This window comes from Miniopterus schreibersii (genome assembly GCF_964146895.1).
Source record: "Miniopterus schreibersii genome assembly, chromosome: 3".
NCBI lineage: Eukaryota > Metazoa > Chordata > Mammalia > Chiroptera > Miniopteridae > Miniopterus > Miniopterus schreibersii.
Window position 1 is genome coordinate 58,551,656 of NC_138103.1, and position 144,179 is coordinate 58,695,834.

At 36.8% G+C, this 144,179-nt stretch overlaps 1 protein-coding gene, 1 long non-coding RNA gene and 1 pseudogene across 5 annotated transcripts; 1 reads left to right on the forward strand and 2 right to left on the reverse strand.

The window, feature by feature from the left end:
• Window positions 1-15,629: 15,629 nt before the first annotated feature.
• On the reverse strand, window positions 15,630-30,050 carry LOC308554209. Of its 2 annotated transcripts, none has more exons than XR_013998365.1 (3): window positions 29,926-30,050; window positions 21,385-21,548; window positions 15,630-19,931 (listed from the first exon to the last, which is right to left on the reverse strand). It is a non-coding gene; the product is annotated as an uncharacterized lncRNA (long non-coding RNA). The 2 variants fall into 2 exon arrangements; XR_013998366.1 differs by having other exon boundaries at window positions 15,651-19,931; window positions 21,385-21,545; window positions 29,926-30,041.
• Window positions 30,051-30,092: 42 nt separating this feature from the next.
• TMEM161B (transmembrane protein 161B) lies at window positions 30,093-93,494 on the forward strand. Of its 2 annotated transcripts, XM_081131159.1 has the most exons (12): window positions 30,093-30,235; window positions 45,805-45,908; window positions 56,265-56,348; window positions 58,659-58,756; window positions 62,453-62,609; window positions 81,056-81,207; window positions 81,744-81,804; window positions 82,305-82,445; window positions 85,049-85,162; window positions 89,655-89,829; window positions 90,892-90,988; window positions 92,399-93,494. In XM_081131159.1, the coding sequence occupies exons 1-12, from the start codon at window positions 30,233-30,235 to the stop codon at window positions 92,674-92,676; spliced, it is 1,464 nt and encodes a 487-aa protein (XP_080987285.1). In that variant the 5' UTR covers window positions 30,093-30,232; the 3' UTR covers window positions 92,677-93,494. The 2 variants fall into 2 exon arrangements, with proteins under 2 accessions (XP_080987285.1, XP_080987286.1); XM_081131160.1 differs by lacking the exons at window positions 30,093-30,235; window positions 45,805-45,908; window positions 56,265-56,348; window positions 58,659-58,756 and having other exon boundaries at window positions 62,520-62,609; window positions 81,094-81,207.
• LOC308554438 (large ribosomal subunit protein eL8 pseudogene) lies at window positions 55,122-55,707 on the reverse strand (annotated as a pseudogene). Its single transcript has one exon. The product of its transcript is annotated as a large ribosomal subunit protein eL8 pseudogene (transcript).
• Window positions 93,495-144,179: the final 50,685 nt, after the last annotated feature.

A 144,179-nucleotide genomic window follows, 5' to 3' on the forward strand; every position in this document is an offset into this window, starting at 1 on the left:
TGTTATTTAAGTTAATTGTCTGATAAACTTCTTTTAAATAAACTTTCTTTTTAGAGCAGTTTTAAGTTCATAGCAAAATTGAGTGGAAGATACAAATAATTCCCATATGTCCCTGTCCCCACACACTCATAGGTTCCCACGTTACCAACATCCCCTACCGGAGTGGTACATTTGTTACAGTTGATGAAATTACATTGATACAGCATTATCATTAGGGTTTACTCTTAGTGTTGTACATTCTAAGGATTTGTACCAATGTATAATGACAGGTATGCATCATTATAGTATCATACAGAGTATTTTCACTGCCCTAAAAATCTTCTGGATGTACCAACCACAGTGTATTTATCCATTCACCTATTAAAGGTCATCTTGATTGCTTCTAGGTTTTAGCAATTATGAATAAAGCTACTATGAACATCTGTGGGCATGTTTTTGTGTGAAGATAGTTTACGATTTCTTTGGGTAGATTCCAAGGAGCACAATAGCTGGATCGTATGGTAAGAGTTTAGTTTTCTAAGAAACTGAAAAACTGTTTTCCAAAGTGGTTGTACCATTTTGTATTTCTAACAGCAATGAATAAGCGTGCTAATGTAAATGACATTGTGTTTTTAATTTTAAATTCTGCTTGTTCATTGCTAGCATATAGAAAATTGACTGACTTTTGTATCTCTTAACCCTGTATTCTGCAACCTTGCTATAATCACTTATTACTTTCAGATTTTTTTTTTTTTTGGTCAATTCTTTTGGATTTTCTACATAGATAATCATATTATACCTTATCAAAAATTAGATAAAAATGGATCACAAAACCAAATGTAAAATGTGAAACTATAATGCTTTTACCAAAAACATAGGAGAAAATCTCTGGGATCTAAGAACTAGGCAAAGAATTCTCATACTGAAACTAAGGCCATGGTCCATAAAAGAAAAAATTGATAAACTGATTTGATCAAAATTAAAAAGTTTTGGCCAGCAAAGACTTTGTTAAGAGGATAACAAGAGAAGCTACAAAGTGGGAGAAAATATTTTAAATCATGTATCTGACAAAAGGTATGTGTATGTTTGACAAAAACATATTCTGTATCCATATTATAGAAAGACCTCTTAAAATTCAACAGTAAAAATGTAAACAATCCAATTAGGACATGGAAATGGCAAAAGACATGAAAAGATATTTCACCAAAGAAGATATACAGATGGCAGATAAACACATAAAAAATGTTCAGAAACTTCATTAACCATTAGATGAATGCAAAAAAACCCACACAATGAGATGTCACTAAACACATACCAGAATGCCTTTTAAAAAAATAGCGAGAACACCAAATGTTGTGAGAATGAGGAGAATCTGGGTGGTGCATACATTGCTGGTGGGAATATAAAATGCAGGTTAGTAGTACAGCCACTCTGGAAAATACAGGGTGTCCCAAAAAAATCTATACACACTTTGAGTAATTATAAAGGCAGTGTTTATTAAAATACATTTCATTTTCAAAATGTAATAGAATCAGCTGTTAAAGCACATATACATTTTTTGGAACACCCTGTAGTTTAAGGATTTCTTTTAAAAAAAAATAAACACAAATATTTTCCAGCCCATCAGTTGCACTTTGGGTATTTATCTCAGAGAAATGAAGACATAAATTCACACAAAATCCTGCACATGAATATCTATAGTAGCTTTATTTGTAACAGTCCTAACCAGAAAACAACTCAGATGTCTCTCAGCAGGTCTGTGGTAAAAAAAATTGGTACACCCATACCATGGAACACTACTTAGCAATAAAAAGGAGCATGTTATTAATACACTCAATAGTCTGGAGTAATATCACCAGAGAATTATGCTGAGTCAAAAAAAGCCAATGACAAGAAGGTTATATACTACATTTTATTTATATAACATTCTTGAAATGACAAAATCATAAAAATAGAAAACAGATTAGTGGTTGCTAGGGTTCAAGGAGAGGGTGGGGTGGGTGGGAAGTTGGTGTGGCTGTAAAAGGGCAAAAAGAGGGTTCTTTGCAATGATGGAAATGTTCTGTGTCTTGACTGTATCACTGTCAATATGATATTGTAATATACTGTAATATACTGATTATGATATTGTAATATACTGTACTGCATTTAGTAGTACCACATTACTACCGGGGGAAACTGAGTGGTAAAGGGTGTACTAGATCTCTGTATTATTACTTGTGAATCTACAACTAAGTCAAAGCAAAGGTTTTATTTTAAAGTAGAATTTTTTTTTTTAAAAAAAGAGGATATTTGAACACTTACTAAGAAACCACCAAAGTGACAAAATAAAAAGATTATGTGACAGTGGTGGAGAGGGAGCAATGGAAGATGGAGAGAGAAGTGAACTTCCCCCAAATAAAGAAATGCTAGTGGGCAATACTCGTACTTACCCCAATGTATGTCTAATGTACACTCAAGTGCTTGCTCAGGTGAAACGATCTGACTCAGACCTCCAGGGTGACCTACTAAAAGTTTTTGTTCTGAGAGGAGGGATAGAACATGAATCTGAAATTGATAAGCACTCTTTCTCCAAGGCATGGTTGACTTGCCTTAATATGAAACCTTTAGCTTAAAACCCTATCTCAACCTTCTAGGATTTAACTGCAATGCCATCCAATCTGCTCAGAGGTCGTTTATTTTGCAGTTCTAAACATATAAACTGGAAATTGCTGTAAGTTTGGAATCCTGCTTCTCTCACCTCTTATTTGGCAGGAATCAAACACCTATAATGAAGCAGAACTTTCTGCAATTATTCATTTAACTTAATGGACAAATCTATGGCTTTCTCTCCTCTGACCTCTGCTGTTGTCTCTCTACATTTCACATTAGTTCATGTCCATCTGCTATTAAACTGCTATAGTCCTAATATAATAATTCTAATATGGTAATAACAGCTATCCTTATCTAATATTTACTGCATGCCAGACACATGCTAGGCACTATTTAAACACTTTACATTCATCAAACTCATTTAATCTAACAATCCTATGGGTTAGATCTTGTTATTATCACCATTGTACAGACAAGATACAGAGAGGTGAATGAATTCATCCTCGGTGACACCTGTGCTGCAAAGAGTGACGCCAGCGAACAAAGCCAAGTGATTTTAACCCTAGAGCTCACACTTTTAACCACCGTGCTTACTGCCTTCCATGAAACTGTACTATACAGTGAAGTATAAGAAAGTTCTCTAAAAACTGTGTGATACCAAAATGTGATGCAAAAGCTGTGTGCAGCTGGGTGACTTAAGGTTCAGCTAATCACATGTGGGCAGAAGTGATACACATCACTTCCAGGCATGACCCCTGAGACCTCCCCACCACAATCTTCCACTTGCTTTCCCCATCCTTCGAATGAAGGAGAAAGACTTCAAGGACCTTGAGGAGGGCAAAGCCACACGATGGAAGGCGCCTAGATCCCTGCCTCGCTGCTGAGAGAAGAGCTCTCTTAGCAGAAGCATCCTTGTTGGACTCGTGATTGAGTGAGAAATAAACTTTTGTTGTTTTATGCCATTTAAATTTGGCGTTGTTTATTGTTAGCCAATCTTGAATATATACAAGATGTCATTAGTAGTTTTATTATCCGAGTTCTTTCTTTATCTCTTTTTCTTTTCTCATATCAAACCTAAGCCCTTAATTCCCCAAGATTTTGTTCTCAGGCCTCCCGTCTTTATTCTCTTTAGACACCCACCTGCTCAGCAATTTTGTGCTTCAGTGCTTAGGTCCATATGAGTAAGTCCCAAGCTTCTCCCTTCTCCCATTCCTCTCTCTTGTAGAGGGTGGCTTTTGGTCACCTCTGTCTGGATGCTCTCCTCCCAGCCCTTCAGACTGGTCATGGCCAAAGCCTACCTTGACGGATTCTGATACTGCCATCACTGCTCTGTACACCCAGACTGGGAACAAAACCTGGGATCTATCTTTGACTTTTTCTGTCCTCTGTCTCTTTCCTCCCAATTCAATCAATTGTCCTACTTTGCAATGTCCTCCTAACTGGAATTTGGATCCAGATCTGCTTTACTCTGGTCTCTTTTCCTCATAATCAAAGCTTTAATCAAATCATGCTAAAGTCACCAATGGCTGTTAACTGCTGTAATGATTTTAAAGGTCACAATTTAATATTCAAAGTCATCCAAACAATAATAATTAAAACAATTTTTAGTTTTACCTCATTCTCCTATATCCCAATATATGCCTTATGCTCTGGCTAAGCAGTACAACTCTGAGTCTCAACAGGCCAGGGCTTTTTTTAACTACATGTCAGTATCTTGCTGTTTCCATCTGCACTTCTTGGTTTACCAAATATTTCCCTTTTGTCAAAGTTTATCTCAAATGCCACTTCATCCATAAAGCCTTTTTAAGAAGCACTTTTTATTATAAAAAACTAAATGGACAAAATAATGTAATGAATCCCTACATACTCATATACAGCTTCATTTGTACCCCTACCCACTACCCAACCCTTTATCAGGTTCCAAGCTGAATGTAATCACCCCCTCCTCTGTTTCTCTTGCAGCACTAAGGCTGCTGTGAGCATTTTATAACCATTGGCATGCATTTTATACTCTCCCTAGATTTGAAGTCCCTTGGAGGTAAGGTCTGTGTGTTGCTGCCCTTGAGCACCTGTCCAGCATAACACAGTGTCCTCAGTCTAATAGGAAAAACAACAACAAAAATTTTTAAAATAGATTTTTATTGATTTCAGAGAGAAGAAGGGAGAGGGAGAGAGAGATAGAAACATCAACGATGAGAGTCATTGATCAGCTGCCCCCTGCATGCCCCTTATCGGGGATCGAGCCCACAACTCGGGCACGTGCCCTGACAGGGAATTGAACACTGATCTCCTGGATCATAAGTCAGTGTTCAAGCACTGAGCCATGCCAGCCGGGCACAACAAACATTTTTAATTTGAATTGAAATATCTAATGCTATTTTAAAAGGAGTTATTTTCCTTAAAGTTAATAATCGTATCTTTTGGCAAAATTATACAAAGCCAAGATGAGCACCAATCTTATTTTTAAATTTTCTGAGAAGGAGATCCATGTGCTTTTGTAGTAATCCAATGCCCTGTTTGGATTATCTCAATAATCACTCAATTCTATGCTGAGCCTTCGCTCAGGGTGACATTGGATAAATCATGTGGAATTTGCATAGTGAATATATTCTCTTTGCCTATTTCCTTATTAGCAAATTGCATTTTCCCATTCTAGCTCACAAGAGAATTATGAGATTAAATATGGCAGTCGCCTATTGATTGTAAAGTGATAAACCATTCAGAATGTCTTTTTTGCCCTGTCTAGAGCTGTTGTCCAATTGTGTCTGTTTTTATCATTCACTAGCTCTCCCCTCAAAGGATGATGCAAAAGAGAAAGAGGGCCTTAAGCTTAAATTATTTTGCAGTGGGATCAGTAAAAAATTTGGCAGGGTGGAAAAAATTAAACCCATTAACCAAAGTGAAGATCATTGCCCCTCATTAACATGAGTGATAAAGAATCACCTGTGAGGCATTTTGAACTCCTTAGAGGTCCTTATGTTTGTTAACTTTGGTATATTTAAGTGTGGGTTTTTATCAGTGGATATCCTTAATTTCTTCCATTTTAATATTTCATTGATTCATAAATTTCATCAGACCTTAACAGGACATATAGAATTGAAACATGAACTTCACAAAATCATTCACTACATTTCCATCATAATTTCTAATGTTGAGAATGAAATTGTGGGTTGTACTTAGTTTCTATTAAGCTTACTTTGGAGTGAAATACTAAGCCCAACGTTAAACCAAAAATGGGATTATAGAAAGGACTATGCAAAAGGCTGTATCGAAACAGTTACATTATTATGCAAGGTTGATGATGTGAGGAAACAAGTCACATAGGTAACAAGTGAGCCTAGGGAATTACCCAGCACTGTCATTTCAGAATGGTTTCATAGTTTTCTACTTATTGTATATGCAGTCACTCCGATAAAATTATGCTATTTTTGGGGGTGAAAATAACTATATACTTTGGTGGTATTGACTGATTTGCAAAAATCTAAGGACACATCTTTACAAAGTCAGGCTAGTTTATCATTGATGAAGGGTTATAGAGGACTGGAGAAGTCATTAGTCCAGCCCTTTTTACTTAAGTTGGGCAATGGCCTAAAACCGTGCAGAGAAGCTTCAGGCCTATACTGAGACATATTAGGAGCCCCACCCCCCCTTCCCAAGTCAACCAGAGCAGCTTTGCTTTCACTCTTCTTAATGAAATGTTGTATATGATTGCTTATTATTAATTTTAATTTTTAAAATTTTTACTTGTTGATTTTAGAGAGAAAGGAATAGAAAGAGAGAGAGAGAGATGTTGTTCTACTTATTTATGCATCCATTGGTTGCTTCTTGTATGTGCCCTGACTGGGAAATCTTCTGTGGAGGCAAGTGGCGGGGGGAGGGTGAATCTAATCAGTGATTTTCAAATGATTTTTTTTTTTTAATATACCTTTATTGATTTCAGAGAGAGGAAGAGAGAGGGAGAGAGAGAGAGATAGAAACATCAATGATGAGAGAGTCATTGATCAGCTGCCTCCTGCAAGCCCCCTGCTGGGGATCGAGCCCGCAACCCCGGGCATGTACCCTGACCCAGAATCAGAATCTCAATCTCCTGGATCATAGGTTGATACTCAACCACTGAGCCACTCCTGGCCCGGCCATTCTTTATGTTTAAAGCCAAAAAATTTTGAATCAAAAATTTAAAAACCATGTGGTACATTTTATTTTAATCCTCACCTAAGGATATGTTTATTTATTTTAGAGAGAGGAGGGGAGAGAGAAAGACATCAAAGTGAGAGAAAAATCTATGTGAGAGAAACATGGATCGGCTGCCTCCCATGAACTCCCCAACAGGGTACCTAACCCAAACCGGCAACCTAGGTACGTGCCCTGATCGGCAATTGAACTCACAGCCTTTTGGTGTGTCAGGCAACACTCCAACCAACTGAGCCACCTGGCAGGGCAATGAGGTACATTTTAATTAATATTTTTAAGAACTCTGCAAACAATTAGATGTACCTGTTTTCTGTTTACTTCTATTCTTGAAAGATTTTTAGTATAGTCTTAGTGACCAATTTTCTACACAAAGATAGTTGCAAGTTATCAGCTTGCTTCCATTCAGTAATCACTAGGGCATTTGCACATATTAAATAGAAATATATGACAGGTTTTTATAAGGTATACAAGTTACCTTATATACTTTCTGGTGATTGCCTAGTGGCTATATTTATGCATTTTATATCTATATGTGTTTTATGTAAATACTTATATATCATTTTTAGAAACATGTTATAGATTGGGTGAATGATATGTGTCTTCAATTATAGTATATGTTTTTCTTTGTCCTTGAATGGCTTTTTCCAGTGTATTATATCAGCTATTTTCACCCGGAGTGCCACAAGAAATTTTAAAATGCGCAATACCTGACTATTTAGTCAGGGCCACTGACCTCTTTTCCCTCGGATTGTCAAATAAAAGAATGACAACAGGCAGTTCAACAATAGCCATCTGGTGTGAATGCCCTGTCTTAAACCATAAATATACAGGTCATATAATAGGGTTGCATCTTGTGGGCCACGTCTCATAAGAAGGTTGTGTCTGATTGGCTAATTCTTCGTACCAGAAATCCTTATATACAAGTATAGGCACCTGATTTTTAAAAGTCATTTTGGAGCAAAAAGGGTAAGTATTTACTATTATTACTAAATTTTTTTGTAAATCAATCAAAATTATACCTACAGTGGTCCCTGGCTTTCCGAGTGTGGCCCCTCCGGAAGCCCGGCCGAGCTCTGAACCGAGGGAACCAAGGGAACCGAGGGGTCCCAGCCGCGGGGGGCAGGGTCCTGCCTCAGCGGAAGCCGGCCGCTCCACTTCCGAGGCGGTTCCGCGAAGCCTTTCCTTCCGGTATCGCACCGCGTTCCTCGCCGGGAATCTTCCTCCTCGGAGACGTTCGAAAGCCGAGGTACCACTGTATTTTTTTTTGTCAGATGGGTAAAAAGTGTATCCTTTGGTGTACCACAGAATCTTAGCAATTAGTTTATGTATGCCATGAGATGAAGAGGGCTGAAAATTGCTGTCTTACATGAATCAGCTGTACTCATCCCAGGCAAACTTAAAAGCTGGCGCGGCCTTTACGTTACTCGTCCCTATTGGGAGGAGCAGCAGAAGCGGGGAGGGCGGAGGTTCTGGAAGCACAGGAAATGGTGAGGAAGCTCCGTGGCTGGGCCCAGTAGATTCTTTAAAAACCATAATCCCATCCAGTTCTCCTCGGCTTTGTATTTGCAATTATTTGAGGTTATGTAAATTCTTCGCTTGTTTAACACAGTAACTTATCTTTCCTATGCTCACTTCCTCATATAAATATATTGTTGTAAGAAGAGATATATAAAAATAAATAAATAGCTTGCTGCTGCTGCTTTCTCTGTATATACCTGGAATTGCCCATGTGGGAAGTGGCCGAATGCAGACCAGCTGCCACCTGGAGTCCTGTCCCTCAGAAACCTTTGCTTGTCCACTCCTTCCATTGCATCTTGTTGCCTGTGGCATGCTTCTCCCACTGAGTAGTCATAGGGACACTTTCTTGTGCCTTGGCTCTTAGCTTGAGGGTTTTTCACAGTTTTGAATCTTTAGTTTCAGTCAGACCATCCCAAACATAACCTCAAATTTGGTGAAAGTGGGCCCTGAACTTGTGACATGATGCGATAACAGACAAATGGAATACAATATGCTTTCCGCAATAGAGCTAAAGGCTTATGTGACAGAAGACAGGATGTTCTATTTTCAACATTAGCAAACTTAAATACTGTGCTATTTGTCACAAAGTGGAAATGTTTTATTTATGTTACATCATTTTATTCACTCTGCATTATTTATTCCTCAGTACAATGCTATGAGAAAGGTATTCTAATTATTCCTCTTGTACATGAAGAAACTGAAGCTAGGAGATGTTAATCATTTGCTCAAGGCTACGTACATAAGAGAATAGGGATCACACCTGCTTTATAAACCCTCAGAGTTTAGGCCTTTAAGCAATACATGATATTTATCCATCCCTGGAGGTACTAGAAATCTAACTAAGAAAGAAAAAAAACACCAGAAAATGAGAGAACTTGGAATATTTGGTAAACAATTACATTTCATTGCATAAAACTGTTACATGGTAATAACTATCTAGTTCATAATCTAGACTATTATTTTTTTATTATATATATTGGAGAAGTAGAGCACATCAAACTACACTTTTTAAAAATATGTATGTTTTTATTGATTTCAGAGAGAGGAAGGGAGAAGGAGAGGGAGAGAGAAACATCAATGATAAGAGGGAGTCAGTGATAGGCCGCTTCCTGCACGCCCCTTACAAGGGATTAAGCCCACAACCCGGGCTCGTGCCCTGACTGGGAACCGAACCCTGACCTCCTGGTTCATGGGTAGATACTCAACCATTGAGCAACACCGGCAGGGCCAAATTACACTTTTAAGAGAAGTAATTTTAACCTCAAAATGTGAGTTTGCTCTATAACTGAATATCAGAAAGTCACCTAGAGATTAATAATTTTAACTACTCACGCCGCATGAGTTTACACCCCTGTTGCCATCATCTTTCCTCCTCTAGCCTTACCCCTCCAGGTACGCCCACCACTCAGACCTTAGCTTGATCTCTCTCTGTTCTCCAGTGAGCTCGCCCATTCAGCTCTCCCTGCCATGCTGATGACCCTGTGTGAGACTCAATGAGGCCGTCTTCAGGAGAACCAGAGCTCTTCCTTAAACCTGACCTGGAAGCTACTACTTCATCCAGTATTTCTTAGCTTTTCCTTTCTCTTTTGCGTTTTAAGGCAATCCTTGGTCAACGCTATCCCATTGAACTTGGCTATTCTCTACTCAGAGAAGGCTTATCTGCAGAGAAGCTGGGCCCAATGTGAGAGTCTGTGTCTTTCTGTCTTCAGATAACATCTGGCAATTGCGTAATCCACTTTCATTGATTCCCTTCAGCTGGTTCCTGAATTTGATTTGGAATGTCTTTCTCTGACCATTCTTCAGGTTGTCCCTCAGACTGCTAAAAGGCCATTATGTTCTGTCACATATTTTTCCCCTGGTCTATCGGCTCTATTTTTCTGTGAACTCCTGTATTGTTTGTCTAGTTACATTTTATGTCAATTCAAAAAGAATCATGATCCATTTTACTTCTGTTCAGAACCTTGCACTAGGCTGCAGAAAGTTGTATCTGGATTCTAGCTAATGAGACTCTCCAGGGGGAATTACAGTGTGCAGAGAAATGTGCTTCTTTTCAACTTTGGTGTCAATATTACACCTTTGTATAGGTTTAACCACTGGAGGGGAAAGGATAGAGATATTTTGAACCAATGATCCCAATTTTACTAGAGAATTTATTTTATAATTTCCTGGGTAGGCACAGCTACTTAAATAAAGAATTAAAGGCTAGACACCAAGTTTTTTGTTTTTGTTTTTTAACTTCTCTTTTACTTTCAGGAAAAATTCCAATCACAGGATTCATTCTGACATCACACCTGTGGTATAAGCATGTATTGTGTACACAGAACCTGAAGTACTGCATATGATTAAAACAAGCTTTTATACCTCACACTGTAAAATTTGTAGCAAAAATAAGGGGAAAGAAAACATTTATAGAGATTAGTATCAAGCTTTGCTATTTTAAATATACATTTACTTAAAGTTACTATTCTAAGGAAGACCAATTAAAGTAAGATACAGTCAAAAGTGAAAAGGTAATAGCACCTCCCTTTGAAGGGAAAAAAAGCCTCTGGTCCAACTAGGGAGTGCTAACTTTGTAAAAATTGGTAGTTTGACACTGTGGAAGAAATAAAATTGTCATGAACAAAGGTAGAAGGGGATTATATTTGTCAAGAGGAGACTCCTGGATAAACTGTCTGAGGGCTGTGGCATGTCACATCTTGCCTTGGAGAGTTAATGACTGGTAATGTTGAAGGAATAGGTCTTTTATCAGATCATTATAGCAGCCCTAGATACACCTGCCTCTAGATGTAATGACTGTTCAAATAAGGGGCCAAAATACTTCAGGTAAAGTAGGACTGAATCCAATCACCTCTCCCTGATTAGGAGAGGGAGGCCGAGGTAGTCTCACCTAGAAAGCACTGAGGGTAAGCCCTGGGGCAAGAACGTAGAAGCTGTTTTTGGTCCTCAGGAAACGAGGGCTGAAGAGTTACTTTGCTCAGCCTTGCTCTACTATCAAATATACAGCAGATCCTCGAATGAGGTCTTTTAGTTAAATGTCATTTCATTATAACGTTGATGAGGTGCCACAGGAACTTAATTCTGGTTTATATCAATTAGCCTATGATACAATTGGTTTCCTTCTATGTCGATTCACTTACAGTTGCCGAACCTATCCAGGATGTTAAGTTAGGGCTTACTGTCCTCATCGTACTCAAGCACTTTGAAAGAGTGAGAAGAAAAAATTAGACTGGTAAATTGAACGGGGCTAGATGAAAGGTGCTACCGCTCCTGAATTAGATGAAACTTTTTATTGCTCCTCAGAAGAGAGGAAAATCTATACAAGAGCATCAGGAAGACAATACAGAAATTGTCCCTTTCCAAGGGAGCCACAGGTCAGATTTAATGCCTGGGGATACTGAGGGAGCACTGGTTTTGCTTTACTATTACTGCATCCTGGAAATGGATGTGTGTCGACAACTCATCTACTGATGTTAACCTAAGGAGGACATGGAAAGGCTCCTATTGGATAACACAGCAAGGGACATATTGGGATGGAAAAGAAATATTCTTTTACACTGTACCTCAAAAGACATTTTCCCCTTGTGATTAAAAAAATCATAAAAGTTGACAACGGGATTGTGCCAATTTCACACCCCAGCTCATGATGGGTGCTCAGCAGATGTCAGTGTCCTTTCATTCCCTTTATTCAAAAAGAATTAAAATCCTTCATTTAAAATCCAATTACAAACCATGCCAATCATAGAAATCTGGAAATTTCTAAAAAGCATGAAGAAAAAAAATCACTTTATAATTACACTATCCAAAAGTAAACACTTAAGATATTGCTTATTCGTTTTTTTTACCAACATCCTAAACACTTCACACACACACAAATCATCCACCAATAGTAGATTTAAAGCTAGCAGTAATCCATTAAAGAAATACAGATCTACTAGTGAATTATTTCAGAAAGCCATAGCTGCAAACTGGTGGATGTTAAACAGCTAGATTCAATAGACACTGTATGAGTGAGAAGCACTGTAACAGAGTAGTTACGATCTTTAAAAATTAGGTTCCAACTCTAGCAAAGAGAAAGTAACTTCTATAGAACAAACTGTTCCACAGATAACAAAAATAAAATATGGACAAAATATCAAAAACAACTATCTGAAGGCATGGGAATATGACTAAAAGCAATAAAAAACTGGAGGGAAGCAGAAAATTGATCAAGTTAATGGCACTGTGTGAGTTTCCTGTTTCTGTGGGTTTTTGGCTGGCTGGTGACTTGCTGGATGAGTAAAAACTGGATGAAAATCTGTAGTCTTATTGGCTGAAAGAACTAATACTCAATTAGCTTAAAACCTATGGAAAAGTAGACACAGAAACAAAAAGCTGATAGAATAAGCAAAAAACAAGTAGTAAAGTGGTAAAATGAAATAGAACCGAAATAACGGTTATATTAAATATAAATTGGTTGAAAACCAGCTAAAAGACATAAATTTTCAGAGTGGATAAATAAGCAAGACCCGACTATATGCCATCTGAAAGAGATTTACTTTAAAGAAAGGTTGAAAGTAAAAAGTTGGAACATTGTATAAACTATACAAACAATAGTCAAAGAGGGAGGAAGTGGCTATGTTAGTATGAGATGAACTAGACCATGAGACAGAGGAAGTGAACAGAGATAGAGAGGGATAATTCATCATAATTAGAGAATTAATTTGTTATGAAGACAATAATAAAAGACCTGAAAAACACATGAAATAAAAATTCACTATTAAATGAAGAAGAAATTAACAACACTGCAATCATAGTGGATTTAACACCCTTCCCCTAGCATTGACAGAGAACTTAGAAAAAAATTGGCGGAGATATAGATCCGAACCAGACCGGATGCCTTGACCTAATTGACATTTATAGAACACTATACATGACAACTGCAGGAATATCCATTGTTTTCATGTACACATGTTCTACTTGCCAAAAGATCATATGCTGAGCCATAAAACAAATCTTAATAAATTTTAAAAGACTGAAGTCTTGCAAAGTATGTTCTCTTATCACAAATTAAATGAAAAATCATTAAGAAGATATTTTTCCAAAGACCCAAATATTTGAGATTAACCCAATTAATGTGTTTAATTAACCTAGTAGGTAAAACAAGAAATTATAATGGAAATTAGAAAATATTTCAAGCTGAAAGATAATGAAAATACAACATATCAAAAGTGATGAGATGCAGCTAAAACAGTGCTTGGAGGAAAAGTAACAGTTCTAAATGTATATGTTAGAAAAGAAGTTATAAAAATTAATACCTTAACTTTCTAAATTAAGAAGCTAGACAAAAAAAGCAAAGTAACTCAAAATAAGTGGGAGAAAGGAAACAAGAAAAATAACAGCCAAAAGCAATGAAATGGAAAACATATAGCAGAATGAATTTAGTGTGATTATGGTTAGAAAAAACCCTAATGACCAGGGTATTTAAGAAAGTGAAGTTGCTCTCACATTCTAAGCATGACAAGGGAATTACCCTCCTATTTTGTCTATCACTTTCATTCTATCTCATCATATAGCAATGTATTTTCTTTCTTCTATTGTAGATGCCCAGAGCAGCAAATCAAAAAAAAAAAAAAATCCACTTTTTTGTCTTTCTCCTCATAGTCATCACACATTGAAATCACTGTTTTCTGTGACCAGAGAGATTTCCCTCTAGCCTCTCTTCAACTTTGGTTTGTGCTCTTCCAACCTTTCTCTCCACTGCACTCCTACAGTCAAATCAGAGTTTTCAGGAGTTAGTGCTACCTCTTGGTCTCAATGCTTTCAAAATTCACTTTTAGGAAAAGAGACTGATAGAGCATTTACACCCCCCCCCCCCCCCCCCCCCAGGTAACTGCTTTAAGAAATAATCTTTTAAAATGCAAACAAATTGATTTTTAATGGTGGAGTTTTAAGGTCTGACAAACAGGTAGAGAAATTGAGATTGGATTTTTAGGCTAGTAACCTTCCCTCTAACCTTTTCTCTGCTCCTTACAACCAGAACACATGATCTCTTTCCCAGTAAAGCTAGTTCTGTTTTCAACAGACTACAAAGTGTAGCTATCTGAGCTGCCCTCAGTCCCATGTAACTTTGATCTATTTTCTTTCAGAGGTTTCTCCTTCTCAAAAAGCCAGAAGGAACTGGCAAAGAGTTGAAAAGAGTTTTGTGTTTTTTTCCCTCCCAGACTGAAACGACCTAAGTTGCAAGGACTGGGTGATCTGTTTCTCTGGAAAGTACAAAGTGTTGTTTTTCGTGGTTGGAAGTAAACAAAGAGAACAGACTGCATCATTGGCAACACTTATCGATGGCAACCCTTTCAGTTTCTGACCTATTGCCCAAATTAATGTCATCTATGGACCTGTCTGTGAGAGGACCCGAAATATAATAAAATGTTAGCATCCACAATTTCTCTAAAAAGCATTCGCAGCTAAACAAGGTCCAGCCATTGCTGCCTTTGCACTGAGCATGAAGAATGCTTCTACTGTCTAGTAAAAAGATCATTTCAAAGGTTTGTAACATGTGGTGTCCAAAAGTCACAAACCTGAAGCTTTAACTGCAAAGTCAGTTTAAAGTCAGCACCTCAGAGTATGGAAGGTCCATAATCCAAAGAGATCAATAATATTACAGTATATATCATGTTACTGTGTTGCCATTATTTGGAATACAAGTAAGTAACCAATGCAAAAACCTCAGAGAGAGGTGGTGGGCTCAATTCTTTTGGGCTCAATTCTCATAAACTGTGTCCTCCCAAAGTTAGGTATAGAATTCTTTGATAGTCTCATTCAATTCAAACCCAGCTTTCTTGGTGTTTATGTATCAATAGTAAATTACCAAATAAAAACCAGTGATATGGGGGTTAACATAAGCATTGTACACCTTAGTCAAAACTAGATAGCCCCAAAGACTTTTAAACTCAGCCCTCAATTTCTGTCTTCTGGGGGCAGGTGTGGTGGTGAAATTAAAGGAATAGATATGTTTTATTTATTTTTTCATTTTTATTTTTTTAATCCTCACATGAGGATATTTTTTTCATTGCTTTTCAGAGAGAGTGGAAAGGAGAAAGAGAGGGAAAGAGAGAGAGAGAGAGAGATATCAGTGTGAGAGAGACACATTGATTGGTTTCCTCCTGCAAGTACCTGACCAGAGCTGGGGATCGAGCCTGCAACGTGCCCTTGGCCAAAATTGAACCCGAGACTCTTCAGTCCTTGGGCCCACAAGGACTGTCTTTAAAGTATTGACTCATAAGAATTCCCTAATAAATTTACCTGCATGCAAATCTCTATCTCAGGGTCTGCTTCCCAGAGAACATGGCTAGAAACATCAACGGTTATTTAGTGAATTAAAAGACTGCATAAAAATGCATCCTTTTTATTGGTTGGTAATGATTAACATAAAGTATAAAGTTTATTGGTTGGTAATGATTAACATGAAGTATAACAAAAGTATAAATACCTTTGAGATAAAGGTATACATAATATACCTTTTGAAATAATAATTCGAAGTATTATTGTGCATTTATATTAAAATTTTCAGATCTTAAGTTGTTGGTGGAGACTAATAAAGTAAGTTAATTGAAATGTTTATCATATTAAATATTTTCTTATTGGAAAAACTGACAACTTATATATAACTATTCATCTGATGTACAGAAAGCATAAGAGGGCACAAAAACTTTAATATTGGCAAAATTAGTATACAGATGATTTTATTTGTCAGGATAAGCTAGATGATGTTGCAGTAATAAACTACACCAAAACATCAGAAGTTTATCACACAAAAGTTTCTTATTCAGGCAAGTCAACAAAGAGTCCAGAAGTTTCTCCAGGATATCGCTTCATGTAGAAGATCAACACTCCAAATTGCTTCCTTCTTCTGGTATCTCCATCTCAGTGTGATGCCTGAGCATTTTTTGTGCTAGGAAAGGCAGCATGGGAAATCATGTACTGACTCTTAAATCCTTTGGCCTGGAAGTAGCACAGCCTGGTCACTGTCCATAGGTAGAACTAGTTGTATTCCTATCTAGCTGCAGAAGTGAGAAATGTAACCTTTTACAGTAGTCCCCACATATCTGTGGGGGACATGTTCCAAGACTCCCAGAGAGTGCTTGAAACCACAGACAGTATCAAACCCTATATATACTGTGTGTTTTTTTCCTATACTGTACATACATACCCATGATAAAGTTTAATGTATAAGTTAGGCATAGTAAGAGATTAACAACGAGAATAATAAAATACAGTAATTATAACATTATACTATAATAAAAGTTATGTTAATGTGGTCTTTCTCTCTCTCAAAAATACATAATTGTTCTGTCCTCACCTTTTAATTTAAAGGAAGCACTTTACGGATTCTCTTTGACATAAGTGAAATGCCGGCATCACCACTCTTATGCTTTGGGGCAATTATTAAGTAAAATAAGGGTTACTTGAACACAAGCACTGCAAAACCTCAGCAGTCAAGCTGATAACCGAGATGGCTACTAAGTGACTGGTGGGCAGGTAGTGTATACAGTGTGGCTATGCTGGACAAAGGCATGATTCACGTCCAGGGTGCAAAGGAGCTACTTAGAACAGCGCACAATTTAAAACTTAAGAATTGTTTATTTCTGGGATTTTTCATTCACTGTTTTTGGATCTCAGTTGGCCATAAGTAACTGAAACCGTGGATAGAGAAACTATAGGAAATTAAAGATGGAGGTGGACTGAATGGAAGCTACACTGACACTCTCCCACAACCAAACTGGAATTACAACTAAAATATAAAAAACCATCCTGAATAACCAACTGCAACTGAAGACTAGCTGGAGAGCACCTTCATAACCAAGGACCTAGAGTGGAGACCACAGAGAGACTGGTAGGAAGTGTGGAGGCACCAGAGGGCTGGCTGGGCTCCCACAGGCAGCAGCTGAAGGTCCGGGGGGATATCTCAGCTGTGGGGGTTCCCACTGAGGACTCTGGGGCCTAAACCCCAGGCTGGGCTTCCCAGCCCAGAGCATCAGAACTGAGAAAGGTGCTCACATAACAACTGGTTGTGAAAAGCAGCCAGGTTTCTGTCTGCCAGGAAGAGATGGCTGGAAATGCAGGCACCCTCTTCAAGAGCCAACGCACAAAGTTCTGTATGCAGCCACTCACCTTGGGCTCCAGCAAAGGGAGGGCAGAGTGGACTGGAGATGTGTGAGGAGAATCTAGACTTGTGGGCTCTGGAGATAGAGCTCAGAGGGCACCCCTCTGGATTGAGACATTCCCCCAAACTGCAGAGGACATCTTTCACGGGCAGAGGTTTACCTTCCAGCAGCTTTTGCCTGAGGGGGAAGCAACTGCCCCACCCTGCTGGAAAACCTCTCCCCCTACTCAGAGGAGTTTCTACAGCCTGAGGCTCCTTCAGAGACTGATAACAACCAGCCACCCTACCCTGTGGAGTTTCTACAGCCTGAGGCTCATTAACAGAATCAGATTAATGAACCTACAGGCAAAGGCAGAACTCAGAGTGCTTTGGGTCTTTGCCTGATCTGCTTCTGGACCCCGGGCCTTGGAAAAGCAGATTTTGGTGTGCATCTTGGTCCTGTCCAAACGTACCCAGCCCCAACAGAGGGGACCTCAAGCCATGGGGTGTTGATAGCTCTAAACAGGGCACTCAGGGCCAGTCACAAAGAGCGTCTGACATTGGCCTGCACCAGGGACCCTCCAAAAAGACCGAGTCCTAGCAGGCCTACCTAATACATAGAAACAAATTCAAATAGGCAGCCAAAATGGGGAAACCAAAAAACAAGCCCCAAATGAAAGAACAAGAGAAGTCTCCAGAAAGAGAAACTGCAGATAAAAGGGGTCTATTATACATATTGAGAAAAGGAAAGAGATTGAAAATATTAATGAACATTAGTAATGTCAGTCACAAGAACAGCCTTATACTGAGAGAGGCTAATATTTTAGTATCCAGAAGGATCGTCTTCTAAGAGAATTTCACTTTTGGGACAAACTCTCTGTATATATCTTATCCTAGGACAGAAATTAATTTTAAGCTCCTATGTTGATTTGGCAATTTAAATGGAAGTATATTTAGTTAAGTATAAACAGAATCAGCAGCTACAGTAGAACCTGGAAAGGCTGACAGTCTCTTCAAACATAGTAAAGAATAGAACACATTTGAGTTGAGCTGTGAAAATTTATGTAAAAATCTTTTCCAGAGGCTTCCTTGAAAATGTGATTGTAAAATTTTAGAACAAGAATAAAATACAAATAAAAGTGAGCTTTGCCCAAATTTACTTTAACATTTGACCATTTACTCCTTTACTCCATAGGAAAGGAGTAAATTACCATCAAATAAGTATACGTCCCACCCTTATTTCTATGGTATTCTTCAAGAAGGAAAATGTTTCATATGAAAAACATTCCACATTATTGATTGCAAGACAGTTCATACCTAAACATAAAAAAGTCAGTGAAGCCCTGGCCAGTGTACTCAGTGGTTGGAGCATCGGCCCATGCACCAAAGGGTCAAAGGCCTGTGCCTGGTTTGCAGGTTCAGTCCTGGGCCCCAACTGGGGCCTGGGTGGCAGGCAACCGATTGATGTGTCTTTCTCACATCAATGTTTCTCTCTCCCTCTCCCTCCCTCCCTTCTAGTCTCTCTAAAAACCAATGGAAAAAGTGTCCTCGATAAGGATTAACAACAACAAAATAAGTCAGTGAAATCAAAAAGTGAGTAAAGATATAAATTTTCTTGCTTTCCAGAACCTTGAAGATAAATATAATTTTTTGGTGTTTTGTTCTATAAAGTTTTATCATATGTAATAGATTCATGTAGTGATCACAATTAGGACATAGAATTACTCCATCACTCCAAAGTAACTCCTTCATGCTACCCTATAGTTACACCCTCCCTCAACTCTAACACCTGGTAACCACTATAATTTTGCCATTTTAAGAATATTATATATGTGAAATCATACCATATGTACCCTTTTGAGATTGACTTTTCAATCAGCATAATGGTTTTGAGATCCATGCAAGTTGCTGCATGTATCAAGTTTGTACCCTTTTATCACTGAGTAGTATTCCATGATATGAATGTACCATTGTTCATCTTGTCAGCGCTTGGTATCATCAGTATATATATATGTATTTTTGGCCATTCTAATATGTGTATAGCGGTAGCTCATTGTGGTGTTAATTTGCATTTTCCTAATGGCCCATGATGTTGAACTATAATGATATCTTACAGTTACATAGTGTTCTAAATTTTTACAAATACTTTTTTAAACATCTCAGTTAATTCTCACAAGTATAGTGAGATGTATTTCAAGTGATAAAAGGCCAATATTATGTAAATCTGACAAAGACAGCAAAATGTAATTACACTACCATAAAATCAAAACAATTTAAAACTCAAAAGGAATATGGCGGCAGTTTAGTCAGATTTTGCCATTTTACAGAGAACTGAGTTACAGAGAGGTAAAATAACTTCTCACACAGCTGGAATCATACCAAAAAATACATTTCTGATACTTGGACCTCTTCTACATTGTCCAGTTAAGTAGGTGACAATTTATGCTTGAATCCTTCAAGTGACTAGGAATTCACTCACTTTTTGCCCAGTTCTATTAGGAAGTGTTTCTTGACATGGAACTGAAATGGCCTAAAAACAAACACACAAGTCTGTAAGTGTTTTGACATTGAACTGAAATGCTTACAATAGGTCCTACCAATGGGTCTAGTTTCATCCTTTGAGACTCTCCTGAGAAGTGTGGTCCTTTTTTCACATGACAGTACTTTAGATACTTGAAGACAGCCATCATGCTCCCAAAAATATACACCAGGATGAACATTCACATTTTCCCCCAATCCTTCCTTAGTGGAGCTTCTAAAGCCCAACAGAGACATTTACACAGAGTAGATGTTCCATTAATTTGTGACACCTGAGTGAATAAACTTAAAACTCTGTATTAGTTTGTTGGACTCTTCTTACATGGTTAGAATCCCCAAATTTTATGATTCTAAATATGACTATCTAGACTTTAGCCCAGAGTCAACATCAAGCTGTTTTAAGGTTTGTAAAAGACCCTGTCCTTTCCAACTTTGAATTAGATAAAATTTTTATAAATATGAGTTCTACATATTCTCTTAATACTAACTGTTGACTTAGTGAGGGACTGTCATTCTGCACTAAAAACCTCTGCAGAGGCTGACTGCCGTCCAGGAGTCAGTCAATCATCTAGCCCCTTTTCTTCCCCACCTTACTCATAAGTATATGACGAAAAATGTCAATGCCTATTGGGTACAGATAAATATTGTCTACAACATTTCAGTTGCTTTTTAAAAAAATTCCCCCTTCCCTGGGCAAATGAATACTGTAACAAAGGGAGAAAATAACAAGGAGTCAAAAAGCAAATAATTCCAGGTTTTAGAATTCCACTTTTCACCCTGATTCACCCTGAAGTCCAACCCTTGCCCACGTTTGGTGTTTTAACACCTAAACTGTTTTCCATCATTCCTCAAAGATGAGGACAACTGTTCTCAGGTCTCATTTGTACTCCCCACCTCCCACCCCCAAAGTTTTCAATTTAAGGTACCTCAGATGATATAAACTAAATGGGAACTGTTAGGTTTCTTAGAATTTCTTCTCCTATTTGGAAAGAGTATTGCTTCTTGTCAATAGTTATACTACTCTCTTGAGTAACAGTAATAAGTTGCTATTTATTGAATCACTTCTGTGAGCCTGGCTCAGTGTTTTGGATGTGTTACTTCCATTACAACAATCCTACGAGAAGGATACAGTTATTTCCATGTGGCAGATGAGAAAGAGACCCAGCATAATATAACTACTAAGTGTTGAAAAACAGAATTAAACCCAGGTCTGCCTGACCTCACAAATACACATAGTTCTTTCTACTACGTCAATCCATTTAAGTTTCCTTTGTAGAGAATGAAGCACTATAATATTTAGGGAGCTCTGCTTTCTCTGTCAGCTCTAACCTTACACTAGAAACTGCAAGTGGGCTTTTCTCTTCCTTGATCATCTTCTGACTCTGAACAGAATTTTAAAAAGCCCATTCTTTGTCCTGTCTTAGCATTTTTTTTGCAAGTCTCACCTCATTTGGGGGCTTCAGATTTCTTGACACTATCCTTTAGGGCCCATGTTACCTTCTTATAATTATCCTTGGTATGTGGTTGTTTTCTCCCAAGGTTTCTGTCACTTCCAATTAGCCAAGCAATTCCTCCTTGTTGGTCAGAATTAGGTTCCCCAGTTGCTCTGCTGGGACATCAAATCATGAGAAAGGCAAATCAAAAACTTGTCAGATATTTTTCTTTCAGCCCAATGAAACTTTTAAAAGGTGTCCAGCTATTTGAATTTTCTTTTTTGATTGTTGCATTGCTATAGATATTGACAAATAGTATACTGCAATGCACTGTGGTATCAACAATGAATTCTTTTTATGAATAATTGCATGTGCAATGTATGTTTGGAACCAAATAAAACACTCTAATGCAGCTTCCCATTATCTATATGCACCTCTTCATTCTAACGCATTCTTGTTTCTCATCCCCCACTCAAGCACACCACATGGAGAAATATTTATTTCTAATAAATGAATTTATTTGTGTATCTCATTTTGAGTGTAATTCCAAAACCAGAAAGTGGAAGGGAGGGCGGAGAATATAACCTCTCTGAAGTAAAATATATGTCAGAAAGTCCATTAATTAAGGTCATAAAACAAAGGGTTGTGAATTTCAGTTTTTGCTAACCTCGAAGTGAAATTTAGTATTTCTTTCATTGTGAACATAGGTAATAAACCACAGTGTTATGAGAAGTACTGCTGACTTTTTTACCAATAAAAATCACACATATTTTCCCACCACATTACTATAGTTGTAGAAATCACAAGATACAATTGGTGTTTACTACTTAAAAGCTATAGATATTATTAGATCCTCTGCTATATTTTACTTGATGCATAAAAAATAAAGAAGCACATGTTTAATAACAACTTAAAGAAGCACATGTATAGCAACTTAAAGAAGCACATGTATAGCACACTTTTGTAGAATATCTTGATTACTGTATTTTAGTATAATGGTTTCATTTATAATCTTATTCATATTTCATTTATTTAAAACATTCTAAAAAAGGGCTTTCTAGGCTTCAGACTGCCAAAGGGATGCATGGCACAAAAAATATTAGGAATGCCTATTATGGACTTTGGAATTATACTTAAGAGCATGTAGTCTGGTGTCACATTGCTTGAGTTCAAATTTTGTTCTGTCACTTACAGTACGACTTTGGATAAATTACGTATACTTTTTTATGCTTCAGATTCTTCACGCCTAAAATGAAGATAATATCTATCTAAAAATCTTGCTGTGAAGATGAAATAATATCTGTAAAGGGCTTAACACCATGACAGATACATAGTATGTTATGTTTCCACATCTACCCAGATGAAGATTTCATTCAAATTCTATTTACATTTATCCTACATATAGATTTATTTTTTTACTGTGTTGTTGCTAAAATTTTAAATATCATTAAATATTGACCACTTTTAAGTTAATATTTATAAAATACCTGCGTGATATAAGGAAGAATTGTACAATGAAGACCCCTATGCCCTCTATCCAGATTAAGAGGAAAAAAAGTTACCTTAAAAAGAATAAACATAAAATTTATTATCCAAACCAGAACACTTTTGAGGGTAAAAGAGTGCTATTACTATACCAGGAAAACAGGCAAATCAGGATTGTTCCAGCTAAACCAACACGTATAATCACACCACTTTTATGTTCCTGTGTGCTCCTTATTCTGTTCCCTTCCTTCTGTAGCCAGAGAAAATCACTATCTTGATTCTATGATTATCATTCTTTTGCTTGAATTTATAGACTTACTTCTGTTTGCACCGTTAAACAAGATATTTTTTACTTTTATTGGTCCTTTATAGAAGTGGAGTCCTATCGTAATATCCTTTTGTGAATTGCTTTGTTGCTTATCATTGTTAGATTCATCCATGTCTAAGGATTTGCAATTCATTTTTCCCACTCTTGTATTTGTTATAAAGCAATAGGAAGTTAATAAAGTTTTTGGTACTTAAAAGTGACATGGTGACATAACAAAAACCTAAAGTGTACATGTGGCTTTGGAGGTGGCAGAGGGCAGAAGGTGGAAGGACTTGAAGGACAGTGGTAGAGAGTTTGAGAGCCTTAAGGAAATTGTAGATGCCTGATAACACTGAAGAGGCTGCAGATGAGGTTTCAGCAGATTAGAACAGTCTTACTGGAAATTGGAGGAAAGAGGCAGAAACCTTAGCAAGTTTGTCACCTGCAGTTATGTGCAAAGTAGAAAATATGCCTAACGAAGTAAATGATCTAGCTAAGGAGACTTCCAGCCAGAATGTTAAAGATGTCACCTGGTTTTTTCTTGTTTATAGTAAAACGTAAGGAGAGAGGTAAGTTAAAGGACTATTCAAAAGGAGCCAGAACTTGTGAGATTTGAAGGTTTCCAGCCTCTCCCAGTGACAGATAAAAAATTAGAAAATAGCTGAGAACAAAGAACAAATCCAGGGCACTAATGGGAAAATATGAAGTTGAGAGTGTAGTTGTAAAGCCCTTTAAGACCTAAAAAGATCTAATGTGGTAACTCAGAATATTTTCATGTAGACATAAAGCGTGTGCCTCACAACCTCTTAATCAAACTGTGGGACTTCTAAGAAGTTTAAGGGTGTGGTACATGGCAGGCCCAAGGTAGAAAAGGGTTTATATGGAAGAAATTCATGAGTGTTGCTTTGTTTAATAGTATGAACTAAAATAAAATTCACAGGAGACCCACAAAATTTATAAGAGAATTATATTAGCAGAATATAATTTTTAAGAGATTTTTTAAAAAGGAATTATATTAGCATGCTATTTGCCAGCCTGGACTGGAAAGGACAGAGAACCAAATGAAAACAGGCTTTGGACATCCAAACTGCTACAGGTAGAAATTACACAGCTATAAACATGGAAAAGGAAGGATGATTCAGTGGGTGGACCCAAGAGACCAGAAGGCAGAGTTAAGAGCCATGGAGAATTACACGTAGGCCTTGAATTTTCTTCAAGGTACTACTGATCAGGTTGCCCAGGTGGATTTCAAAGTTTCTGTAAACTTGTGTGCCTCACCACCCTCACCCCTTTTTAAATGCACATGGTTATTGTATCCATTTCATATTAGGTATGTAGCAGCAAATACTGCATGTCTTTAGTTCACAGGTCCTCTTATTAAGAGGAACTGTATTTAAGGAGCTGTGCTTAAGAAAGTACACCTGAAAAGCTTCATCCATATCTGGACTTGATTTTGATTTCTAGATCTTTAGCTAATGCTATAATGGGATGACTGTTTTGGAGAACTTTGGGAGAGTATGAATGTATCTGCATATGGGAAGAATGTGAATCTTTGAAGGACAAATTATGGTAGCCAGACACCTGGTATTTGTGCTTTTGTGGTTCCCTGCCAAACCGTACCAGGGATCATCTGTGGGACTAATAGAATACAGAAGTAATGATATATCTGTTTGAGTGATTTTGACTTCTCTCTCTCGGGTCACTTGCTCTGGGGAAAGCCAGATGCCATGTTGTAAAGACACTCAGGAAGCCCTGTGAGTGAGCCATCTTGGAACTGAGTCTTCCATCACCTTTATTAGACTGCAACCCTGTCTTTCAACAACATTTTGTGACTTTTTCCCCCCTTAAAGATCTATATTTTTAAATTTACTCACATGTAATTCATATTTTTAAAACAATATGGTAAAGTGTGTCATTAAAAATTATTTTCTCACAGTTCCTTTTGGCTAGAGAAATGCAGTTTGCTTTTTTATATTACTATATCCAGAATCCTTGCAAAGCTATTTTAATAATCTGTAAAATTATGTTTCTTCATTTCCAATCTTTATAGACTTTGTTCTTATTGCCTTCAATGCCGGCTGGTATCTCCAATGTGGTACTTGTTCCTGATTCTAAGGTACTGCCTCAAAATTTACATTTTTATTTATTTTTTTCTTAGTTTTTCTTTTTATTGTCAGTGGGGTGACACTGGTTAATAAAATTATACAGGTTTCAGGTGCACAATTCCACAACGCATCATCTGTACACTGTACTGCATTCACCACCTGAAGTCAAGTCTCCTTCCATCACCATTTATCACCATTTTGCCCTCCACCCCTCCTTGCACCCCACCGCCTAGCAATCCCCACACTGTTGTCCATGTCTGTGAGTTTTTTCCTCTCTTTTTAATAAAATTTCATTTTTAAAAGTTTATTGTAGGTTTTATTAAGGAAGTTCTGCACAACTCTATTTTGGCAAAAGGTTTTATCCATGTCTATGTTAATTTTTTCTAAAGCTTATGATTTTTTCTCTTTTAATCTTTTAACATGTTAAAGTACATTCCTGGGCTAAATTCACCTTGAGGTTTTATTATCTTTTTTACACATTTTCTGGATTCTGTTTGCTACTATGTTATTTAAGGTTTTTGCCTCTATCTTTATGAATATGATTGGACTCTCTCTTATTGTCCTTGTCAAGTTTTAGTGTCAAGATTACAGAAGCCAAATAAAATGAATACAAACATGTTTCCTCTTTCCTATACTCTGGAATAGTTTGTGTAAGATTGAAATTTGTTCATTGAATATTTGGCAAAACTCTCTGGGCAACATGTTTTTGTTTTTCAAATATTCCTACTCATTCAATCTCTTACATAGTAATCAGACCATTCTTTTTAAATAACTTGAAAAGTTACACTTTCTGGAAACTATTTCACTCTTACTTTCCTATTTTTTATAACAAAATTGTTAATGATGCCTCCTCAATCTCTACGGAATTTGTAGTAATATCCCCATTTTCATTTCTAATATTCTTTGTCTCTCTTTTCTTTCGGGGGTAGCCTTATCCAAGGTTTGTTAGCTATTATTAAAAGATACAACTGTTTTTTCCAACTACAGTTGACATACAATATTATATTAGTTTCAGACGTATAACTTACGAGTGGTCACTCCAATAAGTCTAGTACACATTTGACACCATACATAGTTATTACAATTTTTTTTTTCTTCCCAGTGTTGGGTTCATTAAGAGCATGGGGTCTACAGTGGAGCCCCAGGTGCTTGGAGTATGAGGTGCCAGGCTGGGCATCAGCCTGAAGGGGCAGTAGTCCAGCAGGCAGCCAAGGATGGGGTCTCCACAACCTGGGTCTACTAGAAAGTGTGACTCTCAGATCCACCTTGCCCAAAGCCTTTCAGCCCAAACATGGTGGTGTAGAAGTGGTTGCCAGTAGAGCTTGCCATGTAAGATGGGTCTAATTCAAATAAATATTCACAAAGAGCAAATAATATGATAGATTTAAATCCAAGTATATTAGTAGTTGTATTATATATAAGCAAGCTAAATATTCTAATTAAAATATATCAGAGTAGATTTAAAAATATATTATTTCATACCAGTCCTCAGGTTAGTATGCTTTTTCCATCACACTTAGAATAAAATCCAAACCCTTTCCTGGCTTTCAATGCCAACATAATTTAGCTCTTTCCTATGGCCAAACTTAACCTTCTTTGTCACTATGCTTCAACCAGGCAGGCCTTCTTTTGGTCCCTGAAATAATCAAGCTAGTTCATGCCTGAAGGTTTTATATTACTGTCCCCTCTAAGAGCAATGAGTTACCCAATTTTTGCAAAACTGAATTCTCTTGTCAAAAGAAGCTTAAATGGCACTTTCTTTAGATTTTAGTCATAAAATCTAAAATGGTCATCTATTTTAATTTCCTATTTAGCACTATTACTATCTTATAATTTTATTATTTATTTATGGCCGATTACCACTGAGATGTTAACTCACTGATAGTAGGGATGGTGTCTGCTCTAATTACACTGTTTCCCCAAGTCTAGAACAGTGACTAGGAAAGTAGATACTCAATAAATATTTAATGAATGAATAAAGTTAATTTACCTCTTAAACAGGTACTTTCTTATGGTTTTGTATGTTTACTGTCTTGGTGGTGGTAGTTCAAAGACTTTCCTGATTCTAAAAGGTACCAAATTATATCCAGATCCCCTTTATGTATGTTAGTGATCCTTGAAAATGTGCATTGAATAATCTATGTTAAAATCACAGTTATTCCATTAATTAATCAGGTATGTGGTGTAGTCCTACATATAACTATGGTAACATGTAAAAAAAGAAAGGTTCAGAGGAAGGCTATGCTCCTGAATTACTAAAGGGGTGCAATATGCTTCTGAAGAACATGTTTGCTTGTTGCAAATTAAGATGAGAGTAACATAGGTGTATGTTACAAAGCATAAAATAAAAAAAATAAAAAACTCCTTTCACCTGTTCTTAAGCAAAAGAAAATAAAAATTTAAAAAATTACCCCCTTAAAGAAAGGTTGTTTTAGAGTGGTAATTCCAAGGATTTATGTCTAATTAGGAAAATACACATGGTGGGGGGTGATTACAAAGGCACTGTATATGAAACCATGCAATAATCATATTTATTAAAGATTAAAAAAAGTAGTTGAAATTCTTAGGAGGAGCTCATTAAAGAAACATTTTGCAAAGATTATGGAGCTGGACTTGGAACAGTGATAGGTCTTAATGGTTGAAAATGTTCAGGTGAGTGTGGGTGTTGGAGGAGGTAACTTTTTCTTGGTGTTCTTAAGTAGTATTTGAGAGTAGTTCTCACTTAGGAAGCCCCCATCACAAAGCAGTAAGCAACCAAGACTTTTATCAAAGATTGGACTCTTATCTCCTCTGCCAAAAACTACCAAATTTCTTTTTAATCTCCATCATCCACATCTTTTATCCCTTGCATTATTCTCCCTTTTCTTTACATCTTTGTCAAAGATTCTCATCTATTTTAAGTAATGGAAACAGGTAAATCTCTCTACTTCAAGGCATGTAACCAATACAAAACATTATAATTATTCTGTGGAATATTTAAGAAAAAACTGGGAAATGCTGTCTTAAAACATATATTGCATGCATTTTAATCTTTAAAAAATAATATAAATAAGAACATTAAAGAATATTGACCAAGGGTTATCCACTTCCATACACCAAATAAGAAACCCCTGACCTATTAAAAGTAATAAGCAAATAACAAATAATGACTGTGATTTCCTTTCATGGCTGTACTCTAGCAGGAATGGATTCCACCCTGATATTAAGTCCAGTGCTGCTGTCACATAGGACATGCTTTGTGAACCTCAATGAAGCTGCCAGGTTTAGGGAAGATTTAAGAACCAGTGTCAGAAATGAAAGAGTAAGACTTCACTAGATGTGTTGTCACTGAGACTGATAGCCATTTTCCTTCTACACCTTTTCTTCCTCAAGGGTTAGCAGCTGCTTCCCACAGATAGACCAGAAATCCCTCCACCACACTGACCATCTGCAGATGCCCTGGGGCTATTCACAACTTTGTCCCTCTACACTCTACAGCAAAGTAGAACCCTCAGGGAAGTTCTGGATTCATCCACAGCACAAGCCGTTTCACAAACCCTTTGGCAGCCCCACCCCACCTCTAGCTGTTTCCAGTGTTGGGACCTATGATTCCTTTATCTTCTGAATGTTATGCTACTCATCTACCCACAAAACATAACCCTAACCCAGTGCATACACGCAGTCTCTAGCCCTCTTTCTAATATAAAGCAACTGCCCTGTATATGCTTCTTTAGGATGGCTCAGAACTCTCATTCCCAGGGTCTTTCCCATTTACTCACAGCGTGGATATCATGCTTTCCAGGTAGTTTGAAATATAAAATCTACAGCCACTTCTGCCTGCCCAACCTTCTTAACCTTTTCGGAAGCTTCCTAGTTAGTTTCCCTTCTCAGTGCCAGCTTTGTGACAAAACTAGACACTATGACAAAATGAGATTCCTACAGATGAAACTGCAGATAGTCCCTACTTAAGCAAGCTGTGAGATTAATTTCTGGGATAAAGGTGCTCTGTATATCCATTTCAATCCTGCGTCCAATACTATCTCATTATCGCCAAATAAAAAGGCAGAGAAAGTTGATGGGTACAGATTAGGGGAAGAAAAAAACACAAAATTAAGAGGTATATGGGAGTTTTACTTTCTTTGGGCTGATGATATATATATATTTATACACACACACACATATATTTAAACTAAAAGGAAACCGTTCATATTGTAATGTATTAAATAGGCAGAATTCTCTTCTTGGTTTCTCTGCTGTTGGTAGATGTTCTTCTGGCTCCAGCTGGCATCTCTGAATAGTGAAACAACTTCTCACGATCAAATTCCACTGCCCTGAAGAAGGGTCGAGCTGGAGGACCCGCTAATGCAGGGAGCGAAGACGACAGAGACACAGGTCTCTCACGACCCCTAAAGTCTCCAAAGAGGGCGAGCCCCAAACCCAGGAGGTAAAAAGAGAAAGGGCGTGGCGGAGCTGAGGCCTCGCAATGCTGTCTCAGCCCGAGCACAGCCTAACCGAGGTTTTATCCCTCCCTAAATCCGCTGGGTCTCGGGCCGGCTCCGACCCCATTCCCCAGCCTGCTCCTCCATCACCTCCCAGGGAGGACGCGCTCCTGCCCACATCACCCGACCACCTCGGGAGCCCGCAGGCGCCACAATGGGGAGCCTCACGCCCACCTACCTGGCCTGCGCCTGCGCCTGCGCCTCCCCTGCGCTCTCAAGGTCGGCACCGCCCCCGCCTCTAACCCAGCACCTACGGAAGAGGCACTAGAGGACGTCTTGCGTATCCTCACCTCTGCGTGGCGTGGGGTTGACGCTATTCAGGAGAGGGGCGGGACTTCCTGTCCCGCGCGGGCTGAACTTCCGGAAGAGCCGGAAGACCCTCTCCCTCACAGTGTCGACAGGTTCCTGGCTGCGGGTGAAGAGGGGAGATCCGGGACAGTCACGGTCACTCCAGGGCGTCTGGTCCACTACCTGTGCTTGGCGCCATGGTGAGTCCTTCTGTGAGGGCTGGAGTAACTACTGTGGGTGGGAAGGGCTCGGAGGTCAGTCCTGGGAAGGGAGCCGGTCCAGTGCCCCGCTGAGGATGGAGCGGGCAGAAGCAATGGAATGAGCCGCAGGGCAGGACCCAACACCTGCCTTGGAGCGCCGGGGCGCCTGGGCCCCTGAGGGAGCAATATCTTGTCCTGCCCAACCGCGACTTCTGTCCAGGAGTACGGTAGCCAAAATGTTCGTGGCCCATTCACAGTGTGCGGCGCGTGGTCCCAGAGTTGACCTTGCTCGGTTGGTCGTCTCAGGTGGTCCCAGAATTGACCTTGCCTGGCTGACCATCTCCTCCTCTCCATAGTTGCAGGGCAGTGGCCAAAGCTTCAGATCTTAGAAATGCCTTTAGCCTTTTCAGGCGGGCACAACGTATCCCCATGTACAGGTGAACACCTGTCACTTACTTAAAGAAACAGCAAGGTCAGCATGTCTTTCAAACTCAGCCCTTTTGGAATTGGAAAGGGTGCCAAATAAAAAGTCGGGACTTTAGTAAGGAAATACTTTATTCGAAAGGAATATTGTAAGGAGGTGGGGGAAGGGACTGTTACAATAGGGAGAATGCCTTGACCGTAAGATCTGCAAGAGTCTCAAAGGTTAGGCAAAAGGGGTTTTTCTTTTATAGAGAGGAGTAAACAAGGCTAAAAGAACCAGGTGTGGGGAAGTGAGATGAAAGGGTAGTATGGTCTGATAGTAGATCATGGATTGTTTTACCCTCAGATGAGTCTATTCTGTAAAGGAGCTGTTGAGGGGTTGTATGCTGTTTCAGACTGAGGGTGGGCTGAAGTTCAGGGACCTGGGGGAAGGGGATCTTAACCAGAATTTGAGTAACAAACATTTTATTCCAGTTGATCTACAGGGACAAGTAGTTCAGCTAGTCATTTATGAAGCAAAGAATATGAATTTGGAGGTTTGTGTCTGGCCTTGTATGTAAACAAGAGGGTCACCTGTGAGCTTTACCCAGGTCCAATGGGGTCCAGTGGTTCTTTGCAGTTATCCTTTTCTAGAACACAAAAGGTGAGGGTGGGGGAATTTCTTATCCTTTGCTGTTTTCCAAGATCACAGGGGTCCAGTAAAATTCAACATTGTCAGTTTCTTGACTATATAAAAGGTTTCAAATCCTCATCTGGAGGGGATTCTTTCTTGGAATTTATCTTCAGTTTGCCATACTTTTCAGCACCTAATATTGACATTGTTCAGCTATTGTGTATGATGATTGACTTTTGAATGACTTTTAGAAACTTAACTGAATGTGAAACAAGAAATTCCAAATAACATTGTTCCTAGTGCACTCTGTGCCATGACTACTAACCTCTGACTTTTAGACACTGTGTGTGTGTGTTAGCACCTCAGTGAATAATACAGTATTATTTTTTTCCTTTAGTATCAATGAAAGTAGAGATAGGGAACAGCAAAATGGGAAGGAGCCAAACATGATAATTAGCCTACCCTCTCCCCAGTTTTACAGAAGGAAGAATCTGAGATTTAGAAATAGGCAATGATTTACCTAAAGTAACAGTAGTCGACATAGTCTGGATTAAAACTCAGATCTCCACTTCTTAAATTTAAGCTGTTTTTGACTCCTTGGTCTTAAAAGGTTAAGATAGAACGTAGTTAAAATCCTCAAATTCATAATAAGCACAGAGAAACTGAACGTGAACTTATTCCCAGTATTCTCTAATGCTAGAAGTAGAAACCTCTCAGAAAAGGTAGTTTTGTTTTAAGCTGAGGTAAACAAACTCATGATGTTTCTTAAAGTTTCACTTAAGAGAATGTCACCTGCAGAATGTCACCAGGGGCCAGGTAGTTGACTTTCTTCATTCTAGTATTGCTTATATTTCTAAATTAATTTACCTAACTCCACTTTAGCTTTCCCAGATATGAAATTGATAATGTCTGTATGTGTAAGTGTCAGTGCTTAGAATCCTTCAAAAGAAAGGATTTAGCCATTAAATGAAGTTAACAAGGGTTGAATTTCTTTAGGATTTAGTTTGGTTGAATTGAAAACTTTTGCACTGATTGGCCTAATGATGCAATGAAAACAGTGCAGTACTTGAATTCAGAAGACCCAGATTCTGCCCATTATTAGTTACATGAATTTGGCAAAATTACTCAACTTAGGTAAGACAAGAGTTCCATTTTCCTCTTATATAAGAGAAGTGGGACTTGATGGGAATTAAAACACCTAGCTCATATTTATGATTCATGACTTCCCTTAGGAGTTTTTCAAAATAAGTACAATGTACATGTTTTTTATTAAGATTTAGTCTGATTGCCACTTTTTTTTCCATGTTGATTTTCCAAGTTTGATTTTTTAAATCATTCTTTTTGGTTTTTTTTATGCATCATGTAGGTAATATTGGAATTTTTGTCCATGTTTGGCCAAGTATTTCATAGCTGTCTTAAATACTAGTCCAAATGGAAGACAAGGCCTTGGGACACCTTGATTTTATTTTTGTTTTAATAGATATAAACTCATTCTGCTCTCTTATTCTCTGATACATTATGTAGACCAAAATTCAGTAAACACCTGTACATGTAATACGGTTCTCCTTTTGTGTGCAGATGACAATAGGATTATGATCCAGACTAAAAATACCGTGTATTCACTCTTAATTTGTTTCATGTTGAGAAAGTGGATAGTCTATAGGCAATTTACTAAAGAATAAAACTATATGTTTTCTAATTTTTCTTTTTTAAACTTACAGACCAACTTTATTTATTTATTTATTTATTTATTTATTTATTTATTTATTTATTTTTTTCAGACCAACTTTAATCAAATAGATCTTTTCACCATTTTAGGCCGGTTTGTAGGAGAAAAGTAGATTAGAGCTAGCTCCTGGAATTGAAGGCATCCTATGTATAGCATCCTGTGGTAACTTTTACTGCTGGGATTGAGTTATGGTCTGTTGAGGTTTGGAAAAGTTTGTAAGCCTCTACCTTAAAGTTTATGAAAAAGTTTTCCTTTTGGGAGGTGGTGAGGAGTGTTGGGAAGAGAATGTGGTAAATGTTATAAGGGAAATACATGTAATTTGCTGAAAGAGTGCAGAGGAAAGCAATTATAACTGTGCAGAGGGGGTCATGGTAGTAGGTGACTTCAGCTGTGTTTTGAAAAGTGGGAGAGAGGGAGAAAAAGGAGAGAGAAAGAAACATTGATGTGAGAGACACACATTACATTGATTAGTTGCCTCCTGCATGGATCCCTTCTGAGATTGGGAATCAGACTTGCAATCCAGGTATATGCCCTTAATTGGGAATAGAACCCAGAACTCTCCAGTGTGTGGGCCACGCCCTAACCACTGAGCAACACTAGCCACAGCTCAGAATCTTATTTTTAATGAGTATTACAGTTAAGTCTGAAACTGGTGGTCCTTAAACCACATTTTGAGAGAACTGTAATGTAGACATTGGAGACTTTGATGAAGACATTGGAGGTTTTTGTGCTTAGTGATAATCAGACATTTTAGTTTGTTGATGTAGTGGATTAATTGATTTTTGAATGTTTAACTAGCCTTGTATATCTGAAATAAATCCCACTTAGTCATGGTGTATAATTATTTTTATATTTGTTGGATTTGATTTCCTAATATTTTGTTTAGGATTTTTTGCGTTTATAGTTATGAGAGATGTTGGGCTATAGTTTTGGGTTTTTTTCCTTTTTATGTCTTTTGGTATTAGTGTAATGCTGGCCTCATAGAATTGGTTAGGAAGTATTACCTCTGCTTCTGTCCTCCAAAAGAGATTGTAGAGAATTGGTATAATTTCTTCCGTAAATGTTTGGTAGAATTCACCAGTGAACCCATCTGGGCCTCGTGTGTTCTGCTTGGAAGTTTATTAATTATTGATTCAATTTCTTTAATAGGTACAGACCTATTCAGATTGTCTAATTCTTGTGTCAATATTGGCAAATTGTTCCTTTCAAGGAATTGGTCCCTTTTACCTAGGTTATAAAATTTGTGGGCATAGAGTTGTTTATAGTGTTCCTTTATGAGCCTTCTCATGTCTGTGGGATCTGTGATGTTCCCTCTTTCATTTCTGATATTAGTAATTTGTGTCTTTCCTTTTTATCTTAGTTATTCTGGCTAGATATTTATTGAATTTATTGATCTTTTCAAAGAAACAGCTTTTGGTTTCATTAATTTTTCTCTATTGATTTCTCTATTGTTTTCAATTTCATTGAATTTTACTCTAATTCTTATTGCTTCTGCTTACTTTGGGTTTAATTTGCTCTTTTTCTAGCTCCCTAAGGTGGAACCTTAGGTGATCGATTCTAAATATTTTATAATATATGTGTTCAATGTTATAAATTTTCCTCTAAGTGCTGCTTTTGCTGCATCCCATACATTTTGATAAATTGTCTTTTTGTTTAGTTCAAAATATTTTTAATTTCTCTTGAGATTTCCCCTTTGAACCATGTGTTATTTAGAAATGTTTAATCTCCACATATTTTGGGATTTTCCAGTTATCTTTCTGTTATTGATTTATATTTTAGTTCCATTGTGCTCTTAGAGCAGACATTATATGATTTCTTTGAAATTTGCTAAAGTGAGTTTTATGACCCAGAATGTGGTCTATCTTGGTGAATGGACATGTGTAGCTTGAAGGATGGATTTTGGTCAGGTTTCATCAGTTAATCACATAGTGGCTGGGATTTGTGTTTTTCTCAGTTCTCTATTTCTCTGACTTCTCTCATTTACTACTTCTTTCCAAAAGAAGTTTAGTTCAAGAAATCGTAGAGATTATTCTCTTGGTTAGTTTTTGGTTGATTCAGGTTAATTCATAATACCAGCTTATGCTTTGGGTTTGGGTCCACTTTTTAAATAATTTGGTTCTTTTATTTGCTCTGAGATAAAAGCTTAAAGCAAAATTAATTGATTTTAGGAAATCAGAAGATAAAGTGTTCATTTCTAAGAGAGAATTTATTATTTTTTTACTGTTGTGCCATGGTTTTGTCCATGTTACAAAATCAAGAATGAACACAACTTGCTCCGAAGAAACTTTGAAGAAATAAACTTGTCTGTAAATCGCCAGTCCTGGAAATGAACATTCTCTTGCTTTTGATTGAAATGGTTGTACCTTTTGTTTCACCAAACATTTAAAAATTGTTATCTCAAAAGTATTTGTTCAGTTATTCATTATTTGTTAAGTGCCATCTATATGTCAGGTATTGTTTTGACAACAGGAATATAACTGTTTATAAAACAGAAGCAGTCCTTTTATGGGGCTTATGTTTTATTGGGACAATCTGATGATAATCTCATGAGACATAATATGTGTTAGTCATGGTAAATGCAACAAAGAGATAAAGCACAGTAGGGGATAGAAAATGATTGGGGTAGTCATTTAAATAGGCCATTCAGAGAAAGCCTCCAGAAGGAGGTAACATTGGAACAAATATGAATAAATATATATATATGTGTGTGTATATATATATATATATATATATATATATATATATATTCAGCCTATATGCCTAGTACTTATGACTACATATTTATGAACTGCTTAAAATTTATTGTAGTAAATCTTCTGCTAAAGTTATACATTATCATTTTTCTAAACAGTGAACAGAAAAATAATAGAAATATGTTTGTTTTTTTAAAAAATGAACCCTATAGCATTATTTCATAAATTGCATTTTTGTGCCACATATTTTTAGTTTTTAAATTATTACATTTCTTGAGAGAATACAGCTCATTTACTCAAAATATCCTGATGTTACAGTCATCTTTTACTTACATAAAACAGACTTAGTAATTCTATTGTTAAAATAGATTAAATATCTTCTATGTTTTAGCCATAAACAAAAGATGTAGAAAAACCTGAAACAGTTTTAGCTTTTGATACTTTGATATTGAGACTTGGGATCTTAATGTTTGATTATAGTGTTCTATTTTAAAAAAATATTTAGACATTGTGAAAACCAATCTGCTCATACAAGCGTATCTTTAAAGTGACTTTGGGAAAAGTACAGTAAATATATGGCTTGAACTGGATAGTACAGTAAATATGTGGCTTGAATAAATAGTCTGCTTGAACTAGAACTAGATGACCTCTGTATTTTGACTCAAGGTTCTGTGATTTTGAATATGTAAATTTGTGAATATTATCAATGTACGTTTAGGGGATAAAGGAGGGAATATTTAATTTGTATTAAGTTCAAGAAGAGTTTCATAAAAGATTGATTGGACTAGGCCTTAAGGGTTAGTAGAAGTTGGAAGTATTCCGAGGGATAAGAAGTTGAATTTTTTCCTCAATAACAACAATAGCTATATTTACTTAGTGATTAATATTTATTTGCTCTACTTATATTAACTCATTTAAATTTTTATGAAGTAGTTAAATCTTGGGGATTTTTTTAAACCTTTTTCTTCTGATTTTTAAAAAATTTAATTTTTATTTTTCAGTTACAATTGGCATACGATATTAATTAGTTTCAGGTGTACAACATAGTGATTAGTCATATAAATAACTTAAAAAAGTGATCACTTCGATGAGTCTAGTACCCATTTGATACCATACATAGTTATTACAATATTATTGACTCTATTCCTTAGGCTGTACTTTACATCCCTGTGACTATTTTTGTAACTGGTAATTTGTACATCTTAATTCCTTTCCCTTTTTCACCCATTTCCCTAACTGCCCCCCCCCCCCCTTCTGGCAGCCATCAAAATGTTCTCCGTATCTGTGAGTTGTTTCTGTTTTGTTTGTTCATTTATTTTCTTTTTTTAGATTCCACATATAAGTGAAACTGTATGGTATTTGTCTCTCTTTGTCTGACTTATTTCACTTAGCATAATACCCCCTAAGTCCATCCATGTTTTCACAAATGGCAAGATTTCATTCTTTTTTATGGCTAATATTTCAGTGTATATATGTTACTACATCTTCTTTGTTCAATCATCTGTTGATGGACACTTAGGTTGCTTTCATATCTTGGCTATTGTAAGTAAAGCTACAGTGAACTTAGGGGTACATACATATGTCTTTTCAAAACAATGTTTTGGATTTCTTTGGATAAATACCTAGAAGTTATATTTTTACAGATGTAGAAATGGAGGCACAGCAGGATTAGAGTAACGCATCCAAATTCATACAGCTAGTAGGATTTGACTTTAACTCGGGCTGTTTGGACACCATACTGTTGTGCCAGTTTTATTGTTTATCTTTGGTAAGTTTCAACTTATGAAAAGATTGAATTTAAAAAATATTTTTCTGTAGAAATAATATTATAGTTTCTGGTTATTACATATCTAGAAAATCTTTCCCAATCCAGTTAATACCTAATATTACATCTCAGATAGTGTTAAGGAAATTAATTATTACTGTCAAACATAGCACTATTTTTTGGTCTTTCTAACTCAGATGCCAAACACTCTGACACTGCTGCTGTAAGTCACTATAAGGATTCCTTCAAATTTCCTTTCACCTTATTTTATTTATCATAAAGCTCCTTTAAGGAAAAAAAATAGATGCTGTAGATGATAATGAGGGGTATTTGCAATAGGTTCTTGAAGTGGAGAGGTTTAGATTGTGAAGAAGAAATATAAGATGGAGATACTAAGGGGCATTGAAGAGAGAAAGGGACACTTTTCTCCACCAGTAGGTAGAGATGACTTAATGAAAAGGGAACTTTAGAAAGCTGTTCTGTTCCATATTGTCAGTATATAATTATATAGACTGCCATCAGTTAATGTCACAAAAGCTCTGGCTGTTTTTCCTTTTAAAATAGTTTAATATTTTTATCTTTGTGATAAGTAGCAGAAGCCTTTTGAAATATTAATCTGAAGTGCTTATTTTTTATATTGTTATCTATGTCTACCCTTTACACAGTGCTTAGCTAATTTTAGTTGTCTTTAACCTGTTGATTGCCAGTGTTTGCCCAAATACAATGATCCATGTAGAAAATGCAGTGCTATAGTTTCATGCTTCCTTTTCCTGAAGTCATACTAGAGGATTCTGCTCAGCCAAAAATTCATTTACTTGAATGTTTATTGAGTATTTTTATCGTTTGAGAAGACTTTGGCCATTTTTATGATGAGTATAAATGATTGATTAGAAAATGGCTCCAATTTTTTATGTTTATGAGCATATGTATTCAAGAATAAGTGTTTCATGATTAGAATCATTTGTTTCTGGATACAGTCTTGCTCAAAAGAGAAGCCATGTTGTTTTTTGCTCAAAAGTTTTGCTTTTGTTATTGGCTAAATTCATTGTATAATTTTACTTCTGTTTAAATTTATGCTTACTACATTCCCCTCCTTTGCCCTATGAGATTAATTAACATTAGGACAATGAAGCCTCACTGTATTATTTATCACTAGACAGCTTAGTTCTTTGGCTAGATCAGATGTTTCACATTGAAAATACCAATTTTCTCCTAATCTAATCTTTAAAACAAAAAATAAAGTAGAAAAGTATATGGATAACTGGAATTAGAATTAATTGTCAACAAAATATGTTTTCTAATCAGGAGGGACAGATAAGAAAGCTTTGGTAACATTCATTGTAATGTAAGTCTTAACTTTAACTGAGGAGTTCTTTATGACTAAAACTTTTCTGATTTCAACTAACATTCTTATTCTTGATTTTATAGAAAGCTTCTCCATCATTCATATCAGGTATTTATGTTCATCATAATTCTTTCTCTTGATAGTCACTAAAAATTGTTCAGATTATAAAGAAAATGAACCATTTAATAAGAGAGAATTGGTTGAGTATCTGAGATAAGTTAAAAAAAACAAAACTGTAAAACTATTGCCACTCACAACTGTCCTGAGAGAAATTCCCACAAACCACTAATTGAGTTGAGAATGCTGAGCAATGGGCTAAGGTGTACTTTACATTAACTTGGAGCTCTGATTTCTTTTCAAGTCTCCTATAAATGTTAGCTCATTTAATCCTTGTGATTGCTAATCCTATTAGTAATAACTCTATACTACAGGCTTTGATGGTGGTTTGGAAATGGTAAATATGTGAAGGCCAACAGTCTATTATGTATTTAATTAAAATATTGCAATCATCAATAAGATCTTTTAAGATGTGGCAATCATTTGCTAACTCTTGCCATTTTCTAGATAAGGAGTGAGTCCCAGAGATTGCTTGACTAATTGCTGTATAGCTAGTTAGTAACGGAACCAATGTGACCCTAGTGTGTTTAATTATTACACACATTAAAGTCATAATGACTGCATCTTTAATAGTTAACTTTAGGGGTGCACATTAAATTTCTTGGTGTTTGTATAAGGCTTAAAATTTAGAGTTAAGCTAAATTTTTTATTTTAAATTTGTTTAATGAAGCTTTATTATTGCACTTAACAAAGTTGTAGTTTTTAGTTTGTTTAAAAGAAAGTAGTTTAGCCCTGGCTGGTGTGGCTCAGTTGATTGGGCATTGACCGTGCACTGAAAGGTTACCGGTTCAATTCCTGGTCAGGGCACATGCCTGGGTTGCAGGCTCAATCCCCGGTAGGGGTTGTGCAGGAGGCAGCTGATTGATGTCTTGCTCTCACATCGATGTTTCTCTCTCTCTCTCTCTCTCTCTCTCTCTCTCTCTCTCTCTCAAAACATTAAAAAATCTTTAACAGCAATCTTTAAAATAAACCTTTTTTTAAAGAAGAAAGTATTTTAACACAAAATACCTATTGCATTAAATTAAGAGGAATATCCTGTAAAAATATACTTCTTCCTTTGAGATACGTAAAAAACACGAATTGTCTTTTGATCTTGAAATGAATAATTTTCTTTTTTATGCCAAAATTTATTGCTTGGCACATAGTAGGGACCTGACTGTAGTGAAGAACAGTGGGAAAACTTATGCTTTATCCTTTAATTTCATCTAAAAGGTAAAAATTCAACTAGTATTGAAAACCTGACATGCTAGGCTCTTTCCTGGTAGTGGGAAGGGGGCTAAAGAAATTGGGTAAGTGCAGTTTTAGTGGGATGAGACCCTTAAGTTAGTGGTCACAGCTGAGTATGATAAAGGCTGCTTTGAAGTTATGAATGTGTTTTTTAGCAAGAAAGGTTTTATAGAGGAAGTGAAGGTTGAGGAATGAGTAGGAATTAGTCTGAACAAGATAATTTGTAAATGTCAAGGATAAACTTATTGGTTTTGACTAATAGCTTCTTTGAATATAGATCTGTAGGGAGATTTTTCTATAATATCAGAAAATGCAGTTAAGGAAAAATGGCAGAATTTAGGGGTGCCTTTTTCCATTGAACCTTTTGTTTGTTACTATCAGTACTATAATGAAACATTTATTCATGTCTTGGCTAGAGATGAAGTTGCTTTTTAACATCTTTACAAATATTTTATTCATCAACATTTTAATGACTATGATACTGCTTTACATGACATATTTCATAATTCATTCAACCTTCTGTGTCTGGAAAATTATATTTTAAAATAAAAATTTTTTATCCACTGATCTACTTACTACTTACTGATGGGCACTTGGGCTGTTTCCAGATCTTAGCTATTGTAAATTGCCCTGCTATGAACATAAGGGTGCATAAGTTGTTTCTGATTGGTGTTTCAGGTTTCTTGGGATATATTCCTAGAAGTGGGATCACTGGTTCAAACGGCAGTTCCATTTTTAATTTTTTGAAGAAATTCCATTCTGTTTTCCATAGTGGCTGCCCCAGTCTGCATTCCCACCAGCAGTGTACTAGGGTTCCCTTTTCTCCACATCCTTGCCAGCACTTATCATTTGATAATTTTTTGATGGTAGCCATTCTGACAGGTGTGAGGTGGTTCCTCATTGTTTTAATTTGCATCTCTCTGATGATTAGTGACTTTGAGCATTTTTTGCATGTCTCTTGGCCATCTGTATGTCCTCTTTGGAGAAGCTTCTATTTAGGTCCTTTGCCTAAATGAGGTACATTTACACCATGGAATATTATGCAACTGTAAAAAAGGATCTTTTACCCTTTGAGACAACATTGAGGGACCTGGAGAGTATTAAATTAAGCTAAGCAAAATAAGCCAGTCAGAGAAAGACAGGTATCACATGATCTCACTCATACGTGGAATCTAATGAACAAAATAAACTAATGAACAAAATAGATCCTGAGACAGAAGCATGGAGCAAACTGACAAATCTCAGAGGGAAGATGGGGCAGGATGGGTGGATGGGAAGAGATTAACCAAAGAATTTATATGCATATATGCATAACCTGTGGACAAAGACAATAGTGTGATGAAGGCCTGTGGGGTAGAGAGGGTCAGTGGGGCAAAAAGGGGGACATCTGTAATACTTTCAACAATAAAGATAAATTTATAATGAAACAATTTTAACACTAATATGTTAAAGTGGTTTATGAAATATATTTAATTAGAATGCTTTTTTTCTTGTGAAAAAGTATCCTTGCCCTCTATTTGTTGTTGGTCTTCCACTTTGCCTTATCAATTTATATTGAGGAAAGTGTCTTAAGTTTATTTCCAGATTTAATCAAACGCTAAAAAATGGTTTTATATCATCATCTTCAGCAGAAAGCCTAGAGTTGCTCTTTTTCAATATAGTTATGTCAAATTCATGTGTTATACTGTGTTGTAGGTCTAATTAAGATATTTAGGATGTACCTAGGCATTTTATTCAGGGTTCATCTTTTTTTTTCCTTTTTTTTAGGGATTATAATTTTTGAGCTTAAAGTACATTGTTTTTCTTACTCTTAAGCTGGAAAGTAGCAGAATGTCTGCTGTAATTTTCACTTTAAAGAAATAAAAAATGTATTTTGTGCTATGAAGCACTGATGCTGGCAAACCAACCTAATTCTGTAAACAATTAAATTTGAAAACCTGTGTACTTGAGTTCAAAATCATAGCTGTTGATAATTGTGTTTTACAGTTCCTTCCCTTTCTCTCGTTTTACCTTATATGTATAATATGAATTTGAACTATATGAAGTTGCCATTTTGTAGGTCAAAATAGTTAAATATCTGATTTAATCATATGAAGTCATATGATTGTACCAGCAAAGCATGTTTTCTGCATGTTCTGAAAAGTTGATGCAGCCAAGGTCCTGCCCTTGGGAGGCCTGTCTTAGACTTGCTGGCTCATTTCTTTGAATTTCCTTCAGTCTGTTCTGTTCGTGGCTCTAGGATTCTACCAATCACCTAAATTAAAACATCCTGAAATAAACTTTGAGGTATTCCTCAGTTTTATTCTGAAGTTATTTTCCTTCATGTTCAGTCACACTTAAAGTTTGATTGGTTTTCTTTGGACGGACTTTTATCTTTGTTCTTGCCTTCTTTCTTTAAAATGAATCTACCTTAGTCTTCAGCTTTCTCTTCAGTTGATCAATATGTTGCTCTAAGTTTCCTTATACATTACCTGCATTTTCATCCTCCTACCCTTACCTGCTTAAAAGTCTTCAAGGCGGTCTTTTTAAACACATTAGCTAAATGAGTCCCCTTGGTTTTAAAGACTCAGTAATCTAAAATTCTTTCATCTTATTTCTCTTAATTCTTTGCCGTTATACTAAAGCCTACTTTGGTTGAAGTAGGCTTTTTGCTGTCCCATGGTTACTATAATGTTCACATTTGTCATTGAGCTTGGAATTCCCTTTCTTTTATTCTTCCATCTATGTGATTTCAGTTTCCACCTTACATCTCATCTACTCTATGAAACTTTCATATCCAAATTTTTGAATTTCTATAACCCTTTGTTTATATGAAACTGGGTTGCAATATTGTTTTAATGTATGTGTTTGTTGTTACCTGATATGGTAATCTCAGATTATCGTATTCTCTTAAGACAGATTCTTTTGTAGTAATGCCATTGATTGATTGATTGATTCATTCATTCATTCATTCTTCAGCAAATATAAAGTGCTCTACTATGTGCCTTGACCTATTCTAAGTTTTATTGTGCTAAGTAGGAGACTTGACTTGGGGTGGTGAATACACAATACAATATACAGTTGATATATTATAGAATTGTACACATGCACCCTAAATAATTTTATTAACCAGTGTCACCCCAATAAATTTGATAAATAAATAGCACATTATACTATTTAAAAAAATAAATGTTATTTCCTCAGCACAAAAAAAAAAAGGGATAGTAAATTGGAGTGATAGAAGATGTGAAAGAAAAAAGTGTGAAAATGTACCCTTTGATGTTAGGTGAATATAAAAGTGGTCTGAGCCTTAACAATTGGTAGAATTTAAGGCATTAAAATATCCACAGTAAAACCACAATTGAGAGAGGTTTCAAAGACATTTTAAAAACATCCCTATTTAAGAGCCATTTTTACTTTTTTTTTTGACAACTGTTCGTACATATTTGTTCTTTTTTATTTGGGCATTTGTTTTTTTTGCTAACTAGTTTATGAGAACTCTATATAATATCTAACAAGTAAAATATCCATTTGTGATGTGAGTTACAAATACTTTTTCTCAGTTAGTCTTTGACATTGTTTATATTGATTCTCTATGTAGAACTTTAATTTTTTTAAATTAATAAACTTCATTTTTAAGAGCAGTTTTAGGTTCATAGCAAAATGAATAGGAAAATACAAGGGGTTCTTACATACCTGTTCTTATATGTGCAAAACCTTCCCTACTGTGGACATCCTACACCACATGATGAATAACCGATCCAACTATTTGTTACAATCAGTGAAATTTGACTTTTTCAACTTATTTCTTAGACTGATATTTTTTGAAAGACCTTTATTCTTTATATTAAAAACAAATGTTTTCCTATAATAATAGTGATAACTATGACAATAACAACAAATAGTAGTAACCCATTGACTTCTTACTCTGTGCCAGGTACAATTCCTAACCACAGCTTGAATAGGTAGGTTGAATTATGAGTTTCATTTTATAGAAGAGGAAATAGTGGTAAAAAATATTTAAATTACCTATTCAAAGTCAAAGAACTAATTGATGGTGGATTCATCCCAGGTAGTTTGGGTCCAGAATTCATGCTCTCAAACCAGCAGTACAGTGCGCTGTACTGCTTCTTTTTAAACATTTTATATTTTTTATGCACTTGTTTGGTAAATTAGGTTTGAGGTTGCAATTCAGCCTTATTTTGGGACTGCTAGGATAGGGGTGCCACCAAAGAGGAATATAAAGAATGGATCTTCAAGGTGGGAGTAAAACAATGGATATGGTAGACCTTGTGGGAAACTGCTGAGATTTAAGATAAGGAAATATAATTTGGCAAGATGAAGTGATTTTGATGGTAGGTGTTTCAGTGGAATGAGATGAAGCAGAAGTCAGATGTTAACTGTGGGGAGTTATGAAATGTAGAAGCTGTCAGTGACAAATCTTTTGAGAAGTGGCTGTGAATATGAGGAGTGAGGAGGGCTGTAAAGTAAGGGAAAATTATTGTTATTTTTTAGAACAATAAAAGACTTAGAGGTGTTGCAGTGCTGATAGCAAGGATTTAAATAGAGAAGAGATTAAAGAAGATACAGGAAGGAAGCTATTCAGTGGTTCCTGAAAATCAGAAAGGATGGGCTTTGAAGTACAGATTTGCTCTGTGTACAGATTTTCTAGTGGGTATGGAAAAAGTCTAGTGTAGATACAGTGCTTGTGAGTTTGGTAGGAAGTGAGAAGCTCACATTTGATGGTGTGTATTTTCTCTGTGAAATAGATGTCCTCTACTGAGTGGAGAGTTTTAAGTTTCAGGGAGGTTGGGGGTATAAAGAGAGGAGAAGGTCTGAATTTTAGCTATCATGGAGAACAGGACAGGATTGATAAGAACAAACTAAGAGGATTTTGGACATCGTTGAAGGCCTTCCCGTTGGAAGTTGGTGATGATAGCATGAATTAAATTTTTTTTTCTAGAGGCTTTCAGGCCAGTCCTGCCATATCACACTTAATATAATTAATACTCTTTAATCATTCACTACCACACTAGAATTAAAAAATAGGCATACTTCTTTTAAAGCTTGCCAAGCTAGTATTTCATGTGTATTGAACAGAGTAAATTTGGAGGATAAAAAATTACTCATTTTTACTTCATTTTGATACCCTTTGCATGATGGAGAACATTTCTTGGGAAGAGATTTTATTTATTTATTTATTTGTTTGTTTGTTTATTTATTTATTATATATCTTTATTGATTTCAGAGAGAGGAAGGGAGAGGGAGAGAGAGAGATAGAAACATCAATGATGAGAGAGTCACTGATCGGCTGCTTCCTGCACTCCCCCAACTGGTGATTGAGCCCGCAACCTGGGCATGTGCCCTGGCCTGGAGTCAAACCCTGATCTCCTGGATCCTAGGTCCATGCCCGGCCAGGTGGGAATAGATTTTAAATGTGTATGCTAATTCATTTAACTTTTGTTCACATGGATGTGACTCTTGGGTAACTCTTAGAGGATTATAAGATGAGATTGCTTATTTTAAGTTTAAACATATGTGGTGTTGAATGCCTAATACATATTTTAATAGTAACTCCTCTTTCTTAAAGTTTCATTTTCTAAATGGGTAGAAAGTTTTCCAGCAATGTCCCTAAATCTAACTTCATTTATTGTTAAAATGTTTGTTTTTTTACACAGGGTGTAATAGGTATACAGCTGGTTGTTACCATGGTGATGGCCAGCATCATGCAGAAGATTATACCTCACTATTCTCTTGCTCGATGGCTACTCTGTAACGGCAGGTAAGTCAAGTATAGGGTAATTGTGACTGGCACTTTCAAATCTCTGTTTAATTTACCAGGCTGATTAGCTTCCTAGATAGTTAAGTGCTAATTCCTATTTTCTAAAAATAAAAACTTGACAAAGGAAAGTTATGGGGAAAACCTAGTTTCCTTATTTCTCTTGAGTTATTAGTAGTTTATCTGTTTAACACAAAGGTAATAGGGTCATGGTCAAGAATTCAGTTCCCACCCCCACCCTCCTTCTCTGTTCCCTTTTGTCTATGGCCACTGAAAATACCACATAACTTTTCCAGTTACCTTTTTAAAAGTTGGTCAACAAAAGGATGAGACTATAAATTGAAGTACTTAAATATTTTCACAATTGTTGGAAAAAATGACTCACATGACCTGTTATTAGTGACTCAGTTGAAAGTTTACTATGAGTTAGGGGTTCTTTTACTGCAAGGAATTTGTAACTTTAACAAGGAAGATGGGGGTGAACTTATTTTGTAGGATTTTAATTTTTTCCACTGCACTATAAACTTACTGCTGTCCCCACTCCTTTACGAAGGAGCTAAGTTGCCTTGCTGAAATTTGTACAGTAAAACAATAAAATCAAAAGTAAAGAAGTATAGGAGATATAGTGAGGCAAAAGCAGGACAACTGCACACAGAAATAAATGCCAAAATCCTGTGTAATTCTGAAAGGTAAGTTATAGATTTGGTGCCATGGCAATAGTTTTATTCCAATTACTTATCTCCAATAAATAACCAAATTCTGTTATTGATATGTATGTCTGTATTCTTTTGTTTAGACCTTTTAAAATTAGAATACAATGGATAGCTCTTTCTAATGATTTCATATACTGCAAAATAAATAATAAACCTTTAATTCGGGACTATTCTATCCACAATGCTTAAATTTCCTCTATAGAATTTATTTTCTAGTTTTAATTATTTATATTCTTTGTATGCCTACATTTTTTTCCATGTCAGGGTTTAAATATAGGAAAATATTATTCAGACCACTTAAAATTGTTTTGAACACTGATATATGTATTTGTAAAGTATGATGAGATCAGCTATTTGAAAATGTGTATTTTATTAGCAAAGTAAATAACAACTAGTTTTAATAAAGTTGAAAGCATCTATCAGAGCTATTTATAAGTGAAAAAATCAATTGTCTCTAACTAGATTACTAGTTATGCCCTGTGTAATCTTGTTTACTTTTTTACTTAGCAAAAGCCCTTTGCCATAGATCTTGAAAGAGTAAAACATCAGCTGTGCTAATTATTAATTCTCATAAACGGAATCTGCATTAATAAACTAGATGAATACAGTAAGGTAGCTTATTTTCTACTGAGAAGTGTACATTTCTAGACTCTGTTTATGATGAGTCTCCAGTGAGACTTCTAGATCTCTTTTGGCTGTAAAGATCTTGGCAGTCCTGTCCCATTTAAGTCTGTAGGCAATTTCCATGCTTTTACTTAACTTACTTTTTTTCATTTGTTTCTATAAAACATTCACAGGTAAAAGCTAAAAGATCAAACACCTGATTCTCTTCTCTTTGTTAACATTAGATTAGTGTATTTTAAAATCTTTACTTTTTGACAAGTATGTGTCATAAATATGCATACCACATAACTACTAATTTGAGAGGGAGCTCAATCTTTAAAAATAAACACAAAGTTGATTTTTTTAATATTCTTGATTTTTTTATTTTACTTTTTTATAAACAGATTAAATTTAGAGTTAACTAATGCTCTTTCGAATGCCAAATCAGGTTCTAAGGGTACCAGTTCGAATTTTCTAGTAATAGTTACTCTTCTGCTATAGTTACTTTTCCTCCCCATTTCTTTGTTTTGTTTTGTTTTTTTAAATATGTCTTTATTGATTTCAGAGAGAGGAAGAGAGGGGGGAGAGAAATAGAAACATCAATGATGAGTCATTGATCTGCTGCTTCCTGCATGCCCCCTACTGGGGATCGAGCCCAAAATTCTGGCATGTGCCCTGACCTGGAATCAAACTGCAGTCTCCAGGATCATACATAGGTCCATGCTCAACTTCTGAGCCACATCAGCCAGGCTGCCTCCCTGTTTTGCTTTGCATTTTTAAAATCACCTACCTTTCTTTAATGGTTAATTGTGAAGTTTTTAGGTCATGAAGCCAAATTGCTAAATGTTATTTCCTAGCTCAATTGAATAAAATAATTGATTTTGCCCTTTTGGGATAATTATTATTTTACCAGTCTTTTGTGATCTGACATGAAACTTTTAATATTGAGAAAATCTAAAATTCCTATAAGTTGCTTATATAAACATTTATTGATTAGAAATGATAGTTTGCATTTTAAACCATATGATGCTGCTGAGTTGACAAAAGATAGATCTGAGGGCAATTCTTTATTGTCTATAAAGTGCTTAAAGGAATTTAAGGGGAGAGGCTCATGGGGACTTTAAATTATGACTAGTATAGGATGGCTTGGGAGTGACTATATTGAATAGAACTATTTAATAGAACTATTCAGGTAAATAGGTGTATATTAACCAATGTGTGTATTAACCACATGGCTTACTCATGAGAAGGACAGAAGAAACCTCTTTCAGTTTCTGTATATTATCATCTTAATATTTATTCCAATAGTATAATATCTTCAAATTATAAATAAATATTTGTATTTTTCTTTAACATTATGGCTTTTTTTTTGTTGGTATTCTATAAATTAATTTTTGTCTATATATCATCTACCTCTTTCTTTTCGAATTGGAGGATTTGAAGTGGCACCTGATTCTGTTACATTGATTTAATGAGTAAGCCTGCCATTTCCCTAAAGAAGTAAATCCCTTGAAGGAATAAGCAATTTTTGCTTGTAAATTAGCAGTGTGGTGATTTTTAATATGAAAAAATTGACTCGTTTTCTGGCTCTTGTTAAATAACATTTATATATTGATGTTACTGTTGTAGATCTGTAGGTTTTTTTAAAAAACTGCATAATCTTTAGTCTGGTTAAATTCCATTAGTATTACCTTTGCCATGTTATAATACTTCATCCTGATAAAATTTTTATTTCTGCTATCTCATTTGGATTTGTACACGCTAAGCTAGGTAGGAGAGGACATGTATTTGGGATATGTTATGACCTCAGAAATCTCAGTGTGTGAATTTAATAAAAGTTTCTCATTCAGTTTCCTCAGACAGGAGTGAGGGTCAAATGGGGGAATCAGACAGGGGTTGGGCAGCTCTCCAGGTAGATCCTTCACAAATTGGTGTTTTAAGGATTCAGCTATCTATCCTTCAAGTGGTGACTTAGGGATTGTAAACTTTTTTGTCTTGTGGTGCCAACTGTTCCTTCTGCTACCTTCGAGTCCTCTGTTAGATGCTGTGCCAGTTGGCAAGTCAGGAGAGAGAGAGAGGGCTATGGATCTTTCTGGAGATTATCTAGGAGTGAAGCTTAGAAGTAGATGTATCATTTTTGCCCACATTACATAGGCTGGGGCCCTGTGGCTAGTTCAGGCCAAAGTACAAGGAAGTGTGGGAAGTGTAGTTTTCATTTTACTTAGAAAGTAAAAGCAGGATTGGTGAGTGTCTAGACCTTCTCTATTTTTATAAATGAGAAAACAAGTTTTAACTTTAATTACTTTCACATACTGAAAAGTGAAACAGGTCACGGGCCTTTTACCCTAAAGTCTGACACAGTCTACTGTGGATTTGATTTTTGGCTGCTCAACCACTCAAGACCTTGTCCTGGAACTGACATACTTGAAAAGAGCTTTGAATTGGTAGAGGTGAACTTTTCTGCAACCACTGTGACTTCTGTTGGCAGATTCCAGAGTAATTTATTTAAGATTTTCTTTTTTCTACTTGTTTTCCTAGCTGTACGTAGGCTTTCAGAAGATATCCTTCAGGTTATAAATAGTGTATGATTGGTTTCTCTTTACTTAATGTATAATTATGGCTTCTCTATGGCTACATAGCGACCTTTAGTCCTAAACTAAATTAAAAGGCACATTGAAGTAGAGTTTAAGAAATACCATCTATACAAATTATACCTCTCACTCACCATTTGAGATTAAATTTATTCTGCATTACTAAATTATATATATATTGTATTCCATTCGTTCTTAAATAGGAAAATATTTTTCTTCTAGAAAATATTATTCTCCTTTTTTTTGCATGCCTTTTTACATGACTATCAGATTTTGTTGAAGGGAGTCAGTCCTGCTTTAACAAAAACGTTAGTAAGATCTATTCTGCCTATAACGTGTGAACATGAAAATCTCTGCTATGACCGTGAAAAACTCAACTGTGAAGGAGTCTAGTGCTCTCAGATTGACCTATTTCTCTCTCCCTCTCCCAAAAGGAAGACTCTTGGGAAGTAGGTCTTTCTGTACTTTTAATGTAAACTGCTTTCCCTAACCTAAGGAGCACTTGTTTTAACAGTTGTTTAGATCGCCTTAAAGATGTTAGTTCTTCATAGTGTCCTGCATACCACTGATTTGTAGCCAAAGTATTCTTCTTTCTATTGTAATTAAAGTTCCTTTTTGTTTTGAAGTTTGCATGGCCCCTCTTTTCATGGAGAGGTAAGTGATAGGTTACATTCTTTGTACATTTGAATAGTGGGTTTTGCATGAGGAGTAGGGTTTGCTTTTTCTCCTTAATAGCTTCTTTAATGAACCTGCTCTCCATTTTCCTGATTGTTTAGCTCAAACCTATGTATTTTTCTCTACCCCTTTGCCTTCCTTGGCTCTCACTTTGGTCTGCTCCTTCCCTTCATATGTCCCTTATCGAAAATATGGTTGGATTCTAATTTTTATCTCATCCATAATTGGGTAAAGAGGGTGTAACAACACCTTCATATTCAGTTGCTCTAATTCTTTCTGCCTGTTCTCTTTTGCATGTTGCCTGATTCACGACTCTGCAAGTTCCCTTTGATGAGAGAAACCTACTATTCAAATGCACAGTAGGTGGGACCTATGACCTAAGGGAAAGGTTTAAACCTTTAGCTGCTACCCTTGTGGAATGCTTGAGTCCTTGCTCTCCTTGCATTAGCTGTCTTAACTTCCAGTTCCAGAATGTCATGATGTTCTATTAACATTTCCAATTATTAATAGGAGACTGTATATATATAACAAACAATATTTTAGCTTCTTGTACAGAAAGGTTTTCTAAGTTTTAAGTAGTATTTGTTTACTCTTAAGTTTTTTCCCCACTTGTCAATTATGGAGATTTAGAATGGAGACTAAAGCTTTCTTTAGTGACCTATATTGTGTACCCTGAAATAGAGTTTTGTATTATTTATGTGTGAAAGCTTTTTAGCTTGCTCTGAGTAGTAGTTTTTCTGTATTTGTTCATGTTCAGGTTTCCATTTTAAACTTTTGAAATTTTTAGTTCTGAAAATTTTTTAAGTCATTTGCTTTAAATGACATTGTTGCTTAAAGTTTTTAAAGGGTCTGTGTCAGTACATTCTATATTTTCTGATACATATTTTTTTCAGTGTTATTGAACTGCTTTAGTAAGAAAGGCTGTCATATTTTATGTAACAGGTCTATACAAGAAAATCGTTGAAAAAATATTTTAATAATTTTGTGGTATATAGTATTATCTGAGACACTGTGACCATCTGAATATAAGTGAAAAAAGCCACTGAATAACCAAGGCGATTGTCGTAAAATACATACTTAGCTAAAATGCTACAATTTCCGTTTTTAGTGAGATCCTATTAATACTTATTTTTTTTAAAAAGTACAGAACACTTCACAAATTTGCGTGTCATCCTTGCGCATGCGCCATGCTAATCTTCTCTATCATTTCAATTTTAGTATATGTGCTGCGAACGTGAGCACTTTTTATTTTTAAAAAACGTTTATTTTTTTAATTACAAAACCAATACATGTCTGTGATACAGAATGTGATGATAAATTGATCAAAAGGAAGAAGAGGAGGTAATGGAGTATATTTCCATCAGCCAAAGATAATCACTGTGTAAATTTTGTTATATTTCCTTTTAATCTTTTCTATTCATATTTTACCTTCATGATAAATCATGTCCCTTTGGCTTAATATATTAACATAGAGCATTTTTCTCTAATTGTATTTTTGTTACCATTATTAACTGCTACTTAGAATCTAAAGTAATAAACTTATATTTGTCTTCCAAGCCCCCGTTAGAAAGGCATAGTATAGCAGTTACAAGCATATTGTAAATCATTTTGCTGAGATAGACATACCAACTAACAGTAAGGAGAAGACTAAAAATTGAGACCAGAACTTAAAGTATAGTAAATGGGAACCATATGGTATGCAGTCAAACTGTGTAGGAAGTACTGACTATTGAAAAAAAATCATGCAGTTGTACTTCTAGGTTTTAGTTTGAATTAATGATCTCAGACCTTAGATGTCCACTTAGATGCCTGGCAGTCTTTCTGTGTTCTACTTCTTGGACAACTTTTCAACCCAAGTCCTTTCTCTTGAAACATGCTTGCCTGCCTCAGCCTCACACTAAGCTCTTGAAACCAGAGCCAGTAACTCTCATTTTCACACCACCAAACCCACAAACCTAGTTATACATGCAACCCTTCTTTTCTTTAGTGTTTATATATTTTAATCTCATTTGTGAAGGAAGTATCCTGTCTGTCAGGGCTCATTTTCTGCGCTTGTGCTTTGTACCCCACTTCTTCTAACCTTCACCCAGTCTTTGGCCTTTTCTCTCTTTGTCAATTGCTTCATTTCTTTTGGATTATTCCAGTTAACACACACACTTAAAAACAAAAAGATCTCCAATTAAAAGTAACAACAACAAAGAAAGCCCTCCCCCCGCCTCAGCATTCCTCCTTAGAAAACCCCCCTCATATCCACTCCTTACTTTTGACCTATTTCTTTGCATTTTTCCGAGTTCTATGAATATTTGCAGCAAATTTTCTCCATAAGGCACATCATAGCCTTCTTCTGCTTAGGAACACTAAACAGCATTTTAGTTCTATGCTTGGAATCCATTTTTAATAGTGAATTCACCAACAAAAAGCAAAAAATGTGAAAAATGTAGCACAAAATAGACCATAAAAAGGACACCTGTTTACAATATGAGAGGCGAAACAATAAGGCCTCACTCACTGGGAAAATGGGCACAGGGCCATTCAAATTTTTCCCCATTCTGCAGGTCTGTGAACTACCTCAAAAGTATCACAACTATGGATTTTGTGGTGCATTAGAATACATTTTACAAATAAAATTTAATAACTAGGCAAGTCACAAATATAGAATCCACGAATGATGAGAATTAAGTACATAATACTTAGAAAAACACTTAAGCAATAACTCATTTTATAAACTAAAACTAGTTGTTTAGTCCTTAGTATAAGAAAACTTAGGTTACATTTAGAGTACTATAATAATAAAATATGTTAAGACCCTTACATTTTCTAAGACCTATTTTCTTTTTAAATATATTCAAGCTTGCTTACTCTTATTTTGTGGACCCACTTTCTAAAATGGTCTCAAGGCAGGAGGAAAGACTTAATTTACATTTTAAGATCTCTTTTGCTGCTCTGTGAATTAGAGGGAGGCAAGAATAGCAGAGAGATATATTTTGGATACCGAATCAACAGATCTTGCTGATGGACTAAAGGCAGGGAATGAAAAACAGTAAGGAGTAAAGACGATGTCTGCATTTCCAATTTGAGGAGGATGGTGGTACGTTTTCTGAAATGGAGTAGAGGAAGTTCTTGGCATGCCCAGGCTACTCATACTTCTGACAACGAGCCACTGGCTACAAATGATTGCATTTTCATAACTCCCTCAGATTAAATAGTTTGCTAATGTTATCGGAGCTTAGTAAAGTGTTATATTTATAGTTACAGTTTTATTATAAGATTGCAAGTAGGATGAGGTTTGGGAAGGAGCCAGGGTATGTCACCTTCCAGGCCCATCAGTGTGTTGAACCACGAGGAAGCTCCTCTGAGGTTTAGTGTCTAGTGATTTTGTGGTGTTTGGTTGGTCACATATATAGTTATTGACCACATGATTGAACTTAATCTGTCTTCCTCTCCTTCCCATGCCTGCGATTTCTGGTAATGAGCCTCCAACCTGAGGCTGCCTGTACTGTAAATCCCCTCATTAGCATAACAAAGACACCCCCCCTATTACTCAGGAAATTCCAAGGGCTTTTAAAAAGATTTTTCGTTGATCTTCAGTGAGAGAGGGAAAGTGAGAGAAACGTCTATGTGAGAATGACACATAGATCAACTGCCTCTGGTATGCCCCCACCAGGGACTAAGCCTGCAACCCGGGAATGTGGCCCCACTTGGAAAGGAACCAACAACCCTTCGGTGCTCCAGATGATGCCCAACCAACTGAAACACAGTGGCCAGTTCGTAAGGGCTTTTGATGCTGTGTGCCAAGACCTGGGGCTCAATGACCAGATGTATTTTTTATTATATCACAGGGAGCCTGTCTTATAAACAGTAAAAGGTAAATGTGGAGTTTACCAGATAGGGGCATAGGTTTTTATAAGCAGAGGAGAATATATGCCAAAACACCAAGGAATGAAATACTTTGTGAAATAAAATGTCATTTAGTCTAGGTAGAATGTCATGTTCAAAAGGGGAATTGTTGAAGGTGAGTCCAGTGAAGTAGATAGTGAAATCTTGAAATGCTGTGGAAACAGGAGGTCACAAAACCTATACATACTTGGGCTTTATCTTATGTGTTTTAATTTTAATGGAAATTTTCAAATGTATATAAAAGAGTAGACAGAATAATATAATGAATATATAATGAATATCATGAGCTCCTATGTACTCATCACAATTGATAGCTGGTTGTTAGTTTGTTTCATCTTTGTTTCCCTTTATCTCCCCCCCCGACATATTATTTATAGCAAATATTCATTCATATATATCTCTAAAATATATGAGCTTTTAAAAAATTACTATTATTACAGCTAAAAAATTTCTTAACATCAAATTTCCAGTCATTACTCAAATGACCAGTTCTGCAGTGTTTTTAAAAACATCAGATCAGTTGCTAATATAGTTTTTTAATTGGCATATTTTACTTTAAGGATCTAGATTTTTTTGTAATTGAAAAATTACAAGCTCTAGCAATACTAACTGTATGTTTCTCCTTTATGAAAATAGGACCTTGGCCAAGTCCTTGTCTAGCTGCCTTACTCACTGCTTTACCCTGTGCAGAGTCTTGGAAAAAATTTAAACAGGCATATTTCTTGATAAGATTTGCATTATGGATAAATAACTAAAGGTGGGATCAGAATGTACTTATGAGAGTGTCCAGGGGTAAGGCACAGGGCAGGCAGGAAGACAACCAGCTCAATGGGACCCATATCTTGGGCACTCACTACCAGCTGGCATACCCAGATATATTCTGGGCCTTCTTGTTTTCCACCGGGGTGGTGACAGTGTTCACCCCTGCTCGAAGGACAGGTGGCTTCTTGGTGGGGACATCCCCTTTGCTGGCAGCTTTCTTCTCAGCCTGGGCCAACAGCCTTTGCTTCTTTTCTTGCCTTGTCTCTGATCTGTACTTGTGGGCCAGTTTTAGCAGTTGAGTAGCTGGTGGTCCAAGGCCTGAATGAACTGATTAGTGGCTGGAGGTATTTTCAGATGCGTATAGAGAATAACTTTTCGTTGCTGCAGCCAGATATAGCAGGGCCATTTGACAAAGCAGGTGAGGTCCCTTTTGGGCTGGATGTCCTGTCCAATGTCAACATTCTTGGGTCTTTTCTCTAACAAGGGATTTACCACCTTGGCCTCCTACTTCTTCAAGACAGTAGGGGCTGATGCCAACTTCTTCCCTTTAGCCTTCTTTCTTTTTGGGAGGAGAGAGAAAGGAGTGTAAAGGGTTTTTTAAATAACAACAATTTACTCTAATTCCTATACACATAAAATTTGATAATTCTCTAGCTAAATTAAAGGAAGGAAAGCAAAGCAAAGACTACTTGTATTTTGGGGGACATTCAAAGGACTCTTTTTAAGACATAATCAGTTCCTTTTGTGTAAATGAAGGGATGGGTGGAGAATTTTAATGTGCTGCTGCAGTTTGCCTGAAGTTTACTCCATTTACTTTTAATAGTAGGCCTGTTTCGTCTTAATGTATGTTTAACACATTGTTAGTTGTAAGAAATATACCAACAAACAGCATTTCAGGGTCTGGCATCTATCTAAGTAAGTGCTTGGCGTTTGCTGGATTTGAATCTAAATAAATCCTTTTAAGGCTTAAGCAGTAGTATCTGTTTCAGATTAGAGTTTTCACCTGATTTTTCCCAGCAGTATCTCCACAAATAGGAAACTCAATAAATACTTGTAGAAGAAATGAATAATTCTGGTGATTTTAATTGCTGTATTTAAAAGGATTCCTCTTTTCTTAGTTTAAGATGGTATCAACATCCTACAGAAGAAGAATTAAGAATACTTGCAGGGAAGCAGCAAAAAGGGAAAAGCAAAAAAGATCGGTAAGTTATATTGTTGAATTTGTAAAGTGTTAAATATCTGACACAATTTATATAAATACATTTTTGTACTTTGGTTAAAAGAACATTTTCCAATTACCCCAAAACAGTTGATAAATTTGAGCTTAAAATCCATGATCTAAGAAGACCCCAAATGTAGTAATCTAATATATAAGCACAAAAGTGATTATTTTACTTAAGAATAGTCAACTATATTCTTCTTTGTGTTTCAGTCATGAAAACAAATAGCCATCATATTAACATGCAGTGCGGGGACTGATAGGGGAAGACCCATAATCCATGTTTTTACCCTATAAGTCATTTAAAAATACCAGTTGGTTTGGGTTCTTTCCACCCTTTTTTTAATTTTAATTTTTTAATCCTTTCCCAAGGATAGTTTTTTTCATTGCTTTTCAGAGAGAGAGAAACATCGATGTGAGAGAGCACATTGATTGGTTGCATCCCGCATGTGCCCTGACCAGCGCCAGGGGTCAAGCTTGCAACTGAGGTATGTGTCTGTGACTGGAATCAAACCCCGGACCCTACAGTCTGTGGGCCCGATGCTCTGACCACTGAGCCAAACCAGCTAGGACGCTACCACTCATTATTATGGTATTGGGCAAGTTCATCCGCTTTTGATCTCTCTTTCCTCATTTTTTAAATAAAAGGGGTGGACAGTATAACTTCTTAGGTCCCATTCAGCTGCTGAATATTATTTTGATGTTTAACGTTTATGAAGAAAACTTAACCTGAACCTCACGGAATGGACCACAGCAGCTTCATCTGTGAAATGGAAGGAATAAACTAATTTTGAAAGATCCTTTCAGCTTTAAACTTTTGTTTCTCTATTTAAATTGAATTCCCAAAGAAAGTGCTTGTTAATTAGCCTTTCTGAATGAGCTTTAGTTTTAGATTGCTCAGTTGGGGATGGAGAGGACTTCTTAGGACCTGAAACTTTTATTCTAATATATTATGAGATGTCAGTGAGAACAAACTGTCACCAAATTTTAAAAATTTCTTTAAACATTAATGATTGGTTTACACATAATTGGAAATTTGAAAAAGTTGTCTTTTCTGATCTCACTACCATTCTTTTTTGCTTACAAACCTTGAAGTTCATTGGAAGATTAAGTGTAAACCCTCTTTCTCTGAATTGCAATAGTTATGTTTTAAAAAAATATATTCCTGCTTAATATTATAATTTCCAAAGCAGTTTTAAACAGTTTCATTTAATCTACACATCTCTGAATGTTAGCTAATATTTTAATTTATATTTTACTAATGATGAAGTTGTTGATCAAAGATGTTAAATGAATTGAACAAGTTCACATAACTATTAAGAGTTAGTATTTTAATCCAGGTTAGTTTTTAGTTTCTACATTTCCCTTTAACTTCCACCTCTGCCTATTCATAGGTACCATGTTCTACACTTGTAAAATTCAGTTATGTAATATAGTCTTTGTTTTATAAACATTTAATTTTTACTGTATGCCTTATAGTCAATAATATTTTTACAGTAATTTCCATATGTTGAAAATGTTGTACATTTACAAAAAGATGCACTAAACGACACTGTCTAGTAGCAATAATTATTATTTGATTTATTGACATGAATTAATATTTTTACTGAGGTTTTCCTGGTTTATATTTATTCAATAAATGTAAAATTGTTTCTTGGTATTTAATTAATGTTACTGAAACATAGTTTTTACTTTTAATATGTATTTGTTCTTAAAAATTAAATTTGGAAATGACACAATGTGCGTGCACCTAAAGAATTCTGTGGTTTTTCTCCATTCCTCATTCTTAGTACAAGCAACTCTGAGTTGTCCTTTCATGTTTCTCAACTTCTCATGCACACAAATCTTAATATATTTCTTTAACTCTGACTTGTTTATAACTACAGATATGTTTATATGTATGTATATGTGTACATATATAATTTCAAAGAGAAACACATGTTGTCTTCACTTGCTTTTACTCTTGTCCCTAAAGAAAGAGATGGTAGGTTCTCTTTAAATTGCCAGGAGATAGTAAGAGACATGGGGTGAAATGCTAAGTTAGCAATTAAGATTTTACTCCTGTCAGTAAGGTGTCTTCCTGGTAATCTCTATATTCATATAATACTTTACATCCACATTTTATAGTTCCCTTTTAAAACCTTTGGCGTACCTTACATTCTTTTGATGAGATATTAGAAATTCTTCTCCTTTTTCAGTGAAATTTAAAACTTCATTTGTAATTAGTTTGATACAGACACTGGATAACAGTGTAGGTAACTTGCTTTTTGTGTCACTTGTCTGATTTTTGTAGGAAATATAATGGTCACATTGAAAGTAAACCACTAACCATTCCAAAGGATATTGACCTCCATCTAGAAACAAAGTCAGTTACAGAAGTGGATACTTTTGGTAAGGGAAATCTTGGGTAAAGTGTTCTGTAAATCTCAGTTTTATATTATGCTAGTAAAAGTACTTTCATTTTATCTGTTGTGGCTAGACTTTTTGTTTGTTTTTCTAATCATTAAGTTCATTATTCAGAATATGAAATATTTCTCAGAGCTTAGAAGCTCAAATGACTTCATTTGAATTGAATTTCTCATTCTATTCACCTTACTTACAGTAAGCATTATTTTTCCCCTTTTTTTTTTTTAGTAGAAGCTGACTTATACAAGTTTGTTACACAGTTTCTGTTCATGCTGAGATCAGTCAGTTTTCATTATCTTGAATTCTAGACTTTTTGCCATCTATGCCAGCTGTTTCTTTTATACTGTGGCTTGCAGAAAGCATTTGTATATTTGTATTGAATTACCTATATTTGCAATAATTCAACTTTATGCTCACAGTTAGTAGAAAAGAAAGTGATTTTAGAATAATAAACCGGATTAGGAGTAAGAGCATTTTTCTTCTTCGAGATTTACTTTTTTACCCTTTGGGTATCTCTGAATAAGTCATTCAGTTTTTCCCCCTGTATGTCAGTGTTTATAATTATATAGTAATTGTAATGATCTTAAATTTAAAATGAAATTATTTCAATCCTAGAAGAGAAAAGCATCTAATGTGATATTATTTAAAACACTGGTTTTCAAACCTCATTGTACCTCAGAATCACTTGAGTAGCTCTTTAAAAATAAAGAATTCTCATACCTACTGTTAGAGATTCAATAAATATAAAGTGGGTTCTGGGAATTTGTATTTCTAAAAATGTTCAAAGTGGTTCTGATTTTTGAGCAGGCTTGAGAAGTAATGGTTTGCATTATGTGAGGAGTTAAAATAACGTGTTTAAAAAAATAATTTTGGTAGTGTTGTATAAAGTATCATTATGTAATTTGGCCCTTCTTCTTATGTTAAAACGTACCACTCCAGAAAAACCTTCAAATTCTTCTAGCATCTATGTAATTTAGAATTATTTTATGACTCAAAGTAGCTTCCACATATTTGAAAGTTGATCCTACACCTACAAAGATTTTATGTCTAAATGTGGAAAGGGTGTCCTAGAACCCAAAAATGTCAAGGAGAAACAATTTAAGTTAGTGGTCTAGTAGCATTAAGACTGGTTATGTCATTCTTTTTTCTTTTAAACTATCTTTCATGCAGAATTTAAAACATTTAAAAACACTTTGACTTATTTTATTAGTTGTCACATTTATTTTACTATCCTATATGTGTGCATACTTATATAAAATGTTGATAGACATGTATAAGTGCAAGAATATATATACATATTTCCTGATACCTAGTACACATTTTTGTTACTTTACTAATAACTAATGTTTATCAAATAATTATCAGCTAATTAGCTTTAATAACAGCTTAAAATTCCATATTTGTCAGTCATTGATGTAAGTGCTTTACTTATATTAACTCATCCTTACATTCTATGAGGTATGTAAGTATTATCAAGCTTTAAAAAAAAATTCATTAGATAGAGGTTAAATAACTTAGTATTACATACAGAGTCAGTGAGAACTAGGCTATTAATGAATTTAAAAATTGAAATTAGGGTACTGTGGCTTCAGCACATAGCTTATCAGTGTTTTGTTTCAGTTATACAATTTTGAGAACTAATTAAAAATAGTACTAGTTTAACAACTGGCCACAAAATATCAATAGCACTTCATTAGAATAATAGGAAATGTTTTATTTATGTTTATATTGATGTATTTATTTGTGAATGCATGCTGTGTATGTGTGTTTAGGTAGAAGTGGAGTTTTTTGCCTGAACTTTACATACTCTAAGGAGCTTAATGGAAATTACTGGACTTGATAAACTCTTAAATTTTCTTTTGATTCCAGTATCCTATGAAAAGGGCAGGTATATAATTATATTATTGAATACAAAAAGAAGAATATAATACTTGGATTAAATATATAGCAAAGAATATGTATAATTTGTACTTTTGCTGAATGTATTTATTATTGATATCTGAATAACTATCTTAGGAAAGTTTTTTGTTAGCTATTCATTATAAGTTCCTCTTAAAGAACATAAGAACATTTGAATGTCACTTGGCTGTTTGCTGTTATGTTTCCTGGAGGTAACCTGTGTGAGTGTGGGCAGACATGGAGAATTAGAACTCTTACTTCAATTGTTGTTAATAAAAATTGAAAACCTTTAGATACACAGATATCTGTCTATCTCTTTCATCCATTTCCTTGTCTTTCTTCCAGAAAGTTATTCAAAAGGCTTAACTGGGTGATTTTAAATGGGGAGAGAGTGGGGAGAGAGGGTAGGAATCCTGCAGCTACTTTAGGGTAAATGAAAAATTTTGCTGAACATCACAAAAAAAACCCAAAACACCGTAAAGCAATTAAAATAACTTGAACCAAGTAAAAAATTTACCCAATCATAAAAGGATTTGGAATTTTTGCTATCATCTCATAGAGATGATGTAAGTTTGCTTAGTTTATTTTGATATTTTAAATAAGTCTTACTTTGAGTGGTATTTTAAAAATACTTTTAAATAAAACTGTGATTTTAAAATAGCCGCAGGTGTTACATTTTACAACTAAAATTTTTTCAAAGCAATGTAGGTCGGTTTATTATGTACCAGTGAGAACATACAAATTAATGTTTATGTATGTAATTTATTTCCACATTTTTAGGAGGCCTTCTATAAAATGATGTTGATATTTTATACTACATTCTGGCAGAAGTAAACCAGAATATCTAAAATGAAAACGGAGATGGAATCATATTTACTCCAGAGAATGCTAATTTTAATGTAAATCCTTAGAAGGGAATAGTTTGTTGAAAGGGTGTGGTTTTATGGAAAATTGACAGGCATTTCATTAGTTTTTCTTGCAGGAGTGGATAATTTAATAAAAAGTAGATTTATTTATTATTTTAACCTGCAGTAACTTAAAATTACTAACCTCCCATTAGTGCAGTTAATGACTGTAACAAAGTTTAGCATTCTTCATAGAAATGAATGTAAGTAAAGCTGTAGTAATCTATATTAGGTTGTATTCTAAAGCAGTGATTTTCAACTGGTGTGCCGCAAGAATTTTTAAAACATGCTATACTTGACTTTAGTCAGGGGCACTGACCTATTTTCCCTTAGACTGTCAAGTAAAAAAAAAAAATGACAACAGCCAACAGGACAATAGCCATCTGGTGTGAATGAATCAAAATTATACCTTTTTTTTTTTCTGTCAAATGGGCAAAAATAGATATTTTTTGGTGTGTTGCAGAATTTAATAATTAGTTTATGTGTGCCATGAGATGAAAAAGGTTAAAAATTGCTGTTCTTAAGAATATACATCAGATTCTTAAAAAAAAATCTTGATTTATAATGTCTGTAAAATATAGCTAATTAGCTAAGAAAATACCAACTCATTTTGCATCCATACGTTTTTAACAACAATTTAAATAACTTTTGGTAATCATTTCAGGTTTATTTTAATTATTTAATTCATGTGGTATTAAAATTTAGTTTTGGATTCCAGAATTCTTAATCTGTTTCCTGTATCTTTAGATTCTTACATTTGTAATCTTTACATTGCAAATCACCAAATAGAATAAAGTGTGTCATGTTTATAGTTAATTATAGATATACCCTTCTAAGGGTTTAAGTAAAACTTTCTTTTTTAACCTTTATTTTTCAGCATTGCATTACTTTCCAGAATACCAGTGGCTGGTGGATTTCACAGTGGCTGCTACAGTTGTGTATCTAGTAACTGAGGTCTACTACAATTTTATGAAGCCCACACAGGAAATGAATATCAGCTTAGTCTGGTGCCTGCTTGTTTTGTCTTTTGCAATGTATCCTTCAGAACATCATTAATATTAATTTATGAATTTGTTTTCCTTTTGCAGCTAACACCATTAGATCTCATCTCTTATTTGAAAAAGATTTTAGATCATTAGATAATTTTTATTTGTTGAAATCTTCTTTATTTAATTGAAAAAATTTCAAAGTAGAGGTAAATGAAAAACGGAAATACAAGGAAAGATGCCAGTGTCTGCCTTTCCTTTCCCAAGTCTCATGTTGATCCATTTTTACTTCTTTTAGGATTTCTTTCATATGTTTATAAATGTTAAGTGATCATGGTATTTCTTTAATATTAGATATTATTGCACCTTTCTCCTTTCTTCTATTTTAAGAAAGTAAAGAGACTTTTTAAAATTAAGTCAGTAGCAAGTTTTTGTTACACCTATGAAAATATAGCTAAGCACTATAGTGTCCTATTACCTTCCTTGAACAATTTTTTATTCATGTTACATAAAATTTAAACTCTTCTACAGATTTCTAAACCTCAGTAGTTCAGATACATCATTTCTGTTTTGTTTTTCCCATGAAAATATTCTCTTAGAGAGGTTATTTAGATACTTAGGGCTCTCAGTTCTCTAAACTTCCTACATAGCTGTTAATCCTGGGATTTTCTTTACTGTTTTCCTAAGAATTCCTTGTGCCTCTTTTTGGATCACATCATCTCCTCTTCCTTGGTTTACTCTCCTTTTGACAGAGTGTCTTCTTCTGTAGTGTCCTTAGGGTGGTACTTTTTTTTTGTTTTTAATCTTGCATGCCTGAAATTACCTTTATTTCCCCCCCATAGTCAATTGATAATTTGGTTCAGCACAAGTTGTAAGAAAGCAATAGTTTTTCCTGAATTTTGAAGACGAGAGATTGGATGCCCTGTTGCGGTTGGCATGTGCCCCCCCCACGCCTTACATACATCCTCTAGAAGCTTTTCCCTTTATCCTTTTGGTGTTCTGGAGTTTCATCATGAATTGTGCTAAGTTTTAGGTTTAACTTTTAAATCTGGAAACTCATTTTCTTCACTACTGGGCAATAATTTTATTTTATTTTTATTATTTTTATTAATATTAAACATTCTCTCCTCCATTTCCACCTTTCCAGAGGCAGCTTCTCCCAGCCCCTTTCTGTGTGATGTTCAGATCTGTATTTCCATATGTGTACAAGACCACTGCTTGAGATCTGATTTAGGTTTAACCATTATCATTTCTTCTGGAAATGAGGATGTTGCACATCTGCCTGGGTTGTCACCTACTACTGATCATTTCTTATTCACCTCATCTTCTGACTATAGTAATGTCATTTATAAGAAGAATATTTAATGTGTATGTTGTGATCATGTATATACTATTCACAGATAAATACTTGTCTTAATTTTTCATTTGCATTGTTTTCTTTGTACATATCATTAATTCAGCCTCAGACTCTTTTGGGTGTATAAATCGCTCAATATGTTCTGAAGCATCAGGTGGTATGTCAATGTCATGTTCTTGGAGAGAGTTCTTCTGGAGCCCTCGTCTGGATTGGCTAACCTTCCCAACTGATACACAGCTCTCTCCAAGGAAGCACCAATTACTTCTTAGGTATTCTTTTTGCATCTCTTGAATTGGTGCCCTTTTTTTTATATTTTATGTCTGACTCTTACTTGGTTTACTTTCTCATTTTGGTGGAGCATATCCTTAAGTATTATCTTCAGAAAGGTTGCATGGGAAGTGTATATTTTGTGACTTAGCATGCTGGAAAATATTTTTGTTCTACCTGAATATTAATTGATCCTTTGATTCAGAATGGAATTCCACGTTTAAAATCATTCTCAATAATTTTGAAGGCATTATATCAGTTTTTGAAGTTCCATTCTTTCTCTTTAAGAATTCCAGTTTGCTAATCTGATTTCTGAATTTTTTGGTGTGTTCTATATTTTTCCTCTATGAATCCTTACCATCTTCTCTTTAGCCATCCAGTGTGTTGAAATATATTATGATGTGCCTTGTTGAGGATCTTGAGGATTTGTTTTTATTTATCCTGCTATGACTTCACCAGTCTGGAAACTCATGGTCTTAACCTCTAGAATTTTTTCTTGAATTATTTTATTTGTGATTCCTTTTCTTTGTTTTCTTTGTTTCTGGAATGCGTATTGTTCACATATTGGACCTAGACTAGTTCTCTACGCCTCTGATCTGCTTTCTCTCATCTGTATGTTTATGTTTATATTTTTATATTTTTTTAATTTTCTGGGAGACTTTCTCAACCTTCCCAATCCTTTAGTTGAGTTTTTAATTTCTGCTATAATTTTTTTTAAGTATGTTTTTATTGATTTCAGAGAAAGGAAGTGAGAGGGAGAGAGAGAGAGATAGAAACATCCATGATGAGAGAGTCATTGACCTACTGCCTCCTGCATGCCCCCTACTAGGGATCAAGCCTGCAACCCAGGCATTTTGCCCTGACTGAGAATCGAACCACAGTGTCCTAGATCATAGATTGATGCTCAACCACTGAGCAGCACCAGCCAGGTTCTGCTATAATTTTTAATTTTCAAGAGCTCTTTTTTTTGTTTCTCCCCCCACTTTATGGAATCCTACTTGTTTTATGATTACATTTTCTTGTGTCTATTTGAGATACTGATAGATTTCGTAAAGGTTTTCTTTATGCCAAGCATCATTTTCCTCTAAGTTGTTTTTGTTTGGTTTGGTTGCTGTCTTTCATGTTTAAGTCTTTCTCAGATCTGGTGATATTTGTCTGTTTAAATGTGAGACACTAAAAGACTGAATGGAAGCTCTGAGCGCATGGTGAGGCAAGTTGTTGAATCATCTGGGTAGGCCAGAGATTCTCCTTCTTACCTTTTTCAAAGCATAAATCTACAGACCTCTTTCAGGTGGGGGAAGTCTCAACTGGTTACTTTTTAAAAAGTAATTATTTTTAGTAGTGCTTTTTCCCTAATACTACCACCAACACACACATTCACACTTTTACCCAGTCTGACCAGTTCCTCGTCCTTTCTGGGAGTTCTGCAGTAAATCAGGTTGTATCTTGGCTTTCTAATTAAGTTTCCTTATCCTGTTTAGTCCTGCCTGCTTTCTAGCCTCCAACATGTTACTGCTTTTTTTCTTTCATTCACTGTATTTATGTATTTATAAACAGAAACATTCCTTTACCGTCACTTTGGTGTGGACTGGGGGAGAGGACAAAAGTAAGCAGATGTTGCTCTGTCTGCTATTTGTATTCATTAGGGTTATGTTGTCTCTTTGGTAAGATTCTCTGTTTTCTGTGTTTTTCAGAAACTCTTGTTAGTGAGATGTTTGATTTCTTTGAATGATTCTTTTAATTTTCTTATCTCCCCTTTCCCATTTACTTTATACTATGTTTTTGAGTTTTCTCTTTAATTTTCTCTTTTCACCCTTCTGTTGAAATTTTTGTATCAACTGTTATTTTTTTATTTTTAAGACTTTTTCTTTGTTCCATTTTCATAGCATTCATGTGTCATGGATGTGTAATATCTTTATTTTTAAGGATATTGATATCTTTTACATTTTAATTTAAACCTTGCATTGTTTGAGTCCCCCTGCCCCCTTTTTTGCTGTAATCACGGTTATATTAAAGATTGTTCTCAAATGTTTTATGATCTTTCAGTATCTCTTTATATTCCAGGGTGGTATGAAAATATTGGAAGTTTTGTGCAAGTGGTGGGAACTTATTGATTGGTGGGACTTTTACTGGATGATGAGTTGAAGACCAGTTAGCATTCTTTTTTTAAATTTAAATTTTAATTTATTGGTTTGAAAGAGAGAGAGAAACATCGATTTGTTGTTCCACTTATTTATGTATTTATTGGTGGAATCCTGTATGTGCCCTTACCCGGGATTGAACCTACAACTACATTGGCATATCAGAACAATGCTCTAGCCAACTGAGCTACCCAGCCAGGGCCTGGCAGCATTTTTGGAGAAACCTCTAAATACCATTGTCTGCAGGTTCTCAAGCCTATCATTTTCTCCAGAGAAGACCTGCACATTTTTCTCATCTGTGGGGTATGTCTGACAGCCAGTGTTGTAGGAGCTGACTGGGGAAGGAGACTCAGAGACTCAGCATTCAGTGTGCAAGCAGTAATTTAAATGTGAATCAGTGTAGTACCCTCCCTTGTTGTGAGCTCTTCATTGTCACCCCAAGTTTTGTCTAGTCTCCCAAGCCCAGTCTTCTCTGGTTTAACATTAATTCTTCTGGGTTCTGCCAGAGTTGGGGAAGGGCCGTCATCTAAACTGTATGATTAGGTAAGACAGAAGATTTGGAAAGTCTGATTACTAGTCATTCAGCCAATCATTCCGTTTTCATTCATTCTGCAACCCTGCCTTCAGAGGTACTTGTCTCCAATTCCAGACTTCCAGGGTATATTATGAATGGTCTTTTTACTGGGTTCCTCCTATTGTAGATCCAGCATAGCAAAGAAAGCTGAAACCTAAAAAAGTTATTGCTTGTCCATCTACTTAGTGTCATCCAAATTTTGTTGAAATCTCTTTTCTCCTGTCACCTTTTTTCCTATTCTTTGTTTTTGGGGATTTTTACTCTCCTTCCTATATGATTTATTTAGTTAGATTTAGGGTGTAAGCAGTATAAATGCATGTCTTACAATTTTTATATTCAACCAGAGACTAACTGGTTTTAGAGCTGTAAGTGAATTTTATTTAAATTATGTGATATGATTTGACATTCAACAAAACTCTGCTATTTCTCTATTGGTTCTTTTGGATTCATTTAGGTATAATTTAGACCAAAAGAGCCAGAACAAAGTCTTAGGAGTCAACAGCTTCACAAAGTATATATTGTTCTGGGTAGAAATACTGATCATGTGTGTCATTTGAGAAACATCCAGTGTTGTACTAATTTCAAGAGCAAGTTAAATTCAAGCATTTAAAATATTGCTATTTAATTCTTTAGTATTAAATATGTGAAAATACCATTTAGTCAGAATAAAGACCCATTTCTAGGCATCAAGTCATATAAAACACACTAAAAATGTTTTAACTTGATAATTAGTACTAGCTGATTATGTGTCATGTTAATTTTTTCATACTTTCGGTTCTCACGGTCTGAAATACTTTTATTTTGGAATATTCTTATCTTCATTTTCTTCGTGGTTTATAGGTATGATATTAAAATAGTGATGTTTACATAGAAATGCATCTTCTTGATATCGTTTTTTTTTAATGTATGTATATACAGCCCTTACCAAGAAATTAGAAAAAATACTTAATAGCTTATTCTAGTTATTGTTTATGTGAATAAATTTCATCTTTCATTTCACTCAGTAATGCCTAATGTGAGAGCAAAGGCCCCCATACAATTTTCAGCACTAAACTGGCTCTGCTTAGTTTTAAGTAGTGCACTTGTAAAAGACACCAAACAATAGCATCCCTGCGAGAATCTAGTAGCTGCCTGTCTCTCCATCCCAGAGAAGACAGAAAGGGCTGAAGGGCTTTAGATTCCAAGCTGTTTTCTGCCAACTTTGACCCTCCGCAAAGGGGTTAGGGAAGAAGAAAAGTAGAATCATGTCTGTGCTTGGGTAGGTGATTTTTCTTCAAACTTGTACCATGTGAGAAAATGACCTATTGCCTTGAACTGCATGTAGGAAATCAGAATTAAATGCCAGATATCCAGATTAAAACCAAGGAGGAATCTGTTTATAGCCTATCTTTTATCTTAGTTATAACATATCTGGTATGCCTTTCATAGCCTATGAACAGAGTCCAGTTGCAGTGACCTCTGTCTGGCTTCTCTTTACTTTCTTGTTGTATGTGCCTACTTTTTAGTCAAACACGTCCCCATTGATTACATAGGACAATAGCTCCACTTAATTGCAGTTATACATACATCAGTTGATTCAGAAATTCTCTGCAGTTGTTACTGATGAAATGTTTTTTGTTAAAGTGGCCCCCAAAATTAGACACGTATAACTTAAATAATTAGTTCACTTAAAGGTGACGAAGAAAATGGTTTTTTATTTCCATGGTTATCCCCCCATTAGTTTTATTTGACATACTTATGTATGACAACAGTTATAATTTTTATAGACTCTTGAAAGTTCTAAAATCATGGGAATGACTTTTTAAAATGTGTAACACTAAAGTCTTGAATGCTGGAACATAAAACGGAGCACCTCTTGTCGTCAGTCCTGCTTTTGCTTCAGCTGAGTTGTACGTGCATCTTAGCTATCACACCTGCTTCCAGTATTACTTCTAAACCCAAAGGAATACTGTCCTACCCATTTGTACTTCTAACCATCTGACTAATTCTTTGTGTTCCAATTCCATTTATGACAGGTTGCATACTATGGGAAGGTAGAGTAAAGAAAGCCTTACAGTGAGGATGAAGCAGTTGTAGTAATTGCCTTTTTTGTATGAAGGCCCACGAAGTCTTAAACACTGATATTATAATGTGAAACATTTTTTAAATTTATGAATAAAGGAAAAGTAAAAAGGTAAAAGTGGTTTTTGAAGAAAACAGATTTTTTTGGTGAAAGTAAAACTTAAAAATTAAAATACAATAAATTTTTTAAAGAACCTCTTATGAATAAGCTGTATCACAGAGTAATATTGAATCAGTTACGTGAATTTGAGTGAGAAGAAAGCTATTCTACAAAGTGATAAAGCTTCTCAGTAGTCCTATTATATTTGGCTAAAGGACTGGATCATTAGTCACATTTCCACAGTGCTTGTATTTTACAATGTGGATGGTTTAAGGTACAAAACCCTATTATGTATGTTTTTAAGGCTATGTTTTAAAATTTTAATTTGCCTTGGTTTCCAGACATGCAAATTTTATACAAAGCAAAAAGTCATGTATTAGATTTAAACTGAAATAAATTCTAAGGTCATGTGTGTTACTCAGTTCTATATGTAGATTTGTAAATTAAAGGTCTGTAATTTAACTGTTGTATTTGTTTGCTGTAGGAAATAGACAACTACAGCAAACTTAAGACCTCTTCTAAATTCCTTAAAAGATTCTAAATTACTATATTTTTTACTTTACAAAAGTAATCTGTTTTAGATTAATAAGAAAAACAAAACACTAAACCCTGAAGTGAACTGCATAAGATATCAGATTTCCTAGTGAGAAAGAAACAGTCAAAGCTATTGAATCTGAGCCAAGGTACTTGTTTTATCTTGAAAATTTGCACATAGCATGTTGTGTCAAAGCTTTGTTTCTTTTATAAACTTTTGGAGATCTTCTGTGACATTAATATTGCCAAATTAATTCACCTGTCAGCTCAGAAACCTAGCATTATCAGGAAGTTATTTGAGAGATAGGGTTATATTTCTGTTTATTAATTTTTAATTAAGTATGACTTTTTGTTTTAGTTTGGAAATCATCATTTTCCTTCTGAATCTGAAAACTTAAGTAACCTATGTTGTTTTGCTTTATTTTAATCCAGGAGATTAGATAATAGTTTTTTGTTTGTTTGCTTCCTTGCTTTCTTTTATTTTAAAATAAAGCCTGTGTATTATGCTTTCAAAGATCTTTGGCTATTATTTCCTTCCACAATCTGGCTAGGTTGAGGCTGGCTGGCTGTAAGCTTCTTGTGGGATGGTTTTACATATGCATAGTCGTTTTTAGCTTATCTCTGAGAGAATTTTAGGTTTTGTTTCTTTTTAACTAGAATACGAATTAAACCTTTATCTCAAAATATGAAAAAATATTTCCGTTAAAAATTATCCTAGTTGGTTGTTTTGTTTTGTGTTTTTAACATTGGAAGATAGGATGAGATTGTTTTTAAAAGGATTTTACTTGCTAGGTCATAAGGATTGATGTACTTATTGTTAGTTTTCAATGTACACACTATAGCAGATTGTTGGTATAGTTTCCAGGTTTCTTTGCAGTGAGAAAGCATACTGTAATGTGTTTGGGGTATTTTAGTTGCCTTTTCTTACGGAAAAATAGATGTGGGAGGTTTAACTATTTGAATAGGAAAAAACAGTTGTTTTTTATTATTGTTAGTGATAGCAAAACAAGATTTTTTTTAAAACAGTGTAGAAAACTCTCAGTTTACATGAAAATTCTTAGCTGAGTTGAAACAATAAGATAATGATAAATTTTGAGAAACTTCTGAAAACCTCTGTTTCTTCCTTAGGAGACTATCTATTTGATTTGTCTATTGGCAACAAAATATTTCTTAGAATATGGTCTTGTTTGATCTCTTTCCTCCTCAATAAAACATTGAATAATTTAAAAATTTTAAGGTATAGAAGATATTTTCTTAATATAAGAATTGGGTCTTTACAGCAATGTGAATCTAAACTAAGTTAAAACATATTAGTGGCTTGATAAGTATTTTTTATTTATTATCCTAGATTTGAGAGAAATTTGCAGTTTTAGACTAAAAGTTAAGACTGTTGATCATTTGAAAGCTCTTATTTCCACTTCAAAGATAAATACATTTAGAATACTTTGCTACTAAGTAATCTTTCTAACTATCCATGATTTTTCTTTTCTATTGTAGTTTTTGTATTTGCATCTAGAAATTATGACCAAATTCCAATTGCAAAAGTTGATATTAAATTAGAACTTTAAAAATATCAGCCATGTAGCAGAAAAAGTTTTATCTTACCCCTAACATTCTATTTACTTCAAGGAAAGCAAAATAACTTAGCACTTAAAGTAGGCAGTACATTCAACTAGGACTGGGGTTAATAACGGGGGGAAATTATTAAATAAGAAGAAAATGATTTGCATATGCAATTTTGAATATTTATTAATATCATATTCTTGATCAAAGTCTACAGAATGATTTATGAAAATAGTACTAGAGGGATAAAGCTGGGGCTTGGGGAGTCTACTCACTGTGAGGTTACTTGCTCATTATTTCCACTTAGGCATAAGTAAATAAATGCCATGATTTTACCTAATAAGTGTTTTTTGTTACATGTCTGTAAATATAGAGGCCTTACTTTGGTATGTTATCAAATGTTATTCACATTATCAGGTTGTATTTATGTATAAAAGGGAAAAAATAAGTCTATCTAATTTACTTGGCAATTGTGGACAATTTATGAAGAAACATTCAAAGGAAATAGCTCTTAGAGAAATTTTATTTTGAAATCCATCCCTATAGTAATTCAGGTGTAGTTTATTCTTCTATGTGAATAACTTACTGTTAATAAGCATATTTATCGTATTAGAGCATAAGAGGATTTTGTTTCCTTATTTCAAAACAATTTGTTATATAGGTATTAGAGAAATTGGATAAGTAGCTCACTAAGAAACTTCGCTACTATCTTAGCTAGTACAGGAAGTCTCTATAAGTGATCTCAAAGCAAAGTTAACCATAGTTGTCAGTGAGTAACTCCAGATGGGATACCACAGTGTATTTATTTCTCCTGTCTCTTAAAAAGAAAGCCAGATTTTATTCTGATATATCTAATGCTAACAAGTCTTTTTTTAGGAGGTTTTTGTTTATTCTACTATCATGTACTACTTTTTGGGCTTACATATAAATGGAATAAAATAGAAGTTTGATGGAAGAAGCATTTGAGTTTTGAGTTGAAACATGATGACGATTCTACAAAACAGAATCCCAAAATAGACGTTAGTTGGTTTAGCAAATCTTCTTGGCCAGGAATGAACTGTTACACACTAGGGTTATTGCTAGAAAATACTCAGAATTTTTTGTTTGGAGAGAGAATATAACTCCTAGAAGAGCTACCTGTTTACTTCTCTATAAATTATGTTAAATACTTGTTTTGTTCTGGTTGTATATATATGTATTAGGGCTTTGTCAGTGAAGGACTAGATTTTATTGAAATCTTAAGATTTTTATGAGGATAGTATTTCACAAGAATAGGAAACAGTTCTAACAGGTGGTTAATGTTAATCATTAACATTTCACTATATTTTAATTCATAGGATGTGGAAAAATCTCAGTGCATGACATTGAAAAGATTAGTAAGAGCATACATGTGTACTTTATACATTGTGAATTTGTATGTACTTTAGGTCCTGTTAAACTCCAGGATATAATGTACTTTTTTCCTGAGTGGAGGGTACATTGTAGGTCAAAACTTTGTTAAAATACAGATTAAATTTTCTAAAATGTTAACCTTTATCAAATAATATGGATATATAGTTTCTATAGACAAAAAGTACTAAAAGTGTTGTATTAAAAACCAAGAGTCCCCTTCCCTGCCCCCTGGCCACTTCTGATTCTGTTTTAGCTGTTAATTTCTGGCTTTGAAACTCTTCATATTTTAAAATATAATGCTTATACTAATGATTCATCAGTTATGGTAGATGAGGATATTTCTTTCTTAAACGTGCCATCCTCTGTGCTTCCTCTTCGTTATGTTCTTAATGTAGTTACTTTACAATTTTTGCTGAAATCAGTATTCAGTGGTTATTATTCATATTTAAATATATGTGTGAGCATTATAAGGTAATATAGCTTCTTTTGCAATTTTTTCATTAATTAATGATTTCATAAAATTATTTTGTGTGTGTGTGTTATTAATTCCACTAGCTTTTCAGATTACTTTTCACAGAGTCACTTGTAACTTCTGTTAGTTTCACTTTTTAACCCAAATGGATATACTCTTCTTAGAGACCTCAGTTCTCTGACTTTTATCTGGGCTGGTTGCTCTTCAAGCCTATTGTACAACTGTCATCCTGGGACTTATTTTTGTTGTCATTACTGAACTTTCTCCCAAGTTCAGTATCCAGGATTCAGTGTTTTTTCTCTATCTTGATTTGTTCAGATGTTTTGGTGGTGCTTTCTGCCAAAGTGTGCACATGAGATAACTAACTAGTTTTAGACCTCACAGTTTTGAAAGTGCCTAAATTGGTAATTCTAAGTTGTCAGTGTTTTTCTTCATAATTTTGAAGACATTGCTCCATTGTCCTCTACCTCAAAAGTGGCTCTTGAAAAATACAGTGTCATGATATTTAATCTTTTGCATATGACTTTTTAAATTGTTTTTCTTCTCAGGAATCTTTACTTTTATCTGGTTTCTGAAGGTTCATGATCATGTAGTTCTTTGGGAATTTTTTTTTCATTCTTCGTGCTGGGCTTTTGGTAGGTTCTTTTAATTTGGAAACTTTGAGTTTGGAAATTATTTTTTATTTCTGATCATTTCTTTCCTTCTGTAATCTCCCCCCCCCCCCCCCATTTCTCTTTCTCTCTTTTTTTAAATCCTCACCAAAGGATATTTTTTCCATTGCATTTTAGAGAGAGTGGAAGGGAGGGCGAGAGAGAAACAGACAGACATCAATGTGAGAGAGACACATTGATTGGTTGCCTCCCACACACACCCCGACCAGGGCTGGGGATCGAGCCTGCAACCAAGGTACATGCCCCCTTGGCTGGAATTGAACCCGGGACCCTTCAGTCCGCGGGCCAATGCTCTAACAACTAAGCCAAACTGGCTAGGGCTTTCTCTTTTCTTAGTCAGATAGCTTGCCTCCTGGACTGATCCTGTCATTTTAATACCCTTTTTGCGTGATGAAACTTTTCCTCAACTTTATCTTTCAAATCTAGTTTTAAAAATTTTGCCTGCCCCGGTTTTTATTTTCCTGAGGGTTTTTGTTTGTTTGTTTTTTGTATCTAACCATTCCTTTCCCATAGCATCTTGTTCAGGTTTCAAAGATGAACTTATCTTTGCTCAGCTTTATGAAATAGAGATGTATCTCATATAGATAATATATGTATAAAAACCCGTGTGTGTGTGTGTGTGTGTCTATATATGAGATACATTCTGCTGCCTTTACCATCTCTTTTCTCTGAGTTATTCCCCCCCCCCTTACCCTTTCTCTTTTGTCTTTTATATAAAATGCTATGCTGTAATACAGGGGTTGGTAAACTATGGCTTGCTGTATGTGAGCTGCATCCTATTTGTGTATAGCTCTTGAACTGAGAATGATTTTTAAAATGTTAAAGGCTTGTTTAGAAAAATTAAAAAACAGAAGAATATACTACAGAGACTGTTATGGCCCACAAAGCCTAAGATATTTACTACCTGGTCCTTTACAGAAAAGGTTTCTGCTCCCTGCTCTAATGTTTGGGGATTCTTGGCTTTCCTTTCATATTTAAGAGTCAGATGCTAAAAGCAGTTTGGAAATTCTATGTCAGTAGGGCTTGGTTAGCTTCACTGAAGAATGACTTGGTGATACTGAAGCTGGTTTTGTTTTAGGTAGCCCATAATGTCATTACCTGTTGGTCTTTCTTTGCGTCTTTAGTTTCTGTAGAGGAGAGTAAACTCCTGCCTGGAGTGTAGAAGCTTGTTGCACGTTTCAAAGGTGAGTATACCTTTGAGTATGTAGACTTTCACTTAATTTTTCTGTGCTGAGTACGGTTGCCTTAATCTAAACTCTACTGTACTTTAGATTCAGTTCCTTCAGAGGCTAATATTAGTCTTCTGCTGGAGTCAGAGTGGAGTTTGTTACCTGGCTGCACAGGAAAGTAATAGTAGTAGAAAGTTGGAAGTCCAATTTCTACTTATGTAGAGGTCAACTCATACCTCTGTATTCAACTTATACCACATTGCTGTGTTTTGTAGAAGCTTGTACCTCTTGGATTACATTTTCAAGGGAAAGGATAAAGATTTAAACACAATTAAGAATTGTACCAAAGTAAAATTAACTTAGCTTTTTTGTCCTTGTGTACATTCCCATATTACTTTTTGATATTAGAAGTTTGGTGTTTTAGTTGCATTTTACAAATGGAAAAACTGGAAACAGAAAGATTAATTAACCCCTCACATGGAGGATCACATAGTAAGAGTAGAATCAAGGTTCAGCCAGGCAGTCTAGATCTAGAGAATGCTTTATTTACAACTATGTCACACTGCAGGATGATGTACTTGACAAGTAAATTATAGTAGTAAGTGCTATGAGTTTAGTGCTATGGGTTTTGGCTTGAGAGAGAAAGGCAAGCTTCATGAAGGATGTAGAGCTTCAGTTGAGTCTTACTAGGTAGATGGAAGGGAAGAAAGTTCTGATGATAGGTTATGACCCAAGACTATATAGCTATTACATTTAGGAGATGATAAATACACCACTCGGGTTTAAGTGGAGGTTTGGGGACTATTGAATGAAAGCTTGAACATATGGGCATAGCCCAATGATAGTATTAATAGAATATTGTATGTGTATTTTACATTGTGGGTTATGGGAAGGTTCTGTTTTAACAGGGGACTCAATAAATACTTGATTTTAAGGTTCATTCAGTATTCAATATTAATTGAGGATGCAGGGATTATAAGGTTTTAGGTGTTTGTGGTGTAGGATTATATTTGATTTAAGTATTAATGATATGGGGAAGATTATGCTTCACAGATAAGATTACATCTAATTTTGTGGAGGTTTTTTTCCTGTTAGTGTTGACATATTGTGTAATTTATTTCTATGGTAACAAAGTTTGGTAGTAGATGTCATCTTTGAGAAATTTCATTTTGGTCTTTTGATATCAGTTTTGGCTAAAGATATTATTTCTCTTTTTAGTGTAAGTAAATGAGTTAGAAATTGCCCCATTATAGATTCCAGTATCCATTTTCAGTTCCAGCCAGGGCTCAGGGCCCTCAAGCAATGAGATATATCATAGCTGGATCTCAAAAGCCGTTCAGTTGTAGTTCTGGAGTTTTTATATTTTGTTTTTTAGTTTCTTTTTCCTTAGTCTCCCAATTTGTAAGCTCTTCCTTATAATGCCAAGAAAGAGATGGACCTGTTGTGTTTGATACTAGTAAAAGGAACCATCAGCTTTATTTTTTTTTTTTTTAAGTTTTGGAGAAGAAATAAGTAAAGAACATGTTAGTATATCCTAAAGGGAAAAGTTTGAGCATCTGTATTACAGACTCTTATTATCCCTCTTCTGAAACAGTATTTTGTGTTTCATAAATTCCATCTTGAATGTTGAAAATTAGATGAAGTTTTTTTAAAACTTAACTTGTTCTTAACTTGTTTTCTTAGAAAACTTGGTGCTCAGAGATAGATTCTGTACAAAAACTACTATTTGCATGGGGAAAAGTTTTAGTAGTCCTATATATTTAAAAATCATGTTTTTTCCTTTGTTACTTGCTTTCATATTTTTCACACTTAACCTGCTTCAACTTTCATGGAAATGGTTAATATCACTTATTAATCATAAATAAAATGAGGTTATACTTTTAAAATTGCTTAGTTTTTTAAATAATTGTGTAATAGACTCAGATATATGTTTTCTCCTATGAGAAGTTAGAAAGTTTAAGCAGAGAAGTCTTAACTTTGTAGTTTTTCTTTATTAATTGCACTGCTGAAAACCAAATCATAATGTAAATTTAAAATACAATGTATTTATTATCTTGGTTAATTAGAATACTATTCCAAAAGCTTAGATTATGCAAGATAGTTTAGATCAATGTTTTGTAACCTTTTTTTCTGCCTACACACACAGCTGGTTCCTGTCATTATGATCCATGTATTTTCACTAGGTTAATGGGATGAGTTTGCACTGATGGGGGGGCAGGTCCTTTCTTTATCTCCCGTAGCTGGAGACTCTTGAATACTGTCAGAGTCCTGTCTTGGATGTATAGTCTTCATAATTTTTTCCCCCTGGGAAGTGTTTTTACGTTAAGCAACTATAATCTGCCAGTGTTTGTCTTTGATGTGAGAGCAAAAATGCAGAAACTCTGAAATGAATTACATACTTTTTAAAAATATATATATATATATCTTATTGATTTCAGAGAGAGGAAGGGAGAGGGAGAGAGAGAGATAGAAACATCAATGATGATAGAGTCATTGATCAAGCCTGCAACTGAGCATGTGCCCTGACCGGGAATCGAACCCCGATCGCCTGGATCCTAGGTTGATGCTCAACTGCTGAGCCATGCCTCGCCGGGCTGAAATGAATTATATTCTTATAGAAAAGGAGAAAAAATAGTGATAGCATGTATGCAATGATTAAGTTGTGGGAAAGTTTTTAAAAATTCTTATTACATCTTAAAATGACATGGGAAGTAAATGTACTTTGTTAAACCCATTAATTGTTCTAATTGAAATTGATATTCTATTAATTCGACAATCCTACTTAAGCTTACTATTACAAAATTATGCCAACTTCTGCAGTGGTGCAGTATACTGTTATTGCTTATAAATGATTTAGTAGCTATTAGCCAAAATAGGAAGAAGATTCACAAGTATGTTTAGGGAAAACTTATACTATGTGGATTAGCTTTTTAATTTCAGTAGTTTCGAATTTCTGTGTTGTTCTATAACCAGAGTACTGCAGAGTTAAACTGAGCAAGATAACCTGTGTTAAGGTGCTAAATATTTGGTGGGGGTAATAATTATAAACCACTGACATTTGCTTGTTTACTTGTTTATTTCTTACATTGAAGAAGTAATTTGTTCAAATACTGGATATATATGTGTATATATATGTGTTTGTATGTATATAACCTGAGTTATGGTAAATATAAGAAAACATTTAGAATGAAAGTAACAGATGTGGTAAATGTCTTCAGAAGTTGAATGCTGAAGCTTCATATATGTGTTTTTGGTTATATGTGTTCTAAAGCGTTTATTCATTATAGCAAATTTAAAAACTTGCAGAGGTCTTTTTAGTCAAAAAGTTCAAAGAGGTTATATCTAGCTTTTCATTATCTGGTTTTGTCTTGTCTTAGGGGCAAATGAGGTACTTCATAAAATATAGCATTATAAGTAATATCATTATAATAGTCCTTAAAGTTGAAACCACTTCCTAGTACAGTGATTTTTAGATAGTACCTCCAACTTACATGTAGATTGTATTCTAAAATGCTTGGAAATAAAATAATTTTTTTTTTTTTTAGAAAATAATACTACCTTGCGGCAGGGGTGGGGCAGTGGCAAGATTAGCTCATGAAAGTTCATTTGATCTAAGATAAATACTTTCTCAAATTTGTTTCCATAATTACTTATTAGCAGTTGAGAAAAAGCAGAGAGATTTGTGGGTAGGGAGTTTAGCTAAAGTAGAATTAACTGAGGTGAGAACAGTGAAGGGCAGGTAAAGGGATGATACTGAAAAATGAAGTGCTTGACTAAAGGAAGTTAATAAAAATACAGTGGTACCTGGGTTTTCTAATGCAGTCCGTTCTGGAAGACTGTTCGAGTTCTGAAACGTTCAAAAACTGAGGGATCAACAGCCGACAGCTAGGCCTCAGGATCTTGCCCTCAGCTTAAACCTTGTGGCATGTTCGACTTCTGAGGTGTGTTCAAAACCGAAGCATTTCCTCCCGGGTTTATAACGTTCGTTACCCGAAATGTTTGTCAACGGAGATGTTTGGAAACCGAGGTACCACTGTATTCAATAGGTGAGTAAAGATGAGCTATTCCTGTACAGTACTTTGTATCTTTTGTTGTTGTTGACGTTTTAAAGGGGGAACTATCCACCAAAACCTTAGCCTTTATAAAACCCAGAAATCCTTTAAATTTAAAACTATGAGTGGAAAATTATTTTTGTCATTGCCAATGATACAAACAGATCTTAGACTAAAACCTTTTCTGTATTGTTTTCTCCTTTAAGTATATTATCCCAGGGAAATAGTGTTGTTTCTGATATTGTTCTTCAAAAGATCTAATTACCATTAAAGCATATGATTAGTAGTAATTCAGCTTATCTAAACTGTGTAAAACATTTCTATGGCAAAATTTATTCACTGATTGGTTGAGTACCTACTATGTGCCACGCACTCTTCTTGGTGTTCTAACTACAACAGTGGATAAGAGACAAGAATCTTTGATATCATGGAGTATACATTCTAGTAGTGATTTATTTCCATTTTTAAGTTCCATTTGAAAGATGCCAAAATGTCATCTACCTTTAATACCCTCAAGTTGCCTAACTTAGGATAAGTGCAGTACCTAGAAGCAGCTGGGACTCTAGATTTATATCCAGTATACTAGGTAGTATCTAATAATAGAGAATGGGAATAACTATATTAACTTTTTAAATACAGCAGCAATGGACAGCTTCCCTTTTTTAGCTTTCTAAAGAATAGTTTGTTGATTTTTAGAGAGAGAGGAAGGGAGAGAAACATAGATATGAAAGTGCAACATGGATCTCCTGCCTCCTACATGACACCTACTGGGGATCAAGCCTGTAACCTGGGCATGTGGCCCTGACAGGGAACCGAACCATCAACCCTTTGGTGCACAGAACAGTGCCCAGCCAACTGAGTCACACCAGCCAGGGCAGGACAGCTTCCTTTAAAGACTAAGGATGAAAGTCCTTATCCTTGCCCATCCATTTGTGAATAAGGATTCTTCTGATTGTGAGAATGTTTGAACTATTTACTCCTGTCATGGAAGCTCTCTTTGTAAAAGATTTCATGTGTGACTGCTAAACTACCATGTTACTTGCATGCTGCATACAGTTTGGTAGAGGCAGTATAATCTGAACAGACTGCATCCAGATGGCTTAGAAATCCCAACTGCCTCTGATCTAGCTGTGTGATCTTGGGCAAGCTACTTAACCTGTCTGTGCCAGAGATTTTTTAAATCTATAAAGTAGCGATAATAGCTGGCTATAATGTGAGGGTGAAATGAGTTAATTGGTAATGCCTAGCAGTTAGCAAATACTGCATGGCAGTGGTTATTATTTTCAGGCTTGACATATAGTTTAGGTAAAAGATGCCTTTCTATACTCTTTTGCAAAGCAACTTTATTTTGTTTGGTGGGTTTATGCCTTCAAGGAGAACTATTTGGTATAATGGAAATCTGGGTTCTGGTTTGGATCACCCATTGATCTGATCTTGATTTGATAAGTTAGTTATGGGGAATTCAGATAAAATGTTATCTTTAATATTTTCATATGAAATTAAAATATTTTGATATTTTTAATATATCTGCTTGTTGAACCTTTGGCTGTCTTTGAGTAGTCAACTGGAACTTTTGTTTAATCATACTGTGAAATGGTGAACCAGATACTTTGTTTTTGTACCACAGCTTACCAGTGGGTATTAGGAATTTCCAGATTTTGAGTTACTGAATGATTTACAGATGATTCCTGTGATTTGTGTTTGTGTGTTCAGTCTGAATATAAACTACTTAATCAAAGTCCCAATAAAAGATAGTTCCCTAATATAACCTCTAGTTTGGCTTGTCTGTCACTGAGAACCTATGCCATAAAATTACTATAATAACATCCCTAGTAAAATTTCAGTCAGAAAAACTAGAAATACATTCTTTTCCTAGTTACAACTTAATTTGTATATGTACACTTAAATGTTATGGACTTCACTTAGATTTGCTTTGTTTTTATGTCCTAATCTTAGAAGATTGTTCAGATTTTCATTAGTTTTTTCACTTCTTTCCAAAGAGCACCTCATAGTTAATCATGTTGCAGAATCAAAATAGATGTTTTAGTCAAATTTTATTGGAATTTCAGTCCTGTAAAGATGGTTGTGTTTAACTCCCACAAAGTTATTTGTAGTTTTTTCCTGAACTTTTTCTTCTGCAGCAAAGTTCTATTTTCATTAACTACACACTATTTTAAAGTAAAAGATGGTGGTGAAAGATCGGTCTGTGTTACCTTTGGATTTTTTTTCTTCGTGAAAGCAATGGCAGTCTTGATTGTAACAGAAAACTATCTGGAATTTGGACTCGAAACAGGTAATTCATACAACTTTAAAAATCAATTTTGCTTTATCTGGTGTTAATATTTTTTACTTCAATATTCAAGTAAGTTTTATATCAGATAGTTTTTAAAATTAGGTTAGAGGTGCATATTCTGTAATGTTCTAAATAAATAACTAACCTTTATTATTCTTAAGTAATATCTTCCTTCCTTTTTTGTTTTAGCTAAGTTTTTTTATTTTTTTTACCAGCAGAAATGCTGCTCTTTCTCCACTTTTTTCTTATAATTCAGTGAGTTTCTGTAATGCTAAAGTTTACTCCCGTAGATAAAGATGCAGATCTTAATGCAAATTTTATGCACACTCATGGAATGTACAAATATCAAAAGGATGTTTTCAAAGACTGTTCCTGCTAATAACCAAATTTTGTTGCATTATGGCATGCTAATTAGCACATGAAAGAGCTAAACTAGTCACTTCAAAGTTTAAGATGCTCTGTTTTCTAGCATTTTCTTTCCAAAGAATGATTCTGTATTTTACCTCAGTGGTAAGAATAATTTTTTTTCCCTACAGGATTTACAAATTTTTCAAACAGTGCGATGCAGTTTCTTGAAAAGCAAGGTTTAGAATCTCAGTAAGTTGTTTTTTTTTTAATTAAGCATCATTTAAATTTAAATTTTTCCATTCTTATTAAAATAGATTTACTATGAGTGGTTCTTTGTTTTTAATTAGCAAAAAAAGAGTTCTTTTTTAAGTAGGACTGTCACTTTAGAAATATTGTTACTTGTAATTTTTACATTTGTATAAAATTAGTATCTTTCATAGAATTTTTACTTGAATTTGATTTAATTCTTCTGCCAGCAGAGATTACACTAAGTTTATATCTGAGTCACATATCAAATTCTATGTTGAATATGTAGGTTGTATTTTTCAAATGTGGCTAAAAAGGTGCCTGATTCAGTTTATAGTTCACTAAAATCTATTATAGATAATTGAATAAGCACAGTCCTTCTATAGAAGTTTACTCTTTGTGTATTATTGTTATTATGGTTTTTTTAAATGATTGATTAGAAGAAAAATTTCTAGAAACTTAACTTAAAAAATTTATCAGATTTTTAAAATTTTTATTTTTAGGGGTCCTGTTTCAAAACTTACTTTCAAATTTTTCCTGGCTATTTTCTGTTCACTCATTGGGGCTTTTTTGACATTTCCTGGATTACGGCTGGCTCAAATGCATCTGGATGCCCTGAATTTGGCAACAGAAAAAATTACACAGTAAGCGGAAAATGTACATAAGCACATGCAGATAAATATATGTTTTCCATCTTAATGAAGGTATATTATTGTAATGAAATCATAAATTATTGTATTGAAAATTAATGAATAACCATTTGATGTCACACTATACTCTGTTTCTACTATAAGCAAGTTCTTTATTTAAAATATGTAACATCAATTCCTAAATTGTTTTACTTGTTACAATGGAAATGTCATTTTTCATATTAATTCTTTTAAACCTAGATCAATTTATGATATTGTAATCTCTACAACTGAACTAAGGATCTATGGAATATTTTATTTAAATTTTATATAAATAATTTAAATAATTTAATATTTTTTATTTAAAATATTTTTAAACATTTTGAAAGTAAAATCTGTATATATAAGAGGTGTTTGTACAACTCGTTAAAACGATGTGTTGTTTTATTTTGGGATTGTTAGTACTTTACAATGTCTAATATCATAGACTAGTTTTAACTATCAAATTTTATTTTAGTTCTCAAATGGAGGAATCAGATTTGAAACTCTATATATAGTTCAAAGCCCATTTACTGGTCATCATAGATTTTTGTGGCCATCATAGATTTTTGTCGTTGATATAGACACCTTGGCAGAATGACAGGTTTACACTCTAGCTCATATCCACATCTAAATTCCCACCTCATCTTTTTGTTTTGCAGTAGAAGCCCAAGTTGAGAATAGTCTTTTTCGATATATGTATTTATAGTCATTAAGTTTCCAAGTGATTATTTCTTAACATTTCTGCTCTAAAACCCCGTACTTAATGCTACTGATTCTCTAGTGTTTTTACATGCATATCTCTTACCTGTCTCCTTTTTCTTTATTTTAATTTTGACAGTCTTTTGGTTTTTCACCTCTATTTTTTAACATATGCATGTGTGTGTTTACTTACTTTCACCTCCCAGCGCACACTCCTTCATCCCTCTTTTTCCTCCTTTTTACTCGGTGTGCTCTTGGCTACATCCTGCCTTTCTCCCACATCCATCTCTCTAATGGCTTCTTTTAAAACAAAACCTGGTTCTCCCTCCTTCTCTACACGCACACTTCAGTCCACTAACCCCAGTGTTACGATTTAAATAAGCTGAAAGGGTGGGTGGAGGGGAGTCCTTCACCAGCAACTGAACCGCTGTGGGCTGCTCCTTAATACTAGAGTGTTCCCTAGCAACACTGCATACCTAATACTGCTGCTTTCTTCCCCCACACCCGAAGGTTTACCCAGCCTGTGGGATGAAAGAATCACTTTATAAAAACAAAACATTTGTGGTGGTTTGGGGTGGTGGTGGAGGTACATTTTATTTTCCTTTTCAGTAAAACGTGGCCTCTTTTTAAGATTTTTCACTAGCAATTTGGAGTTTTTATTTTCAGATTATTGTACCCCCCCCCCCCCAATTGTGTTGTAGCACTCTGCCTGATGCAAGGGTGTGGGCAAGCTAGTTCTGTTGTGAGAGTTACATGACTGGTACAAAGAGCAGCATTCGCCTCACCCCCATGGCCAGGCACAAGTACTTGTTTTCATGCCAGAGCTTAGGACCAGAGTTTCACTTTTCCCTGTCAGGTGTCTATGGTTCCCAGCCCCAGCTCTGTTTCCACATATAGATTACTATCATTTGCACTGTAGTGATATTTTGTGTGTGTGTGTATGTGTGTGTATGTTTATATGTATTAAAAACCCTCTAGTTTAGCCCTTCAGTGTGGTAGATGATGAAAGTAGTACATGATAATAAAATAATCTGAAGGATTTGTCTTTTTTCTAAAATAAGAAAAATCCCTACTAGCTATCTATCTCTGTAGGGTACAAATTTGGGACAGCAGTTAACAATGAAGTTATAGCTCATACCTGAATGAAGCCTTTTGCTGCATTAAGGTATATTGCTTTGTTGGGAGTAATGTAAATTTCTTCGGTTAGTAAAAAATAGGGAAATGTATTTCATGTATGTTTGTAATACTCCAAGAAGAAATAAAAGTGTGTGAGTTCTTACTTTTAACAACATAATTAAAACAATATACATGATCATTATATATGGAAAGTTTCCTTAGTTATAAGTTATTACAATAGGTTCCATCTCCTGTTTGCCTTCTAGTTTTAGGGACCTTGCTCATCACTATCTCTTGCTTGTAAATGATGAGGCATTTTGTTTTAGCTACACTGAAAAGTATCAAAAGATGACTTCTGTATACTGAAAATTCTTTGTATTCATTGATTGTTTAAAGTTGAAGAATCATTTCAGTACCTCAGAAAGATAGGAGGGGATTTTTAACAATAGACCAAAAGTGAACAGATTTAGATTTTAGTGCTAGATCTGCTTTTGACCTGTAATATTTCCATGAGCAAGTCACTTAACTTCCCTGAATCTAAATGTTCTTATCTGAAAATTAAGACAATGAAGTAGTTTTGCAAGGGCTTAAATCAGTATTAATTGATAGTGATAAATATAAAATAATGGTGATAGTAGTACCTTAAATATATAAAATACTGAAAATAAGTTTTTACCTTCATTTTCTAAGTCCCAAGTTTCTGTAGTTTACTAGTGTGTTATGTTTCTGGATTTTTATGTTTATTTCTTATATACTTTCAGAACATTACTTCATATCAACTTCTTGGCACCTTTATTTATGGTTCTGCTCTGGGTAAAACCAATCACCAAAGACTACATTATGAACCCACCATTGGGTAAAGAAAGCGTCCCTTTGTAAGTATGGGTATTTGAGGGCTAGTTTTTGTTTCATTATATAATAAATAATAATATATACTGTATTTAAGTCTTTTAAGGAAAATATTAGGACACTCTTTTTGAAATAATAGAAATGTTAAAAAAATGTGTTATGAAATTGAAGCTACAAGTCATTATTTAATTTGTGCTATTTATTAATGAATGTGAATGATCATTACCCTGCATTAACATTATTTTATGCACTTAAAAGTTTTTCTGCTTTTTCATTTATTGTCCAGTTGTTATCTGACATTTTTCAGTTGTCATTATGCCTATTTTAAAGATACTTTGTGTAGTTCTTTTATTTTTTAATTGTGAAAGTTATGGAGGAAAAAATAAGTATAAATCAAAATTCATATATGAAGCCCCCATGGTAGTTATTAACATTTCCCATATTTGCTTCACTTTTTTTTGCTTTGTTTTTTGATGTAGTTTTTCAAGTAAGATATAGCCTTAACATTTTTACTGTGTACCTCTAAAAAAATGACATTTTCCTACATAACAATATTGTCATCACACCTATCAAAATTTAAAAATAGTGCCTTAACATTATTATCTAATATTAGGTCATATTTCCCCAGTTAGACAACTATATTTTAACAGAAGAAGATGGTAAGGAAACACACAATTTATTAAAGGGCATTAATAAATGTACTTGATATGTTAACTCATTAGCCTTGTGAAATGATGTTAAAGTAATAGAAAGATTTATACAGAGCTAGTTTAAACCCCAGTTCTGCTCTTCACTAAAACTGTCACTTGGGGGAGATTATTTAACTTCACTGAGCCTCTGTTTCCCCTTCTGGAAAACGAAGATAATAGTATCTACCTCACAAAGTTATCATTGGAGTTAAATGAAAGTACACAAATAATGCAACCAGTTGTAAGTCAGTGTTTTGCCTCATCAAAATTAAAATAGAAAACCTTGAGTAGTCATTGACTCCACAGTATCCATTTTATATTATATATTTCTTTTTGATCCCAGTACAAAATTTGTCTTGGGGTATATAATCAGTGGTGACCATAACTTTTTTCTTTTTAAATTTTAGAGAGAGAGGAAGGGAAAGAGAGAGAGAGAAATATCTATGTGAGAGAGAAGCATTGATCATTGCCTCCCATATGTGCCCCAACCTGGGACTGAACCTGCAGCCTAGGTATGTGCCCTGACCAGGAATTCAACCCGAAACCTTTTGGTGTATGGACAACACTCCAACCAACTGAGCAACCTAGCCAGGGCCGTAACATTTTTTCAAAGAATTAATCTTATTGAACTAGGGCAGTATCCATATAAGTCATAATGTTTTCCCCCCCACACTATTAAAATGGTAATTTTAACTTGGCACATTCATTAAAGTATTTAAAAGTGGCATATTCTCTCTCTCCTTCCCTCCCTTCTTGCCTCCCCCCCCCCATGCCAGGAACTTCCCCCTTCTTTTAACTTCAGGCTTGAGTTACGTATGCCTTTCTCTTTCCTAAGCTCCAAGAGCCTTTCTTTTGTCTCTGAACTTGTTTCCTGAGCCTTCGCAGCCCAGCTGGCTCACTTCTTCCACGACTCCCTTCTTCTGCCTCTGTGACTTTCTAAATAAACTTTTGCTTGTATTTGGAGGGGCAGGGAGAGTACAGCCTGAGAATCCCAGGGTTCTAGACAAAGTCTCAGAGAAACTTTAACTCAAGTTTTTGATGCTGAAAGCATCCCCAGTCTTTCTTTGAAGTTTGGTCATAGAAGTTGGATTTTATACTCCTTTTATTATGTTCTCTGATTTTTTAAATTTTTATTTGCCTTAGTTTAATTAGGAAAACAGAAAACCAGCATTTATGGTGTATCCATCATATACCAGTTATTATGCTAGGTATCGATACTTTACATATTTTATCGTTTATTCTTCCAGTAATTCTGTGTGTGATTGCTGTTTTCATCTCATTTTATAGATGAAGTAATGGACTCAAAAGTTAAATCATTTGGCTAAGGTTTTCAGTTAGATTTGGTATATATAAAGTACTTGGTGGTTATACCAACATTCATTTCCCACTTTCAGCCTAACTAAACTTTGTTAAGGTTAGTAGCACAGAAGGAAAGAAAATGGTTAGTAGCACTTGCTTAAATGAAATGGAGATATAGAATTTTTCCCTTGTGTGTATATATAGGAAAATTTTGTTGTTCTTGAAGACCTAGGATCCTCTTTGACCTGGGATCATTGTTTCCTTTGTTCCATCCCCATTTCTAACCCATTTGGGTAAGCAGTTCAAACAAAATCACAGCCTTGGCTCTGCTCTATCCTATTCTCTATTTGTTAGACCATTACATTAAATGATTAGACAAAGGTGATTTTAAATTTTTGCTTAAAATCCAAAGTCCATGTGGTAGATTGAGAAAGAATGGCTGCCCATCAATCAAAGAAAATGGGATGAAGAAGAAAGCAAGTGACAGGTTTTTCGCCTATTACATGGACTAAATGGTTTATGGAAAGGTCTTTATTTGTAGTCAGAAGCAAAAGTGGTTATAATGCAGTTTCAACCCGGAAATGTATTTAAATCCATTTGTGTGTTCTGACTTAGCATCAAAAAAGTAAAATGTGGGCAAACAGTTGGTTTACTCTCGTAACCTTGTAAGAAGAAAACCAAAAGATTATATACAGTGAAACCTAGAATGACTTTAGGATTTTGGAGAAATGTCTTCTGCCTCTTCTTTACTTACATATTTTGTCCCAGCTCAGGCTCCTTCCTGAGATACCCCATTAGATAAACTTATCAAATCTTTTTGAAGTTAATTAAATAATCTGAATTAGAAGTACTATTTAATGACTTTTATCCTAAATCCTGAACTCATAAACTGAGCAAATATTTTTTGATTCACTGCTTTATTCTATTCCCTTCGTTTTCATTACCTGTCACCCTCAAAGTCTGTGTAATAGCTGTCTTCAGCATGCTGCCAGTCAAGCCTCCTTGATGTACAGCTCTAGGGAGCACAGTGTTGCCTGTAGCCCCCTGGAAAGGTTCAAGGCTGTGGATGCCCTTCTGTCTTGCATTCTGTCAGTCTTAGATGCCTGACCATCTCCTTACTCTCGTTCATTAGAATGGAAACGAAGGGATAAAAAATGATTCCTTTATCTTTCTTAACCAACAGTGCTTTCCTATTGGCATTTTTATATCCCTGTGCATGTATGATCTTCTGAAAAGGAAACCAAAAGAGAGCATACATAGTAAAGCCTTTGTTCCACCCCGTTTCTGACCTCCATTTCACAGATAGTTCAAACAAGACTGTACAATTCCACAACTTCTGTATTGTAGTTTTAGTTCCTTTTCTAGGTGCTTGAAATGGACAGAAGGAAGGCGTGATAATAGAACTTGTTTTGGGGAGAAGTGTGTAAGGTGTTTTACCTTTTTCCATGTGTGTGGGTTTTTTAAAAATAGTCATCCACTTTATTCTCATGGTCTTAAAAATTTGAGGAAGACCCTTGTACATTCCTGATCGTACGTGGCAGATCACTTCACACATTTCAATAGTCAGGTATTAAGTACCCTATTTGTGCTAGAGATTAGAATAGATGCCCAACATGGTCTAGTCATTACTTTCAAATTACAATATGATCCTCCTATCAAAGCAGAACCATGGTTTTATGAACATTAAACTGCAAAAGGACATCGCCTCTTATTTCTAAAGTCCTTTAAGGAATCCTCACCAGTAGTCTAGTTTCCGAAAGAAAAAAATATCCTAAAGGTTACATCTCACCTGGAGTCTTAACCTTAGCCTTGAGGAATTGCTTAGAAACTGAGCCATCTTCAGCGCATAGCAGGATAAACGACTTTTTGGACAGAAATCTGAAGCATCTGATGTCTTCATAATGTGTCAGAACCTTGATTTTTTCTATGATCCCAAACAGTAACTCAGCAGAGTGAAAGATCTTATTCAAATATATATGTATATTTCAGAGAAAATTCTGGCCATAATACAGGGTGGGCAAAAGTAGATTTACAGTTGTGAGTACACAAAACACAGAGTTAATTCTTGTTTTATCTGTTAATTATTGTATTATTTTCTATACGAACAACTCCCCCCCTCCCCCACCCTGTAGAAGACTCCTTGCCACGATAGTGCCACAGGCCGTCTCCAGTGGTTCTCTTCTTTTTACTAGTTTCTAGTTTCAGAGCACTCAACTTCATTTCATAGCCAATTTTTTTCCATTGAGGAAGGCACATAGAGAAAAGGATCCCAAGTGCTGCTCTACTTTTCCCCTCTAGATATCTGTTGCTGCTTTACTTTCATGACACATTTGTCTATCTGGTCCAGTTATGCAACTGAAAGTATTACAGGTAAGTGTGTGACAGAGTGGGATACTTTCGCTTTGTGTCTCCAACAGTAGCTAAGTATGGGTTTCTAGGTATAGGCCATAGGGTCAACATTAACACATATAACTGGCCTGCGAGCATAATATGATCTTTGAGAGCATCATGTCACCTTTTTGGTCTGTAGAATGACAGAAGCTACATTCGATACTCTGCGACTGTGGTTAATAATCCTGCTGTGTGCTTTGCGGCTGGCCGTGATGCGTAATCACCTGCAAGCTTACTTAAACTTAGCCCAGAAATGTGTGGATCAGATGAAGAAAGAAGCAGGGCGAATACGTACGGTGGAGCTACAGAAAATGGTGCGTTTTATACTCCAGTTAAAATGAAAAAGAGCAAATACCGTGTTGAAAGAGAAAAAAGGATTTAGTTTTCTTTAATAGATTGTAATTTTACTTTATAATACTTCTATTGTAAATAAATGGGATGATTTTATACAGACATCAAGAGACCTTGATCTGATTTTGGTGCCAAGTGGAGAAAGGGTCTTAATTCCTCTTCCTCCTGCCTTAAGTGCTTTAAGTACCATACAGTTGTGTGGTGTAAGCTGTGCTATGTCTGCTGTTGCTAAAATGAGACCCCTTATTGATTTGAAAGATGTTACAATATATTGTCAAACCTTTATGAATTAAAGGGTAGGAAATATTGATTTTAGCGACTACACTTACTCTATTTAACATTATTCCAAGAATTGAACATGAAATGTAAATACTTAACTTATGGGGATTCCAGAGAAAGAAAGTGCTAGGAATCCCTCCACTATTATAGTGGACTGGACTTCTAACCGGGTTGTGTGTGTTTTTCTTTTTTTAAGAGATTTGGTGTTAGATCCCCTGTTTTTTACTTCATTTATAGATCAGGAGTGTTTATCAAGATTCAAAATTTTTCTGTTTTCCTTTTATATATTTTCATGCTCTATAATTTGACCTCAGTCAGATATGCTCATATAGGATGGGGTGGGGAATTGATGCTTTTATTTATGAAGGGTTTATGCTCCTGTTACTGTCATTTAGTTTGATATTTTTTAGGTATCTGTCTTTAGAGATTTTATCATTTTGTTTTGTATTTGAAATGTAAGTGAATATATACCATTTAAATTTTAATGGTTATTTTCTCCAATTTATATTAATCACTTAAACCTTTTTAAGGAAATTATTTTAATGTTTTCACGTTTTAAAAAACTGAGCCTTTTGAAGTCAGTTTGGGGGCATTTATTATGAAGTACAAACTTATTACCATTTAGTTTCTTTTCCATGAAAGGATTTCTTATCTCTTAAACAATTCAGTTTGACAATTACTTGGGAGTTTAATTCACTCATAACATGTCAGCCACCTTAGACACTGAAGAATGTTGTTGGTTGCAGGTGGCTCGAGTCTTTTATTACCTTTGTGTCATCGCACTTCAGTATGTGGCACCTCTGGTGATGCTGCTTCACACAACTCTGCTTTTGAAGACACTAGGTAGGTGACCCCTGGCAAGTGGGAAGCATGTTTTACTTTCTACCTGTAGTTAATAATGCCTCTTGTTACCTACAAAGAAATATAAATGTGCCTCTTAAAAGTGTTTCTCTCTTTAAAAGTTTGGAGAGGAAACATAGGAAACTTTTAGCTTTAGAAGTTGACTTCTCATTTTGATTTTGAAAACTCAGGCCCATATGGTTTTATTATGCTTTACTTATAAAAATTGCTTACTAAAGGTTAATTTCCAAATTTACAGAATAACTTGAGTGAGCACTGTTGATCTTAATTATTTTGTGTTATAAAAGGACTGTTTAAGGTTTTGTTAATACCTAATATTTAAATTATTACCAGGTACTTCTAAACTTATATGAATTACAGAACCCTTTTGTGAGTTCTACTTTATAGATAATTTATGTTGAAAGAGTAAAGATTTCTCTGGAAGAACAAGGTTAGCTCTCCCGTGAGTCTGTTTACTGAGGTGTCAAGTCCACATGTGGTGTTATTCAAGAACTGTCTACTGTTGTATTGATCATTTTCCTTGGTGCCAGTGTGGGGGCTTAAGAAGCTACAGGAACTAAAAGTATTATTTGGGCGGGCTTAGTAGATACCGTAGAGCTAATGATAGATGGAAATGTCCTTTAGGAATCTATGGAACATAAAGGAGAAGCTCAGTTGTAAATTATGTGATTCATATCCTATCCAGCATTGCAAAGTATATGATGATAAAAGTTCTGGAAGCTATTAATACTCTTTCACATTGAAATCATAGATAGTTTCTGAGAAAGAAATTTATTCTAATATTCTAGGGGAAGAAAAGATTTCTGAGAAGTTACTGAGTCTATCCCTGTCACTTTAGTAGAGGTAGTTGATTCATATATAAGGAAAAAAATTGTTTTTATTATTTTAGAAGATTTTAGCACAGTTATTAAAAGTAAATTACACTTGTAGCTTTTATATGTACTTCTGATGAGGCCAGATTATAGTCTGGTCAAGTTAAATGAAATTTTTTTTTTAAATATATCTTTATTGATTTCAGAGAGAGGAAAGGAGAGAGAGATAGAAACATCAGTGATGACAGAGTCGTCATTGATCAGCTGCCTCCTGCACACCCTCGTCTGGGGATCAAGCCCGCAACCTGGGCATGTGCCCTGACCCGGGATCAAACCTCGATCTCCTGGATCCTAGGTCGATGCTCAACCACTTAGCACGCCCAGCTGGGCAAGTTAAATGAATTTTTTACTAGATATGTTGAAAGATTATTATTTTACTTTATTTTTAACATAAAATGATTTGCTGTGCCACTAAAATTTTTGTTCTTAATTTTAAATATGTTAAAAAATTTATTATTTTTAATGAGAAGCTTTGGAATTAGTTACTCTTCAAGTTGTATTTGTGTCTTGAATTTTCTAGGTAATCATTCCTGGGGCATTTATCCAGAATCTATCTCTACCTTGCCAGTGGATAATAGTCTACCATCCAATTCTGTTTACTCTGAATTACCAAATGCTGATGGGAAGATGAAGGTAACTGTTACACAAATAACAGTGGCACTGAGCAGCTTAAAGAACATTTTCACTCCGCTACTCTTTCGAGGACTTCTGTCTTTTCTAACCTGGTGGATTGCTGCTTGTCTCTTTTCTACAAGCCTTTTTGGGCTTTTCTATCACCAGTATCTCACTGTGGCATGAATCTCAGTTAACAAAAAAGAATATCCAAGTCACACTTTGGATTCAAATATTTGTGCCCTTGAAGGGCTGGCAAAAACCAGAAGAAAGCAAATACAAAGGAAAAGAGAAACATATCAGAGTATCTTGTTTGAGTGGCTTCCTCTGTATTCTCAGGTGAATTAATGGTATAATATGTAAAATTACAGAGTAGATTGTTAAGTACTATACTGTGGCATTGGAAATTTTAACTCCTTGTATAAACTGATGTGAGAGGGTTATCTACAAGGGATTACCTTGGTTTACAGAAACCTCTGAAACAGTCTTTGAAACTTTTCATATAACTCCAGTTACTGATTGCTCTTAATGGTATTAAGGTACTGTTAACATTCATGTGGCTGCCTATAGGAAACTCTTCAAACTGAGCCATGTATTAGAGGAGGTAAAGGAGCTAAAGTTGCTTCTGTTGGTAATACATTAGTCACTCTTCAAACACCAATAACAAAAAAAAAGTCCAACAGAAAGGAAGAAATAGCTACTGTATATTACAGTAAAGAAAGCTGCATAGTAATACTAAATTTAATGGAGATGTACATGCTTACTATCTACAAGTACTGCTGCTTGAGAGTAGCAAGAGCATTGTTTTAAAATGTATTCTATCCAACTTGAGGGATCTTTTAAAATGACTGGCTGTATGAACATTTGCAATCTTGCTGTTAGTTTTGGGCGTTCCATATTTTATTTTGTTTTATGATCCTAAATAGTTCTTTTTAGTAATCTAAAACTATTTATCACTATTGATCAGACTTTTAAAAAAATTACTTTGTAATCCTGCTGACTACCTGTATGTATTGTATATATTATATATTAAATATATAATATATTGAGATTATAAAAGATGAAAATATTGGATATATTTTAAGTTGCTGAATGTATGTTAAAACATTGAATGAGATGTATTTGTATCTAGACATTTTCTTTCTTTTTGGAATGAGATTAAAATACATTTTGAAAATTTATTAGAGCAAGCAATTTATTTGTGTTGCCTGTGTGAGAATAGTTAATATTTTATAAATACTTAGGTGATTTCTCCCAAATGAAAATTTTTTTCGGTCATTTTCAAAAAATCAGAATCTTTCCCACTCTATAAGCAAATCTGTAGTTACTATTTAAATCTGTGTTAAATAGGACTTGCTTACATTTGTAGTGTCCAGACTTAGAAGTGTTAAATTTTTATTTTACAGTTCAGAAATTGAGATCATTTGATTGAAAAATTTAAACAAAATGAAAAGAAATTTCTTTTTAATGCTTTTTATATCTAAAACCCAAAATGAAGGGTTATAAAGGGAATGAATAAGGGAAAAGCAGATTTGTGTGTGTGTTTTTTAACAAATAGTAGAATTTATAAATAGCTATTCTTTTGTATAACTGTCTTTAGGAGCTATATATATTTTTCAGTGCTATTGTTACTATTGAAAGCAATTTTGAAACTTCTTTTGGAATTACTTTCAAGGCTTGTCATTCACTTTCAGTTGAATAATCTCAATACAGCAAATTTCTGCATTTTGGTGTAGATTAAATATTTTGGAAATAGCCAATTTTTAAAAGACTGAATAATAAGTGCTTAAGTTGGCTTAAACTCTTTGGTTGAAGTGAATTGTTCATATAGCCTAATGATACTTCATGTATATTTACAAAGAAGCATTCCATATATATCTTGAGATATATTAGCATCACTAAAATCAGTTTCTTATAATATCTTATAATAAGATTACAACAAAGTATAACATTTATTTTGTATGTGAAAGTTCTCACATGTTGAACTTGAAAAGAATCTCACTTGGTATAACCATTTTTATTAAAGAACTACATTTTAAAAATTATTAAAGTTATTATTTTGAGTTTCAAAGATTGCACAATGCATTTGTGTGGGGGGAAAGGCACAGAATTCATTATTGTGTGGAATAGCATGTATTTCTAAAATACTATTGATTCACTCTTTTTAAATTTGAATTCTCCCTAAGTATACTAATTTCACACCAGTTGAACATTAAATAATGGGTTTGGTTTAGTTTTTTTTTTTTTAAACCTTTCAAAACAAACTGAAGAGAATGATGGTTATAACTACTAACTGGTTTATTTATGCATTTTGTCTTTGTACCAGGAATTATGTTCTTCAAGTGTAAAAGGGTTTGTACTTTATGTAAATCCAATAATATTTTTTAATTGAGATAAAATTGACATATAATATTGTATTAGTTTAGGTGTACAACATAATGATTTGATATATGTATGTATTGCAAAATGATTCCAAATGATATTTTAATAGCCTAAATTAGAATTTAGTAGAATTATTTTTTTATATCAGACTCTAGTCAACGTAATATGCTTCAACAGAGAGTTACTTTTATTATATATTTTTTCCAAATTAACTTGGAATCCTTATAATCTTACTTTGTATGATTTGTGGAATTTTATTTGATAATTTGTTCATTTCTCCTCCCCCTCCCTGCCCTTTGCACTATTAAAATCACAGAGCTCTATTCTCCTTCCTACCCCATTGGTTTGTCTGAAATGAAAAGCATATAATTTTATCCTAATATCTGTATACATATTGATTATCTTTGGTATTTTCCCCAGAATTTCAATTGCTGTGTATGAATGACCAGTGCATCCAAGTAGAATGGGCTCATTGTCTTATTGTTTCTCATATAAATATCACTGTTGAAATACTGACATTTCTTCTTGAGTTATGATTCAGAAAAGATATTCATCTATTAATGGAATTGATAGGTCCAGGAAGCAATAAGTAGAATTCATTATGAAATCTATAATTGGAACTTCACTAGATAGATTTTATTCTTTCAGATAAATTCTCAGTACTACAGAGCATAGGGTCTCAACATTCTCTGAATTTATACACACTTTCTGAGCCGTCTCATAATTAAAAATGGTCTATCATGGTGTATGGCTCTATTCAGCAAAATAAAGCTAAGTGGTTTTTGAATGTGGATCATCTTGTGTCTTCACAGAGCTTTAGGTGGCTTAAAGAATCAAACTTAAACACACTTATGATCCAAGAGCTTGAACCCAGTGTCTCAAATAGTCACACAATCTCATCTTTTAACTCCCACTCATCTCATTATGTCTATACCTTAGGTTTATAACTGAGCTGGATATGTGCCATGAATACTCTGACATGGACACTAAGGATGGTCAGAAGGCTGATATCAATCTTTCTCTTCTTTAAAATGGTAAAATGTTCATGTATTTTTTTGTCTTATTTATAAGAAAAGAGAAAAACCAGATATAATGCATATGCTTGTCTTCTCTTACTAAGGGACTTCCTTTAACTACAAACTTTATGTTGAATGGGCCTATCTTAAATGAGTGAGAGAGTTTGTATTTTTCTATTCCATTTGTTTGTTTGTTTTCCCCCATACGTGTGTATTCCCCTCACTTCTTCCATTTGGTAAAATACTTCATTTTCAAAATAAAGTAGCAGCATAATTTTGTAGACAGAATGTTCAGACTCAAGAAACATCTCTTCTCATCCCTTTTCTGCCTATAATGAGCTACTTTTTGCACTTATTAGGTATTCAACCTAATTAAATAGAACTAAATTATCACTGTTGCCTCAGTTTTATCATGTTAAATAAAATAAAGAGTTTACATTAAATGAAAGGCTATATATTTCTAAGTTGGCTATCAATTTCTCTTTGTTAAGTAAAGCATGAGAAAAATGGAATAGCTAGTTTTGGTTTCAGGAATGAGTATACATCATGTTAGTTAGAAGACATTCATTTATTTTTAATCAAAAAATGATTTCACAAAGAGTGTTTTCTCTAGGAATATTTTTGTTTGTACTCATTTTATTAGTTCAATAAATATTTGACTGCCTATAAAATTCCAAAGACTGCCCTCGATACAGCAGTGAACAAAACTTCAAAATCCCTGCCCTCGAGGAACCAAAAATCTAGTCGGGAATGCAGATACTGCACAAAGAGAAACGTGAGTCAAATATAGGATATGGTAGGCAGTGGTCAGACCTCATGAGTGGACGGTGGGGGCAATGAGAAGGGATGGTAGGCATAAAGCTAAAATTTTAGAGCATTGAAGCAAAGCCTCACTGAGAAAGAAGGTGATTTCTCAAGGAAATGTGGATCATTGTACTGTTTTTTTCTTATTTCACTATAGTTATTGGTGAACAGAACACTCTGACTACTTGGAATTGGCTAGTTGTGAGGTCACTGCAGTTGTTTTTTAGAAGATGGACAATATTATGTATTCCCCTATTCAGTTGGTTTATTGTACAGGAAGGATTATAGCCATTGAATTAAGTACCGTCTTTTGCTAATAAATAGTAAAACATGCAACAAATATAATCTCATGAGTCTACTTTTGTGTTTTCTCTGTCAAGTGCTTTTTAAATTAATTTGGACATGTTTACATTTTATTTTTTCAGTAGAACCTTTAAGGGACTCAAAGGATTTCAAGAGTTTTAAGAGCCTAGAGCAATATGATATGTCCATTTGGCAGACAAATTTTCCCACCACTCTTTAATCTGCCAGATAATCTGTTACACAAAGATAATTACACAAAGGGTAACGGGGCTGAGGACAGATTATGATAATGTCAACATTTTAACTGTATGACACAGTTTGAGTATATTAAGTATCCATTACCGAAGTTTTAAAAATGAGAGATGTATTAAAATAGTGCTCTGCAAAAATTAGCTTTAACATTTATTTTATTTGGAATGCATTTTTCTTTATGTAATTCTACAGAAAAACAATTTGTACTTAGGAATAGAAAATTCTAAAAACTAAACAGATGAAATCGTGTTCGAATTACTTCAAATAAGTAGCGATGATAAGATATAGGAATTACTGTAATTGTGTTTATGTGTATTTTTGTTCTTTCATTTCTATTTTTAACAATTTCTTAGAGCATGAAATATAATTTTTTCCACATCTTTAAATTATAGTAGTTGGTCCGCTTACCTGTTTTGGATAAGTGGCTGATGTCATTAAAGTTGATAGTCTGTCAAGTGAATAGTCTGTTGAAACCAAATATCAACACTAGAGAAAGAACTGAATTATAGAAACCAAGACATTTAATTTAAAATTTTTAATTATTAAGCGTTTTTAAAATTTAATAAAGTTTTAAAAGCAACATTACAACAATAGGGAAAGCAGAGTCATTTCAACAGTTGGCAGTGGAATAATAGGATATCCACGTTTTTTTCTTTACTGGACATTTATTGGTGCTTTCAACTGGCATATATATTATATCAAGGAATCCCCATAAACTATTTTGCTTTTTATTATTTTTTATTTTCTTTTTATTGAATTTATTGGGGTGACATTGGTTAACAAAATTATACAGGTTTCAGGTGCACAGTCCCACAGCACATCATCTGTTTGCCCACCACCCCAAGTTAAGTCTGTCCATCACCGCTTATCCCCCCAGTACCTTCTTGCATCTTCCCTCACCCCTCTCACCCTGGTAATCACCACACTGTTGTCTGTGTCCATGAGTTTTTTCTCTCTCTTTTTTTTCTCAATCCTTCCAACCTCCTCCCCGCCTCCACCCAACAATCCCTACATCACACTATTCACAAAAATTAATTCAAGGGGGACCATATACCTCATTGCAAAAGCTAAATCCATAAAGTTTTTAGAAGTAGTCATAAGAAAATACTAGGTAATTTTAGGGGTTGTCAAAGGTTTTGAGGAAAAGCAATAACCATAAAATGTACTTTAATAATAAGTTTTCATAGAAAATTCATTTAAAAACCTATTAAGAAAATAAGGTGTCATACTTTGAGATAAAATATTTGCAAAATATGAGACAAAAGACTTGTTCTGGATATATAAAGAACTACCACAAAAAATAAAAAAATTAAAGAATGACCAAAAGGTTAAGTAGACACTTCACAGTTGACCAAAAAAAGCACAATAAAAGGAGCTCAACTTCTAGCAATTTTAATATGGTGGTTCTGTTACAGGTTTTATTTTATTCTTGTACAAGTTCAATAAGGTTCTTAGATCACTGGGTTTTTATCGCAGGTTGAGTTAAAGACTAACTTTTCCATCCTGAGGAGTAGAAATGCAGTTGCAGTGCGTTATTGAATTTTACAATAAGTTTTTGACAGCTCTTTCTGCAGAAGAATGTGTTGAAAGAAGAGGGTGCTAGATTCTTAAAGATTAGAATGGTTACATAAAATGTTAAATAATAGCACTAAGTGGATTAAGCATAAAAAGCTTTCAATTTACATGATCAGACATATACATCAAAGTCGATAATAGGTTTTATTTTGCCTCTTTAAGTATTGATTATGCTTGAGAATATTAAAGTCCTTGGCAGAAGTAGTGGATTTCAGTTTTAGCTTTTTAAGTAGAAGAGCACTTTCTGGTCTTGTCATTCCATTTGAGAATTTAGAAGTATCATCTTTGTAGTTATTCAGCTGTATTTGTTACTGTCTTGTAAAGCAATTTAAATAAAAGATTTTCGTCTGTTATTAAATTGAATTTGTCCCGCAACTCATTGACAGTCTATTAACTTTTTTCCAGTTTTTTTCCCCCCTCCTCTCTGTTTCATTTTGGATTGTTTTTATTGCTATGTCTTGAAGTTCACTAATTTTTTTTTTTTTTTAAGTCTAATCTGGTGCTCAATTTATCTAGTTACTTTTCATCTCAGACCTTTATTTTTTTAACCTCTAGTAGTTCAATTTGGATCTTTTATTTTTTCTCCATATCTCTCCTTAACATGTTTATGCTTTAATTTCTTGAATATACAAAATATATAATTTTATCTTCTGTGTCATTTTGGAACTGTGTCTGTTGACTGACTTTTCTTCTGATTATCGGTCATATTCTCCTGCTTTTCTGCATTCCTGAAAAATCTTTGGATGCTAGGCACTGAAGTTTGCCTTGTTGGGTACCAGATATTTCTGTATTTCTTTATTCCTGAGCTTTGTTCTGTGATGCAGTTAAGTTACTAGGAAACGTAGGAGATGGTTTTGATTCTTTTGAGGCTTGCTTTGAAGACAAGAGCAGCCTTTTAGTGCTAATTTTTACCCACCACTGAGGAAATATCCTTCTGAGTACTCCACCAGTGCCCCATGTATTGGAAAGTGTTTTCATTTTGGCTGGTGCCTCTTCCCACCCTTGTTCGATTCCCCATGATTGTTCTGCCTGTTCCTTTCTGGTGGTTCTTCCCCCGCATTGGGTAATCTCAGAAGCAATGAATTGATCAGAATTCTGCCAACCTCTGGAGCTCTGTGTGCGACTCCTTTCTGATCCTCTGCTCTCCTCACCAGATTCTCAGCTCAGGGAGGCTCTCGGGCTGTTTCAGTTCTCTGTGCTGTGGCTCATACACTTCAGTCCGTAAGCTGGGGCAGTCAGTTCAGCGCCTAATTTTCCTGCTTTCAGGGATCACTCTTCTGTGCTGCCTGTTCAATATCTGAAAACTTGTGTTGTGTATTTTGTTCAGTATTTTAGTTCTTGGCCAGAAGTGGAGAACCCCCACTTTGGGTTTCAGTTTCTTCCTAGAGACTGTTTCTCACCAAGAGTCTGTTCAGAGACAGGTTTCCATTCAGTTATTATTTTAAAAGATGTGTCACGGAACATCTGTTGTCAGGGAAATGCTAATTAAAACCACAGTGAGATACCACTGTATACCGACCGGAATGGCTAAAAGTAAAAACTGACACCATGATGTTGACAGGGCAACTGGAACTCTCAAGCTTTGTGAGTCCCACTTTGTGGTACAACCACACTGGAAATGATAAAGCCCCTTTATAAAAAGTTCCCGTAGTTTCTTATAAAGTTAAAAATACATTTAGCTGAGAATCTAGCAATCCTGTACATGTTTATTCAAGTGAAGTAAAAATGCACTCACAGAAAGAAAGACTTAAGAATATAGCAGCGTTACTCATAATAAGCAGATAGGAGACAGCCCAAGCACCCACCAGTGGAACAGATAAGCACCCTGCCACATGCCTGCAATGAGATACTACTCAGGACAGAAATACTTGCATAGGGACTTTCTTACAGAGTACAGTATGGGGGGTAGCTAACCTTGCAGTGGGGACACCTCGGTCAAGTGATCAAGATTAACCTCAACAGTAAGTTTCGTTAATGTAAGGTGATGAGAATGCCACTTGCCCTCAGTGGTTTTTTTGTCCAAACCCTTAACACCAGTCTGATCATGAGAAACGTCAGAAAAATGGCAGTTGAGAGACATTTTACAAAATACCTGACCAGTACTTCTCAGAACTTTTAAGAATAGCCCCCAAAAGAAATTCTGAGAAATAGCCTAGAGGAGACTAAGGAGACATAATGACTGGTAATGTGGTATTCTAGATGGGACCCAGAAAGAAAAAAAAGACATTAGGTCAAAACTAAGGAAATCTGAACAAAGTATTGGTTTATTTGTTGTGATAAAGGTGTCATACAGTCAGATGTTAACAGGAGCAACTGGGTATGGGATATGTAGAGCTCTCTGGACTGCAATTTTTCTGTAAATCTAAAGCTATTCTAAAAGAAAAAGCTTATTTTAAAAATAGATGTGAAGTTTATCTACAGGTTATTAAAATCATGTAAATATTAGCCTCCAGGAATGCTCAGTGAGTCAGAACAGAGCTCATAGGTTCTGAATGTAATGGAGTATTTGCTCTTCTGTAGCAAGATAAGGAGAATAGGATATGTTTTCATGAATCTAAATTGATACAATGGATTGTTCTTTTTTCTAAGGTGGTTTGTGGTGTGTGTGATGTTAAAGTATCTTTTGCTTTGGAATGATGCTAATAGATTTGGTCTACTATGCTACAATAAAAAGTTGATTATTGGGCCCTGAAATCAAAAAGTCTGAGAGCCACACCGCCTTTACCAATTCAGTTCCTGAAAACACAGAAATCTCCTCCTGCTGGGTAGAGCCAAAATACTATTGCTTTGTGGTGTTTCTCTTAAATCTACATATTTTTCAAAGTCTAAATGGGTTTCTAATACTTTCTGGCTCCCTTGAGCAAAGGAAATAAAAACAACAACCCAAGTAAAATAAAAGCAAAGATTTCCCAGTCTCATCTGGCACCAGCGGTAAAAGGAAATGCTAGGACCTTCCAGAAGGCAATGGATCAGAAGGTGAGTGGTAGAAATCTGTTCATAATGGGACCCAGAAAGATTCATCAGGGTTTTTGCTTTAGGGCGGAGTGAGCTGGGGTGTTTTTCCTCTTAGATTACAAGAGTTGGAAGTTCTGCTGACTAACCTTTGAGGTTATGGGAACCTCCATCAACTTCTACAACTGCTATTGCCTCGTGTGGTAACAGATACATTATAAAAGCAAGGCAGAGTTCCAGATGTTCTCACTGATACACCTCTATAAACTAAGTGTATGTTTGAGTGATGTGTGTCCTTCATTCAAATGTGCATTAGTTTTCCCAGCAAACATTTCGTGGTTTCTATTTCCTACTATAATGTGTGTTGCATATTTAAATGTGAACAAGAGAGTCTTTGCCCTAGTTGAGAGATGTGGTTGCCGTACAGTGTGGTAAATGCTTTGGAAAGGATTGATGCAAATTTAATTTTTAGAGAGAACTTTATGAAGGACAAAGGTTGCCTTGAAAGTTGGAGTTTGTGTGGCCGAATGGTAAGAAAGCAAGATGTTAGAAGTTATCAGTACTCTTAATGTTAAGAGTAATAAGGGAGAAACTTCAAACTTAGCAATTGGAATGATATTGAAAGGAAAAGATGTATATATTCTAGAATCATAGATATGGGGATAGCACCGTTTAAACCACTATTTTAGAAGTCTGGGATCTGGATTATAAACTTCCATTGATCAGGGTTCCTCATTCATAAGAAGAAGAGAAAAAATATAAGTGGTCTATCTCAGTGTCGCTTTCCTAAAACTCTTTATTTTGTAGTTGCTAATGAAACACAAAGCAGAAAACATGAAGTGTATAGACCATATATTCATCTAGAGACAAAGAGGAGCCTAGAGATGGGGTTCAGATTAGAGACAGTGGAGCAAGGGACCAGCTCTGTCCTGAGGGGGGAGAGGCAGTCTCACTGCAGAGCCCACAGTTGGCCCTAAGGCAAACGCTGTGTGATGGTCTCAAAAGGTAATTATTTGCTACTAGGCAAAATGAAGACAGGCGTAGCAGCTGTTTTCTTGGATCTCTTCCAATTTTAACATTCTCTGCAAAATTTGCAGTTGTTTAAAATGGCTGACTCAAATTCGGGCAACCCCTCCCCTTGCGCTGCTCCTGAGGCTGGATGGTATCCGAGTGGCTGGGGCATCAGCTAAGGGAAGGTGAATTACAGATACGTGTCATTCAGGTTTTTGTTTTTTAAAATTTTATTTTTGTTTAAAATGTTACAGATGTCCCTTTTTCTCCCCAATGACCCCTTCCACCCCGTCCCATCCCCCTCCCCAGTCCCTCTCCCCACCATTGTCCCTGTCCTTGGGTTGTGCATATCTGCGTGTAAGTTCTTTGGTTACTCTCTCCCCCTCCACCCACCTGCCCTCCTCCCTCCCTCTGACATTCGTCAGTCTCATCTATGCTTCCATGTCATTGAATCTATTCTGTTCATCAGTTTATTAAGTTATTTAGATTCCACATATAAGTGAGATCATGTGATATTTGTCTTTCTCTGCCTGGCTTATTTCACTCAGCATAATATTCTCCAGGTCCATCCATACTGTCCCAGAGGGTACGAGATCCGTCTTCTTTACAGCTGCATAGTATTCCGTGGTGTATACCATTCAGGTTTTATGAGGTTTGTTGATGTGTTTTCCTGTCACTCGTGCATAGGACTGCCTTCCAGAATGTACCTAACTCCCACCATATTGACTCTTCCAGCTTCATGTCATGAGATGCTGGCCCAGAGATGTGACACCTAATTAAAATGTTATTTTTCTGGATTTTATGATATCTGTGTATTTTCAATGTTGTAATAATTGTGATTTTATGTGGCCTTTAAGATACTATTTATTTTTAACCTAATTTTATATACATGATTACATATTTTTTTTAAAAGAGGTAACCTAATTGTTTCAGGTTCCCTAAGACCTGAATGTGCCCATGTTTAATTCGCTTAACGGGACTTAAGCTCTTGCTCCCGCCTGCTCCAAAAATCAGTTAAACAGACAAACAGTAATAAATTTGTCCGTCTGGCTGCGGGTGCATAGAAGTACAAGGAAGTAACATTTTCATTTCGGGTTGGACATACAGCTCTTTAGAAAGTAACCGCCCGGTGAAGTAACGTGTCCACCTGCCCGCGTTTCAGTTATGTGGCACCTGGTATTCCAAAATCCTGTCTGGCTGCCAGGATCTAGCGCCGAGAGGAGAGGAGGGGAAAGCAGAGGAGCTGCTGGGCGGTGGAGACAGGGGGCCGCGCCGCCGAGGGAAGGGGCGGGGCCGGGGGCGGGGCGGCCCCGCGGGAAGCCCCGCCCAGCCCGGGCCCGCTGTCCGCCCGGCGGTGCGGAGGGTGGGGGCGAGGCGCCTGCTCCCCGGGAACTTCTGACCCTGCTCCCAGCGACCCTAGAAGCTCCGCTGGCCTTTAGGAAGCGGCCTCCAGAGCCGCATAGCAAGAGGGTGACGAAAAATAATCCCCTGCGGCCCGAGGGGCGGCCGCTCCGCTAGACTTTCTCACAGGTGACGGGAACCGGCTGCGACCCGGCCTGTGCGGGAGCCGACTGCGCGGAGTCGCCCCGGGGCGGGGCCAGGTCTGGGCGCGGGAGCGGAGGGCTGCGCGCGGTTCTCGGGAGACAGTGCGGGGGCGGGGCCGGCGGGACGCGCCGCCCTTCCCGGCCCGCCGCTCGCTGCGCCCGCTCCCTTGCTGTGCGACGAGGCGGACGAGCCCGCCTGGGGGGTTCTCGCCGAGATGAACTTGAGACAGTCAGCCACTGGCGCCTAGAAGACGAGGGGTTCAAAATCTGGGGTGCACTGGTGACCTTGAGCAGGGGGAGTGTTCAGCAAACGCAACGTTTCATGCAAATGGTTCTGTGTGAATATTTTGAGGAGGGGTTCATAATTCTCAGAGAGATACGTAACTAAAACTAGGTTAAGAGTCGTGGAAGCAGCTCATTTATGTTTCGGAGTGAACTGCAGGGGGAAAGGTCCGAAATCCCCTAGAAGCAGAATAGTCATCGAACAGCGAAAGAGCAGGGACACAGGACAGGCTACAGCGGGAAAGCGGGCAAGTTGACGCTGATCCGACGACGCAGTTCTCGGTTTGTCCTGGCTTCTCAGTACTACTCATACTTGGTAAATGTATTTGTTTCTGCGATGAAGAAGATAGGATGTTTTTTATGCTATGAGAATATGGCTGACAGTTTCAATGCAAGTAATTTAAAAAAGCATTAGGGATAGGTGTTTAAAAATTAAGGACAAGGTACAAGTTGGTAGTTACAGAATAGTCTCGGGGATGCAAAGCACAGCACAGGGATACAGTCAATAATATTCTAATAACTATGTATGGGCCAGGTGGGTACTGGAAATATCGGGGGGAGCACTTTGTAAAGTGTAGGATTGTCTAACCACTATGCTGCACACCTGAAACCAATACAAAATAATATTGAAAGTAAACTAATTGGGGGGAAAAATTAAGTACATGGTCCTCACCCTATACCTTAAGAATTATGTGAATTTGGGAAGTCATAGCCTTAAACCACTTCTTAACAGGATTGTTTCAAAAATTGACTAAGTGAAAATATGTTGAATTTGAGGGAAGGAACTATTTAAAATCAAAGTGTTATAGCATATTTTTCTTTCAAAATTTAATCTACTCTTTACACATTTTAACAATTTATCAGTAAATTTATTTTAACCATTGAGGAGTTTAAACTATTGGTATTGATGGTGGACATCATCAGTAATCACTTTCTTTACATGTCTAGTGGATTTTGGGCAGCTATATCAAACTAGTGATTATCCTATTGGCAAAGTCCAAAATCCGCCCCCCCCGCCCCCCAGACACTCTCATTTACCCATCACCCAGGAAATCCTGTGTGTCACTACATCCTCAGCATAAAGGCCACCTTCTCGGGGCCTTCGTTCAGTCTCTACAGTTAAACAGCTCCCTCTGTTGCACTTATAATTACTTGTTCAAGGCTTGTTTTCCCTGTCAGACTATGAGCACCAAGTGGCAGAAGTAAATTTACAGCAGAGTTTCAAGTACAGTACAAAGGACTTAAAATTTTTGCTCAACTATTGGATAGTAAATTGCTTGAAGAGTGGCCCTTAACTCCCTAATACTTTAGTGTGTTTTCTCACCAAACAAGGACATTCTCCTCCATAATCACAATACAACCGTCAGAATCAGATATTTGATACTGATATATGACTTCCATCTAAATTTGAGACCACAGTTGAGTTTTTCCGGTTGTCCCCATAATGGCCTTTATTGTAATCCAGTGCAGAATCATTCACTGAAGTAAGTTATGTCTCTATTCCAGCCCTTTGGTCTGAAATAGCTCCTTCATTTGGTCTTGGCTTTCGTGACCATTTTAAAGACTTTAGGCCCTTTATTTTATAGGATGACCCTCAGCTTGGATTTGTCTGATGGTTCCTTGTGAGCAAATTCAGATTATTTAACTTTGGCAAGATTACTACAGAAGTGACACCTTGCTTTTCTCATTGCAGCCTATCAGCTGACTCAGTTACTGATGATGTTCACTTCGATCCCTAGAGTAAGGAGGTGTCTGCCACTATAAAGATGTTCTTCATCCTTTCGTAAAAGCTTTTGTGGAGAGGTGCCTTGAAATTGTAAATGTCTTGGTTCTCACCAAACTTAAATTTATTAACTTAAATCATACAAAATCCTGTTTAGTGAGTGGGTCGTTTTCTGTTCTATTATTTATTTTGATGCTCAACTTCTCCCATGTTTTTCCATTGTAAGCTCCTTCAGTGACCTTTTGACATCTCCCCATCATGCTTTGAGCACTTCTTTCCGGCACAGTAACACATTCCAGACTCATCTTGCACTTGACCTAATCTGGGATCTATCACTTCTCTAAGAAACCTGGTTTCTTTTAGTGGAGAATGGTATTTAAAAACTATGAGCTGAGCATTTAGGTGCATTTATGGTTTTTGGACTGTCATTGTTCCCAGAGCCTCTCAGTGGGCAGTGGGCAGAGCTATGAAATATATGAGTGCATGTGCACACACACGAAAACATACATACACACACATTTGCAATTGTGTTGGTTACATATCCAGCAATATATATTAACCATGGGGGTGTCCCTCCCCAGGATTGGATGCTTTTCTCAGCCCACCCAATGCCTTTAAGGACTGCATTGCTCAGAAAGGAAGGTATCAAAGATTACTTTTTTAATGTCTGAATAGAAGCTAACCAGATGTTACAGACTTTTGTCTTAAGTTCCTCCAACCTCTTGGTGTGTTTCATTTCTTTGCTGGCCAACCTGCATTTCTCTGGGTATATGATAGGGAGAGTTCTGCTTCATCAAGAAGAATATAAAAAGGGGTCAGTGCTTTCTTAATCTTGCCAAGTTTTTTGTATTTATTTAGCTCAGTATTTTTCAACTGGAGTACTATTGACATTTTTGGCAGGAAATTCTTTATGGTAGGATTGTCCCACATGCTATAAGATGTTTTCTATCTCTATTGCCATCAGAGCCCCTGCCTCCTCCCCCCCCAAAAAAAACAAACAAACAACAACACACAAAACCTTGGAATAACTAAAAAACAAAAGCAAAGTCCTTGTACACATTTCTAGTTGCATCCTAGAAAGGCAGCCTTCCCCTACCTGAGAATCCCTGGAGCTCTGCCGTTTATATAATTGGTTTCCTAATACACTCTAAGTTCATGCTAGTAATTCACATGGAAACTGACACACAACAGTGTTACCTCAGTCTGTTCTACATCAAGTTAGCCTTGTCAAATCATATTTTCTTTTTTAATCAAGAAAAATGTGATGCTTTTTGGCTTGCTAAATGTCCCCTGTTGATCCTATTTTGGGTTCTGAGGCCTAAAGACAAAAGCTCTGTAAAAAGATTTTGTCATTGAAATTTGCCTTAATTGAAGTATGTAAGCCATAAATATAAAGCTGTCTGAAGCAACTGGGTTATCAATATTTAACTTAAGGCCCAATGCCACATATGAAATGTATGTTATTGGCTTTTTAGTTACCTGTTTTCATAGGAATAGTAGGATGTTCGGGTTTAGGAAGATAGCTTCTAGTTAAGAGTCAGGACCCTCTCTCCAGGGCTGCCAGAGCCTGTTGCACCTGTTCAAGTGCTGAAAGGCGGGGCTGCTCTTCCCCTGGTTAGGAAGCACCACAGTTGTTCAGGACCACAGGCTGTTGAAACAAGTTCATCTCACTTCATCATTGGTGTGTTTCAACACAGTGCAAAGAAGCTGTGTCCTTCAACTAGAGGTTTGTTTCTTTTCCACTGTGTCTTAGTTCATTTGGGCTGCCAGAACAGAATATCATAGACTGGGTTACTTATATATAAATATATAAATAGCAGAAATTTATTTCTTGTGGCCCTGGAGGCTGGAAGTCCAAGATCAGGATACCAGCATAGCCGAATTCTAGTGAGGGCCCTCTTTGGTTTGCAGCCTGCCGTCCTCTGGTATCTTCACGGGGCAGAATGACAGAGACCTCTCTGGAGTCTCTTAAAAGGGCACTAATCCCATTCATGGGGCTCCACCTTCATCACCTAATGACCTCTAAAGGCCCTGCCCAATAATGCCATTACATTGGAAGCTAGGATTTCAGCATGAATTGGCAGGGGGAGGGGGAGATGCAAACACTCAGTCCCTTGCACACTGGATTCAAAAGGGGAAGAGCTTGCTTATGTTTTACCCTAATGGTTTGAGTTCTTGTTTAGAAGAGAAAAAATCTAGTTACATCAACTAGACAAATATAGGAAGGGGAAATAAAGTTTGCCCCACACTATGTTTGATAAAGAATTATCACCTTAGACTTGAGAGTAACCTCTGTATGGACAGTGGGATGCACCTGCTGTTTTGGGTAGAAACTTAGGCAGAGATATTTCCCCAATATGTAAGTGTCCTTCGCACTTCCCAGCTCTCTTGGAGTTAGGCAGAGCCATGTGAGTAGGTCTGTCAACTACTACAAGCTAGAGCTGTGAGCAGAAGCGGTGTGTGTCACTGCAGCTTCAGATTCGTAAGGATATGTTAATTTTTTTATGCATGAAGTGAACTAAATTTGTGTTAAAACTGGACATAGAATGTTTCTAAAATAGTTTCCAACTATCCTAGGAAATAGAAGGCATTATTGCACTAATCTGGTATGACCCCTTCATTTAGAAAATAAGTGTGTTTTTCTTGGTTTGGTGGTGAAGAAGTTTGAACTAGGGTTGATATGATCCATTAGCTAGAAGGACCTAATCTAAATGAAAGCGATTCAATAATTTAAAGACTAAAGCAAACTAGAAAATTGTGTTAACATGACAATGTTTTAGTACTCTTCAGTTAATGGTTTAAACCATAGGAAATTTATTTTAACTCAAAAAGAAACTCATACACTATAAAGTGCATAATTCATTTCCTTTGCCATCACTTCTCTTACTTTACCTGACAACATGAAACATGTTATTTCAAGGGCATTCCCAAAGACTTGTGTCAGCAGTCCTGTATGCACCTGCAGATGGCTTCTTTCAGTTCATTTAGAATCCTGGACTGATGTAACACACACACACACACACACACACACACACACACACACACACACACACACACACACACACACACACACCCTTTATGGTATTTTATCTCAAACCAAGTATTTTTTCATCTGAGAACTTTTTTTAGAATTCTGATTACTTGGTGCTGTTGAAAAATGAAAATTTTGTACATTGTGTCCTTATGACCATTTTTTTTTTTTGTACTTGGTGAACAACAAAAACAAAGAGAAAAAACACAGAACAATTTCACACCTCAGATTGAAGGAGTTGATTACTGTCATTTTGATGATGTGCCTTTTATACATTTGCAGTGGTTAAGAAAGACTTTATGCTTTGGAGCATGAGCACTTTAAAGTGATTCAAAATTATTGAAGAGCTACAAATTTTATAAAGTGCTTCAATTTGTTACTGGCTAGAGCAGCAGTGGAACGATTCAGCAGAGCTTTTAGTACTATGCACAGCCTGCAAATGCTGTCATAATCTTCCCAGGTATTGCTCCTTTACACCTGGGGGCTCTGAATGTTCCTGCCCAGAGACACTCTGTCACTAACAGCAGCAGAGCTGCTGTTCTGGGGACCTGTGTGCCTCAAAAACAGTACTCACACATGGGTGTAATTTTGGCAATGCTGCAAACTTCAAAGCAGCCTTCTGTTGTACAGCTTTGCTAGAATTAAAAACTATTGGTCTAAAAAACTGCTGACAGTTGATCACTTAATTGGTGTATGGGTGGGCGTAGGCATATGGGGAGTGGAAAATAAGCGGGATAAGCGGGGTGTTCAAGGTGGCTTAGAGACTTCAAATGAGAAAATGACCTTTTAGTCCCTCTGAGACACACAAGAAACTAAAGTTTGAAAAGTTGATGCTTTTGAGAGAAGTTGAAACTTTGTAAAAGAAGGTTTAATGATTTCTTTCTGCTTTGCCTTTAGCTTGTATTATTTTGCTGGACTTTGATTTGCATGTTTTAGAGTAAGCCCTGCTATGTGAAATAGGAAAAATATGGCATAATCTTTGAAATTTAAAATGAGCAGGTGGTTTTGACATTGCCTTTTAATGTGGGATTCCACTAAGGCCCATGTGTGATTTTGCCTTTTAAAATGAAGATGCACAGCCAAGATGCATCCTGATTGACACATGGCCCCTCCGTGCGATGGCTCTAATGGCACACCACTTTATTTCTTTAGAACTAGAGTTGTAGATCTCAACTAGTTTATTAGGAAGAAGGCGATCTTAAATCAGAACAAAGCTAAATCCATATGTCAGTTCAAAGGCGTAACCAATTGGGGTGGGGTGGGGCAGTTAGCCCTCTAATATGTAAGTATCCAGCAACATTAAGAGTATCTGGGGAACCTTGGCTTTTGTGGTTTCCTCGTGCAGGTGATTCTTGCCAGAGCTGAGGTGAGTCTACATTTCCTAGGCTCTTATCTTACCAGCGTGCTTTTTTCCACCAGGCTGTTGATCATTCATTCTGTTGGAGAGCATGGTGCACCCTTGTAGAAGAGGACTTAACATGTTAGAATACAGCTTATAAGTAATTTTTTAAAGCAACGTGTTATTCTATGCATAAGAAATATAAAATTTGTATTGAAATTTATTAATATAATTAATTTGAGTGCCCATCACCCCCAAATTTAAAGGCACTTAGAATTTTTTCCTATCTGGCTGTCTTGGTGTAGTTTCCAGGGGACACCTGTAAATGCCTCTTTTATCATGCAAAATATGAAGCAAGACTGATTTCTGACAAGATCCAAAAGTTCAGAGCCACCGTAGGGTAAGACTGAGTCTAGTTCATCAGACTTCTTCAGGGACAACAGTGGAAAGATTATTTGTCCTTTTAAAATCAGAAATTTTGCCCAGCCAGGCGTGGCTCAGGGGTTGAGCATCGACCTAGGATCCAGGAGATCGCAGTTCGATTCCGGGTCAGGGCACATGCCCGGGTTGTGGGCTCGATCCCCAGTCATGGGGCCTGCAGGAGGCAGCCGATCAGTGACTCGCTTAGAGTTGATGTTTTATCTCTCTCTCTACCTCTCCCTTCCTCTCTCTCTGAAGTCAATACAGACATATTTTTAAATAAATAAGTAAAATAAAATAAAATCAGAAATTTCTAGGAAAATAAATCTGCTTTCCCCCCTCTCTGCTTTCCTTCTCTTTTCTGCTTAAATGAGCTAATCCAACTAAAGAGCTTAGAGTACTTGACTATTTTATTACTTTATCATTTGTTTTATTATTTCCTTCTTTTCTTTCCTTGTTTACATTCTTTCTCCAAATAGTCATGTGTATCCCTGTCTTTTTTGAGATGCTGCTTTCTCTCATCAGGAATATTAGACTTGCTCTGAAGGGTGCCCCAGATAATACTGTTGCAAGTGTGTGTACCGACCCACCCTGAGTGTCACCATCTCCCTGGCTGTGCTCTGTTGGAGAATTTCAGCAGATTCATTTAGTTCTGCCCAATCCACTCTGCAGTTTATTTGATTAGAGTACAAGCACCTGGATATTTGTAAACAGAACATTAAAAGTTCCAGGCATTCTATTTTCATTAAGAAAATCTAAGAGCTACAAGCTGAAATTGGCAAAACAATCAGGAATGAGAGATACCTGTCTTTATTTCCAAAGGAGACAATCAACACAAGTAAGGGACATCTACGTATTGAACTGGTTTATATTTTAATTCAGCTCCAAGGCAAAGCAGATATGGTATGAAACTCTTAAACTTTGCTTCAAGAATGTGGTTTTATATACCAAGATTCAGTAACTTTATAGAGTTGATTGAAGAAAGAAAATCTGACCTGCCTTCATTGCCTTTTTTAGGAAATTATTACTTTTGAATAATGTAAGTTAGGCCTTTGTATTAAACTTAAGTATATTGAATGAATGCAAACATTTTATAAGCTGGATATTATTTTGACTGAAACCTTTATGTCATGTAAAGCTTTTTCTTCTCACTTCTGCCCATCAAAATCCTATCCCTCATTTTCTACTGGATGTTGCAGTCATCCTGGCTTAAAGCAGCCTTTCCCTTCTTTGAATGCCTGTTATTGCATTTGCTCAGGTGACCCCCTATAACATTTATCACACACTGCAGAGTCTTATTCCTAATACATCTTAATACATCTTCCAAACCCGAGTGTCAGTTTTAGAACTTTGTCCAGACACATGGTTCATTCAGCATCTACTTGACACATGTATCAATCAACCACAATGTGCAGGAGCTGTGCTAGGCACTGGAGATGCAGTGGTGAAAAGCAGACATGACCACAGCTCCTGGGGAGCTGATCAGTAAGGTGAGTAGATGAATTAGGGTCAAAGATTGTGTATCATTTGCAGCATCAAGTATAATGCTGTGACTATTGTGGGAATACTGAAGATACTTTGGAGGAAGGATCTAGGTTCTCTGTTGTAAGCAAACTTACATCTAGTAATGGAATGCCAAATGTTGGTCTGTATGCTTTTGCTACAAGTAGGAGTTCCTAGTTTCTTCAAGCAGCTTTTGAAAAGATGTGTGGTATAAAGAAATTTCAGTAAACCCAACATTGTCTTTCCTATGCTCTTAACACTAATATAAGACTCCCTAAAAATAAACATTTTATATCCGTTTCACATTATTGAAGCATAAGTTTGAAAAAGAAAGAGTTATGTTTGGTCATTCAAATAATCAAAGACTGTCTTAGAACTAACATTCTTTTCAATTTATACTGTAAATTAAACTCAGGTTTATAATTAAGAAGAAACTGCCAATAAAAAGCAATAAATCAGATGTAGCATGAAATAAGTAAAGTATAAATAATATCAAAAAGTTTAAACTTTTTTTATCGTAAGCTTCTGGTTCAATATGGCAATCTAACCTCCCTAAAACATTAGCAAGTTATTTTTTTAAAAAGCACCTTTAAAGGTACAGAACAAAGAACATAAGAAGAGTCTAGGAGCAAAAGAGAGATTTTTAAAAAGTTCAGGAAGTTGAAAACTGGATGGAGTAGTAGCAACTGATAAACCAGGGAAAAAGCAGCCACTACCTAGAATATGTACAGAGGTGGCAACAGGCAAAGGGAGCCAGTCTAACCTATGGAACCCTGGAAGTCTCAGAATTCAGAAACAGCAAGTATGAGAGAGGATACAACAGAGATGTGTGACTAAAATCAGGTACTTAATTGTGCATGCAATGATCAATGCCCCACTCCAGTGCATAGAGAAAAGGCATTTTACTGTTTTCCAGACAAATGTAATGAAGGACCTTCTCTAGAGAAATTGCCAAAATTGGTTCACAGGCATTGACACCCCAGAACAAAGGTCTCAAAATTATGGCAAGCATGTGATCTTCAATAAAATGGCCACCTTCTCAATCACATTTCATTAATTGAATTGTCAGTAAATAAGACCCTACCTGTGTTCAGAGAGCTACTAGGCAATGAATTTACTATTTCCTAGTTATAAACAGAAACCAAGTATCTCTATTTGACAAAAGCCAACAGCATGCACGTGCAAGGCCAAGAATACCTATCATAAAGAGCAATGGACAGGGAGACATCAATACCCCAAAAGAAACAGATAATTCAGGAACAACACCACCAAAATCCTTAAAAGTTCTAATTCATACCACAGAAAAATGAGGAAATAGCATCTGTAAAATAAGAATAGGCTGCTATAAAAATATCCATATGCTATGAAAAAATTATAGATAAAGTAAATGTTCTTGATATTTAAAAATGTGATGATCAGACTACAAAATCAATTGAATGGTTGAACAGTAAAATTAAGTAAATTTCAAAGAAAGTCAAACAAGTAGGGAAATAGATGGAAAAACAACAGAAATGCAAGAAAGAAGGATTAATCTTGGAGGCCAAAACTCAACTAATAGAAATTTTAGGAACAAAAAAAAAAGGCAACTGAAGAGTGGAACTAGAGTTGAAGGACATGAATAATTAGAAAGTATCCATTGAATGTTCAGAACAATGAATAAATGAAGACTTAATTAGATACCTTATTTAAAATTACAGATGACTAAGGATAAAGAGAAGACTCTAAAAGCTTCCAGAGGATGTGTGGAGGAGTGACTGTGTCATGATCTGACTACTGCTGAACCCTGTATTAGATCCAGTTAGATGGGGACAGAACAGAGATTGAGGCTCTAAATACCCTAAGAGACTGGTCGATCAACCCCTCCTTCACCTATGCCCCACATTGTGCTGGTTCTGGAATAGGCCATTGCCCTGCCATGGACAAGCATGTAAGGCATTTCCCCCCTTATCCGGGGTGAGTCATGCCCTATCTAGTACCCCATCTATCCTGCCCTGTCCTATATAACCCCTTATCACCTGCCATATGGCACAGGGTACATCCATGTCATCTCACTGCCCTCAGAGAAAAGCCTAGTATGTAAATTCCCTTAATAAACTCTTAGGTAAGAATGATGTTGTCAGCCTCTATCTATTGTCCCTCAGCTACAGGAAATTTTACATAATGGGGAAAATCTCTGAACCTTTACAAAGGAATGAGTATCAGATTGGATTAGTCTTCTCATCAGCCAGAGTAAAAGATAGAGAATCAACATCTTAAAATTTCTGATGGAAACTATTTAAAAATATATGTATCTTTATTGATTTCAGAGAGAGGAAGGGAGAGAGAGAGAGAGAGAGAGAGAGAGAGAGAGAGAGAGAGAGAAATCAATGATGAGGGAGTCATTGATCAGCTGCCTCCTGCACGCACCTCACTGGGGATGGAGCCCAAAACCTGGGCATGTGCCCTGACTGGGAATTGAACCTTGATCTCCTGGATCCTAGGTCAATGGTCAACTACTGAGCCACACTGGCTGGGCTGATGGAAACTTTTTTATTTTTTTCTGTGCATTTTAAAAAATTTATCTTTATTGTTGAAAGTATTACAGGTGTCCCTCCCCACCCCCCAAATTGGCCCCCTCCACTTCACTCCCACCCCCTCCCCAGGCCTTTACCCCATCATTGACTGTGCCCATGGGTTATGCATATATGCATATAACTTCTTTGGTTAATCTCTTCCCACCCTCCACCCCCCTTCCCTCTTTCCTCTCAAATATGATCATCTGTTGCATGCATCTCTGGATCTATTTAGCTTGTCAGATTCTTTTGTTTATTAGCTTCTTCTTAAAGAAGACCATTCAACTTTTCCTATAGTGCTGGTCTGGTGGTGATGAACTCCTTTAGCTTTTTCTTATCTGTGAAGCTCTTTATCTGACCTTCAATTCTAAATGATAACTTTGCTGGGTAGAGCAATCTTGGTTGTAGTTCCATGTTTTTCATCACTTTGAATATTTCTTGCCACTCCCTTCTGGCCTGCAAGGTTTCTGTTGAGAAATTAGCTGACAGTCGTATGGGTGCTCCCTTGTAGGTAACTAATTGCTTTTCTCTTGCTGCTTTTAAGATTCTCTCTTTGTCTTTAATCTTTGGCATTTTAATTATGATGTGTCTTGCTGTGGGTCTCTTTGGGTTCCTCTTGTTTGGGACCCTCTGTGCTTGCTGGATTTGTAAGTCTGTTTCTTTCCCCAGGTAGGCAAAGTTTTCTGTAATTATTTTTCAAATAGGTTTTCAATTTCTTGGTCTCTTTCTTCCCCTTCTGGCACCCCAATAATACAAATGTTGGGCCTCTTGAAGTTGTCCCAGAGGCTCCTTATACTATCTTCCTATTTCTGGATTCTTTTTTCCTTTTGTTCTTCTGGTTGGGTGTTTTTTGTTTCCTCATGTTCCAAGTTGCTGATTTGATTCTCAGCATCCTCTGCTCTACTGTTGATTCCCTGTAAATTATTCTTCATTTCAGTTCGTGTAGCCTTCATTTCAAATTGGTACTTTATTATGTTATCGATTTTCTCAGTTATTTCCCTAACAGTCTGCTTAAACATCCCTATAAACAAAATTCTGAACTCTGTATCTGTTAGCTTGCTTGGATCTATTTCATTTAGTTCCTCTTCTAGAGATTTCTTCTGTTCTTTCCTTTGTGACATGTTTCTTTGCCTCTGCATTGTGGATCCTTCCTGATGTTTGTTTCTATGTATTAGGTAGAGCTGCTGTGTCTCCTGGAATTTGTAGAGTGGCTTTATGTAGTAGGTGTCCTGTGGGGTCCAGTGGCTCAGCCTCCTAGTCACCTGAGCTGGGCCTTCTAGGTGCTCCCCTGTGTGGGCTGTGTGCACTGTCCTGTTGTAGCTGAGCCTTGGTTGCTGTTGGCGTCCCTGGGAGGAATTGACCCCCTGGGAAATTGGCTGTGAGGACCCTCTGTAACTACAGCCAGAGAGCTGCTGTGCTGGAGACACCCCTATGGAGCAGGATTTACTTCACTGGAGCTTTGGTGTTCACCAAGTGCGCCTCTTTAGTGCGTCACTTGTGGATGTGGTAGGGTTGTAATCCAGTGTGGTAGAGTCTGACCACCAGGTGCACTGTCTCTGGGGCCTCCTGGGAGATGCAAAGTCAGCCTCTGCCAGTGCCTTGCGCAAGGCCACCCAGCATGAGCTACACAGCAAACCGTAGTTGGCTGCTACTTGTGCTGGGCTTGGAGGTGCCCAGGAGAGGCCAAGCTATGAGCCAGTGCAGGCTGCTGCTAGTGCCAGGCCTGGGATTACTTATCAAGCCGTATGGGACACACTGCTGCTTTTTTGAGAGATTTTAGGAAAGTCCTAAGCATGAGGCTCAAGAGGCCACTTGCACAGAAAAGCCCCTGGCAATGGCCTGGATGAGCTGCAGGTGGGAGGGGCGGGGCCTCCGGGAATCAGGGGGCGGGGCCCAAGGTGGGAGTCAGGTGCTGGCGATTCAAACATGGCGCCTGCCTGCGGGCTGTGTGCGGGGAGGACTCGCTACAGGAGCCATGGCCTCCGCCAGCCCTTCCGCCTGGGAGGAAGCCGCCCCTCTGCCTCTCACCCGGATCTCAGGCAGGTTAGTTCCCCCCCGAGTGTCCCGGGTCCTTTCAGGCTGCTGCCCGGCGCTGGGCTCAGAGGGAGCGTCCGAGTGAGTCCGTGCCGGGCCCTTTAGAGGAGCTGCTGGGGCTCCCGCAGCCTCCGCGACCCTCAGCCACAGTCCCCGCTGGTTTCACAGCCCGGAGTTGGGACGTCTCTTCCCGGCCTGGAGCCCTGGGCTGGGGGCCTGCTGTGGGGCTGGGACCCCTCACTCCTCCGGGAAACCCCCACCGCCGAGATTCCCTCCCGGGTTTAACCCAAGGCACCGGGTGTGGGCCTGTGGCCGCGTCTCCCCGAATCAGCCCCAATCCGCCTGCTTCTCCCCCCTCCTGCTGGTCTCGGTGGTGCTTCAGCTCCCTGGTTGTGGGGCTTCTGTGCAGCCAGATCTCAGGAGGCTCTGAGTGATGGTGGTTCTGTGTTTTAGTTGTGATTTTGCTGTGGCTGCGGGAGGCGGCGGGTGCAGCTGCTACCTACGCGCCATCTTGTTTCTCCCCATGGAAACTATTTTAAACATAGAATTCTACAATCAGCCAAATTATTAATAAAGTGTGAAAATTGAATAAAGCACATTTTAAAAATCCTCACCCAAGGATAGGTTTATTGATTTTAGAGAGAGGAAAGGGGAGGGAGAGAGAGAGAAATAAACATTGATGTGTGAGAGAAAAACATTGATTGCCTCTTGTACAAGCCCCAACTGGAACTTAACTGACAACCTAGGTATTTGCCCTGATGGAGAATCAAACCCGTGACCTTTCGGTGTACAGGGCACACTCCAACCAACTGAGCAACACTGGCCAGGGCTGAATAAAGAACATTTTTAGACAAGAAGTGACTCAGAGAAATTGTTTTCCACAGGCTCAGCTTTAGTAGGAGATTGATTACTTGAGCAGAATGGGGTGAGGAGGGAGGAGTGATCCTAAAAAGAATGACATGAGCTGCAATGCAGAAAATATTGGCTACAACCCCCAAAATAATGATGAGATGTCTTAGCCTATGTGTTGTACAGATGGTTCGGAGATAAATATGTCAAGATTAGAGCAGAAAATGTGAAGGCTAATGGAGGGAGGTTTTAGACAAATAGCTTTCAAAGATTTGATACCATCCTGAGAATGTGCAAAACATGCGCAATAAAGATAATTCAAGAAAATAAAAGGCAGTGGGAAACTCCAGGAAAAACTAAAAGCTGTGCAAGATGAAATATAATTATGGTTGTGCAATAAATATATACATTGCTACAACAATTTAAGAACTATTTTAAATTTTATATTCAACTTCTAAAAAAACTTTATAAACAATTTTATGAATTAAAAGTATTAGTTTTGGTAAGAGAAATACAAAGAATACTATTTGGGTGGTGAAATGGGAGGAGAGCTGAAGCTCACAGGGTGAGCTCACATGTCATTCTTTTTAGGATCACTCCTCCCTCCTCACCCCATTCTGCTCAAGTAATCAATCTCCTACTAAAGTTGAGCCTGTGGACCACAGGGTGATCCATCAATAAATCTCCTACTAAAGTTGAGCCTGTGGACCACAGGGTGATCCATCAGTAAATACATGTGAAAAAATGTTATTTAAAATTAGAAAGGTAATGTCGATAGTAAAAAATAGTGATAAAACTATATTGGGATAAGGTGTGGGAATCGGTACAGATAGGCTATATCTGCACTTCTCATAGCAGGGAGTTTTTGATAATGTCCAAAATTAATAAAAACAAGATGTACAAATATTTTATTTAATAATATGGTAGTAATCCCCAGAAAAAGAAAATTCAGTAACAGTTTAAAACATTTAAAGTGACTCTTTATGAAAGGCTATAATGGAAGTGGAGAAAGTTAGGATAGATGACTTGCTTTTCATTGTAAGTCATTCTGTACTATTTAAAAAACCATGTATATGCTTTACTTTGATTTTAAAAAATTACAAAAATATGTAATTAAATGAATATGACAAATATGATAGATAAATATAGATATAGATGGATGATAGATAGATGATAGATAGATAGATAGATAGATAGATAGATGATAGATAGATAGATGATAGATAGATAGATAGATAGATAGATAGATAGATAGATAGATAGATAGATAGATATAGACAGAGAGAACTTTTACAGGAAAACTAATGACCAGATTAAAAGGACTGTCCAGCCCAGCTGGGCGTGGCTCAGCAGTTGAGCATCCACCTAGGGTCCAGGAGATGGAGGTTCAATTCCTGGTCAGGGCACATGCCCAGGTTGTGGGCTCGATCCCCAGCAGGGGACGTGCAGGAGGCAGCTGATCAATGACTTTCATCATTGATGTTTCTCTCTCTCTCTCTCCCTCTCCCTTCCTGTCTCTGGAATCAATAAAGATATATTTTAAATAAATAAATAAATAAATAAATAAATAAATAAATAAATAAATAAATAAATAAATAAAAAGACTGTCTAGTTTCATTTTAAGCCTCCTCCTGCCCCAGCACAAGTCTTCTTCATATTCTAGGCCTCTTCCAAATGAGACATTCTTAATACTTCCAAGACAAAACTTTGGTGGGGCAGGAAGACTGTTTGTAAGTTTACCTCTGAAATACAAAGAACACAACTGTTTGATTTCATATTAAATGTAATCAAAACATTCTCTGAAATTATTACGATGGAAGAACAGAAGTGGGGATGTTGTGGAAGTAGCTAGGGGGGCCTAATCTAACTGAATATTGGCATTTTGATTTTCAAAATAGAGTCAGTGCTGCAATTAGGATACAATTCAATCCTCTCATCTCCCACAAAATAATAACTGATATTTATTATATACTTATTTTATATCAAGCATTTTGTATTCATTATGGATAATCATAACAATACTATAGGGTTAGTATTTTTATTGCCAACTCATAGTTAAAGAACTGAGGCTCATAGTAGTTAGGTAACCTGCCCCAAGGTCTCACAGTCAAAAACTGGGGAGTTAAAAATGTGATCCCAGCTCAGCTGACTCTATAGTCCATGCTATGCTATCATTTCATTCATTCACTCCATTCATTCTTTTTTTTTTTTGCTATTAACAATATGACTGTAGTCTTTGGATTTTTGGAAGCACCTGCATTTTTTAATACTTCTTTAATTCCCATGTCCTTATACTTCTTTTAAAAAATTAGATGAGAAAAAACACACACATAACAAACAGGAAGAAAAAGAGCAAATTATATAAGCATTAATTTTACACCGTTTTGCACTGCACCGTCAAGCACTGCCTACTGGCTAAGAGCTCAGTCTCTGGGACCAGACTGCCTCCTTTTGAATCTTGGCTCCACCACGTACAGTCATCAGCATGATGCTGAGCAGCGAGTTAAACTCTCTGGGCCTTGGTATCCTCACTAGTAAAATGGTGTCGATAGTCCCTGTGTCAGGGTTTTCCTGGGAGATTAAATGAGATAATTCACACAAAGCACTAAGAACAATTCCTGACAGTGCAATCTTCTGGAGTTCCCAAGGAAGTTTGGTTTTTGCATCTCCATTTTCCTCAGCTGGAAGGCTTTTTAAAAGAACTTTATAATAATGGACCGCTTAACAATTTTATTTCAGGTTTATAATATGTGTTTAGAATTTTATTGTGTTACTTTTGTATTTTTCATTGAAGAGCACTTATAATTTAGGAACCATGATAGGAAACACTAAAAACCTGCCACTTCTCCCATGGTTCCAAAGAGTCGAACAGACATTGAGTTCTCTGCATTTTTATTCATTCACTAGTTCACTCGTTCTCAGCCATGTGCCAGTTACGCTGTTAGGAACAAGAAGAAACCATACCAGTCTTCTAACTCTGTGTACAAAAAAGCGGGCAAATATGGTGCCCAAATTGGCATTTGATCTTCTGTTTCGTGTGAAAGCTGACTGGTAAGAATTAAGACAATGGTGTCTGGAATTCTGAATGCGCCTCTGTTAAGTCACTTGTAATCTGTTAACATTTAACAATTAAATGGTTGTAGACTGGTGCAGCAGAATGGTGCCAAAAATCCTGTCAATGAATGCAAGAGGATCTTAAGCAGCTTATTGAAATAAAAAAAGGTAAAGTTTCAAAAATGGTATTCAGCCTTTATTCAGTGATGAGAAGAAAAATGCCAGTGCTTTAATTGCAAACATGGTTTCCTAAAGCATTCTGAGTTTTCCTTAGGGACTTTCAGAGTCAGGGATTGACTATCCTTGTGCCTGGTTGGATAGAAAAGGGCTTGATAAAAGTGCTATGTCTGCTGGCACAATTTAATCACTTAATACCTTGTTCCAATTGAAAACATAACCCAGCCCCATTCAGATGATGGAGCACCTACTCTTGATCTGTCTATGGCTTGTGCACTCACTGATATTTCTAAGGGAAGTCCTGTGATTCTCGAAATGGAAATCAATTTCTCTGACTTGGGTCCTTAACTGGAAAAAAAAAAAAATTTCATTGTAATCTGTTGATGATTGCTGAAAATGTAACGCAAACTAAATAAACTCAGTGTCAGCCTGGAAGAATGGGCCTAGCTGGGGACTGGGATTGAGACTAGAGGTGGGATTGCGGGTAGAGTAGGGAGAAAACTGAGAAAAGATTCTTTATTGCTGGAAAAAGACAACTTCAAGGACACTATCAGACAGCATGTTCTCTGCATAGTTCTTGATTCTTATAATAGCTGAAATAAACAGTCTTCCAAAGACAGTTATAAACTTATCAAAGGTAGTAGTAATTCACCAGTTTCGATAGCTGGAGGAAAATTTAACACTCTTTTTAGGGGCATAAAAATATTACAGATAACACCATTCCTGAGATATTCATTTCCTACAGCTAAACGGAGTTCTACTGAAGAAGTTCACATAGCATTCATACCGTTAAGTTACTTTAAGAACCAACTGTTTCATTCAAGCAAAGGAATGTAAATGTGATGATTGCTGGGGTGGCTGTGTTTTTGCTTATGAATGAGTGCATCCAGGGTAGGTCAATGGTTCTTACAGTTTAAAAATCATGAATCTCTTTGGAAAAAGTCTAGTGAAACATAAGACCTCATTTACAGAAAAGTAGATCTTTATGCATAAAGATACACAATTCTTTATATCTTTTCTGTATATTCATGGACCCTTATTTCGACTGTTAGGAGTGATGGATCAGGTTAGGAAGTCCACTTCCTAACTCTATGTAATAGAGTATTACAGAGACAGTTAAAATATGACATAGACTAATTGTACAAAATAGCTAGGAAAATGGTGATCTTGATATTAATACTGTCTTATTTTATGTAACTGCAAAATACATGGAAGTAAAATGTTTCATAAAACTACAATTTTTTGAATTGTAGATGATTTAGACCAGTCTTCAAAATTAACAAAGCTGGAACCCAGAGAAAAGACTTAAGTTCACCCAGCTAGTTTATGGAAAAGGCTGCTATATTGTATGCATATGCATATGTGTACTAAACTCTTGACTGCTATATGAAAAGTATAGACTTAAAGGAGAGACTTAACTTTTAAAAGGGTACCATTACTTTTCAATAACATATATTCTGACTTCCACTCCAACTTATTAGACCATTAGAATGCAGGGAAAGGAGGAATTAAACTTAGAAATGCTTATATCTACATACTTATTAAGCCAGGACACCTCATTAGTGTAAATATTCTTAATATCGATCTATTTTTAAATGTCACCTATTTCTAGCTCGATTGTATAAAAACACAGTATATTTATTTTTTCAAATAATTTTGGAAACAATGAATTTTCACGAAGCTTTAAAAATTCAAGGAGAAATTTCAACATTACTTTTCAGAGAAGATTATTTGAAAATAGAAACACTTTGAGTTGTTAAATTGCTCAATTTGTTAAAAATCAAAAGGTTTCAGTTCATGAATCAGATACAAAGAAGCAGAACAAATAGGAAATAAATTAGGTGCTATTAGGAAGGATTCTAACACTGCGATGTTATCGTAGCTGGGCCCGAGAACCTTCTGAGGAGAGTCGCCTGGGAATGGAGCGGGGCCCTGGCACCTGCCTCTGTGGCCGCCCATCCTCAGCGCTCCTGCCGAGGCCCTGCGGCCTCTGGAATTGCTATTGTTTGGAAACACCCGGAGCAAGTCCGAGACAGGAACCCTCCCCACTCCCGCGCGCTCCCTCCACCCTGGCGGCTCCGGGCAGGGAAGGTGGCCCTGATCTTAAGCTCCTTCCAGTAGACGGGCTTCTGGAGAGGGTGCTGCCAGCTGATTCCTTCCCACTGGGAGGCGGTCAGCCCCCCTGGCGGCAGCTGCTGCGGCCCGGGAGCGGGGGGCGGCCCCCTGCCTCCTCCCAGCGGCCTGCCCGCCTCGGGGGCGCAGCGCGTGGCTCGGACGGTGCGCGCTCCGCCCGGCCGGCCCGGCCCCCTGGCTCCCGGAGCCCAGGTTCGGTTCGCGCGCTTTGATTTGAGCGCCAGCTCTCCCGGGAGCCGGAGGGAGCAGGGGCCCGGGACCAGGGCCTGAGCGGAGCTTCCTGAAGTTCTGCCAACTTTGCCTCGAGGGTTTCCGGACCGGAGCTATTAAACTCTCCCGGGAGAGCGGGGATCAAACCGCCTCCCAGGGCCCTGCCGGGAGGGGCGAGCCCCGCGGGGGAAGGGGCGCGGGCGCCGGCCACTCCCTCCTGCCCTGGCCCGGCCCGGCGTGCGGCCCGCGCTCACCCGCGGGAACCAGGGAAATGGGTGCGAAGGGGAGCCCCGAGCTGAGCTTCTAAAGGACATTGCTTAGGGTCTATATTGTTTTGTTTTACTTTTATTTATACTTTTCCCGTTCTGCTCGGAAACACGTACCTAATTTTATTTCCTCTCTTCCCCCCAACACCTCCTCTTTGCCCTTTTTCTGCACCCCTAACCCTGCCTCCAGCGGCCAGAGTTCACCTCCGCTGTCAGGCGCCGCAGGTCCCCCGGTAGCTCCTGGGGCAAACAGCTCGGTTCCAGGAACCGGGTCCCTCCATCAGGGGGAATTACTTTTGTGGCTGTTCCCGCGCACCGCGGATGGGAGTCGGGCAGCAGCCGCGATCCAGGCGCTGCCGCCCCGAGAGGCCCGGGACCGGCTGCGCCGAGCCCCACCCGAGTCCTCATTTGGTCTCAGAAAAACTTTTTAGGGCCCCAGTCCCTGCTCGTCCTCGGAGCTTTGCGCTCCACTCTAGTGAGGAGTGCCCAAAGGGGAGCGGGGTGGGGGAGGGGCCATCGAGGAAAAAGGAGCCATCAGAAGACACTTGGATCATATATTTATTTTCTATAAAGAAATGATACCCATGTAATTTTAGATTTTCTTCCGAATTAGAGTTCTGGGGCTATAGGAAACCTGTTTTTCACACCCCCTGCTCTCATAACGGCCTGGATGGCTTAAATTTTCTAATCGCGCGGCGCGCATCGCCGGAGACGAAGGACGTGTGACAAGCGGCCTTCCTTCTTTCGCAGATTTAGATTAAGGTCTGTGGAGGAGTGTCTTTCAGACCAGGAAAAACTAAAACTTTTAAACGGCCCGCAGTTTCCCTAAGGGGTTTGTGCAGGAAGGGAGAGGTGTCCCGACCGTCGCACAGTCATGCAAATAGAGAGCATTTTGCAGAAAACACCGCCTAATTACCCAGGGCCAAAGCTTCTCCTCTCCGGTCTGGCGTGGGACAAAGGGTAAACATTAAAAAAAAAAAAAAAAAATCACTTAGCCTTCCTTCTCTTATTTGGCATTTGTAAAAGTTTTCGGCAAACCTCCTTGGAACTGAAGCGTTAGCCACTCGCTCCCCGCGCGCCCCCTCGCCCGGGGCTGGGGCGGCCGAGCGCTCGGGGGCTGCGCGCCCGCCTGGGAGCCGCGAGCCAAGGTCAGCCCCGCGCAGGCCCGCGGGTCTCAGCGCCCCCCGAGAGCCAGCGACTGGCAGGTACCAGGGGCGGGGGTCCTTGGACCACTGAGAAGTGCAACCCCAATCTGAGCGTGCTGAAGGCTAGGGTCCCAGGGGAAGGCTGGTTTTCGTAAGGTGCTCTAAGGTGCAGAGGGCGGCTCAGAACCGTCGAGGGAGCTGAAATGTGGTCAACCGAACAAATCTGACACGGAGACACACATCTCGCCAAGCTGCAGTTTTACTTTTCGTATTACCCCCAAACAAATACAAAAAGTTATTGCTGAGGCCAGGAGAAACGTGACAAGAGGAAATTTTGTCCCTTCTGTGGCAACTCTAGAGGCATCAGATTTTCCTCGCCATTCCTTATAGGAAGAACCCCCCAGAATGACGTGGGGGAAGCCCCCTTCAGGGCATCTTAAATTGTGTCACAGCAGAGTTCAGGCCAAGGCCAGAACACCCCAGGGGAAGGGTGCCTGTGGGTCTTTGGAAGGGAAGCCCACCCAGGTCACCTGCCCGGAGGGCATGGCGTGGGCAGCGCTCCTGCCTGCAGCGGGTCGCCTGCTCCTTTCCCGCTGTGCCCAGGCACAACTTTTTCCTTTCTGCATCAAAGTGAGAACACTTCCATTTGGGGTTTATCTAATGCTTTTGCCGCATTAAAGGCAGACTGCTATATACCTTTCCCTTTTACAGTGGCCCTCAGAAGGAGTTTATTAGCCCTATGAAGAAAGATTTGGGAAATAAGGAATTCTCAGCGCTGACATTCCAAATTGGTTCCTGCAATAGGCGTGTGCCTCATCCCTGGCCTTGGTTGGGTCTCCAAATAACTGCTGAAGCTCCCCCGCTGTCCTTAAAAGGTCCTCACTTAGGCAGTTGCCCCTCTGCTAGTCCCTTGATAGGCAGGAGGTGCAATGTGGAGGAAAACATCACAGGTTGGGGGCACTGGCTGCTATAAAGGGTCAAGGAAATCCCTTCTGTTGAGGGGATGCCTTTCGGTGGCAGTTTAAAAACTGAGAGGCAACATCAAAACTTCTCTAAAAAAAAAAAAAGGTAGCCCTGGTGATTCAAACCCGATCTTTTGGCTGGCAAAGAAGCAATTGCCTGGAAACGAAATTGGCATTCAAATAGGGTCAGGTAAAGCCCAGAGCCCCCGGCTGCATTTTGGACCCCAGAAGGGCACTTCCCGTCCACACCCCTTTTAGAAAGAAAAAGGAAAAGAAAAAGAGAGGAGAGAGCTCAAGAGAAAAAGAAAGGGAGATATTTAGCAAGTTAAGAGGTTAAATATTTGAACAGATTTGTAAATATATAGACAGCCCTTGTTATTTGGGATGTGTAATAATGCCTTTTGTGGTGCCGTCTGGCTGGGAGATGCTCCCTAGCACCTTCCTCCTGGGAAATCAACTGGAAATCTCATGAGCTCTGAAAACAAAAACAGGCTACCGTCCTTTGGAAAGGGGGGATTCTCACTCTATCCTGACTATAAAAAAAATAAGAAGGGGAAAAAAGAAAATAAAGGGAAAGCAGAATAGAAGAAAGTGTTTTCTTTTTCTTAGGTCTGGTTTTTCAGGGGCACCCCAGAAAGCATTCTTCAGGCTGAAGTATTTCAAAGTACTGTTTAAGCTGATGACATGCTCTAGCTCTCACTTATCTGCTGTGCATCCATTATTTCTTTGAACCCAACTCTCCCATCTGACAAAGGTGTGTGTGCCAGGGCGTATGTGTGTGGGTGTGTTTAGAAAGCCAGGTTCACTATCGGCGCTTCCCTGGCTGAGCAGGGTGGGTTTCTTTACTTTTCTCTTGCATTGGTGTTTTCTGGAAAACTGGACTGAGCGCTGTTGATGGCATCTGTCCTCTGCGTGTGCCCGTGGGCGGAGGGCACAGGCTGTGGGTGTGTCCTGCCCACAGTCGCGCGTGCGTGGATACACGCATTCTCTGGTGTGTGCCTCAGATGGAGCCATTTATTTATTTATTTATTTTTGCCGGTGTCGGCGCCGTGCATATATTAGTATTATGCAAATACAATCACTCAGCTTGATAATTTTTTGGAGGGGGTGGGGATAAACCATTTAAATTCTTCTCACATCTTTTCTCAGCGGTCTTTCCACAGCGTGTGGATTCATTTGGATACCTTCATGAGGCCCGTGTGTGTGTGTGTGTGTGTGTTTGTGTGTGTGTGGTGTGCTGGTCCGTGGGTGTGCGCCTCGGTATGTGGGAGAGTGAGTGCAGCCTGTGAGCACCCTGTGAGTGTGTGTTCTCTCCCAGTATCCTGCCCATACGCCCCCTCCCCCATGTTTTGCGTTCTCAGGGTGATTATGTGCATATTTACATATGTGTGCCTATTCCCTTGCCTACTGTATTGTCTTTCTCTATAATCCACACATTTCATATATATTCTCTTATCTTTTGGCAAAGTGCCTTTTTTATTTCTCGAAGAATATTTATTGATGTGATAATCTGAAATGAAAAGTGTTCTCCCATGAAGGAGATGGAAGAGAAAGGAGTGTTCATCTTTCTTAATAGACGGGGCAGAGCCAGTTGACTGGATCACAGGGTTTCTCTGCACTTTCTGCGTGTGTCTGTGTGTGGGGGGTGGGGGCAGGGACGGGGGCGGGGTGGAGGGAGGAGGGAAAGGGAGCCATTAACGGGAACAAAGATGGGACGTCGCGCCCCCTCGCGGCCAGGCTTCTTATTGCGCAGACCTGGCCCTCTACGGTTTTCTTTAACCAAATGAGTCTTGTAATTTCCTCCGTTAAACCATTCAGGTGCCGTCTGTCAGACCCAGCCCCCGGACACCAGCCAATCCCCACGCTCCATGCAAATAACCTCTTTAGTTCTCTAGACCCGCTCGGCCGTAGCCGCTGCTCTCGCCGCCCCGCCCCCGCCGCAGGCCCCCCTCCCCCCTCCCTCCTCCGCTCCTGCCCGAGCAGCTGCGGGGGAAGAGGGCAGTGCTGGGTGCCTCATGCATATGCAGATAATCTTCCTCCTCCCTCCACCCCTCCCAGCCCCCCCCCGCCCCCACTCGGGGCGTCTTCCCCCGTTTCCCCGCCGCGTCTGCGCGCCTAGACGTGCGGTTCTTGGAGCTTTGGTCCGAGGCAGCTGTTTCCCAGAAGGAGGCCTTCGCACGCTCTTGAAACAGGCGAGGCGAAGGGAGGAAGGCACTGCCCTTGAAATCTCCTCGAAGGTCAAGTTGGAGGCTTGCTGAGCAGGGGCAGAAGGCGTCAAAAATGCCTCCGCGGGGTCTGCAGGAAGGTTCTGCACGCAGACTGATTCTGAAATGCCTTTCTCCTCCTAAACACCAGATTAATTTATCTGAAACACACATTGTACTGGTCACGTCCAAAGGCGGGATGATGATAGATGATTTTGTAAGCCCAGAGCTACAGTGTGTATTTGTCTTGTACATCAAGGCTGCACAGCTCCTTAAACTGCAAAGGACTGAAGAGATCAGACAGCATTAGATCTACTTAGTATCAGGGAGAGAGAAGTAGAAGAGGGGCGAATGGTGGCTCAAGACCCGCTAAAGTTGTGCAGTTTGATGTCCCTTGACCAGTGCAAGGGAGCCCACTTAGAACGCAAATGGAGACCCACGAAAAAAACACACCAGCCAAACCCTTGAAGAAAAAATAAGACCTAGGAATAGTAGGTTGTTACTGTTACTTACATCCAGGCTCTTGTTTCCCCGCCTTTTACAGCCACCTGTGAAGGGTGCTCAAGCTTTGAATACCGCTCTGAAGCGACCTGGAGGCACACTGAGGTGAAACATTTCCCTGGAGAAAATCGCGGGTTGTATAGTGCTTTGAGATCCTATAATGAGAAAGCAGAAAAATTGTGAAGTTACCTTGTTTCATAGATGTCTAGTTCCACACAGGAATATTTAAAGGACTTTCTCTTGAGAATTGTGTCGGTTCCCCCTCAAGTCTTACACCGTGGAGAAGTCAGTAGAGAGCCCAAGATTTGAAATAATATTTTGTCAGCATTTAGTCATTCAATGCATTTTTATGGAGTGCTTATGCATGCAAGAACACAGCATCAGCTTCCATGCAAAGCACATTCTCTGTCCCATGATTCTCAGGTGTGCTGGAAATTAGGGAGAGGAGCATGAATTCTGGACAGTTTTTGCCCTGGAGTTGTTCATCATCTTGCAGGAAGAAGAGACAACAGATAGATGTGGTACAATGTAACACAGAGCATGGAATCAGCCTAAATATATCAGTTGTGCAATGAATTAATATATTGGAATATTCCTACAGTGAAATACTCTGTAGCGGTTAAAAATGAATGAACTGTTTTGAAAGCAAAGTTGGATGAAAAAAGTAAGTTGCAAAAAAAACCATGCAATATTAATGTAATATTAATATCTATTAATGTAAAAATTTTTAAAAAGCTCCCCAAATACAAAAGTTGTTGGTACATACCTATGTAGGAAAAGTATAAAAACATATTGGGGAAGAATATGTGCCAACTTCAAGATGGAGGTAACCGTTGGGGAGCGAGGGATCCTTTAACCATATGGGTTTTAGCCCTTTGTGCAATGTTTATTTCCTTAAAAAAAAAAAAAAGAATTAGTAAGGTGAGATAACAGAACTATGGGAAGGTTCTATAGAAGAGGTGACAGTGAAGCTAAGTTCTTGAATTAATAAGAATTTAATAGAAATATTCAAAAGACAATTCTCTTTCTGAATACATGAGAAAAAGAAATAACAGAGCTTTTACACTTTTTATATAACCTTTAATTTACATATAGGAAAATTCACTTTGGGGAGATATACAATTATATGAGTTTTACAAATGCATGGAGTCATGTAATCACAGGAAACAGAACAGTTTCATCACCCCCTCCTCTTTGATTCCTTTGTGCTACCATTTGTAGTCAGTCTTTGCCCTTTGTAGTCAACTCCCCCATAATTTTAAACTCTAGAATCTACTAGTTTTTGCTCCATTCCTATAGTTCTATAGTTTTGCCTTTTCCAGATGTCATATAAATGGAATCATATGGTATGTTGTTTTTTTCTTTTGTTGGGTGTATCAATAGTTTATTGCTTTTGACTGCTGAGCAGTATTGCATTGCATGGACATAGCACAGATTGCTTATTTTTTTTACCAGTTGAAGGCTATTTGAATTGTTTCTGGTGTATTAGTTTCTCGATTTCAGGGACTCAACTCATTGTTGTCCAGTGTTGGATCTTCTGTGAATGGTTGTTGTCTTATATTGATAAATGTGTTGTTATTTCTCCTAGAGGCTAAATCTGTAATCTGATGTTAACTACTGTGTAGTGTTGAGCTAGGTAAAACCTACCCAGCCAAATGTATAGAAAAACACACATGTTCACAGTTGTTTGGAAGCTGCCCTTCAACTAAGTTAATTATAGTGAGTATAATAGGAGATAGTAACCAGAGATGCTGATGATTAGCATGTATGAATTTATGTGTTTGTGGCTGATGACCTAGATTCCTAACTGTTTGAGCATCTGTAATATTTCCAAGTGTGAAATCATGGTTTGTTTCTAAATATTTTCTAAATTCTGTTGAAAGATTGACTTTTACTCTTTGAAGTCCTGGTTGAGCTTTACTGGCAGGCTGAGTTTCCACACGCCTGCTAACAACTTACATCACCAGGCTAGGGGCTCTAAACACTCGTAAGGATTCCGAGTAATTCCAGATCTGGGTCTATACAGTCAACTCTCAAGGATTCAGTTCCTTTTTGTTTGGTTTCCTCTTGTTTGTTTCTCACTGGGACCCTGACCTGTGCGGAGTAGGTGCTGAGTTCAGGAACAGAGTAATCCTGCAGGTATATAAGCATTTCTTAACGTATGCCTCAGAGTTCCAAAGACAAATTTCAATTGTTTGTGAATTATCTACTACTTAATAGTAGATAATTCTACTGAGTCTTAGAGCCTCATTTATTTATTTAAAAAATCTCTAGCCCTCTTGTGGCTATTTGGGCAGCTGTCCCAGTACAGTAGTCCCCCATTATTTGTGATTTTGCTTTCTGCTGTATCAGTTACCCAATAAACTGTGGTCCAAAAATATTAAAGGAAAAATTTAAGAAATAAACAATTTATAAGTTTTAAATTGCTCTCCGTTCTGAGTAGCGTGATGAAATCTCAGGGCTTCCAGCTCTGTGCTGTCCAGAACATGAATCACCCGCCAGTCCAGTGTCTCCACCTGTGTGTGTTCCCTGCCTTGCTCCCATCAGTCACTTAATAGCCTTCTTGGTGATCAGTTCATTAAAGTCAAGTCAAAGTGCTTGTGTTCAAGTAACCCTTATTTTACTTCATGGAGCAGTGATGCTGGCAATTCGGATATGCCAAGGAGAAGCCGTAAAGTGATTCCTTTAAGTGAAAAGGTGAGTACAGTGCAATATTTTGAGAGAAAGGGAGGGCGAGAGACCACATTCACATAACCTTTATTACAGTATATTGTTACAGTTGTTCTATTTTATTAGTTATTGTTGTTAATCTCTAATGTGCCTAATTTATAAATTAAACTTTATCATAGGTATGTATAGAAAAATCATAGGATATTTAGGGTTCAGTACTATTTGCGGTTTCAGGCATCCACTGGGGGGTCTTGGAACTTAGCCCTCAGTCATAAGGGAGGACTATGGTATTAACCTTCAAGATGGGAAGGAGAGAAGTAAACAAACTTTCACAGAATGATTACTTTCTGCTTGTGGTTTTGGACACTCCCAGCTAGGAAGGGTGAGACCAGCTCTGTGGTGATGAAAGGAGTGCTGTGTCTAATGCTGGTTGTGCTGCTAAAACAGAGCGTTTTTCTAACTTAAAATTGTGTCCAGCTGCTACCTGCTAGACTTTGCTTGTTAGCCTTAGTTTTAGTTCGAATAATCAACAACACTGTCTGGCAAGCGACACTAGAAACAAAAGTCACATCTAACTCATCAACTAAAAGAATAGTTTAGTCAGGTAAGCACTCAAAATTTACTTTGGATAAATTCTTAAGTAAAGGTTATAGAGGGGATGTAGTGCCATATTTTAGCTTTGCTAAGTAAGGGCTATGTGAGATCTTGGGGAAAATACCTACCTTATCTTTACCACAAGTTTCTCATTTATAAAAGTACAATGGAGTAAACCTATTGCTAGTTATGATTTTAAGGTTCCCACAGCAAGAAGCACTTTGCGAGCCCTAGGCTTTGCTGTTACAGATTTTTTTTCATTAATCATGCTAAATTGTGTGGATGGAGCATCTACCATCTTCCTGCTTAAGTTAATTATAACACATCTGAGCTTCAGTTTTCTGGTGCACTGGAAGATTTTGAGAACGTGGCCATTTCTCACCATATAAGTTAATTTACAATCCTTTAATCAAATAAGATAATTGAGAAGCATGCACTCATAAGTTTTGTCATTATTGCTGTAACTTTCTTGAGTAAACGTGTTCATGCTAAGGCGTGCTGGCTTGTGAAGGTCGCGAGCCCAGGAACTTAACGGTAGTGCTCTCATCAAGGGAAGATCATCTTCGTGCTTTGTGCTGCAAATAAATTGGTGCTGCCTTAGTTCCAAGACTGTGATTTCTAATGAAAATGAAGCTTCCTGATGGTTAAACAGTGAAAAGACACATCTTTCAAATGTCCACCAATTCCATGATTGTGGATTAAGCCAGTCAAGCGTCTTCTCTCCCAGGCGCTGTCTTTTAAAATGAGACTGTGTTCGAGTGTTACAGTAGCGTACGATAAATCAGGGACCCTGGCTTTTTAAACTTTGGTTCTCCCTTCTGCAAAGCAGCATATGTGAGGGCCTTATCATAATGTTGGAGTAATGACCTCTCAAAGCCGGTGTGCTGCACTCACGGGCAAGGAGGCCCCGAGCAGGGCTGACTCAGCAGTGTCCGGGCTGCCTCACGCTCTGATGAATAGCGTTGCCCCACAGGAATTACAGAGAGGTGCCTGCAGCTTGTGTAAAGTTCTCTGTGCCATTTGAAAAAGGAACTGGGAGAAAACATAGGCTGATTTTTAATTTTAATGTTTTACTCACCCGTTTAAGTACATTTGTGGTTTTCTTTGCAAAATGTCAACAGACATCTCAAGTGGATAACATTTTAAAATGATTGAATTTCCTGTATTTACTCTAACATTCTCTCAAAAATGTGGCCATCAATGCCTACATATTCATTCCTTAAGACAATCCATTCAATTGACTATTAAAAACATCCAACACCTCTTGTTATTTTTGTCATTGGCTCAAATTCTCATTGATTAGAATTGCAGCAAGTTAGATCAAAAGGTCTCATTCTAGTTCTGATGCATTTAGGAAGGGCTCCAAATGAAGTTCCCATTTTCAAGATGTTAAAGGACACTCTGAGAAGGAATTATCTGTTACCTAATTATATTAGTTCACTTTCTATTTGTACAATATGTTCAGCTGTACATTTGTTCAAATGTAGTGCTCATTACACAGAGCTGTTGGCCAGGATGCTCTTTGGAATGAGGGTGGTTTCCCGAGGACTCAGATCTTAGTGCCCATCATTTGAGTTCACCCACCACCCGAGGATCCACCAGTAATCTGCCATGCTAGGTGATATCCACTGTTCCACAGTCAACCCGTGGCCATTCAGCCACAGGGGTGAGCAGTCTTCCCTTTACCTGGCTCCAAACAAAGGACCCATTCCACTCCTTTCTCTGACAATAGAGCTTGCTTGTTAAGTCGAATGGTCCAGTCCATAAGCTGCAAATAGATGTTTACTTCCACAATCTGGAAACATTTTCCTTCCTTTAGAAAAATACCTTCTGCCAAGGACAGATTGGGAGACCTCAGGGTATATTCTTGCTAAAGGGGCTAGAACAAAGCACCACTTAGATTTTCTTCAGGTCATCCTGCTAATTAGTTAAGTCTTCAGTGGGGTGCTCAGTTTAAAAAACACAAATGCTGCAACTCAACTGTACACATGATGGAGAATTACCCTGTTAAAGGAGCCCCTTGCTGTATGTTATTACAACACACTGCTGTCGTTCAGTGTTTTGAATTCATCTTCAGGTTTTTGGAGTCTACAGCCCAACCTTTTTTATTACTTACAAGGAGAGCAAATATTTATATTTGAAAATGGATTTAATTTTGGAAAGAACCCAATGTTATTTGGCTTAGTTCTGTGAATAAAATCAGCATGAAAAGCTGCTTTTGGTCCAAAAGGGGGTGAAACTACAGAGTAATGACACTGATTTTGTGAGTCTAACTAAGTCCAAAAGGGAACTTCCAAATATAGTGTCAGGGATGGGGTGTCAGGGAAATAAGTATATAGCTTCCAAATGTGCTACACTAAAAATGACACAAATCTGAATACAAATAACTTGGCGTATTTGTGGCCAACTTAGGCTCATTACTGTCTATGAGGGTCAGCTTGCATATTGCTGAAAATATCTAGCAGTAGACTGGTGCTTCTCAAATTCAATGTGAACGTGAATTGTCTAAGGTTGTTAAAATGCAGCCTCTGATTTAAGAGCTCTGCTGTGGGGCCTGAGATTCAGCATTTCTAAACAGCTCCCAGGTGATGATCTAGGGACCTGCTTTTGAGTATCACTGTCCTAGATTCTCTAAATAGCCCAGTCAAGCATGTGAAATCTTGATTTGCACACGGATATTGCTGCCTACATTAAACTACGCATAGGTTGGTTTGTTCCTTAGCAAAATATTTGTTTGTGCTCATATACATATGAACTTTGCCTCAGTACAGAGAATTTCCTGTGTACTGTATCAATGCAGAAGCAGCGATAGCCTGTGTCATTTTCCTTAGACTGAATATTTTCTTTATTCAAAAACCTAACAGAAATTTCTATGGAAAAAAATGATAAACTCATTTAACTGTTCAACTTTACTAATTATGGCAAGGCAGGTATTATCACATGAGAAAAAACAAGGTACATTTTGACATATTTAAAGCTGTTATTTCTGATTTGACAATTTTCAAAACTGATATAACAAAAGTTCTCTTGCTAGCTAGCTAAAAAAATTCTATTTCACAGCTAAAATGTAAACAGCTAGGATGCTAACAGAGGGCTAAATTTCACAGCTACAAAGACACAACTGTGAAACATAACTTTAGAGTGTAATAAATCCAAATAGCTTTGCATGCCAATAATGGATATTACAAATTAAGATGAGAATTACTTTGTTAGAAATTTTTTAGTGTTTAAATAGCTTCACTCATGTTACCTGTTTAACTGAGAATGTTTTGTGTTCTCTATGTTCTACCACATATGTATCTATCAAATGCCTACTACCTGTATCTTTCTAGGGACTAGTGGTACGAAGTTGAAGATGACATTAAGTCATTTTTCAAGAAGTTATTTTTTATTGCATAATATGTCCTGTGTCAAGTAATTTTTTGAGTTAATTTTTTCTCAGTTTATAAAACTAGCAAAGGCAAATTGGTGAAAATATTAGAAAATACAGAAAAAACTTATAAAAAGTATATATACATTACTAAAAATCTCACCACTATTAAAATTTTTATGTTGTATTTTAGGTTTCCATTGGCCTAATTCTAAATATTGCTATTTCTGGCAACTTGGTGTACTTTGTTATTATTTTTAAATGTTGAAATAACTTTTGGTGGCCAGTGTCAAGGTATATTTCAGTTGAGTTTTATACCTGTGTTGGCCTGGGATGATTTTGGAAACTCATAATAACTGTGTATATGATGTGTGTGTTAGTGTGGAGACTGAGAGTTTCCTCTGGGATCAGCTTTTCTTTTTTATTTGACGGCCCCTTTAGACTGGTGTAAGGAACTGGGAAGAGGCTGGGATTTCATCTAAATATGTAGGCATTAGTAGGCCAGAGACCCTTTATGATATAATGGAGAGGGTTTATGTTCCCAGAGCTACTAATGTGCACATTATGTTATGCTTTCTCAATTTTGTGAGAAATTTCTTGGATTGTGATAATTTTGGATTAAGGGAGGGAGGTCTTTACTAAAATCTTTTGCACATTTTATTATCTATTAAATACAATACATGAACTACATGTTCTCAGTTTTCTTGAAGTCTTGAACTTTGAAAATCTGTGGCTATTTTCTTTATGCCTATCTTGCATGTAAATAGATCTGTCCTGGTAGATACCTTCCTATACCTTTGATAATAATCTTTGAATCAAAGTAAATCTAAAGTGTCTTTTAAAATCTATACTCTAGAATAATAATCTAGAACAGACCTTGGCAAAGTACTGCCTGCAGGCTAAATCTGACTCATTGTCTGTTTTTATAAATAAAGTTTTATTGGAACACAGCCACACCTATTCATTTATGTATTGTCTATAGCTGCTTTCAAGCTACAGTGGCAGAGTTGAATAGTTGTGACAGAGATTGTAATTAGGATTTGAACTGTTATAGAAAAAAACTGTTGACTTCTGACCTCTAGATTAATGATCTTCTGGATCAATAAATGTGCATTTTTTCAAGAAACAGAGTAAGAATAAATGCGATATCGTATTTATGATAATAGGAGATACAGATATGGAAGTATGCCTGGGTTATATAATAGAATTTACTTAATTTCCAGTGATCAGCTATTCATTAGGTAAATGTCACATCTGTTGCCTTGAGAGAAGCTAGGGTGTCAGAAGGACCCTCTCTGAGCCTGGAAAGATTCATCTTGGACAATTCAGGTGGGAGCATTTTCGCTTAATGTGGGGACCCTCTGTAATAAAAACCAGGCTAGGAAAGCCATGAGCTTTTTATATCATAAGGTTAGAGGTATTATTTCAGAAGGATTGGGGTCAGAGTCATGCTAGTAGTTGATGTATACACTCCTTGTGAAGATTAGACCGAGCCTTGGCCAAGGAGACCAGACCATGGAGTCTTTGGAGGCTTTCTTCGAAAGACTCCATGGAAGAAAATGAACCTGTCTGTGATAAGGGGTGTAAACCTTCAAGTATTAAGGAGGGAAATGAGTTGCAACATTACTGGTGGAGTGTCCTAACTGACCTTGACATACGCACCCTTCAGAAAAAGCTTAAGCAGAGACAGACCTCTCTAAATTTCCAAGGAAGTCTGAGATGGCAGAGTCTGCAAAACAGAAGATGAGACCTGGTCCAGGACTCAGATGTTCGGAGGGGAAGAGTGGTATGTCCTGTGCCGAGAGGGCCTGGAGAGAGGATGGCTGAAAGGAACCCAGTGATGATTGGGAAAAAGGTGAGAGGAAGGGAGGGAAAGTGTTCACAGGGAACACCCTCCAAAGGCCTAACTAGGGAGACCTTGCCCCTCTCAGGTGCTTCAAAGGGTCTAGATAAATTTGGATAAGTGTAGATACTTTCCAACTAGGCAACTAGGCAAAGACCTGAAAGTTTTGGATCCTGTGCTGCTTTGGGACACCCCTTAAGCCTTTGTTAAAAGGATGCTAAACCATTTATCAGAGTCTAGTATGTATCATTCTGGTGAGAGGATTGTGGGATAAATAGCTGTCTGACTTGGACTGCTTACCAGTCTGCCCATTTGGAGCTCCCCAGACTTAGCGATCAGGAGTCCCAGCCTCTGATTTCTCCCTTCTCTCTCAGACGGAAAGGAGATTCCTGTTCTCTTTTCTAGAGGCCTTAAAACTGTTAAGTTGATGGAAAATTATCAGGCATTTAAGATGATTGGAATGAAACTGAGATTTTTTTTGGAGTAAATTAAAGATTTAAAAGATTATTGAAAATATTTAATTTTCAAGAGAAACAAGCATCCTGTATCAGTAGCAAATAGAAAAATTAACTTGTTTTTATTTATTCCTTTCAGTTTTTTTCTTGTTGTTATGGCATTACTTACTCTGATGCTATCACAAATAATGAAGACGTACCAATCCTTTTCATATAAAAATATTTAAAAAATTACTTTCTGAGGGTCAGATGACTTGGCAAAAGACCAAAACTGAAGTTTATTTAGGTGTCTGGGTTCCATTATTCTTTCTAGTCTTCTGCCTACTGGGCCAATGTGACTAAGTTCACAGCCTAAGTGTAGGCACCTCCTACACACTCGTAGGATCAACTAGGTAATGCCTATTGAAATGTTGATGAGAATTGTCCCAGAAGATTTCTGGGCAAAGGTTGATCAATCACTTACATTTTTTTAATGTTTGGGTAGATGTTGACCCTTAAATAGCTGATTAATTAAAGTATCAATTTAATGAACATTAGTCAAACAAATACAATAAGTCTTAGGAAGAAAATATTTGGCTGAACCACATGAAATTGCTGATATTAAGACATCTTGGGCTAGGAAAATGACAAATGTGTATGTTTCAAAATTGGTCTCTTGAATTTATTTTCTTGTTTTTATTTATCCTATTGCAGTTTTATCAAGAGAAAAAAGGGTAAGGGTATTCCTTTCTCTATTTCTGGAAGAAGAACCCAGCACGGTCTTTCTAAAGATCTGAGATGTCCTTATTGGCTTTCTCTTACTCAGGTTTCTTCTGTTTTTTAGATCCACAAATGCCCTAGAGAAGGGAGGGATAGAAGCTGATGTTTTCAGGTGAGTTAAGAGAAGAACAGTAGATTTTCCTTGTGCTGGAGGGGGCTTCCCCAGAATGAAGAGAAGAGTCACCGGTGGCATGATGTGCGAGAGCGGACCTGGGCCCCCTGCCCTGCGGTGCTCTGTGCAGGTGGCAGGGCTTCTCTGGCAGTAGTGAGCGGGTGCTTAGGTTCTGGAGTCTTGGGGGACCATGGAGAAATGCCTCAATGCCCAAGCTTTGAAAATTGCCTTTGAGTGAAAGATATGGGCCTGGTGAACATAGTACACTCAAGAGTGGTCACCTTTCCTCAAATTTTCTAGACTATACTCTTATATGACCTGGGAAGGACTCCTAAAACCGAGCTTAATTTGCATTTTTCCCTCAGCTTCAGTAGGTGTGGGCAGAGCCAGGTTAATCTGATTATGTTTCTTGTACCCAAGTGTCATGGAGAAAATGTATACTTTTTACCTGAATTTGCTACTGCACAGATAGAACAACTGATTGACTGGATTTTTTATTTTCTAGGTGGTTAATTTGCATCAGAGACACAACTTACACTCATCCTTTTGTGTGACTTTTCCTAGATAGAAATATCATAAAATTTCATTTCTGTTACTTATCTTTTTCTATCCCTCTCTCCACCCTCAGCCTTTAAAAGTGAAGAATGAAGCAGAGGTGAGAAATGCAACTTGACAGAATGCTGAGTGTTCGCAAAGGAGCCAATCAATAGTTGAGTGAGTGATAGAAAGGAACGAATTTGGTTTGGGGTTTGTTAGCACATGAAACTCACCTATCCCACCACTTAACAGTGCGTTGCTTCCAACCTTTCCTCTCTTTGGATTAGCTTTAGTGCACAATCTTTTTCTTGCTGATGGGCTGGTTTTAAATTTCTCTTGAAAAAAACATCTGTTTTTCTTTAGTTTCCTGAATATTCTTTCTCTCTCTCCCTGTCTCTCTGATACAAAACTCTTTTTAAATTTCTTATGTTTTCTATTTAACAATTTATTGTATTTATCCTTTCTATCAGGCCATTAATGAAGGTTAAACTGGGTCCAGTTCTGAGTGTCACAGTGTTCTTGTTCTGTTGGATATATTCTGGCCACATGAGTCTTCTTTGTTTGGGTCCTTGGTTTATGATTCTTGCATTCACCATAATAATTCAAGATAGATCTAGTAAAGATTTAAGATTCACATTTATTATGGTGGTGTTTAACTGAAATTCTGGAACTACCAGTCTGTATGGACACCATGAATAAAATGTAGGACCATAATTTAATTGGCTGCATTTTTCACTGATTTCCTTAATTGTAGTTTCTACAGTGTGGCTCACATATGGTGAGAAATTTTCTTAAGCCCCAAGTGGAATACCTAGGATGGCAGAGAATTTTTTTCCTTCCAGATATGAGAAGTTGTCTGGGAAACCAGCCAACATACTGACATTTCCTGGGCATTTTTACTTTCTCTCCTTCTTTCTTTCTTTCTTTTTCTTTTACAACAATAAGCAGAATACTTATTATTGGGACTATTCTAAGAAATTCAAGAAATATAGCAGTCATAATCATGTGGACTCAATTTTTTTTCTCTCTGCTTCTTTCCAAGTCTGGTAGTATAGACGTAGCTTATTATTACCCATATTTATTTTCAACATTTTATATTTTTTGGAGGAGTGCAGTACTTGTTTATTGGCATAAAATGTGGTTATATATGTGGGTGTGACATATGGCTTCCTGAAGGTGTCTAGATAGAGATGTTCCCCTATTGTTTCATTAAACTCCACCTTAAGTGATTCATTTCCATATGTCAAACATATTTTTCTTTTCTGCTGTTGTTTTCTCTTAACTTAGAGTGAATAACTTTTATCAGATTTCTTTATTCCTATTTTGAACTGACTCAACCAATAAAAGGATGTTTAAGGAAGTCAGTCTAATGAAAGAGGAGAGGAGAAGAAATATTTATTGTGTCAGTTTATTGTATAAATATTTCAAACATCTATATTAGAGGCCTCATGGGTGTTCTCTCTTCAGAAGACACAAAAATTGTGCTAAAACGAATTTGTAAGTGTGTCATGTTTTCTTGTTACTCTATGGACTCTATTACTACAGTTTAAAAAGAGTTTTTCTTCAATGGTAAAGATGAGGACCACATTTGGAGTGAAATACCTCTAAAGTATTTATCAATAACTTGAGGCGCTTAGCTACATCTTTTAATATTTGCATGATGACTATATTCACAGAATCCTGCTCTTGTATTATCTTTGACATTGTTTACTCCTTTAAAATTTTTTGTTGTTTTTTGTTCAACTATTTTCTCCCCCTGGCTTTACTGAGATGTAATTGACATGTAACATTGTATAAGTGTAAGGTTCACAATCTTTTGATCTGATACACTTATATATATTGCAAAATGATTGCCAATGTAGTGTTAATAACACCTCTATCACATCACATAATTACTATTTCTTTTCTGTGGTGAGAACATTTCAGATCTACTCTTACAGTAACTTTCAAGTATACAGTACAGTATTGTTAACTATAGACACCGTGCTGCACATTAGATCCCCAGCAGTTATTCATCTTATAACTGAAAGTTTTTACCCTTTGACCCAAATCTCCCCATTTTTCCCTGCCCGTGTGGCTCCGTGGATGAGTGTTGACCCATGCACCAGGAGGTCACGGGTTGGATTCCCTGTGAGGGCACGTGCCTGGGTTGTGGGCTCCATGCCCAGCAGGGGGCGTGCAGGAGGCAGCCGATCGATGTTGCTGTTTTTTTCTCATTGTTGTTTCTATCTCTCTCTCCCTCTCCCTTCCTCTGACTCTAAAATCAATAAAAACATATTAAAAAAAAAATCTCCCCATTTCCCCCACCCCTCAGCCACTTGTAACCACCACTCCACTCTGTTTCTATGGGTTTGGCTGTTTTAGATTCCACGTATAAACAGAATCATACAGTTGTAGTCTTTCTCTGTTTGACTTACTTCACTTTGCATAATGCCCTCAAGGTTTATCCATGTTGTGGCAAATGGTAGGACTGCCTTCTTTCTTATGGCTAAATAACATGTTCTATGATTTTCTAATTTCTCTGCTTCTGATTTTCCTGCTCACATTCGTACACATCTGAGCTCTTGTTTCTACCCTTACAAGTTAAGTGGATGTATTGCCATTAGAAAATATATCAGTATGCTCATTAAGGATTAATTCAAAATATTGAATTAAGATGGCAAGTTTTTTTTTCTTATATGCAGTTTTTGTTGTTAATGCTCACCTCAGGATATTTTTCCCCTTGCTGTTTTAGAGGGAGGAGGGGAGAGAGAGACACACATGATTGGTGGCCTCCCGCACCCCCCCCCCCCCAGTTGGGCCCAGGAATCAAGCCTGCAACCGAGGTACATGCACTTGACCAGACCGAACCCCACAACCCTTCAGTCCCTAGGCCGGCGCTCTAACCACTGAGCCAAACTGGTTGGGGCTCTTACATGCATTTTTATCTCAGTCTGGTGGAAAATATACCAAAAAATTTTAGTTTTCTGCAATGGGGATAATTTCATTTAGCATCTCATTAATCTTAATTATAATCAGAAGTCTAAAATTTTATTGGATCAAATAATTTCTTTGTTTTTTAGCACTATTGTGAAAATACTGCATGAGAAAATAATATAGATTTGAATATACTTGCTTGGAGAAGTTTATTATTAAACATCTTGGTCTTTGGTGACTTATTTATAGAGAACAATCTAAAAGCAAGAGTGATTTGTTGGGAAGAGAAATAATTTTTAAATGTGAATTTGGTCTAATAGTCTATATTATAGGGTATTGCACTCTTAGTTTTCATATCTATATCTTTTTCTATTATTTCTATTTCTATTTCATCTATCATCTCTCAAACTAGATTATAAATTTGTTGAGGGTACCTGGACTCTTAGTAGTTTTCATTCCCTGTATAGGGTAGAGTTAATCACATTTTTTGGATGTCAGTACCGGGTTCATGATGCAGAGTGGTTTTGTGTATTTTCCTGCATGTTTCCCCAAATGTAAAATTGGGAGAATTATACCTCCTCTACGCTATTCATACAAAGTTTATATTTATGCACTGAGTCCTGTAAGAATACTTTTCAGCAGTTCTACAACTACACGCTTTAACATGTTCATTTGAAAGAGCAAGCTACAGAAGCCTCTGTTTTTCATGGCAGTGGCGTCCTGACTGTGTTACCCCTGGTACCTTGGGAGTGATGCACAAGTTCTCTGAATCCATCTGCTCTCCTCTGAATGGAATTTGTCATTTTTTCCATACAGTGTTGTTGTGAGGTTAAGTTTGATAACATATGTAACGCTTAATAGTGTGCGCAACACACAGTAGATATTCAACAACCATGACCATTGTCCCCTCCTTGGTTTTTCTGTCTTGTTCTCTTAGCAATTTGACTGATTTCATAGCCTCACGTAAAACTGGTCTGTCTTTCATCCGTACTTCTCTTTAAGCTCCAGGCTGCATTTCCAGGTACATTCCAGAGATCTATACATTTGTATCTTTACTTACTCCTAAAACTTGACATGGCCCAAACCAAATACAACTTTTCAACCCATTTTTTTTTTTCTTTTCGAATTTCCTATTTGTTACTAAATCACCATCCTATAGTAACCAGTCCAAAGACTATGGGCTGTGTTTTATTCACTTTCTTTCTCTCACTCTCTACATTTAATCTGTAGAGGTTTGGGAGAACTGATTTAGTCTAATAGGGTAGAAGGCGAACCGTCTCCTCTGCCCCCAAACAATGCTCAAAGAACGTCAATTGTTTGGTGAGGTCAACATTTTCCGAGTTTGGCCCTAGATCTACTCGCAGCCTCCATTTCAGGACCCTTTCCTCAGACAGTGCTGGATAAATACTGATTCACTTTTCTCTGGCTTTCCCAGGTATACTCCTGGCCATGTACTTCAATTTGGGAATAAATTTCAAATCTAGACAGACATAATACAATCAGTAAAATGACAACCTTCTTTGTGATGATCGTATTCTAAGTTTGCCATCTGGGTTAACATCTGGGTTAGACTTGGTTGTACTCAGGTCTCCTTAGCCGCATGTTTATATACACTTATTTTATTTGCCCAGATTAAAAATAAAACTCATCTTTTATGAATTGAGGATACCTAGTTTTACTATGAGAGAGACCTTATATGCAATGTTACTAATCAATCCATGGGATTTTGATTTTACCTCATATGTTTATCTTGTATGCATCCTATTACTATTAGGCCAATTGACACCATCCTGGCACTTATTACCTTTCACAGCATCATTGTGGTCACCCCTGCTATCAGGCTGCTTTTGGCTGAAACTAACAGAACAACAAAATAAAAGTAGCTTAAAAGCAGCTTAAAGGGAAAAGTAGCTTATTTTTTCTCCCATTCTAAGAAGATCCTAAATAGGAGGCTCCAGGGTGCTTTTGTAGTTCGGCAATGTCAGGGCTCTGGATTGGCATTTTGTGACTCTCTTGACTTTCTCCTCATGGTCACAATATGGCTGCATCAACTCCAAGCATCAGGTCCTCATACAAAAGCATTTAACAGCAGGAAGGGAGTGGGGAGAAATTTTCTCCTTCTGTCTTTTTCTTATCAGGGGAGAAAAGCTTTCCCAGATAACTCTTGGGAGACTTTCCTTTAAATCTTATTAGCCAGGATTGGGTCACT

Excerpts from the sequence above, each read along its gene's own strand:
- TMEM161B (XM_081131159.1), top strand. Across the intron at positions 62,610-81,055 it reads CTTGTTTTGTCTTTTGCAAT|CAAAGTTCTATTTTCATTAA; the intron begins GTATCCTTCAGA and ends TTTCTTCTGCAG. Across the intron at positions 90,989-92,398 it reads TCTGCTTTTGAAGACACTAG|GTAATCATTCCTGGGGCATT; the intron begins GTAGGTGACCCC and ends TGAATTTTCTAG.